At 40.1% G+C, this 144179-nt stretch overlaps 5 protein-coding genes across 11 annotated transcripts; 1 reads left to right on the top strand and 4 right to left on the bottom strand.

Moving 5' to 3' along the window:
- Nucleotides 1-11078: 11078 nt before the first annotated feature.
- Nucleotides 11079-18040, bottom strand: LOC146631133 (sterile alpha motif domain-containing protein 3-like). Its single transcript, XM_085356362.1, has 9 exons — nt 17959-18040; nt 15174-15288; nt 14651-14839; nt 14479-14566; nt 13421-13582; nt 13100-13309; nt 12467-12632; nt 11540-11619; nt 11079-11381 (listed from the first exon to the last, which is right to left on the bottom strand). Exons 1-9 carry the CDS (start codon nt 18038-18040, stop codon nt 11079-11081), a joined length of 1395 nt encoding a protein of 464 aa, XP_085212488.1.
- Nucleotides 18041-50991: 32951 nt separating this feature from the next.
- Nucleotides 50992-64993, top strand: lrpap1 (low density lipoprotein receptor-related protein associated protein 1). Its single transcript, XM_085355163.1, has 8 exons — nt 50992-51236; nt 51712-51856; nt 58163-58293; nt 59174-59294; nt 60554-60709; nt 61519-61601; nt 62151-62327; nt 62837-64993. The coding sequence occupies exons 1-8, from the start codon at nt 51075-51077 to the stop codon at nt 62903-62905; spliced, it is 1044 nt and encodes a 347-aa protein (XP_085211289.1). The 5' UTR covers nt 50992-51074; the 3' UTR covers nt 62906-64993.
- LOC146631131 (protein Dok-7-like) lies at nt 63416-90359 on the bottom strand. Of its 6 annotated transcripts, none has more exons than XM_085355157.1 (14): nt 90292-90359; nt 90135-90180; nt 89255-89337; nt 88450-88600; nt 86573-86773; nt 80949-81068; nt 78225-78335; nt 76786-77660; nt 70410-70481; nt 69151-69207; nt 67624-67672; nt 66892-67044; nt 66511-66732; nt 63416-65212 (listed from the first exon to the last, which is right to left on the bottom strand). In XM_085355157.1, exons 1-14 carry the CDS (start codon nt 90343-90345, stop codon nt 65076-65078), a joined length of 2331 nt encoding a protein of 776 aa, XP_085211283.1. In that variant the 5' UTR covers nt 90346-90359; the 3' UTR covers nt 63416-65075. The 6 variants fall into 6 exon arrangements, with proteins under 6 accessions (XP_085211283.1, XP_085211285.1, XP_085211284.1 ...); XM_085355159.1 differs by having other exon boundaries at nt 66538-66732; XM_085355158.1 differs by having other exon boundaries at nt 78225-78332.
- Nucleotides 90360-99931: 9572 nt separating this feature from the next.
- Nucleotides 99932-112786, bottom strand: rgs12b (regulator of G protein signaling 12b). Its single transcript, XM_085356645.1, has 14 exons — nt 112744-112786; nt 107087-107256; nt 106409-106501; nt 106152-106295; nt 105125-105307; nt 104573-104723; nt 104152-104246; nt 103814-104026; nt 103276-103349; nt 103044-103170; nt 102864-102960; nt 102688-102758; nt 100892-101063; nt 99932-100542 (listed from the first exon to the last, which is right to left on the bottom strand). Exons 1-14 carry the CDS (start codon nt 112784-112786, stop codon nt 99932-99934), a joined length of 2244 nt encoding a protein of 747 aa, XP_085212771.1.
- A 20713-nt stretch (nt 112787-133499) lies between these two features.
- On the bottom strand, nt 133500-143619 carry LOC146631129 (regulator of G protein signaling 12-like). Of its 2 annotated transcripts, XM_085355155.1 has the most exons (5): nt 143526-143619; nt 141211-142506; nt 140840-141079; nt 139615-140589; nt 133500-134136 (listed from the first exon to the last, which is right to left on the bottom strand). In XM_085355155.1, exons 2-5 carry the CDS (start codon nt 142270-142272, stop codon nt 133867-133869), a joined length of 2547 nt encoding a protein of 848 aa, XP_085211281.1. In that variant the 5' UTR covers nt 142273-142506; nt 143526-143619; the 3' UTR covers nt 133500-133866. The 2 variants fall into 2 exon arrangements, with proteins under 2 accessions (XP_085211281.1, XP_085211282.1); XM_085355156.1 differs by lacking the exon at nt 143526-143619 and having other exon boundaries at nt 141211-142641.
- Nucleotides 143620-144179: the final 560 nt, after the last annotated feature.

Below are 144179 nucleotides of genomic sequence, written 5' to 3'. Positions count from 1 at the left end.
TAAGCATAAATGCTTACATATCCTCCTCAAATATTAATATTTGTGTCTTTTCTGCAGCAATTGCAAAACAGAATGAATAAAAAGTAATAAAGTATTAAAAGAAAATGTGGAGCTGAATATCATCTGCGGTTAGCGGATTATTGATGGAAAGTATGATTTCCTTTACGTCTTCTACAACAGCAAACACGACTTTACTCTGCTGAGTGCACTGGCCTTTGAAATGAAGTTTTCTTCCTGTTTTGCTGTTGGTGCAGTAGTTTACAGCATCATCATGACTTTTCTGCCTTTCAAACTTTTCTGCCTTCCCCTCTGCTTAATCTGTCCTCAGCAGGTGAATCTTGAAAAGCTTAAATGCAATTTTTTTGAAAACTAATCTGTATTTCACCAATTGACCAAAAGGGAAATGTGACCCTGGCTTCTTAGAAAACACTATACAAATGTAATATAATTTTCTCTCCGTTGTTTTGTTTTGTTTTTTAATTTAAATAAACAATATACCTGGGGGTCAACCATCCAAAGCAATGGACAATGCAGAATAGCAGTTAGGAAGAGAGTGTAGGGAGGGTGGAGTGGGTGGATTCAAGTGTCAGGGATGATTTGTGACAGAAGATGGCAACAAAAGTGAAAGTTTACAAGACATTATGCCATGATGTATGTTTGGAGACAATGGCACTGGCAAAAAGAGAAAAGGTGGGGCTAGAAGTGTCAGAGTTGAAGATGCTAAGAGTTCTGCTGGGAGTGACCTGGGTGAACAGGATTAGGAACGATTACATCAGCTCAGGTTGAACAGTGTGGAGCCAAAGAGAGACAAGGCTGAGGACATGTGCATGTAGTGGACATACTAAGTAAAGGATGCTAAGATGAAGCTGCCAATAAGGAGGAAAAGAGGAGTGAGAGAAGATTCATGGAGTGAATGAATGGATAGTGTTGGTGTAACAAAAAAGGATGCAAGGGGTAGGATGAAATGGAGGCAGAGGATCAAATATGGTAACCCCTAGAGTGAGCAGCCAAAAGAAGAAAAAGAAGAGGGATATAAAAAGTGACAGCTGGAACCAATGTACAGCACTGTGATACAAATGCTGAGTGGATTACAGTGAATTGCTGGAGGGATTGGTGAGCACTAACCTTATGCTCCAGATAATTTACCACACTAAACCATCTGGGAAGTCATTCTCTGAAACTGAGAAAAAACAACATGTGCAATTTCAAAATAAGTAATACAAACAATACTTGGCAGGTGATTGGATGAGCCATCTGTCTACCACAGTTCTCCTTCATCCAGACAGTCTAGGCTCATGGGACATAACAATCAGAAAAACAAAAGTAAAGTGCAGCCTGCATTTTGATGTGCAGAGTGAGGAGTCAGTTGCTTTTTAGTTTGCATGTTCCTAAATCGGGGGTGTCAGACACTAGATTGAGTTTTTTGTTAGTTCATTATTCCTTTGGGCTTTTGTTAAGTGATTTGTGTTCAAGTTCTGTTGTTGGTTTTATATCTCTTGTAATTTAATATTATTATATTTTTTATTGGTGTCATTTATTACACTCTTCCAGCGGTCTCTGTTTGTATTTTGCTTATTGCTAGAAGTCATTCATTTGAAGTTATCCTGTGTATCTAGGTTGGTCACTATTTATTTTTCTGTTTATTGAGTTGTTGTTATTCCCTCACATTTACAAGTCTTATCCTGTATTTTGTACAGGTTCTTTATGGCTTATTTTCTTGTCTTGTTATATGAGTCGTGGAATAACCTAAAAAAAACCTGAATAATCACTCAGAGAACCCACACGCTTAACTTAAAAGCTTGTAAACAATGCAAACTATATAAACAGGGGTTGTATTAAGTCACTTTAAACAGGTTTATCAGCACTGACTCTCTAATCTGCGTTAATTTGATCCAGTATTCAATGTTGAGGAACTTTGGGCACTTTGATGATGGGTTGCTGGATCATCACACTTTGGCTCTACACTGCTGCTAACACATTCTGAATACATCTCACCACAGACTCTGCAAACTTCATGGAACTACACACAACTGGATGTCAGACTCACCAATCACAGACTGTCCAGAAAGAGGAGCTCACTTCCAAAGTCATGCTCACCCAGACTGAAGCCTCCCCATTACAAAAGTAAGACCTGAATCTGTCAAGATGAGCTATGCTACAGGGAGAAAGTAGAGCAGAAAGGCTGTAACAAGCTGTTAAAGACAACAATCTGATCTTAAATGTCAATTAAACAAAGGAAGTTATTTTTGATTTCCAGAGAGAGAAAGAACGCAGCAGCAGAGCTGCTGAAAGATGTGTAGTTCCTAAGCACAGTGATCACTGAAAACATTGACGAGGCTACATTGCAATCTATGTTTGCTAATAAGGCAGAGGAGCACAGTAAGATGTAACAAGATTCTCAGGAACATACATGTGCATGCCAACTACAGCCTTCTGCTTCGATCACTCATCAGCTCTGCTGGAGATTATTTGTTTTGTGTTTAGTAAAGGAACTAAACCAACAATTAATCACCACATGAATTTTATTTAGATCAGTGATTTCCAACTGAGCACACCCCATGGGACTGCAGTTGCCAATGGGGTAGACAGAAAATAGCTGACTTATTTTGAATGAACAAAGATTGCAGCCTACTTTTTCTTTATGCCCAATTTCAGATATGCCTCCCACATATTTATGTTTAAAATAAAAATAAGGGAACGGTGGGGTTACTCCAGTTCAGTTACAACTTAGTTTACTTATTTCACTGTACCTTAGTCAAGGGAAATAATTGTCACTACACTAATGCCAAGTATCTGCGAATTTAGACACTACCGTATTTTCCGCACTATAAGGCACACTTAAAATCCTTTAATTTTCTCAAAAATCAACAGTGCGCCTTATAATCCAACATATGAATTCTGGTTGTGTTTACTGACCTTGAACCAATTTTATGTGGTACACAGCGCGCAGAAATCTGTCAAAAAAATGTTTTAGCACAACTTTGGTAAGCTATGAAGCCGCACTGCTTGATGGATTGTCAGAGCATTACAGCTACCGTAGTCAGGAGAATCGCAGAGTAATCTGGGTCCAAAACTCCGCTTCAGGGCCCAAAGTCAAACGAACACTGCGGCATCACTGAGAGTTTAAAGCTGTCTTTCATATTTAATAATAATTGATCAGTGTTGCTGCTTTACCAGCTGTAACAATTAAGTTTAACATCCTTGCATCCATGAAAACAGAATTTATTAAATTTAACGGAGTTTGAAGTTAGCAGGAAGTTAGCTTGCTAGTTTCCACCTAAACATGATATAGCATGTTCTGACTGAGAAATTTCTAAAAATATTAAAATGTACAGCTCTGCTATCACTTCTGACATAAATGAAGACAGAAAACTAAATGGCAGTGAAATTTGTAGGGTTACTGAAGTTGGACTAGCTGGTATATAATGATGTGCTACGTGATTGCTAGCAACACAACTATGTTAGCATAACACTTGATAAAAGGTAGCGTGGGGGTTCCCAATGGTTAGGGACAAATGCAATCGCATGACAGGATGCTGTAAATGGACCAAACTTTAGTCAGGAGAACAACTGAGATAATCCATCCACAATACGAGGTTAGTCATTAATATACTGCAACAACATAGGAATAGAGCAGCTGCGAGAGAATTCAACATTAATGAATTAATGGTATGGAAGTGGAGGAAGCAAGAAGAATGAGTTGAGTTTGACTTATCTGACTGTTTTGTTCCGCTTAATACGCCTTATGTATGAAAACAGACCTGTTCATTGACAATGCACCTTATAATCCGGTGCGCCTTATCGTCTGAAAAATACAGTATTCAAAAACAAGGAGAAAAGTAGAAAAGTATAGTAGAATGTCTGAGGGCAGACTTTCTGCCATCAAACATTTGATGGATAAGGTGGGTCAGAATCATTGGATGTCAAAAAGCTAGCTGATGGGGCTTGATGGTTATTGATGTTATGGGGAAGAAATATTCAGATAAAGATTTGAAAAATGTAACATCACAGCGCCTTCCAGTGTAGCTTCTGTAATTGAAGTGTATTCACAGTGGAAAGGTGGTAAAAGTCTGAAATTGTGTTTGGCTGATAGAATAGCTCCACCTGTCAATGATGCAAGAGCCCTTTGACCCAGCTTTTAACCCATGACCTCTCTTAGATGTGTAGTAATTAGTTTTCATGATCACCTTGGGCTGCTTTAGCCTAACTGGTTCTGTGCAAGATGCCTCTCGAGTTCAGGGGGTCAGCAGTAATAAATGACAGATTTTATCTGAATTAAACTGCAGTGCTTATGTCGTCAAAGGCTGACCCATGCTAAATTTATACTTCTGCAGTTTCAAAGTGTCTTTGTGTATTAGTGTTGCTGTCATCATAAAGGTATTTTTAGTATTATGTGTTTCTTTCTTCCCGATTTGGAAATGTGTGAGCAAATCAGAACCAATAATAGAGCTGTTTGAAGAAGTATTAAAAGAGGAGTTTTGCCATTGTCAATATTAGCTTGTTTTGTATAATGTTACAAAAATGGCAAAATGACTGGGGATTCAGTGAAACACCGTGAGTGCATCCTAATGATTATATTCAAGAGTCTAAAGTGCAGCTGTAAATGTCAACAAAGCATACTGCCTGTAGTGTTATTGTGCATTATTGTCCCCTGTGCACGGCTTTCATAACAGTGGAAAAGCATAAAAATTGTTTCCTTTTTATGCAGAGCTCACTTCAGAGGAGCTTGTGTTGAGTCTACAAAACCACCAAGTTAACTTTATCAAAGTTGTATCCCATTTAATGAAGCTAAATATGAAGCTGCTAATTATGAGATATTAGGTGTTTACAAAGAAGGTGGCAGTGTTGCCTCTTCACGCTTTTATGACCGCTACGCCTTACTATTATAGCAATCACCCACACTTATATAAGCACCAGGAACCTAATGATGCTGTACACACAACTCTAAGTCCACTAGCAACAAGCATGCTCGCTGCTTTGTTCTGAAATGACGCATTTCAGCGGTTTATTGTGGATCCAAATACCTCGTCTGTTGTATTTGAGAGGTTCTTTACAGCCATTTGCAGCCATCAGAGATTTGTATAATAGCTGAATTTAGCAGATGGATTTTACATATCAACCATAATTCTCCAAATACAACAGCACAGATCAGCCAGGTGGTTTTAATATGAAATTACACTTAAGGTCATAATTTCTTACCCATGTGGCATTAAATATATTTTTCTATATTTACTTTATTAAGTTTTTAGAATGCTGACAATTTTTCTCGAAATATTCATGGACATTTTCACTGCATGTATATTGCATCTGCTTTTGTTACGGCTCTTAAAACACTTTCAGTGCATTCTACTACACACAGCTACCATTTTGCTTTATTGTTGTTTATTGTATACATACATATCTTCCCTGAATCCTCCCTTCCTTACATTGCAATAGGCCTAGACTGCTGAGGGCTTTCGATGATGCATTTCTTCACTCACTATGCATTTATAATTAATATATGTTTTCTTTGTATTAAGAGGCAACCACTGTTGTCATTTGATATGTATATACACTGAATTAAAAATTGTACGCCACTCGGCGGTTGTTATTAATCTGTGACTTTCTTCCACAGTGCATCTTTTCTTTAATCCCATCATCCTCCCCTGACCACCAGCCGGTCACAGCAGATCGCTGTCCCTCCCTGATCCTGGTTCTGCCAGAGGTTTCTTCCTGTTAAAATGAAGTTTTTCCTTCCCATTACTGCCAAATATTTTGAGGGGACGATTGATGTAATTTGCCACTATATAACTAAAAATAAATTGACTTATGTTGCCTATAAATTATCTATATGCCATGTTCCATAGATTTTAAACTAGATGTCTTAAGCACATTTTGTATGAGTTCGCTGAGAAGCAGGCAGACATCACAAGTCATTGGCAACTAGTGGTTATTAGCTAATTCACTACTTTTACATTTAAAAGTAGTTTTTTTTTTTTTTTTTTAATTGAAGGATTTGCATCATACAGGGTTAAGGTTCATATTTTTCCTCTGAGTCAATTTTGTTCATTGAAATCTTGTTTATTTTAATGTCATGTTGGGAGAACCAGCATACATAATTCAATGAAATCTATTGGCTGAGTTCTTAAAACTGATGCATTGATCTAAAGAATTCCTGTGTATTGCTTAGTGATCATTGTTTCAAGATGCAGTGGTGAATGTAATGGTCCACACTGGATTTCTCTGTGGAACCAATGTTTGTAAAGCTGGGAGGGAAATCCCCCCATCCACTTTATACAGTAGACTACATTACACCTCTGGTTTAATGTCCTTGTTCTCAGAAGCTCTCCATACAGATCAACAGAAAGAGAAAAGAATGCAGGAAAAACAAGTCGACAAGACAGGGGCAGATGTTCCAGTGCAACACTTCTATTTGACAAAAACAGCAATAATGAGCATCAGTGTAAACAACAGGAGAGATAGCGATAGAGGCGAGTGAAAGTTGCTCACAAGGGAAACTCAATGACTGAATAAACAGGAGGTATGGCAAGAGATGAGATAACAGCTGGGCGATGATGTGGATGGGTGTGTGCATATGTACTTACGCATCAGATCATATGTCTAGTTCACTTTTGGTTTAACTATCCATTGCTAGATGCCTATAGTTTTCATTTTACATATTTGAGTCTTACTTAATATTACTGTATACAAAACTGGTTTATTATACAAATCTAATTTTAAAAAATAAAGGTAAAATCTTAAAGAACCATATTTTGGGTAGTTTATAATTCTCTCTTTTTTATATAAATGCAAGCCTTTAACTCTCAATGGTAGGTGGTGATGTGTGGGCATTGCGGAATATTTTTCATACTTTGCAGGAGCAAAGATCGTTATCTTTCATCTGATGCGAATAGAGCAGCAATCTTTGCATTAATTTGTATAAAATTGTTTTTCTGTTTGTCTTATCACTCATTCACCCAGAGGTCATTGCAAGTATTTTTAGGAGTTGGCGTCATAATTACTGCCTGACAATGAAAGACTGTTGTGCAGATCATAAACGGCCTTGGAGCCCAGCTCATTCAGTTTTGCAAACTTATTGTGCTGCTCACCTGCTCAAGTTTTAATACTTATTTTCTGACTCTCCTGTATTGAATCGTGACTTCTTTTCCCTTCGGGATGTTAGAGGTAAGCTTACTGAAGTTAAGTTAAAGCAAAAGCTAGTACAGGCAGGGGATAAATTGCATTTGGCAGGTGAGAGAACCCTAAGACCCTAAGGTGTAGCATTGCAGTCTAAGGGGGGAAACACTAAATAAGTCACATAACAATTTGTATTAGATTTTAATTTTTCTACATGTTGTGATCAGCTGACTTTTGCTGCTGGTGTTCATTGCGCTTTGCAGATTTATTCAATTTAATTCAATACGATATAAGCAGATATTTTAGGTACTATCATGGCTGACTTCCAACCCATAGATACTAAAACCTTTTGATGAGTAAATCTAAGCAGCATTATCATGTTAAATACATAGATTACATTAAAGAGACATTAATGTAACACTGCTCGTGTATTTCACAACCTGCTCTGCACTAGTTCCACATACTGTAAACTTCACCACAATGCTAAAAACTAACCACTACACAGGACTAACATCACTGTGGCTGACAGAGTTGGACCTAAATGCAAGACTCACAAGAAACATGAGGGATAAACTAAATTAAGCACAAAATTATGTGAATCCAAAAAAAACAAGTACACACAAACCTAGAAATCAACAGGAAAAACATACTGCAAGGGAGAACGTGACAACGACTCAGGTAATATATACAAACATGGGATAATGAGAGGATAGGAAACAGGTGGGAACACAGCTGTAGCTAAAATAATGACTAGTGAGGAAGTAAAATTAGACTAAGATTAAAGGGAAGAACAGACACCAAAATAAAACAGGAAATGATGGACACTGAGACCCGGACTAAGAAACACAAGCTTGTTGGAGACAGAACCCTAGGCATGGAGACCAGAGAGAAGGAACATAGTAGAAATACACGAGGGGGTTAACAGTCTCTCATAAATAATACACAAATAATTGTACCGTAAACAGAAAAACCCAACATCAGCGAACAGAAAGCGAGTAGAAAACCATGAAACCAGAACTAGAGAATACATTTTTGGTGTATTTTAACAGATAGCTACTGTAGTGCAATTATAAGACACACACACTGTGTGACTGATATATAACGTCTTTTGCCTCATGTGTTGATGTCCCACTTCCACATGATCCTACTGTTATCACTCGCTCTGCATGCCAAACAAACTGCAATGGAGTGAACACAGAGAAACTTGGCTTTATCACATGCATTGTATACAGTATCTTATATTAAACATGGTACAGGCAGGTATAAAGACAACATATTGCTTTTACTTTAAACTTTCAGTACCAGAATTTCATCAGCCATTTTCACAATGTGTCATTAGCCCCTTTCAAACATGGACTCCTTGTCCTTAATCCAATAGCATCTAAACGTGCTGGTTTATTTTATGAAAGTGCCCCCTGGTCACTTTTACAAATAGCCCACGGTGCAAAATGACAAAATCTTCCTGACAGTTACGTTTATATATTGGTTTCAATGCTTTCTTACATTTTAAGTTTTTCCGCTCACAAAGAAATATAAGATTGCTTTGGACAATTCCCAAAGTATTATCATGAGGACAAAAAAGAAACATTTGTGACGCCGTCTTTTTCAGTCTTTACTTACACACAACATTGTCATGCAGGTATTTATGTACCAGGCAAACATCAGTTACTTTATTCATTATTCAAAATATATTATCCCTGACAGAGACTGGATCGATCAGGATCTGCCAGCAAATGCACTGCACTTCAGACGTGAGCTTTTAAACTGCCTTTTAATAACTGCCTAACAGGTTATCTTTTTTTAAAAAAGGCTGATTTGTGTATTTCTTCCTATTACTGCATAAAATTTAGTAAGTGACTTTGCTCTGTGTAAATACAGCTGCAAACTGCTGTGGGACTGAAAGGAAGAAGCAATGAGAGATTGACTTTTAAGTGACCTTTAAGTGACCTAATGACAGAATAGCATCACTTTAACAAAGCCCTTGTCATGTAATAGCAAGCAAAAAGATTGCTAATGGCTCTGATCCATTTAGGTGTCCCAAGTAATCCATATCAGCCGGTTGGTGCAATACCAAAGTCCCAGAGTCCACTATAACACTGAAATTAATTACAGCCTTGCAGCCATCATTAACATTATTAATTACACCTGTGCTTCTCTCACTGCCACACTTAAAATGGAAAAAGAGTCTTGCCAAATTACAGCAATCTATTTGCTTTTTTTATGCTTGAGAATTAACAGAAAATAAAAACTTGTACCTGAAAGTGTTCTGTACAACATTTCTTTATTGTCTTTTTCTGGGGGTTTTTATAGTTTATTTGATTTTCATCTGAATTTCGAAGAATCCACCAGACGCAAAACAATTTCCGTTAAACTACACAGAACTGCATCTTTGTGTTCTGTTTAGACATTTTGTTTACATCCACCAATCTGAAAATTTAATTAAGACATATTCTATCAATGTTTACTGCAGCTCAGGTATTTAACAGATGGCACAGTTCTTCAGATTTTTTTTTGAATCAGTGTAAATAGAAAAAATGTCAAGGCAGAGACTGCATTTTCACTTAAATATACAGCGCAGCTGCTATGTCACTCTTAGCTGGCCTCTAGTGATTATTAATAAGGTATTAAGCTTTAATTCCTTTAGGGAAAGGGACCTGTGGCCTTGCAGTTATAGTTGATGTGCCCACATTCCAACCTACTGTACAGTTACTCAAACCTCCAGGGATAAAAGGTAAAGTTCCCTTTAAGGGCAGGGACCTCCAGCTCTTCTTTGTCTTATAGAGCTGTCATGGCTCATTCTCTCTGTGTGAGCTTCTTTCTTTTAATCTTCTCCTTCAATGTTCATCAACTATCTTCTTTCCTTTGATTGGGTGTCTTAACTTTCACTCTTTTTCCCAATTCTTTTGCACGCTTCTATCTCATATATGATATATATGGTCTAAAAGTGTTTGAATTATTTGTTTTCTATAATTAACCTGCAACAATCTTGAGAGATTAGACTGCCTGTGGTTCCTAAAGCCATTCTGATTTTCAGTGCGTGATAAAGTGAACTCAGATTAAAACAGCCTGATTTTGACATCAGACAACAGAAAGCCTTATTAACGTCATACCAAGGATTAATAATATAACAGAATCAAATGGCATCTCATTATGCAGAAGAACCATGTTCCAATTACTACACTCAGAAAAATAAAGGTGCCAACTGGAACAAAAAGTGGTTCTTTAGACTGATGCCATAGAAGAACCTTTTTTGGTGCCACAAAGAACCTTTCAAACAAAAGTTCTTTGAAGAACCATTTCTTTCAGTGGTTCATTGAAGAACCTTCAAAGGTGCCCCAAAGAACCATCAAGAAATGGTTCTTTGGGGCACCTTTAAAGGTTCTTCAATGAACCACTGAAAGAAATGGTTCTTTAAAGAACCATTTTTAAAAAGATCCTTCAAATGGTTCTTTAAAAGAACCATTTTAAATAACCTTTTTTGAGTGGTTCTTTAAAGAACCATTTTAAATCTTTCAAAATAAAATGTATCATAAATTGAATTTGAGTAGGGTAAAATAAATACAAGCACATAGACATATATTAATGGTTTATTGGCACTTTGTATTACAGAAAAAGACATTTTAATGCTAAGCACAACACCACTACTAATAATAGCATATAAGTCATTTAAACAGTAATAATTAAATATCTTTACTATAAATACATATAAATATTATACTATAGATAAAACAACAATTTTTACATTAGAAATAGCAATACTTTCATAACAGACAATTAAACAACACATTTTCATCAGCATGTTTGCATTTTCAGTAAAACTATTTCAAGAACAATCTTTTTATTTAAATTATCAATGAACTGCAGCCTTAAGTTATGTAAGTTAAGTTTAATGTGAGACTCATGGTCCTTTGTTAGTCCACACTGGGACAATTTCAGTCTCTCACCTGCACTATGCTGGCAATCTAGGAGATCTTTAATGCATTTGCCATTCTTTGCACAGCTACTGGTACAGGTGTAGTCAGAGTTCCCAAGTTGAGAACAAATGCCTCCAAAAAGCAAAATGTCTTTTTTAGTTCACTTGGATAGGCAACATTGTAGACATGGTACAGGGAGAAGACAATACCCATCGCCAATGAAATGTCCATTTCCCCACTGTCCAGAATCATTTTTTGTCCATCCATCTGGACATTGACCTCAGTTGAATCACTCAAGGGCTTGCCGTCACTGCTGCTGAGTACGATTGTAGGTATCGGGCTGTGTGGATCCTGAAACAGAAATTAAATTCTTGAAATGAGGAGTATAGTTTAAATAAGTATAAACAACAGCTGTCCCAATGAAAGTATAAAACTCCTGTAAAATACTGGATTTGTTCAAGACCCCCCCCCCCCCCCCCCTCACCATACCAAAAAATATATAAATTTACCTTATTTATGACGAAGAGATGAGAGGCATTTTCTTTGAAAATAGATGGCAGGAGAAGAACAGCTGTGTTTACCATCTGACCTGAAAAATAAAGAGAAATATGTAAGTATTTTCTGGCCAATTTTGTTAATACAAAGGTGTAAAGGCCATATGAGTGCCTTTATCAGGAGTTGAATGTCTTGCAGAACATAAGCATTAGTGCAGTAAATGTATACCTAATTAACTTTTCAGTGTAATTCAGTGTAAATGTTAAGCATTTATACAAAACCCCCAAAATGTTGTTCAGTTCTGTAAGTTGCTAGCTTTAAATAATTTGAGTCCTAAAGAACTTGCAGAGCAAGTCTAGCTGCCACTGAACATTTTTTGGGATAAACATTGTGTGAATGACTGAAAATCTTCATAGAGATACATATAGCATCGAGGGTATATCAGTTAAATCTTAAAGTACATCATTGCAGAGACGAGACAGGAGAAATGTCAGTCTGTGGATATTGTAAAGCAGCGGTCCCCAACCTTTTTTGCGCCACGGACCGGTTTATGCCTGACAATATTTTCATGGACTGGCCTTTAAGGTGTCGCGGATAAATACAACAAAATAAAACTAGTACCGGTACCGAAAAAAAGAAAATTTATTCATAACACACGTGAAAAGACCCAGGAAAACCGAGTAAACGATAAAAACGATAACAAAATAACGCTGAAAACCGATAAAAACCCTGAAAAACTATACATTTCACACCTGAGCCTCAACTCTCGCGGCCCGGTACCAAACGACTCACGGACCGGTACCAGTCCGAGGCCCGGGGGTTGGGGACCGCTGTTGTAAGGGACACTGTGTTTACTAATGTGCTGTATGTGAAACCTTAAAAAGTGGTATCTGAGATAGGAGTTAAAAATGTTTTTGCTCATTATTGCCAAGTGCCCTCACCTTTTCTTTCAGTGTCTGTCTGGCTCTCATCAACAGATTTTAAGCAGAGGCTTTTAAGGTTGCTGTTTGGGGCTATTGACACAAGCTTCGCTGCCAACTTACTGAATCCTCGGATTACTTTTTTGTCCACATCAGTTTTAAGTAACATGGAAGCCTCTTCAAGAAGCTAAAATAAAGGATAAACATATACATATTAGCTTTGTACCATAATATATACCATTATATAGCAAACCAGAACAATCATTATTTCACACATCAATTATCATTAGAGAAGAAATTATAATTTTGCATTTGTTTACTTTAATTCTCAAGTACACATTGCTGTGCAAAAGGGATGTTTAGACTATTCTTCCCAAAAAACTATCATTGGCATCAGATTAGTCCAAAATTATCCTGTAGCATGAAAATAAAACCAAAGAGAAAGACATAGTCAATGTGGCAATTTCTGTTAGTGTTCTGTTAGTGTACTTTTATTACTCATGAAATCTGCTGAGTCAGTCACTTTGCCTGTCCTGTAGGTACATGATTATTAGAAGTCTGTATAAATGTGCAGCACATCAGTACATATTCGTGTTTTTGCTGTGCACTATTGTTATTGTTGTTTTTTGCTGCAGTTTTTGATAAAACACTCACCACAACAGGGATAGTGAGACATGGGAATTCTCGTAGAACCTCTTCAGTAGTATGCTGAAGAATGTAGTGTGTTCTGTACTTCTGTATTTTCCTGAGGTGCGTTTGAATGACATCCACATTTGGCCTAGTTTTTTGGCACTCTTGTTTAATCACTGATACATGTTGGTCGGTGCTCCTTTCATCCTCCCCATCGTCAAGAGGATTGATATCCTGGTTATTAAAAAGTTTAGCAAATATTGAGAGAAAAAACAAACAAACAATACTTTTAACTTTTATGTACAATTTAAAATGGCAAACAAACATTGAGCATATTTAACTTGCCTTGGTTTTTTTCAAAAGGATACAGGGCTGGATATCTGATGATCTTTTTCTTCCTGAATTTGGAACTGAGTATTTCTGTCTCATTTTTTCAATTTCCTCTACGTCTACTAGTGGTCTTCTTTCCTTTTTAAACTTGTTCCTGAGAGACTCATGCAGAGCATCCTACAAATGATAAAAATGTAACTAATTATTCATAAATAGGTGCAACTAGGTCCTCCCTTTATGCAAGACATTTACCAGAAAACTTTGAGTGACATAAAGCTGGTAGGTTTGCTGTAATCATGTCATAACCTAATTAGTTCCTATTTACAGATCTCTTCTTTAACTCTTAGGAGTTGATCGAACACATGATATAAAGGTTTGGAGCACTTTAGATTGGCTAAATACACTATAAAAGGTAGATAAAGTATTAATGGCAATATGTCCTACAAGCATACTCGTCATGATCTTTCAGTCTATATGTTAATACCTCTACCTTTTAATAATAATGTATACTTTATTGATCCCCACAGGGAAATTTCTCTCTTTGCATTTAACCCATTCACTCAGTGAAGCAGTGGGCAGCCACTAATCAGGCGCCTGGGGAGCAGTGTGTAGGGACGGTACCTTGCTCAAGGGTACCTCAGGGTAGCCGTTCAGTTGATTCAAACCCCCGACCTTCCGATCATGGGATAACCACACTACCTACTGAGCTATCCCTGCCCTATTTTCAAATTTAATTTTTTAAATACAAAAACTACACTATCCTGATACAAAGGCAAACAGAGCTAATATAATGCTGAATTTCACACCATTCACTTGAGAATTCACAGAGAAATGAAACAATTAATTTAAAAGAGCAATTGATATTTTATTTATTGTTTGACCATACTGCACGACATCTGCCTCAAAAATCACAATACTAATACTTGTATTGTAGTGGCCACAAGGGAACAGATAACCTCTGAATATGTAGCAATGAAAATGTTAGCATGTTACACTCATTAGCCAATAATTGGGCAATTCAAAGACAATTTGTTGGACAATTGTATCAATGTTTGCTTTTCAGGAATACTTACATATCCAGAGCCATAACTCTCCTTCAAAAAAGGAAAACTCAGAAGGACAGTCCTCAGAAGGTCTACATACTGCACATGAGAGGGATACCTGCAAATTTTGAATGATGAACTTAAATTCTGATGTACATACTGTATTTTAAATGAATCAAATCTTAATTATATATAGACTTACATTGTCTCATTACTCAAGTGGTCAAACAGTGCTTGAATAAGCATGTTTTTGAGTCTGTTCTTGGTGGGTGACTTTAGTGCTGCATCTTTATTGGTCAACGCAGTGAGCACAGCTGGAGGAAACTGCACTTTGCAGTTAAACATAGGTTGGAGTGCTGACACAGTATGCTTTTCTTTGTGTTGCCTTCCACTGCAAGAAGAAGTAAGAAGTATGTTTAGAGTTTGTTACAAGACATGAATATACGTGTCCTTGTGTCCTGCATCAGGAATATCCGCATATTTAAAACGTACAATAACAGCTGCTGAACTACAGAAACAGAATCATAACAGAGAGTAAGAGTGGCTGTGACATTTCAATTTGAAAGTAAATGGGTGTGTGATGCACATCAACGCTGGAGAAACAGAACAGGGCTTGCGTCAACCCCTTGCCCCCCACCCTCCAACACCATAAACCTAGGGGAGGGGAAACACTGGATTGTATGAATGTACAATTCAGTGAATCAACCAGTCAACTTAAGACTCACTCTTTCAGCTTCTCTACAGCAGACAAAAATTTCACTTGGTCTTTCACTTTTGGAAAAAGACGCTCACTCATTCTTTCAGTCATCTGCAGAAGTGTCGATCCATCGATTTCATTGTCTGTGGCACAGAAAAACAATAAGACACGATCAAAACAGAAATGAGCATGTCGAAGATAAAGAATAAAAATATTATAAAACATTACTAAAAAAACAGCTATGAGTTCATTAGTGACTATAGATGATGACAGACCTGTGGAATAGCCAAAAAGTGGTTAAAATCATTTTAACAGTGGTTGACAACTCCTAACTAAAAAGTCATGGTTTAGGATGTATCTTACCTAACTTTGGTATGGACTGCCTTAAAAGGTCGGTGGATCAGTGTAATGAAGTCTTGACCATCACATCTGTATGCGTCCAAAGCATGAAAGTCTACCTCATCCCCAGGCTTGAATATCAACAGATCATCAGTCTCTCTGATGTGGTATGATTGAAGGTGTCTTATAAACTCCAGTGTTGTGAAAAGTCTTCCAACAAGAAACCAGTTGGCCCTGATATACACAATCAGGACTATTTTCACAAACAGTGGAATTTGCTCTGCATGCACAAGTTCCAAAATGAAGAAATCTCCAACTGCATATTTTACAGAGTTTAAAATGATGCATTTACTTGTCCAGAGTTTCTCATCCACAGTAACGGCTGTCTCCAAGTTTTGCAAACAAATCTGCAAGTTCACTGGAAGTTCTTGAAGTGATAAGTTATTAACTGCTGCTTGTGTATGATCGCTCCTGATGATCCGTTCAGGCTGCCACTCCCAGCATTGACGAAGCTGATTCCTCTTTGCCAAAGTCTAACAAATATTAATATAGTTATTGGTGATTCTTGCTACTGTCTTGAAATATTGATGTCTGGCTTCAAACCTCATGCACCAATGAGAGCGGAGTGACCCATAATCAAGGATGAGCTGAGGATAATGTAGCAGAAAATGCAGCTTGGGTGTAAACACACCAGGAAACAGATTGATGAAATCTGTCAAAAAGTAAGTGATCAGTTCATGTAGATTACTAATCCAGTCAGTGCTGATGGTTGGAGCAAGAATAATCTCTTCTATTTCTCGAACCAAAAGATAAAGCTGCCAAAACTTGTTACCCTTTTCAATCCTGGAGCCTATGAGGAAAGGCAGAGTCCTAAATAATGTCCATTTCTCAATAGCAGTTCCAGAGATATTTCCATCCAGTGCTACCTTCTCAGATATTAGAGCAGGTTTGGAGGTGCAGTCATTCTGTCCAAAACTAAAAGTCCTTATGCTGTCATTCACCTCTTGGATAGTAACGGTTTTGTCCTCGTGCAAGGCTTTTACAACAGACTTCAAAACAAGAGGAATGACCCCCTCAAGAAAATCATGCATTACATCAGGTGGGAATGCATTTGTGGTATCAAAATATGACAGCTTGTTGAAGGCACATGGGCCAGTTACACCATACACTGACCTACAGTGGGGGTCATCTTCAACACATTGCAGATGGTATGCATGAACAGTCTTTGTTCTAAGAACACAATCTCCCTCACTAATGATCCTAGACAGGTCCTTGTAATGACACATACAAAACCTGCATATTCTACCATTACTGAATGAGCAGCTAAAACCTGCAAGTGTGTGAGAGGTTAGGTTGTCTGCAGATATTGTGGCCAGACCACCTTTGATGCAGTACTGTCTGTCTTCAAATTTTAATCGTAATCCACATTCTTGCAAAACCTGTAGGTCACAAATTAATGGTTCTAATATTTTCTCAAATCCATATGTTTTCACCAATCTATGTTTGACAAGTATCAACAGATGAATATGTCTTAAAACAGATCTGTCTTTTGGTGGAATATTTCCCAAAGTAAAATAAAATGCAGACACTTTATGTAGACGTTTCTTTGATCCTAATGGATTAGCAACTTCAAATTCATCACTGTACAACTGAATTCTCAAATGTGGGTTGTCTGTGTTAAAAAAATCACTTTCTTTGTAAATTTTCCCATCACTAAAATCTGTTAAGGTTTCAGGAGCACGGGATTCTGGCCTAAAAATTTGTCTTAAAATGTTAGGATCATTACATATTAATTCTAAGACTTTTAGAAGTGACATATACTGAAAAGTGTCCTGTTTCCCAGTAAAAGGATCTATCCCCAGGATACATTCAACAGGTTCAATCAGGTTTAATTTCTCAACACAGTATCTGTCTAGTTGATATGTGTTGCTGACTGCACTGAAGCAATGTTCTACCAAACTATTGTCATCAATATAATGAAAACTTGATATATCAAAATTAAGAGTCTGCAAACATTTAGAAAATATTTCCCTATAGTTTTCAATGAAATACTTGAAAAGTGACTCTACTTCACTAAGAACAAATGTTTGAACTTTTCTATTTACAATACTTTTCTCTTGAAGATTCAAGGAAAACAATGCCAGTTGTTTTCTCACAGTCTCTGTAAAGTTCTCTACAAGTTCACTCAGAGTTTGTTCAGATGATTGGGGAAATTCAACAGTTTCCTGGATGACAGGGTCACAGTCTGGGGCAGACTCTAATCCTTGTTTCTGATATTTATGTTTCTTCCTTGTGTGATTTTTCAAAGATTTCACAGACAAAAACTTTCTGGGACAGTCTTCTAGTCTGCAGACAATGAAGAATCCACATTCACTTTCATGGTATATCTGTTGATGTTTCAGCAGTTTTTCATATGTTGGTTTTCTTGTGGAGCACTGTGGACACTGATATGGCACATCCATAGAAATGCTCACCTACAAAGACCTGTTGATAATCTGCCAATTCATTTTCCCCAAGCCAAAGAGATACTTCTCCAACAGTCCACTGCTGAGCCATGATCTGTTAAAACAAAACAAAATGCCATTACATTGTTTTATTCTGTGACATCAAAAACTTATTTATTTTTTATTCATTCATTTTCCAAGCCGCTTTATCATCATAAGGATCGGAGGGGTGCTGGAGCCTATCCCAGCTGTTTTTTTTAGGCGGGGTAGACCCTGGACAGGTTGCCAGTCCATGGCAGGGTCGTCATTCAGATATGTATGTTTGGATTGTGGGTGGAAACCCACACAGAAACAGGGAGAACATGCAAACTCCACACAAAAAGGCACCCGGTTGACCCCGGGAATTGAACAGAGTCTTTCTAGCTGTGAGGCAGCAGCGCTAACCACTATACCACCGTTTATTCTAACTTTTAAGCCTTCTTCAGATAAATATTGATTATTTTATGCTTTGGATTATCTGGTCTTGTTAGTATAATGACCTCTTTTTTGCCTAATATATGATGTTGGATAAATGAAATGTACATAAAAAAAATTTAACTATAATAAAAACGGACATTATCTTGGTAACATCAAATGACTGGAGCATAATTTGTCAACTACTCTGAAAATAAGTTATACAGTAACAGTCAAAGACACAACTTCTCATGTGTCACATTTCTGTTTATTCAAAACACTTATGCATTGCTGTATTTTATACAGCTACTCCACAATTCAAAGTACAGGCTACTGAATTTCTGAGTTTCTAGACCAGACACAGAGCTCACACAACAGGCTTCAGGCGCCATTTTGGTGACTTTAACCATATTATTAATTTTAATATCTGTCTAGCTGACATTAGTTTATGTACGCAGCACGCAATATAGCCACATATTTTACAGGCCAAATTAATTGGGAGCACCTTCACTTAATTGTAACAGTGGTTTTGTTAGGAAAACAGTTCTTTATACCAGATACTAAACTGCGTTAACGTCAAAGGCTAACGTATCTAACCATTACTGTTAGCACAACATTAACAGCAAGCTACAATGACGAGTAACAAAAACAAAACAATAAAAAGGTTTTATGAAAATGTTTTACCTTTTCCAACAGTCCAGGAATCCAGAATCCTTTAAAGACCAGCAGGTACTGAAGACTGTTATCCACTGGCAACGTCCGAGAGAAAGTTTTCTTTCCGTTAGAAAGTTCAAGGCTCGCGCGATCTGTGTGCGCATGCGCATCCCTACAGTTGCCCCCCCCTTTGGTTGTACTACGTGTTCTAACGTCTCTCTCACTCTCCATGTCTCTCTCTCTCCCTGTCATTTATTTGGCTTGACACATATAATAATAAATTGCGCAGTGATAAACAAGTACTCAGATCACATGTGCAATTATTATTTACTTATATTATTTTATAATTTGACTTTACATACTGCTGGGTGGTTTGTAAAGTTCACAGTAACTAGTATTATCATTATGATATATGAGATATATATATATATATATATATATATATATATATATATATATATATATATATATATATATATATATATATATATATATATATATATATATGAGAGAGAGAGAGAGAGAGAGAGATCTGATATAGATCAGTATCTGAATCTGTCTAATATCCCCCGAATGGATTGTTAATTTATAAATTCACCATATTCATAAACGGCTTAATAATAAATTCTATATTCTGTTACCACATTATTTGTGATCAGTGGGTTTGCAGGGTGGGTGCTGGGGGTCTTCAGGCTTTGGCCCCCACCCCTGCCACCAGAATATTTTTAAGCAAGTGTTTCTAACTTTAATTTGAATATTCAGTATCCCACCATCTGTCCCCCCCCCCCCCCCCCCCCCGCACACAAACAAAACACACAGTATAATTTAAACCCTCATTAAAGTGAATATTATTTATGCCATTTACACCATCAAACTTAGATTGCTAAGGATGAAGAACCTTTTGTTCTTTAAAGAACCATTTGTAATAGCTGAAGAACCATCCACAAAATAAAAAGGTTCTTTGACGTATGATGGTTCTTTAAAGAACCATGAAGACATCTGAAGAACCATTTAAGAACCATAATTTTTCTGAGTGTACAGTAGAGTGATTCTACAAAGCCACACTTTAATTAAACTGATTTATGGTGACAGGAAGAAATAACAGGAAATCATTAATAATTATGGAGTTTGTGAGATGTTGTAAAAATAGATTCAAGGATAAAGATGAGTGGCTTTTTAGCATCTCTTCTCTGTAGGTAGTTAATAGTACAGATAATGCTTCAAAAGCAATCTTCTTAGAAATCTTTCTACATATCTGTTTAGTGCAAGATTAACCATACAAAACAACTTTCTTTGTGAAAATACAAACATAAAAAGAATCTCTCTCCATGACCGCCATCAGCCTGTTTAAAGCGGAAACTTTGCACTCTACTGTATGTCCCGAGGCCAGACTTCATATAGGAATAATGCATCATGCAGGCAAATACCGCACGCAATGTTTACCACATGAGCGCACACAGAACAGCATGAAGAAGTTCATGCACAGAAACACAAAAAAATTGTGTGGTGAGCAAAACAAAGCGTGCGTGTACTGTCTTGCAAAAATGACAGTAACGAGTCATAATATGATATTATTACAGATTAAAACCTTGAGATCTTGATAAATTGTTATGCACACATTCAAACAATATATCTTGTAACTGTAGGCGGAAAGAGTGAGCAGGTGTTAAATAGATGTGATTTTCTGAGGATCAAGTTTGCATAAAATTTACATCACTAATGTAAGCAGAGCTAATGCTACATTTGATATTTTCTAAAATAATGCAATTTAAAATAATTTGAAAAATTAATCTGTTGTTGAATAAAAGATGACATGATGCAAATCCCCTTCAACACTGGTTTTAACCCAACCATCTCCTTCAAGCTCATTTTGCTTTTACGAGTCCTTGGATTTGTATTGTAAATGTCCTTTCTTTTTGGCTAGAAATACTTATCCAAGTTATTATAAAGTTTATTTTTAAGAACTTAAGAATTATGTGTATTTCCTCTTTGAGGAATCTCAATTTGATGTTGCTTTCTTTGCTACAAGTCCAGGAGCATTATGCCAAAAAGATTTTTCCAAAGGCAAAAAAAATTTTTCCCAACTCTTTTTTCCCCAGCACTTACAACTTCTTGTGGTCATGCAATCAGTGTATTCTTACAAAAACATAGCACAGACATTGTATACAGATGACACATATACCAAGACACAATGTTGTTTCCTAGTAATGGAGGGCAAGCAATTTGCATTCATAGCCACTGGGGTATATGAATACATCAGTGCTTTGCAGAATCTGAGAATTCAACATTAAAAGGATTTAAAGTACCCTTAACATTATTACCCTATAAAAGATACAGATTAACACCTGTATATTATAAATAACTGCTATTTTCTATTACTGGGATCTTGCTTTAGAGACCTTTTTTTAAAAATTCAAGTATAGTTGTAAGCAGGCCCTGGGAAATCTGGCTCTGTCATCTACTGGCCACAAGTCCTCTTTCTTTCTTTCTTTCTTTCTTTCTTTCTTTCTTTCTTTCTTTCTTTCTTTCTTTCTTTCTTTCCACATGTGCATCACAGATTTTCAGTTACTCAGTGTATTGCAGAAGCTCACTAACCCATCAGTGACCCTCTATTTCTGAGCCCAGTCACTCACATTGACCTTTTCAGTTCGTCAAAGCTCTGCCATCTCCATCGCTCCTCAGCTTCCTTCTCTTCCTCTTCCTTTTGTGGGCACATTCATGGCTGGAGTGGCACTCGAAACCCTGCGTTTGAGGAGGAATATTTTATAGCATGGAGATTTTGAAAAGCCAACAAACCAGTTTCACTTTCTATTCTCTTCTTCATAGAAAGGTCATACAGAGATCCTAATTTAAAAATATATATATCTTAAGTATTTACTTAAAATAAGAGGGAAAATAAATCCCAGTTGCTTGATACTGGTTCACTAGAAATAAATAAATAAATGAATATATGAGTTTTGAAATTTGACTGATATCTTTTCTACTAATGTCTTTCTTTGAAGTCCAGTATTCAGGCTTGAAATGTGAATCCATTTATCTGCCTCCATTAAGAGACTAAAAGAGGTTACATAATTTGTGTAATTATATCATTAGGGTAGAGTCAAGATGTGAACCTGCAATTGTACAATACACAGTTTTTCCTGTTTGCTGCATCTTTCCCATATGCAGATACCCACAAAAAGATATAGCAGACATTGCATGAAATGTTGAAGGACAAATGGCGAAAAAGGAGCATAGCGTAAATGCAAAGTGTCTCGTGGGGAATACAGATACACTGAAATGTGCATACATAATGAATTACTGTTGAATTCACAAGAGAGTTGGCAAGACTCGGTAGGGTTGATTGCTGTAAATGACCTGAGAATGAAAAGCATTAAATTAGATTTGCACCATCTAAAGGCAAGGGAATTGAATGAGTAAGTAGGCGGGTTTGGTTAAATGATGAAATTCCAACTACCAAATATCTCGTCCTGCTATTTTTTGTTCCATGTTATTTTCTTTCTTCCCTCTGAATCCTCTGTTTTCATCTATATTTTTTAAAGGTCTTGTATTGCATTTAGTCATGTTTTCATGCATCTTGCCCTCAGTTCCACAGATCTCTTCATCCATCAATCACATGTGCATATTACACAACATACCAACATATACTTTTTGTGCACTCAGCACAGTTCAGAGAGAGTGAATGAAGCGAATTCAGCTGAGAAATATGCACACTTCTATTTACATCAGATTACACCGAAGGGAGCACAGCTAGAATTTTCCATCCACCTCATAGTGGTTGTAACAATTATTAGGAAAATTTCCAATGCACAAAATAGCTTAAATCAATTTTTATACTGACGTTAAGTTTTGAGTGCTTAACAAGCACTAAGCATGAATTGATCCAGAAAACAGTAAGACAGATCAATCAGGAAATTGAACTGTGTTCAATATTGGCATGACTTGTGTCACGGCTGCACAGCAGTCGTGTGGTGAATTGAGAAAAGGATCCAAGATGCAGGCACTGACTGGGGTGCGAGTGAATGTTTATTTGCAGAGGTGATAAGGTGACAAAAACAGGAGGAGCAGAGCGGGGAGTAAACCAACCTAAACTGGGGAAAACTAAAGAACTCAACTTAAACCAAACACGCACAGGAGGAGGAACAAAATACACAATGAAAGATGGCGGAGAGACACAGACTGACCACCGGGTTACACAGAATGATGCAGACGGACACGGAGTTAAACAGACGACGCGACAGAGAGCACAGGAAAACACAGGGCTTAAATACACGGGGAGTGATCAGGGAATGGGCCACAGGAGGGAGACACAGCTGGGAGCAATTAGGCTAACGAGACAGGGGAGAGGTAAAACTGAACACACTGACATGAGACATGAACTTTCAGAATAAAACAGGAAACTAACAGACACAGAGAACCAGACAGGACACTGAACTTGACAGGCAGACTCATGAGCAGACACAATAACACCATGGACAGACAGAGGGAACACAGAGAAGTGGAAGCAGGCAGGCAAAGAACAGAAACCTAACAAATGGCAAAATCACAACAGAATACACACTCGGAATGAACAAAAGCATAAGGAAACACAAAACGCTGAGTCCTCAGACTCAGGACCATGACAACTTGTACCATCTCAAATGTTTTATTGGCCACATGACTTCTTATATGTGAAAGAGGTTGCATCTAAATAGAAAGCCCCAGAAAGTTATTGACCTACTCTGCGGCTCCTCTCAGCTCTTGTAAGCTGTAGCTTATGTTTAAGCTCATTGATTTTGTTCATTAGCTCACAACATCCCTCTAGCCATTTTCATAATATCATTTATAACCACACTCAGCAAACAAAAATGTTTTCAGCGAAAAAGGGGGTTTAAGAGCCAAATGTCCTTTTTACCTGCCCAGCTCCAAGCGCCAGGCAGACAAAACTAGCAATTAGCTGGTACACAACTGGTTTATGTCAATTTGGCTTTGTGAGAGGGCTGGATTGTGCTCAGACCATTAAAAGTTACTTTAATGGTCTGGGCTTGGTGAAATGCTCATTTGTGACATTTGTAAGCACATGTGCTTCTGTTCATAATAAGCACAGCCTAGCCAGGTAACCATGTTCTGTTGGCAAGCACAGAGTTGGTTACCATGTTCTACCTGTACAAACCAGAGAAAGTGAGCAGCAGGTACAGATGGCCAGTGGGAGTACATGGCACCATGCTGGAGACACACAAATGCATGCAAACAAACCATAGGGCCAAATTCAGATATTAAGCTCCTCTCAGCCTTTTTTGTTTTTTCAGATTAATCCTCAAATTTCAGCTCTATAATTACATTATGCACATGAATACATGGAAATAGAGGTGTTAAGTAAATTATTTTATTCTCATGATGCAGAGTGTGCCTCCCTTTATCCTCTGTTGAGCACGATCAGTTTTGTGGTGTAAGACAGCAAATCTGCATATTAATAAAGACAATAAAACGTGAATCAGGCACACAACTTAAAGTCTGTCATTAACTTTGCATGGATGTTAAAGGATAATCTGAATGATCCCCATTTTAGAAAACGCTTTACCAAACATGCTGTCGCTGCACACCTCCATCTTTCATCTCACACAAGTCAAATGAATTTTTAAGGAATACTCAAAGGCAATTTCAAGCCATGTGCACCGTGCCAAGAAATCATGCAAATGGGCAGAGCTGTATTGTATTCGGGGGGGGGGAGGCAGACAAGTGTGGAAACCGATGATGGGTGGAAATACACAGAGCAATTAGATGATGTTAGAAACGTGTCAGGATGTTGCCATTTCAGGTATCATCAAAGCCAATTCAGACATAATATTATTCTGTATGTGACTGGCCGCAAAATTTCAGTGTGATGGTTTATAATTCAACAAGGACGATGAACCCAGTACAGTAACAACATCTCCTCTTTTTTTTTTTCCAGCATTCCATCAATGGTCATTTTTTAAACCAGTCCATTTTGAGTCCAGTAGTTATAACATTAGCATTAAACAACCATGCAGTATATATAATCTATATAATCTAACTGGGAACTCACCTGACATCCACACCCTCATTATAGATTCTTATTCATTTACTCAAATGATTAAAGTCATTAGTCTGTAAAGCATGCACTCTTTCCAGGTGTCATAACCCTGATACGAGAGGCCCTGAGTTTCTTTGCTGTTTTAGCGTTCTCTTGAGATGGAACCCAAGGATTTAATACACAATTACTGCAGCAATTTAACATCACATTTCATATTGCTACTATCTTTACAAAAGGTGAAGTTGTGCTAGTGTAGAGCAGACAAATAGCTTCTGAGTACTATATAATGTTCGTCAAAATCTCTAATCTGAAAGACAAACTGTTCATTTGTGACTAAATCCTGAGCTTATAGGAGGCAAATCCTCAGTCATTTAATGTGAGAGTCAAAACTGAATGCAGCATTGTGAAGACTAAATGATAATTATTGCAATTATTAATTTAAAATTGATTTCTCTTGGGCCCATTAAAGAGTTTAATCAAAGCATGTCCTGATAAATTCCCTGAACACATTTCTCAGGGGCGACATCCTGTGAACTAATTTGACATTTGTGAGCTTGCCATTTGATTCTGTTGCATTATTTAACCTTGATAAGATGTAATGAGGTCTCCTGTTGTCTAATAAGAGGATCAGGCTCCTTTAATCTGTTTCAATTTGATCCCTCAATGAGAATCTGAAACACATTAGATAGCACACAATATGGCCACTATCAGGTAGGAAATGTTTATTAACCTGTGGACAGCAGGACATGAACCCTTACATGCAGATAAGTGAGCAGTTAGTTACCCTCTGTTACCCTGTGGGGACATTTTGCTGGCATTTTTGGATCTGTTTGTATCTTTAGATGGACAGATCGCTGTATGTTTGTTTCGAGGGATCACCTCATGAGGCTGGACTCCTCCCGGATGACACTGTCTGTATATAAGGTGTCAGTGATTGCTTTGATGGGTGTGTGATTTACCAGATGTCAACCCAGTACACCTATGGGATATATTTGACCAGTGTGTTAAGACAACACTCTCCACAACGATCATCAAAACACCAAGTGAAGAAATAGCTTTTCACCCACTTGTGTTTATAATATATATTAATTTAAGTATGGCAGTCTATACTGTGTCTACTTTCAAATGTATTGAAATTTGTTCATAATATTCTGTCACTTCTGTGTCCAATATTTGTTTACTAGCTCTGTCTGGCGACAGTTTTGTACTCTGACCTTTAACAACGTGGTTTTTTTTTTATAGTGGAGCAGGCTGTCTCACAATTATGACCAGAATACCAAATAGTAGATTTATAGTTGTCTGTGCTTCTGTTTAAAAAAAAATCACTTCATCTAAATTTGAAATAAAATTTTAGCTAACATCCTGTGTCACATCAGTGCTGGTAAGTGCATGTCCTATCTCATTTATCCTGTCCTTCACATTTCCCACTCTCCTTTTCTGTCAGTCTGTCTGTTTATAACACTGTCAATTTGCATGTGAAGGTGCAGCATAATATCTATATTTATATCAGTCACAAGCTGTTTTACCTCAAGACACAAACCTCTTCTTTGTTGTTGACTAGATAACTATTTCAATGGAATAAAAGTATCCATTCATCCTAAAAGCAGGGAAAACAGCTCTTAAAAGGGTACACAATTGTAATTTCTTTTCACATTTATTACAAGTCATAGCAAGAAGTGACACTGATGTGGTGCATTGTCAAAACATGAAATGCATTTTACCTCATTCAGTACTGAATTATCTTCTGATAGTAATGGTCAAGGAAAGTCCAGTGTTTTTACTGACTTTCTTTTCCCTTTCTGATGTTCAAACTGACAAACTGCCTACAAGCATTAAATCCAAAGAAAATTCAATTGGGAAATATTGCAATGATTACTTTTATTTTACAGCAATTCAACAAAAACACGCTTAGTATTATATTTATAAATGGAAAATATGCTTTAAATATGCCTGTGCAGGTCATTCTGTGTAAACAGAATCTACAAACAAAACATAATTATACTGGAACAAAAACATATTCAGAGGGCTGGTAATAGCACCATCACATTAGAGTAAAAATGGTTTAACAACCTCCTTATGACTTGGGAAAATCAGTGATTGCCCAGGGATTCCAATGGATTTTTTCACATTGCTAGTAATTGTGGTGACTAGTCGCTCAGAGGTTGGTCCTGCAAAACCCTCAACATCCGGGCAACAACTTTCCATTTCAAGGTGATTGCACATGTTGACTGGTGGGAGAGCCCAACTCAAACTGACTGCAATCACTCCCAAACAGCTTGTTGTCTAATTTATAAACACAGCTTGCCAACACATTTTGAATCAGTCTACACCGATGACTGTAACTTATCAATGCATCTCTTTACAGACTCAACTGGCTATTTGCTTGTATAAAAGTAAGGTTTACAAGCACCTTTATGATTTTGGAGTTAAAGTGCCATTCTGCTGCAACTATTTTACTAGTGGAGGACTATCTAAGTAGTTAATCTGAATTTCTATCTATGTAGAAAGTGACAGATTTGTGACTTTCTTCAACTTCTCACACTTAATCACTTTATTATCACATACAGAATGGATGTAAAAACTGACTTGACACCATCTAATTCAGTGATAGCAGACTAACGACAGACTGATAGCAGACTCACGACCAGTGTTGGTCAAGTTACTTGAAAAAAGTAATCAGTAACTAATTACTGATTACTTCCCAAAAAAATTAATCCCGTTACTTTACTGATTACTTATTTTCAAAAGTAATTAATTACTTAGTTACTTAGTTGCTTAGTTACTTTTTAAAAACACGATTTACAACCTGAATAGGTGATAAAGCGATAGATATATCTTTCAGCCCAATTCTACTTTTTCTGCATATCCATCATACAAAATGTAATCAAATGGAAAAGTCTCTTTTTTAAAACTTGTTTTATCAGTTTTAATCTTTTGACTTTATGCATCAAGCAAAAATTTAATTATATGCAACATTCTCTGACTTGAAGAAATTAGTTTAACATTTAAACTATTTTCTGCGCATTCCAGCACATACAATTAAAATATTTTTTGTGTTTACACTCACTCTTTCAAATAGATGCAAGTAAAACACAGCAGAAAATAAATAAAGTCAAAGACTAGCGGTCCTGTTGCTCTATTTTCACCTGTAAAGCAGGAGTGGGGTAGGTGGGGGTGTGCTCTGGTGCAGGTGTGCCGCAGCAGTCAGTTGAAGAATCCGCGAGTTTCTCTGTGAATTTCTCATTACGTCGTAGCGCACTCGGTGCTTGTTTAGGGTTTTTTTTTTCGGTGTACAAAGAAGTTTTCTTCTCACACACAACGGACGCTAATGTTTTTGTCACTTTTTATGGAATCAAATTCAAAGTAAAGTCAGTACTTCCACGCTTTAAACGCTGCACGCTCATACTCTCTCCCGCACTCGATATATTATCCATTGTTAATCAGCGCACAGCTGTTGTCACGAACGGCGCACTCGCTTACGTCACTGTCAAGAGACATTCTCGCAAAAAAATCACGGTTTTAGTAACGCAGTAACGCAGCATTCTTACGGGAAAGTAATGGTAATCTAATTACCGTTTTTGCAATAGTAATCCCTTACTTGTTACTTGAAAAAGTAATCAGATTACAGTAAAGCGTTCATTACTGCCCATCTCTGCTCACAACAGATAGCAGACTCGCATGCTGATTCTGTCATATTGCTATTTTATCACCATCCCTGTTTTCAAAGACAGAGAACATTTGAAATCAGCTGTTTTTAAGTTGTTGCTGTAATTTTAATCTTGATAAGGCCTCCAAACACTATTTTCTCTAATGTGACTGCAGCAAGTAACATTTACTTAACTCAGAAAGGGTATGTATGAATATGGTGTGCTCGCCAAAAGTTAAATGCAAAATATAACATTTATTTTGTTTTTCATTTTCTACCCGTGTACCAATACGTTCTTATACTTCTATATTAGAAACATATATCCTTCTGCTATTTATGCACCATTCAATTTCAGCAAACAAGCAGTTAATTTGTTGCACAAACATTTTTAGCTTCCTTTTGCACCTACCATCTTATTTGAATTTGCTCCTCTAATGTCTGCCAGTCAAATCAATGTGCATTGCTGTGCAACTAACCAACAACTGTACATCAAGACAAGCGGCCGTGTCATCAGACAAGAACACTCTCTCTTCTGAAATGAGAATGAGATTGTAGATTTACTCTGCAGAGTGGAGCATGTTCACTGGTGTTGAAAATACTGTCACCATCAAGACGGTTGATGTTCAAACCCGTGGATATCCAGGTTGTATCACATGTTTCTGGTTTATTGCCTAGTTTCAAATATGTCAAAAAAACTAAAAGGGTTAATAATTTTCTGTAATATGTCACATTTCAAATACAGACTTCCCAACACTAGCTGCTTTGTACACATGAACACACTCGCTCTTCCTTTACTACAGTTATAGGGTGTCCCTCATGCTCTCATGCTTCCTACGTTTTTTTACTAATACAACATTTCTACAACCAAAGCAATTATGTATAATTTAGAAAGTACATATCTTTTTGACTTATTATGAATCCCACATTATTAACAAAGATTTGACTGAATAGTCTTCCAACACAACAAGGTTTGCAAAGTTTGTTAAACTGATTTTGCCCATCCTTTAGTAGGGCGATGAATGATATTCAGGTTTTAAAATCTTGTTCAACCGACATGACCTTCTGGTTCCAAATCAAATAAAATGCAGTAGCATTTATAAAATGCGCGTTTTTTATCACAAGAATGCAGCAAGAATAGGCTTCTGCTATAAAGTGACTGCGGGGGCTGTTATGATTATCATTTGAAGGTTTTTAAGGCTATTTAAAACCTTCAGGTGGGTTTAAACTGTTTATAGCAATAACTAAAATTCCACATTGGGTTTTCATTTTGGTTAAGTGAGTATTCATAACAACTGGATCCAAATTTAATTGGAATCAAGTTGACCTTTGTTTTATTACATGCCTGCTAGTGTATGTATTGCTTATTTGATTTTTTTCTCTCCAGTTCCATTGTTAGTTTTGTAGATAGATGTTGCATAAAAATGTCTTGTGGCCCATGGAAAAGATAAAAGTTACACAGCTGGTTAACTGGGGGTGATACTCATGGGTTGTGGTCTGGTCTCTGCTGATGCACCAGTTAGAATAGAACAGAGCTGCCCTTTTGTCATTGTACATGTACAACAAAATTATGGTTGGTTATCTCTAACCATAAAGTATAAAGCAGCTAATCTCCTGATGTCATTTGTTACAGTAAAGACTGTTGCTTTGTATATTCAGTGTATTTGTGTTCAGCTTGCATTTGATTGCCTTGGCTTGCCATTTTGGACCCCTGCCTTAGTCCCTAGTTCACCTGCATTCTCATTCCCATTAGGTTTGGAGATTTGCTCAATCTTGTCTAAAAGTTACCTAGACTCTCAAACCCCCTGGACCAATGGATTCCTTGTACTTCTATTATTCTGGCCTATGAAAATATTTTAATTGCTGTCTGCTCTCTGTTGATTTCACTGTACTCTCTTATTCGTATCTTTTTTTTTTTTCTTTTTTTTTTTTGGAAGTGACATCAGAAACAGCAGCATGTGACATCATGTGATGGCGGAGCTTCAGTTCATCCTTTGTCATCCTTTTTTTTTTTTTTTTTTAAATAGGACAGGGGGAAAGAATGAAAGAAAGAGGGGGAGAGGAAGAAAGAAAACCAAAGGGGAGAAGAGACGGTGAGAAGGGGGGGAAGAGAGAAAAAAAAACAAAAACTCCTGGGTCACCTGTATGGAGAGAAAGAAAAACAAAAAAAACAGGGGAGACAGCAAACAACAAAGAGCAACATAATAATAAAAAAAAAAAAGCACCATCACAATAAACTAGCTAGTCATAGATATCAATAGTTACTAAATAATAAACGATATTGTGCAGCACGCAAGATAGACAGCGCACAGTGTGCTTTGAGGCAGCAGCCAAGAAAGCTGTAGTCCGCATCTGTGAATACCCATGTGTACACCTGTGTGCATACCTGTGTGGATCAGCATGCTTGCATTCCAAAGGTTTCTCCATGTAATGATCTGCTAGAGAGTGTGGGGAGCCACAGCCCTGTCCTCTATGGTATCAAGCAGGTATGGAGGAGATCAAAACTCCAGACATCCAGAGGCACCCAGAACACAAGAGACCAAGGAAGACCCACAGAGGGGCAGCCGCGCCACTGTCCCAGTAAGAGCTAAGGAGAGTCCCAGATGAGAGCTCATTCAGCAGCCGCGGAGCAGAAGCCAGGGGGGGTTGCAGTGACGCGCCCGTGAGCTCCGCCGGCAGCCAGCTGTGCCTGAGTGACCGAGCCCCAGGCCGAGAGGCCGGGGGCACCCCACCTCCAAAGTGGCCCGAGCGAGCCCCAATAAGCGGCCGCCAAGGAGTGAGCCGGTGTGTACCCGGACACCCACCCCCAGATACAAAGAACCACCAACGCACCGATACCTGAGGGAGTCCGCCACCGGCAGGGGAAGTGGTGGTGGGTGGAGATAGGCCTCCAAACCTTGGAGGGCCCGAGATGTCCCCAGAGAGGTGGCGTCTGATACCCAACCTGACATATAGACACAGACATACAGGCACACACAGACACAAACATCCATTCCCACCCTCATGCTCTCATATGTACTTCACACTCAACCGACGTGGAGACAGACATAAAGGGACGCTGTATACACGATCACACTCCCCAAGCGTACTCTACTAACCGGGTCTAGGTACCCTTGCCCCTGGAGGGGGGAACTGCACCCAGACCCAGGTGGTGTTACCCTTTTCCCTGCGGTGGGGAGAGGCAGACCGCCCCGACTCCGCAGCAGCAGGGAGGCCCCAGACCGCAGTCGGATGGCCCACTCCTCCTAGCCCCCCCGCTCCAGTAGGCCGCAGAGAATGGGGGTGAGAGAAGACTCCAAACCTCCCTCCACCCGCTCATTGTAGTGTTGATGCATGTGTGTTCTAAGGTGCAATTAAAACCCAGGAGGGCATAGAGCTACCTGCCAGAGAGCAGCAGGTAAGCGCATAGTCCCTCCTGCTAGCCCTCAATGTCTACATTGATGTTAGAAACGTGTCAGGAAACCCTAACCCTAACCCACAGGCGACTCGACACGCCGGCGGCACCCTGCGCCAGGGATGGGCTCCCATGCACCCACCCGCCCACAACCCCGGCAACACACAAACCAGGACCCAAGGCCCCGAGGCCCAGCCAGGGCCCCGGCCCAGAGATGGAGCGCCCCCAGACCCTCACGCCCATCCCGGACCCACCCAGGGGCAGACAGGCTACCAGGTCAGTAACCCACGTCCATCACCACAGACCCTCCCCTAGCCCCGCTGCACGCAGCCACGAGGAAATGGTCAGAAAAAGGCCCCCAACCGGACATGACCGCTACCCCGGGTTGAGCCCCCCAAGGAAGATGCCTCCGGGGAACCCCCCGACGCCCTAAGCCTGTCCCTGCCCCCACACCAATCACAACATTGAAGGCGGGACCAAACTATGACCCCCCACCCCCACTAGGTGATGGAGCCGATCAAAGGAGCCCAGAGCAATTGATCTGATGTGGTGGCCGAGGCTGTATCAAAACTAATGTAATCTAATAGATAATTTCTATATTGGTTAGAATTAAGATTGTTTTTATTTTTCCAGTTCATGAGGACAGTTTTCTTGGCTATGCATAGGGCAGTGAAAACCATATGGGCTAAATTGTTTTCTGAGGTGACATTATCTAAGCTGCCCAACAAACACACTAAGGGGGAAGTTGGAATGTTACATTTCAGACACTTTGATAAGTCTTCACATATCTCGTGCCAAAACTTCTGCACTGGTGGACAGAACCAAAGAGCGTGAATGTAATTGTCTGGTGTATTGTTTTGACAGTGTGAGCAGTTGTTGGAAGATGTAAAGCCCATCTTGAACATGACTCTCAAACCCCCTGGACCAATGGATTCCTTGTACTTCTATTATTCTGGCCTATGAAAATATTTTAATTGCTGTCTGCTCTCTGTTGATTTCACTGTACTCTCTTATTCGTATCTTAAATACAGAACAGGATTAACAGCAGAGTGCAAACCATAATAAATGCAAATGTATTTTGGGATTTGATGCCACATTGATGTTTTGCTTCACAGCGGATGCCGTCAGAAGTTGATATCGTAGTAGTTAAGTTAATAAGAACATAATGTCGAGGCTGATTCACACATCTCTCAGGCAGCATAGCCTGCTGTGCTTGGTATCCTATATATACGTAAATCTTCAGTGATGTGTTTTTCCTGTTGTTGTAGAGAGTTTAAGGATGAACTGTGACTTCGGTTACCTCCCAAGACAGAAATTACAGAAAAAAAACAAGAAAAACACCATAATAATCAGACATTAAAGGGAATGCTTAAAGAGAACAAATACAGTGTTTTCACCTGAGGGATGTATTTGTCTTATTTTATTGTGAATTACATTTGTTTGGAATAATGCATAACCCAACATTCTGCTTTTATGTAATTCCAAAATGGTTTTTTATAGCTTCAGGCTTAACAAAGGGTTAGAATACAGAACATTAGTGACAGAGTTCTGTGTTGGTTACAATCGCAGAGATTGAACAAGGAAAAGTCAAAATGATTGCAGACACAAGCTGTGGGTGCTTTGTTGTACCTTATTATACCACATAATCTGAACTGCTCAATAAGATAAAGGGAACACTTGGTAATCACAGTATAATATAGTCAGTTAAACTTCAGGAATATGAATCTGTCAAGTTAAGAAGCATAAACCATTTTATTTCACTTTGTAAGTGACAACATGTTTAGTGGAAAGGCAACAACGAGACGATCTGCGGTGGCCACAGTTCATTGCTTTCTCCTTAAACCCTCCGTCTGATTTTCTCTCTGATTTTTCTGGTGTCCTTGTCACCAGTGGCATGACGTGAAACCTGCAGACCAATCTGATTGCACAGGTAGTCCAGCTCCACCAGGAAGTCACATCCATCTGTGCCATTACAAGACAGTTTGCTGTGGCTCAACGCAGTTTCAACAGTGTGGCAGAGATGGACCACACGAGAAGAGCTTGACAGGGGGAGAGAAGAAAATCAATCCAGCAGAAGGCCTAGCATCTGCTTCTTTGGAGAAATAGGTAAGACACTGACAGAGTCCTACAGTATGACTTGCAGCACGCTTTTCATGTGTAATTTAACATTTGTTTAACTGTAATAAATGTCTCAGTGAAACACATCAACAACTATTTGCATTTCTGTTTTTGCTTTTCTCTTGAAATAAAGGTTAGGGTTGTGTTTTGAAGCTGGGGTTGGAGCTGTAAACAGTGATGAATTAGACTTAAGAGGCATATCCTGAACAATTAAGCAGGAGTGTGTAAAATTTATTTAGGCTATATATTTACATAAACAGATTGTTCATGATTTAAGACTTTCTGTTTCATGCACTCAGTTACAGTGATTGTGTGGTTTAGAGATATGGCAGGATTTAAAATTATGGTAATTTTTTAAAACTTGAGTTCTTCCAGGGCCATAAAAACTGAGATACAACCAAGGCTTAATGAGGACATGTTAGTGGTATAAAGCAAGTTGCGCTGCAGCCAGGTGTTCCTTCCAGCTCTAAACAGTAATGTCACCCTACAGTTACAGTTACACATTCAACACATTGTTTTTTCCTTGTCATTCCAGATGTCAGTACAGATACTCAACAAGTATCAGCAAGCACAAAAACTCTTTGTGTGCAGTTTTACAAAAACTTTTGCAAGTTTTCCGGTCTGTCTATGAGCTAAAGGTACAGTTGTTTTATTTTCCAGGGAGACAACAAATCTGAATGTGTGATAAGTTATGTCAATAACAGTGTTGAGGTCATTACTCAAAAAAAAAAAAAGATAGAGTACTCATGGGAGAAAGTAATTTGTTACACTGCTTGTTGCATCACTTCATCATTACTTGAAACACGCGGTCTCATAATTACCAGTTAACAATATAACCCTTACACTACAGTCCCGCAGTTAATGAAGTGCACCTTTAAACCAGTGGACTATATGTTATTGGAAAAAAGCACAAACTGAAGATTTAAAGCTTTCTAAAGAGCCGTTTGATGTGTTGCAAACAGCAGGGTGTATACCATCACAGCAGGTGGATCTGTAAATACTTTGAGCCCAACTTCACAATTGAGCAGGATGAATGTGGTAATTCAGAATGCTGCTCCTCCGTGGACCTGGATTGGGTTCCTTGTGTTATTTAGGAACATTTATCCTAATCTGATTAGGATTAGCTCAAAAGCAATGAATGATTAATGTAGATAAAGGAAAAAGAATCCTCCCACTCATCTATCCAAGAAAATAGCTTTGAAGGACAATATCACTCATTTAATGTCTACAGCGTCTGTAGTGTCGTGTCTATATCAAATGTATTTGGTTTTGTGTGGTGGTATGTGGTATATGTTGTTCTGTTCCCATTTACATGGCCACCTGGAATCCCATAGTCCTTTGTTTTCAGTGCCAGACTCCCTAGAGAACCACTTCACAGTTTTATTCCTATGTTTTTCTGGCACCTGGCGACACACCGGGATCCCTTTTTTCTACCTTTATTCTTAGTCTCCTCTTTTTAAATTCCAAGGGCAGGTTCATGGCTTATATGCTTTTACATGCATTGGGTGAATATGCTTCTCCTCTGTACATGAGAGCTGGGGATTTATTGAAACCCGAGCCTTGTAAAAAGGATCTGTTTGTGTAGGTGGCCAAATCCAAAACTGCTAATTCAAATATTTATGACTGATGTATTACTGATTGAAATTATGTTTTCAGAAAATCATCCCAGAGGTGCCTTAAAATGGCTTGTATTTGTATAGCGCTTTACTAGTCCCTAAGGACCCCAAAGCGCTTTACACATTCAGTCATCCACCCATTCACACACACATTCACACACAGGTGATGGCAAGCTACATTGTAGCCACAGCTGCCCTGGGACGCACTGACAGAGGCGAGGCTGCCGGAGACTGGCGCCACCGGGCCCTCTGACCACCACCAGTAGGCAATGGGTGAAGTATCTTGCCCAAGGACACAACGACCGATTACAAGACGAACTGCCAACTCTTGAGCCACGATCGCATAAGGAACAAGCTTAAAAACATTCATTGTTGTAATTACTCATTTTTGGCTTGGCCTTTTTGCCTAATTTACATTGTTTTCCACTGGCACTCATTAAGTAATTTATTCAAATAAACACTTAGTCAATTGTTCTGAAGCAAAAGAAAATGCAGGTTAATTGTATTAACTGTAGGCTACAAGTATTATTAATTATTGAAACATTCCAAAAAAAAGTTCCAAATGAATCTCAGAAGGCCAGTATTTAATTGAAAATCGTGTCGTGAAAATGAGGCTTTTCATTACCTCGTTCTAGCACACGATCCCAGAGAGTTATGTTTAGAAAAAAAATGTAGCGTCCTTGAATTTACTGCTCAACGTTTGAAACCACGTTAATAGAACAGAATGTTTTTCCCTACAGCAATATAATCACAGAAATCTTAACAAAGTGAGAGACAGACAAAATAGTAGTAATGTTTTTACTACTTAAGCATTTTGTCATGTGTTGGGGCGATTGTGGCTCAAGAGTTGGGAGTTTGCCTTGTAATTGGAAGGTTGCTGGTTCGAGCCTCGGCTTGGACAGTCTTGCTCGTTGTGTCCTTGGGCAAGACACTTCACCCGTTGCCTACTGGTGGTGGTCAGAGGGCCCGGTGGTGCCAGTGTTCGGCAGCCTCGCCTCTGTCAGTGCGCCCCAGGGTGGCTGTGGCTGCCATCACCAGTGTGTGAATGGGTGGATGACTGAATGTGTAAAGCACTTTGGGGTCCTTAGGGACTAGTAAAGCGCTATACAAATACAGGCCATTTAGTGTGGGAAGCATAGTGCCATTTGCAACTTAAAGGCACATAATTTATTAAGAAAGTCACTATCTCTCTTCATCAACAGGGTGAATGAGGCTTTTACATAACCTGACAAAATTCAGCAAAACACCTAAGGAGACTTGAAGGTGAGTTTAGGGATGTCTGCTAGATAAGAAAGACTGAGACATAGAAGATAGCTCGTTTTACATGGCATGTAGAGTCAGAAGCCCAAATAAATGTCACGATCAAAGTTAGGACAAAGTAAAAGGTAAACTAAAATTAACCAACAAAAAAGTACATAAAGTAAAATGTGATGCGTAGTTACAGATTAAAATTTCAAATTATAGTGAAGTGTAGTTCAGGCCACCGTGTATCTACAATATTGACCGTCATTGGCAGAGTGTCCCGTTCCTGTTCTGGATTCAAGTATTTTTAATTATGTGTGTGTATTTCACTATTAATGTTTGTAGCTGTGTCTCACTAATATTAACCTTTCACATCAGCTCTGTATGAAACTATTTTCTATGAAGACAAAATATTTCCAACTCCCTGTTGCTTTCAGCTGGCTAAACAGAGGAAAGCGTTTACTCCAAAAATTTAGAGTAAAATCAGAAATAAAAGTATTTATTGAAAAGACATAAATTTTCACTCTTTAGCCTTAAAAGCCTTCAGATTCAAGGTCAAAGGTCAAGCTCTGTGAAAATCTTGTAAATACATGTTAGAATTAGGTACTGTAGGATTTTCAGAATGATACCATAGGGGCATCTACTAGAAGGCTGAGGGGTAACACTGGCAGAGAGTATTTATTTAGGAAATGATAACAGGTTGCACAATGTATAAAGTTAGAAGATCAATATAATATAGTGCTTAAGTAAAGGTGCCTTTTAATACAATTTTTTACTCTTTAGAGGGAAATACTGTACTTTTCACTGCATTTCATTTATCTAACAGCTTTGTTATTAATTACTTTAAAAATTAAGATTTATGTGCAAAAAACATGTGGAAACAAAAAAACAATATGATGTTGTGTTGCGGATTAAAAAACCTATAGTTTATAAAACAAAGTTTATAGTTTATTATAGCAAAGCTGAAATGTTAGCTTAAGTAATCAATCTGACAAATGAAAAAATCATTCCACATTTTTCACTATTTGTAAATCTGCTATTATTTGTCACTGGAGAAAATAATGAGCAGATTAGTCCATGATTTGTTTTTTTAAAGAAATAACAATCATTAAGGACATACTTTTACATACTATGTACTTTCATAGTAAAATCAATTATATAATGATATCCACTGATCAGGAATTGCATTTAACCACCTAACATTGCCTTCCTAATATTGTGCTTGACCACCAAAACAGCCCTGACCTGTCAAGGTATGGACTCGACTAGACTCCTGAAGGTGCGCTGTGATATCTGGCACCAAGATGTTAGCAACAGTTCTGTAGGTGGCGTGGCCTCAATGAACTTGTTTGTCCAGCGCATCCCACAGATGCTCCATTGGAATGAGATGTGGGGAACACCTCAAACTCACTGATGTTCTCCTCAAACCGTTTGTGAACCATTTTGCACTGTTGAAGGGCTCATTGTGTTGCTGAAAGAGGCCACAGCCATCAGTTAATATCATATCTATGAAAGGGTGCACATGGTTTGCAGCAATATTCGGGTAGGTGATACTTGTCAAAGCAACATCCACATGGATGGCCAAAGTTTCCTAGCACAGCATCGCCCAAACCATCACACTACCCTGACTGGATTGTGATCTCTCCATACTGCATCCTGGTGCCAGGTGTTCCCCAGGGAAATAACACACATGCACCTGGTCATCCACATGATTTAAAAGAAAATGTGATTCATCAAACTCCATTGTTCATTGCTCATATGCCCATTGTTCTTTGCTTGGACCGCTGTTAATAGATACTGACAACTGCAGACCGGGAACACCCCAGAAGAGCTGCAGTTTTGGAGATGCTCTGCCTCAGTCGTCGAGCCATCACAATTGGCTCTTGCCGAACTCACTCAAATCCTTGCGGTTGCCCATTTTTCCTTTTTCTAACACATTACATCTGCCAACAAAATTTTTACTTGCTTCCTAATATATCCCACACACTGACAGGTGCTGTGATGAGATAATCTTTGTTATTCAACTCACCTGTCAGTGATCATAATGTTTTGCCTGATTTGTGTACACAGAGCCAGTCACAGAGCCATTTTTATGCATTAAGTACTTTTAATAGCTTAAACCCAGGAAATTGATCAATTTTCTCCTCTTATGAGCTGACTTAATGTCATTAATGTCAGGACATCTGTCACATTGTTCTACTTCCCTGCTGGCAGCCGTGTGACTGCACTGGGATCCTCCAAAGAGTTTTTGAAGGATTTATTTTAATTACAAACCATAACATATGCATGGTGTCAAAAACATCCTATGGCACACCTGGGCTTACCTTATATCACATCGTTTGGTAACCACTGTTCTAATCCACACTGATTTAATAGAATTTATCACTTATTATTTGCTCTTATGCAACACTTGGATGTGAATCTTTAACACTATGTCCAGTGTATCAGTACGAAAAACGAAATCATAAAAACAAAACACTGTAGGTGTTAAAAAACAGCAGTTGTGGGATCAACACCCTGATCAACAGAAATATTCTCGGCTGTCTGTCTGGGTCTGTGCTGGTTTCAACACAAGCAGCAGGATCTCTCAGATAACAAGAGAAATCACATTTTCTCTCTTAGGTCTGTTGCCCTGGGCCTTAGCTGGTCTTTGAGAAATAGATTGCTGTGGACAAAGACGCTCTTTGCGAGCAATAGTCTACTGCGTTTGGCTGTCTCTGCTTGTTGTGTCAGCTTTGAATGCATCCTCGTGTCCACAGCAGTAAAGACATTTGGCACTGGTCAGCGGGCATCACACACACAGAAAGAGAGCAAAAAACAACTTCTTATATAGTTGTGGAAAAATTTTGAAACACTCAGTGAAAAAAAATACTAAATACTGACAAAACTTGTAAGGTAATACTCATATAAATTGGCCATAAAACCAACATAATAATTAGAAATTATATGTGTGCAAAGCATTTCACAAAAGCAAGACAAGAGCTATATTATTTACATTAGCAAAATTACTCAATTAAGAAAAATACAAAACCAAAATAAAAATATATCCAACAATAAGATTAAACATAAACAGTGTACATTTATTGTACATGCCTGCAGTTGTAAAACTACACTGGTATAGAATTAAGACAATTATCAGAACATAAATTATTGTGATTTTTCTCTCTCCAACCCTCAAAATGACAAAATAAGGATACTCTTACAACATAAACTGGGTCATTTACGTGCCTCTTTTGTCTTTCTTTTTCCTTTCCCCGATCAACTGTCATCCATCTCCTTTCCAGCTGATCTATACTGTCCTTCTTCCTTTCTCTCCTGTCTGTACACAAAGCAATGCCCCCAGGAAATAAATCTGTAAGTGAAGGTTTGCTTTGAAAATTAACTTCTCTTATTGAATCAAATGAAGCATGGACTCAGGGAGGAAGGAAAAGGTCAGCAGACTGAGAACATTTAATGAATATTGAATCCACCATTTTCTCTCTTTTTTTAACAAACACACACACACAAATAGGGGCAGGAAAACACGTGCATATAAGTAAAGATATGTATTCAGCATCAGAATGTTCACAATCTTTTTCACTGTTATGATATCTTCTCATCTCAAAAAGCACTCTTACATCTATTCTGACAAACATGACAAACATTGTTCTCTTGTGAGTCATGCTTGCTGGCTTTCACATCATCAGTGAAATCATCGCAAAGAAAATGCTAACTATTGAAATTCAGGGAAAGAATGTAAACTTTTAAAAGACAATAACAACTGAAATACTTTGTATGCTATATGTCATAGTTCTGCCTCCTAACATCATCCCACTTCTGTCATGTTTACGGCTGAACACATCTGACCAGTAAAAAAATATCTAAGCATCTGCAGTCCCTCTGTGTTTATATTAATCGGCTTCACAGGCAGAACTGATACAGCACATGCTATTCTTTCTGTTTCATCATTACAGATGTAGCATTAGTTTTCATTAATTGTGGCCCACTGTGTGAAATTTTAAAAAAAAATTCACTAAGATACCATATAATAATAATAATAATAAACTTTATTTATAAAGCACACTTAAAAACCAAGGGTATGCCAAGGTGCTTAACAAGTAAAATAGAGTATATGAGGAGGATAATAGAAATAGGACCAAAGCAAGTACTAAATATGCAAGCAGATAACTGTCACTAATACATAGGAAAGCAACAGGTACAGAGCAAACAAGAATTTAAATGAGCATAAAAGTGTGTGATATAAAATCATAAAAGAAATATTAACTAGAGGGAAAGGCAAGATTGAATAAGTGGGTTTTTAATCGTGATTTGAACAGTGCAATGGAATCAGATGCGCGGAGGTCGAGAGGAAGGGTGTTCCACAGTACCGGGGCAGCCAGAGCAAACGCACGGTCACCCCGAGACTTCAGTCGAGATCTGGGTTGGGTCAGAAGTAGTTGAGTGGCAGATCTGAGTGTTCTAGCAGGAGTATGTGGTTTGAGAAGTTCGCTAAGATAACTTGGCGCTAATTTATTAATAGTTTTGAAAGTAAGAAGTAATATTTTAAATTGAATACGGTACTTTATGGGCAGCCAATGCAGGCTAGCTAGGACAGGGGTAATATGGCAAAATTTCCTGGTACCTGTTAAAAGGCGGGCTGCTGCATTTTGGACTGTTTGCAGTCTAAGAAGAAGAGAAGAGGGAAGACCATAGTACAAGGAGTTACAATAATCCAACCTGGAGGTCACAAAAGCGTGAATAAGCTTCTCCAGGTCCTCATGCGGAATATAATGCCTAGCCTTAGAGATAAGGCGCAGTTGGTGGAAGCTAGATCTCACTACAGCAGACACTTGCTTATCGAGTTTGAGCGAGCTATCCAGCAGTACACCCAAGTTACAAGTTACTGACATAGTCACAAGAAAAACTAGCAAAGGAACCCAGGGCAGCACAGAGTTGGGCACGAGGGATTTTACTGTTGAACACCACAATCTCAGTCTTCTTATCATTTAAAATGAGGGAATTACTCAGGAACCATTCTTTGACCTCCCGCATGCATTCTTGGTATTCCTCTGCTACGATCTGGTGTTGCATACTTCATGTATTTAAATATTTCAATAGGTTAGTTTTGTTGTTGTGTTTTTTAGATACACTGGGTGGTTTCTCAGCAGACAGGCCCTTTTCTATTCACTGTATAGTAATATAACTTTTTTCTCTTGTTGTCAGGGGGAAAAAACAAAACATCAAAACTCAAAGTCTCGATTGCTAATTGTACTGACAGACAACAGACAAAGGATTTAATTAAGGTTGGAATCAAAAGATTCAAGGTTCAACATTCCAGACTTTTTATTATCATTATGCAATCAAAAAGAAATTAAGGCAATTACAGCTTTTATGCGAACAAAATCATATTCTCGTGTTTACTCATTATATTCTTATTAAAAAGAAAGAACGAAAGAAAAAAGGAGAAATCATAACAACAGAGATAGGAAAGATAATAACATTTAAAAACAAAACACCCGATTGACCCTGGAATTGTAGACATCCATGTCCATTTTATTGTGGAGGTTTAGATTCTTTATATTGATGAAAACTTTAAACCTAACCTTTACGAATTATTTTATCTGCAGTTTGCTTTTTTTCTATCTTTCTATCTTTGATAACATCAGTGTTAACCATCAACAAACGTTCATAACTAGTATGCTAATTCTTAATCTTGTAATTTGTTTTTGAGGAAATGTTTTCTTCATGTTGTGTTTGTCTGCAGCACATACACCGTCTGTAAACCTGGATAACAAACCATCCTTATCAGCACTTACATTTATGGTTAGTTTAACTTTTTGCTCATTTGGGTGTCACACTGATCCTTTCCTATACTGTATGTCTGAAGTTTTGTCAACTCATTCGTCAAACAAGGCCTTGCTAAACAGATTTTATGTCTGTATATAACATGGAGGCATAAAGTTATTGCAATCACAGAGAAAACTCTCCTAAAACTCTGAGAAAATTCCCACTCTCCCTTCATTGGTCCTTAACCAATTACTTTACCCTTACAATGGCTCCAGGAATAGTTTATCCATAATAGTGTACCAAGCTGGAGCTGAAATTTAAAAAGTGAAATATGGCTTAAATAACAACATTTGCTGGTGTAAATGAATTGAGTTTTTCAGATCAGTGAAGCTGATTGTATGGTGGAAGGACACATTACTGGCAGCACTTTACATGTTAGTACATGTGCTATTAGTGGCACCTCAACCACATCCATTTTTAAATTTCACGCTGACATTTCAGGCTGGAAACTACATCAATGATGTCAGAGGTCGCGGGCCAACAAAACAGGTTTTATTTTACTCAAAATGAGAACAAACAAAGCTCTGCACTGCAGACATGAGGAAAAATCCATATCGCAGATTTTATGTATCAGCCAGTGTCTAAAGTTAGCACAGACATTTCTGAATTACTTTAATGCAATTTGCTATAAATAGGCAGTAGGCACCAGTAGAAATGGAGAGGAAGTCTGCAATAACAACAAGTAACAGGAAAGAGGGCATGATGATGGCTCAAATAGTAACAAATATATGAAAAACAAAATAAAAGCCCAAAATATAATGTGGTATAGTTCCATACATGATTCATGTCATTGAATTAGCTGCAGTTGCTTTACAACAGAGCTCTCATTTATATGGAGCTATGCAGATGAAGAAGAGACAGTCCAACAACATTTTGAACATGAGTCCTGCTCAGACAGAATGCACCAGGTGCTGTGCTTGGACACAGACATCTGGCAAATTTGCACAAGATCTGCTTCATAGTACAAAGATTGCTGCAAATGCCAACCAAGATGGGGGTTTTGCACTCCCCTTTTTTGTCTTTTGGGTTGTCTTACTCATCTTTTTCAAAAGCTCAGGTTTGGCTGGTACAGAGAAAATCAGATGAAAGACAAATGCTGACTTTGAACATGTTTCACTAAATATGCATCTGATGTGCATGTATGGACTGCATGACAATAATTCAATCATTCTTTTCAGTTGAACCTAAATAAAATTCATTAAACTTCATGTAGAGTGCTGTGCAAAATCTTGAGTTGCCTTTATTTTCATTATATCTTGCATCCAAAGAGCCAGAATTTCTTGCAAGTTTATTTATTAGCTCTCCATGTTTTCTGATGGTCTTTCAAAGTTTTTCTTTGGATGTTGCCCGCTTTCTAACTTGTGTTTTATTTGTTTGTTTGTTTGTTTCTTAAGCCCTAACCCTAACCTCCATCTGTGGGGAAAGAGCGAGACACCTGCCTGTCCCCTGTGCTCTGGAAGAGGGACCCTAGAACACCTCCTTAGCAGCTGCCCAAGGGCCCTGGCCGATGGTTGGTATCGTTGGCGGCACGACCAGGTGCTCAGAGTAGTTGCTGAAAAGATTGCCTCAGCAATCAGCACCAGCAAGCATCATCATGCTCCGAGGAAGGTAATCTCTTTTATTAAGGCTGGAGAGAAACCCCAGGTGCGCCCACATTTGACAACTGGCCTCCTCAACACAGCCTCTGATTGGCAGCTACAGGCTGACCTGGGTAAACAACTAAAGTTCCCTCAGAACATTGCAAAAACATCACTCCGGCCAGACATGATAATTATTTCTGAGGCCTCAAAACAGCTGATCATGCTGGAACTCACAGTGCCCTGGGAAGAGCGGATTGAGGAGGCCAATGAAAGGAAACGAGGAAAGTACCAGGAACTAGTGCAGGAGTGCAGGGGAAGGGGCTGGAAGACTTTCTATGAGCCCATAGAAGTGGGTTGTAGGGGCTTTGCAGGACGATCACTCTGCAAAGTCCTAGGCCGGCTGGGCGTGGCTGGGGCAGCCAAGAAGAGAGCCATCCAGGCTGTGAGTGAAGCGGCAGAGAAAGCCACAAGGTGGCTGTGGATCAAGAGGGCTGATCCGTGGGTAGCTACTGGTACACAAGTCGGGGCCTGATCACCACCGGCTGGGTTGCCTGGGCGAGGGTGTATGATGTTGTGAGACCCGAAACACCTGATGACCCTAGGATACATCACTGAAGATGCGTACCAGTGCATCCAGGAGATGTGTCTTTATAGTATAGCCACTTAAAACTGCTCTATTAATCATTCAAGCATATAAAGGCACTTAACTCAAGAGATGAACCCGTGATTTGTCAACCTAGCAAATAACCAATTTTAAGTTGTGTCTTTAGCCACTTTTTTACTGGCAGCCTGTCACAAAAACATATTATTTATTCCCATTCCTTTAGTAATTTTTTTTTTTTTTTAAAGAGAGAGAGAGAAAAAACATATTTGACAGACATAGAGTCGTATTTTGTCTTCTACCAACAAGGTGATTCCTAAAAAGCTACTAACTGAAAACTTCGCATATCTCAGGATGGTGTGTAGTGTGTCCTTTTGAGGAAATTGGACAAGTGGGGGACAAAAGAAGTAGTGGCAGATGAACAGTATCTGAATATTATTAAGAAATAGGAATAACTGGCACAAGACGTGAGCGATACATCTGGACCTTGAGTTGATTCGTCTGTGCTTTGCTGAAGTCTCATCAGAAATGGCCTCAGTGGAAGGGTGGCTGAAACAGCGAGAAAAGCCTCACGTAACAGTGGCAGTTTTCTTGGTTCTCAGGAGGATATGAACACAAAGTTGTTTTGTTTTCTTGTTTTTTGTTTTTAATTGTCAGAGGTTTCAATAAACACAATTTTCAATTATTTCATGGTTTCAGCTTTACAGGGTTAAAGTTCAGGCTTTGCTGAAGAATAAAGGCCGTCATACTAAATATCGACTTTTAGGCTTATTAGAATTGGCCAAATTTTTTTTTTGCTTTATATACTTTTTTCCGTGATTGCTTGAACATATTTTAAAACATTTCTCCACCTCTTTCCCATTTTCATAATGAAGCGTGGCTCAAGTGTTTTGCACAGCACAGCAAGTTATCTTTATGTAGCACAAACTGACTCAGCAATATAGTCTTTTAATTTAGACATCGTTGAGGTTAAGATTCTTTTTTTATTTCATTTTCACCTCCTACAACAGGATTCAAAATAAAGATGAAAATCCAAGTAAATTTCTTTTCCAGAGAATGTGAAAAGAGCTGCTAAATCAAAGGGTTCATCTGGTTTGCATAGAGTGATAATTAAAAGAAAAATATATAATTAAAAACAAATAGCGGGGGGAATTAACTCTATTTGTTTTCTCTGTCAGCAAACGTAGTTGAAATTTCAGTAGCCATTAAATATGCATTAACACTTAACAACAGTTTTTACTTCACCAAGAGTTATTTAGAAAAGCATACTATATAGGACACTGGGTATTGTTCATATATAAGAAAATTATTGCCAGCTCTGTTGAAACAACCTTGAAATAGTTGTCGACAGATTTTAATATGTTGAAAGTTTTGTTGATGAGGAGCTTTTCCAAGCAGAGCTATACTCCACACTAATGCGATGCCTGCTCCTGTTGTTCTCTGTGGTTGTATTAGCACAAGTAATAAGATAATCGAAGCCTGTTTATTGCAGTGGCTTGGTCTTAACGACTGTGTTTGTTTCAGGTCACTGATTGAATATACTCTTTATTTCATTATGACTTTCCTTAACACCCACAAGACATCGAGCCCCGCTGATCAAATGTCTGCTAACTGAGAGTTTTTCCCTTTTTTGTCGTTTCCTTTCTCCTTTTTGCTTTCTCCATTTTTCAGTTTGTGCTTCACTTGTTTCACTCTTCTTTTTCTCCTGTGTCTCACTGCTTTCATACAACATCTCAAACAATTTCTGTCTTTCCACCTAATGGAAGCTGAAGGGAGACAAAATGATGCCATCATCAAGCATGCTTTATATAACAGTCGTGCCACTGTGGCGCTCCTTGTTGTGACACAGCTTCCCACTGGCCTAATGTCTCTCTCCCCTTCTTGAGTTACCTCTCCAGGGACTTTTGCCAGAGTTGGGCCAGAAATTCTGGCCCAGTGTCATATTTTTTAATCTATAGACATATTGTCTTTGTGCACTGTTTAAAAAAAAAGATAAAATGTCAAGGCAAGAGTACATTTTGAATCATTTTTCATTTGATTTTTCTCTTGTGACTGCTGTTGACTTTACTAAGAGTTTTGGCAACTTGATTTTCTTGCTTATTTAATTACAATACTCCTGTGTGCATCTCATTTGACACGTTTTTACAGGAGCACACATGCTTTTTTTCCCCAAACTATCACAAAGCTGCACACAGAGAGAAACAGAGACCATTCATACATGCCTGTGCCCATATGGCCGATTTCATATTATTCAATTTTCAGTTCAATTAAAGAGAGCAACAGAGAAAGTGAGAGAGAGAGAGACAAATCACAACAACAGTCACCTCCAGATGCTTTATATTTTAAGGTACAGATCCTAGAATATTAGGGAGAAAATCCAACAATCAAACGAGACCCTTTGAGGAAGCACTTGACGACAGTGGGAAGGAAAAACTCTACTTCAATAGGAAGAATCCTCCTGCAGAACTGGGCTAAGGGAGGGGCAGTCATCTGGCACGACAGGCTGTGGATGATATGAGGAAGCCAGAATAACAGACAGACTGTAAACAGAGCCAGAGATTCATGATTACATGCAGTGTGGTGTGGAAGCACATAGTGACTGAAAAAGGTCCACCCACTGTATCATGGGAAGCCCTCAGTAGCCACGACCTATTGCAGCATTACTCATTCAGGTTCACTTGATCCAACCCTGACTATATGCTTTATCAAAAAGGAACATTTTAACCCTAATCTTTAAAGTAGAGAGGGTGTCTGTCTCAGTGAATCCAAACTGGGAGCTGGTTTCACAGAAAAGGAGTCTGAAAGTGAAGGCTCTGCCTCCCATTCTACTTTTAAATATCCTGGAACCACAAGTAAACCAGAAGTCTGCACGGGAAGTGCTCCACTGGGGCAATATGGTACTATGACATCTTTAAGATGGATGGTACCTGATTATACAAGACCTTAACACAAGGATTTTAAAATTGATTCTGGATTTAACAGGGAGCCATTAAAGAGAAGCCAATATGGAAGAAATTGGCTCTCTTTTTCCAGTCCCTGTCAGTATTCTCATTGCAGCATTTTGGATCAATAATAACGAATTACAATAGCCAGCCTAACAGTTATAATCATTGAACATTTTCTCTTTGAATTATGGGAAGAAACTAGAGACACTCAGATAAAACTTGCACAAGGCATAGACTCTTACTTCAGTGCAACAGCACAAACCGTTCTTGCTAAAAATTTACCAACAAAATAGAAAGGAAGAGAAAGTTTAGTTATTTATTCATCAGTTAACTCACTCAAACATTGCTCACTGAGTGTGCACAGATGCATATGGGGATGCTGCAGGTGAGGTAGACCACTGTGATGGGACAGAGAATGAAAAGTATACTTTTTTTGCAATTTTCTGATATTTTTACTGGGTGGTGTTGACCTTTCATGCTAGCCAGCTGTCCATTGGCAGGTAGACAGATTAATTAAGTGCGGCTCAATCAGTAGCAGATTCCTGGTGGACATTTCTGCTCATTAAATACCAACGCCTGTTAGCTGTAGAAGCTGTAAATAGAGATTAAAAACAAAAAAATGCTGAGAGAGAAATAAGGGCTGAAAATTTCAAGAACGTTTTGATTCTTTTTTTAGTTTCTTACATATGTAAATGAACACCAACTGATGAAAGTAAAGAGTTATAACAGCCAAATTATTCTAACTATGAATTAATTTGGTTCATCAAAAGGGGTACATAGTTTGTAGAAACGCCGTTTGATTAACAGTGCTCTAAATGGGTGCTAAAAATGTTTTAACCTGAAAGGATATTTATTGAACATTTGTCTGACTTTGTTTTTCACATTTTATACAACCGGGTAGGAAATTGCAATTAAATCCAGGCATGAATACATCAGCATTCATCAAACATTAGATGCTTCAGCTTTCTGCCTCTGTTCCTCTTTTTATATGCACCCTCTAATTTTGCTTGTAAGTTTGATCCATTATTGCATGAATATTCTGTTGTTGTGTTGTGGCAATGATTCTTACTTTATGCACTGAACCCTGCAAAATCACAGAAACATCTGTTTATTTGCTTTTGGCAGGCTGTGTCTTCAAATTTCAATATATGCACATGTAAATCTTTTCATTTTTAGATGATCAAATTGACACAGACCACTAACTTTTAAACACTAATGTCTACATTCTGTTGGGAATATGACTGGATTCATCCTGAAGGACTGTGTTAGATTTCTGATCAAATGACTGTGTGATTTGTTTTGGACTTTTGATGCCGCCTGTGAGATGCTGCATAGCACGCACCCACAAACCCATTATTGTATTTCTCTCTCCCAGCCTCACTTCACTTCAATTCAGTTTCAGCTGGATCAGATTTATTGACAATAAAGTTCTGAAACAATTTTATCAAGAAGTGCAGTATAATGTGTTTCTGTCTCACTTTTTTTGTCCTCACAGTTTAATATAGTCTAACTGAATTCACTTCAGTTATTGTGGTATATAAGCATGAATGCTATAGAAACAATATACTCAAGGTCGGATCAATAATAAAAAATGTATTTTGTCTCTCAATAATTTTGATTATCTCAGCTTTTTTTGATATGTAGTGAGCAAAACCAACTATTAATAATAGTGTGTGTGTGTGTGTGTGTGTGTGTGTGTGTGTGTGTGTGTGTGTGTGTGTGTGTGTGTGTGTTTGTTTGTTTTAACTCCTTTAAACTTATAAGGTAACTGACCACTGACCCAAACTGTAAAAGTAGTTTTCTTCTGTTTCTCAGTGATTTCAAACAATAAAAGCTTTTCTCCTTATACATTTTTTGGCATTTAGATCAATTTTGAAGGATCACACAGTTTTTAGTTTTTTATCTGTTTGCCTGTTTTGGTTTGTTTGTTTGTTCTGGTTTGATTTGCAGGGTTTCTGTTTGTTTGCTGGCTTATTTTTATGGGTTTTATATTATATTATCTTTCTTTTCTACCACACCGTGTTAATAGGTGGTGTCACTCATGTACAGGCTTGATTTTTGTAAATGTTTTATCTTTTATTGTAATAAAACAAAAAGTCAAATCTTTAGGTAGCCTTTCAATGCTAAACTGGCCTGTGTGCAGTTCAGTTCTTTCACCAACTGAAAACATTTGCTGTATCATTAAACACAAAAAGTACCCAGGACTGATACTTAGAGACTGTAGTTAAAAGAAGAGGCGATGCTACACAAGTAGTAAAACAGGTTGCTGCCATCAAGTTTAACATTAGTTAACATTTTTATTGAAGTGTTAACTAATGGCCCACCTTCTTAGCTGTAGGTACCAACAACAAATGAGAACATTTTTCATTTTAAGCTGAAAAAATGTTTTTCAGCTTAAAATGCATAAGCTGAAAAACATTTTTCAGCTTATGCATTTTATATGTTTTCTGTGTAGTTTTGTGAATAACATATGGGCTTATGAGATTTGCAAATCATTGCTTTTTGTTTTTACTTATATTTTACACAGTATCCAATAATAATAATAATAATAATAATAATAATAATGGATATCAAATTCTTTTCGTTTTCTTTTAGAAAAACTTCGCATCCAGTTAACAGGTATCTTCTTTGGTATCTCCTTTAAGAAAGCGGTGTTTCCGTCATCCCAGTGTTTTAAAGTTACTTGGTCTTTTCAACGGGTACTTGAAAATAGAGACAGCATCCATACTAGTACAGTAAACGCGTGGAGGCTTTCTATTTGCTGTCGGAGTCTGCAGCCTTGTTGCTAGGTAACAGCGCAGAGCGGCATTTCCAGTGTAGTTCAAGGAACGCTCTTTCCGCTTTAGTAGCTACAGAAAGGCTGCGCCAAGAAAATACATATCCCACAGTGCACTTCTCGCGGAAATGCCCGCCTCTTTTGAGCATATGACTTTCGGTACTCCAGTGAATCACAACAATACCCCGTTTGTGGTGCTGTGTGGTTCATTTAAGTATTTTGGTGGTGTTTTTCTGTCGTTAGTTGCGCAGAGTTGTTTTGAAAATGAGGCTGCAGTGTTTGTTCGCAGCTTTGTGTCTCGGCGTTGGTGTAATGGCCGGGAAATACTCCCGGGAGCTGAATGAGCCCAAACCGAACGACAGAGATGGGCAGGCAGTGGAGTTCAGGATAGCTAAGCTAAACCAGGTCTGGGAGAAAGCTCAAAGGGTATGTATTTAAGACGATCAACAGCACGATTCATGTAGCACAAATAATTTGAGGAAAATGCTGAAACAATGAAGACAGGGCAATAAGAGATACATGATCGACGTACTGAGCTATGCACAGACCCAGGGGATCAGGTGGACGTTTCCTTAGTTGGAAAAAAAAATCAGGCGTCTTTTGTTCATTGTGAAGTTGGTACTTACAGCTAAGACGGTGGGCCAAGCTTGGTATTGGAAAATTGTTGAAAAATGCGTTTTACTGCGGCTAATCCCAGTGAGCATCATTTAGCATTTAACTGCCTCTTCAGCTGCCTCATCAGACCTTTGGTCAATATTTAATAGACTGTTATTGTGAGCAAAATTCTCCAGTAGGATTATGGAAAAAAAAATATCTCTCTGTGTACTTTTCTGTTTCTGCAAACTTTCTCCCTCTGCCTGTCTAACAAAGCCAACATTTTCTACTCTTTTGGATTTAACAGATGCAGTTGTCTCCAGTCCGACAGGCTGAGCTGCACAGTGACCTGAAGATCCAGGAGAAAGATGAGCTGCAGTGGAAAAAAATGAAGGTGGAGGGATTCGATGAAAATGGGGAGAAGGAGGCCCAGCTCAGGCGCAACTTCCATGGTAAGACAAACTGCAGACTGCTTCAATCAGCAGTAGTTAGAGCTTTGTCCTGAGTCAGTTTCCTCTAGATCCTTAATCACCATCTTTAACAATCCCTGTACTGACATTTTTTATGGGTTTGATTAGTAATAATGACTGCAACGTATCCTAACACACTGGTAGTCACTAAAGCCAACAAAAAAACAGGAACAGAGAGTATCACAGGATTTCTTCTTCTTCCTCTCCTTTCACTGCTTCCTTTAGGGGCCACCACAGCAGATCATCTAGCCTATCCCTAGCATCATCTTCCATCCTCTCTGCCACTGCAACCCTCTGTATGTCCTCTTCAATTACATTTATGAACCCCCTCTGTGATCTGCCTCCTTCTCTCCTGCATAGTAGTTCCATCTTCAGCATCTTATCTTGCCTCTCTAATCAGTGGGTCACGATGCGTTGGTAAGAGCCATCTTCTCTCATCAAAAAGACAGATATTTTTAGAGTTAATGAATTTAAAGTTATTCCTTTTAATTTTCTTTTTGTCTAATATGGGAAAGCAGAAGGTTAATGACACCTGGCTTGAGAACAGCATCTTTAGTTTTTGTTTTAAACCTTGGAAAATAATAAAACGAAATCCTCTCATGCAAAAACACAAACAAAAGACTTTACAGAAGTTTTATCTTGTAAAACTGTCTGAGATCCTCCATTTTTCTTGCCACTGTAGACATGAAACGGGTCCTAAATTGCTTTGCTAGTGGTGTAAGAAAATAATAATAATCTTGAATCTAACTTTTACAAACTTTCTGAATTTCAATGTCATTTAAACCCAGTGCTAAAAAGAGACATGTTAAGACAGATTGTTTAGGTAGGTCTAATTTAGTCAAGGCATATACTGTAGATGTCAATCGAACAAAGACAAAGAAAATGTTTAATGATAGATTAAGTACATGTACTTTTTATAGTATATGTGCTAAACATGGCAAAGTTTAAGGATCACATACTTGACCATAAAAGTAAAAGTTTAACCGGAGTAAACATTCTGATGTACTGGTTTGTCATTTAAAATAAACTCTGAAGGTCATACTTCTAAGCTGTGGTAGTGATTCCCCCACTGCTCCTTCCTGCTGTTATCAGTAGCACTCTTCATATCTCACTTAATCTGTTCACTTGTCACCTGGCAGATGAGTTACTAAAAGCATACCAATTTTATTTTATGTGCTATTCAGGCTGTGGGTAAAAAGATATTTCTGTATTTTGAATTACACTTTAGATATTCTTTATGTAGTATTTAGCAGTGTTTAGACTGAGGTCCTATTGTATGATTTTAAAGGATAGGCATACTGTATCTCCCTTTATTCCTTGTAAGAGCTCGGCCAGCAGTCCACCTGCTCTGGTTCCTCTCCTTCCTCGCTCCCCTGTGGTGCAGTGACCTTCCTGCTACAGGCAGAGCAACACAGTCCCTCCTTTAGCTGGCTAAATATAATTTTTTAAGGAGCACGTCGAGTCATCTTTTCCATGCTGAATCCTGTCCTTCTCCTTAACTCATTCTAATTGAGCTTCACAGTCATTTTGTCTCCCTCATTACCTTCATTTCCTCTGCGCTTGTTCTTGATGTATTTTATATGTCAAAAGACACTCCTCACACCGGTCAGTCGGAGAACGTAAACACACAACGATGAAAGTGTGCAATGTAAACTGTTTAACTCCTCCAGCACCACAGAGATTTTCTACGGTCTTAATAAAGATTTTAAACTAGCATGCTGTATATGTAAACACACTTATTGAAGTTAATAAATGACACTGGTGATTTGCAAAAATGCTGTGATGGTGCTGAATCAGCACCTACAATAAACGTTTACTGGAGAATAATGAGGGCAGAGATTTCTCAGTCCCAAGTCCATCTTTATATGCTTTGTTTTTCAATTTGCCAAATTCATCAAATTTTTTTTTTGACCACTTATTCAGTTCAGGGTCACAGAATAACTGGAGCGTGGCTGGTACACCCTGGACCGGTTAACAGTCACTGACAAATATTTACCTTTTTATTTGCCAATAATAATAGTTATCTTTCCTGAAGGTTTTTGAATGTGCTTATTATCGTTATTATTATTATTATTATTATTATTATTATTATTATTATCTCTTGTCTTATTCACTTTATGATGTAGACATTCTGCAAAATTGTGGGGTTGTTCACGATGCCACTGCTACTAAATTAATTAATTGACAAATACTACTTAATGTCTTGAAAAAATATTCATTCTAGGTTGTTTTTAAAAGCCATTGGCAGCCTTATCATTAGGGGTGCAACGATACTCGTATCGATATTGAACTGTTCGATACAGTGCTTTCGGTTCGGTACGCATATGTATCGAATACAAAATAAATTTTTAATTTATTTTATCAACTTTCCTTCTGACGATGCTGTCTGTGTTGAGCGCTCAGTGGATCTGCGCTCGACAGTGCAGCCTAGGCGGAGTAGTCGAACGCAGATTCACTGAGGGCAGGGCAAGCTAGCGAGACAGAAGTTACGCTCTCCTTGCAACATGGCAAATTGAACCTCTCCCACCCTCATTCAGATCTGGCGTTTGGAACTATTTTGGTTTTCATGTGACGTATGACCCTGAAGGTAAGCGTGTCATGGACTAAAGTAAAACAGTATGTTGGATGTGCCACGCAATGCTCAATTACATGGGTGGGAGCTAGTGTGTTAGCGCAGTTAGCTCGTTAACGTGTTGGCCGTCCAGCCCCATGCACGGGCGATCCGCGGTAGCTCGTTAACGGAGATTTGCCGTTGTGGCGTTAAGGTCATTTCAATGAGATTTACGCTGACAGCACCAGTGGGAACACAACGAATATGACTGCACATTTACACCGACATCATCCTAGTGCAAAGACAAAAACAACAAGCAGCATGCTACAAACTTTACCCGAGTCATTTAGACAGCCGTTAGCACATGATTCTCCTTATGGGGACCTGATATGTTTAATATGCTGCTGAGAATATAGCCCAGAAGAAGCGTATAGTATCGCTTTTATTTTGGAAAGAGCCATTTCTCTGTAATAAACTCTCTTTTCCAAAGATGAGTGATTCCTCAATCAGATACAGGGCTCGCAAAATCGCCTGCCCAACGTCCCTGGGCTAGCGATTTTTCGGGCTACCAAAATTTATCTCTGCCCTGCCCGTCGGCCTATCGTAGGAAGGAAAAATATATGTCAATGCTTTTGCATTCTTTCGGAAATGTAGCTGGGTAATTATGTCATTGGCATCGGTGAGCCACTGTCAATATGTGACATATTGAAATCGCGTTTGAATTTGCGCTTGTTTTTTGCTTTCACTTTGCAATTGCGCACTGTGTATAGAGAGCGACAGCACTGATTGGTGAGTGATGATAATTTGCGCACCAATTCCTCTGACATCGTCTTATCAATCGTTAGCTTACTATGCAAACATGACAAGTGAAATCTCCTGCAGCAAGCTTAAACATGTGAGAGGTTGATCGCGCAGAGAATCGCTGAGCGTTATGTGAGTGCGTGTGTAAAAGCAGCAGGATATATATTGCGGGTCAGGGCTGTTCGGGGTTCTGTTTGTACAGTTATGTTTTGTTTTTATTGCCATAGTGACGGGTGACGCCCTCTCGCTGCGACGGTGTGTCCTTCCGGGGTCAGAGGGCGCCCTGTGTGGTGGTGTTGTTGTTGTTGTTGTTGTTGCTCTGCTGTTGCGGCGCTGAGCAGTTAGCTAGCGGCAGTGTTCTTCTGCAGATGTCAATAAACGGCTGTGTTCCCTGGCTAGCTCACGGGAAGCAAGACCAAACGACACCTCCGTCTCCTCCTTGTCTGAGCTCGCCACATTGGTGTCAGAAGTGGGATGATGGTGGCACCCCATGTTCTGACCCGAGTGACTTTTCCCCCGCCGGTTGTGACCGGCCGGTGCGCCAAAAGAAGGCACCTGGACATTTGCAGGACTTTGTGTGGGGTAATGGGGTCGTCGGGGACGACTGACCCCTTAGGTGGGGGCTATGTAGCGGGTCAGGGCTGTTCGGGGTTCTGTTTGTACAGTTATGTTTTGTTTATGTTGCCATAGTGACGAGTGACGCCCTCTCACTGCGACGGTGTGTCCTTCCGGGGTCAGAGGGCGCCCTGTGTGGCGTTGTTGTTGTTGCTGTGCTGTTGCCGCGCTGAGCAGTTAGCTAGCGGCAGTGTTCTTCTGCAGATGTCAACAAACGGCTGTGCTCCCTGGCTAGCTCACGGGAAGCAAGACCAAACGACACCTCCGTCTCCTCCTTGTCTGAGCTCGCCACAATATTTTAGTTCTGCTGAGCCAAATAAGACAGGTCAGGGTGAAGAAGTGACAGCCAAAGAAAAGCTTACCACAAAACGGAAAAGTTATGACAAATCAGACTATAAGGCAAAAAGAAAGTGCAGCTTTATGGTTTCACGGACAAAAGAATTTCTGTGGCTGCAATATGACAAGCGAAATAACCAGGGCTGCACATAAGTGGTCCGCAGGTGCGCATTCGCTGTCAAAATAAAAAACGGGCACAAGATAAGAAGTTGCAACGCGTGTTTACATACATAAGATTTTCAGAAGGAGGACAGACATTTGTTTAGAACTCTTAAAGATGTCGAAGAAGCAAGCTCCTTTAAGCAATTGCTGTGATGTTCCTCCACCTCCAAAGAAATGTCAGGAGTCCGAACCACAAAAGAAGCACGTATTCTCGGAAAAGTAGTTGCAGGAGGTGAGCTGGCTTCAAACAAATGATGAACGCAGATGTGGTGCGGAATGTGCCGTGAAAATTTAATAAATGACAAATTAAAAAGGCATGAACATTTTTTTTATCGAAAAAATATCGAACCGTGACACCAAAGTATCGAACCGAACCGAGAATTTTGTGTATTGTTGCACCCCTACTTATCATGTGCTATATAGACAGAAATATAATATAATACAGCAGACATGGGCACTCAAACAATCCTGAAAGGAAACCTATAAATCCAATGAAGTTGGCCTTTGTCCAGGGTGGCTGTAGCTCACTCAGAGCAGGTTACCTACTAATCAGAAGTTTGTTTGATCACCATCTGCTCCAGTCTGCATGCCAAATATCACTGGGCAACATACTAACCCCAAGTTGCTCTCCAGTGCATCCATCCGAGTATGAATGCGTGTGAATGTTAGATAGAAAGCACTTACATAGAAGAAAGTGCTTGTGTGAATGGGTGAGTGAGACAAGTAGCCTTGAGAGCTCAGAGTAGAAAGGTGCTATATAAGAACCAGTCCATTTACCATGTCCCACCCCTGCCCCCAAAGAGCTATAGCTTTATAATAGATCAGAACTTACTGCTCACTTTTTCCATATTAACTTAGGCACAGACTTATTCTTACTGGCCCAAAATGATTTCCCAGAGGTCTTTGACTCAGTAGAGTTGACCAAGTTATTGTTTGGCTGGTATTTAGTTGCTATAAAGAAAGCAGAGAAGGCTGTCATCATATGTCAGTCAGGGTAACATCTGACTGTGTTTTGCTGCTAAGTCACAGTTTATGTAGATTTGGCTGATATATGATAGAAACTATGACAAACTCATAACTGGATGAAGCTGGTGGAAAGTGATTAATTTCGCATTTGGGAGAAAATTACGTGCAGTGATGCATTAAGTCAGCAGCAACTATGTGATTACAAAGTTTTTAAATTACACCAAGCATCTTTTTTGCTTTTCTTCAGGGGAAGAAAAGAGTATATGCTTATATTAGACAACAAATGCATATTCCATTCTCTTCCACTTATCCTTGTCAGGGTCACGGGGGAGCTGGAGCCTATCGCTGCTACCATAGGGCGAGAGGCAGGGTACACACCTGGACAGGTTGCCAGTCTTGTCACAGGGCTAACACAGAGAGAGACAACCATTCACACTCACATTCAAACCTATGGACAATTTAGAATTACCAGTTAACTTAACCTTACTAACTGCATGTCTTTGGATTTTGGGAAGAAGCTGGACTCCACACAGAAAGGCCCCAGGAAAATAAAATAACCACTAAAAATATATCTATAGTCCGACATCGACTGACTAAAATATTGGTCTGGCTCTACTTCTTCGTTACCTTCATTAGGGATCCTACTCCCCTTGATGTTTCCTTTGAAATTTATGAGTTACTGTCAAGGGGTTTAGAGTCTTGTTAAATGATTAATATGCATGTCTTAGTCACTTTAGATTCTCTTGCCTATCTCCCGCTTCCTCCCAAGATACAGCCTCTGTTGTTGTTCCTTAGAGGCTCATGTCAGGATAATTCAACACAGCGTTTGTTTAAAGTCTTGTGGTTGTGTTATGCAGTGATCCTCGCCAAGTATGGGATGGATGGGAAAAGGGACACACGGCCACTGGAGAGCAACTCACTGAAAGATCACGACATCAAGGAGGAAGATGCATTTGAGGATCCCAGACTGGACAAACTCTGGAACAAGGTTTGTGTTTGTGTGCATAATTCTGAAAATGCTGAAGTATTGCTTTATGTAAGGTGCTTTGATTTAATGCTTGCATTGTTTGTAGTGTAACTGTAAGACTTCAATGCCAACCCTGTTGCTGTTCCTCTTTAAAAACCTTATCACAGCCAGTAAAAAGAAAAACTTATGGACATGAACTTCAGATCAGCTTAGTGCCACTCGGCTTCCAAGAAACAAAGAACAAGAGAACTAAACACTTTACAAGGTAACAAGCTTGTAAAATGTTTAGTGAGTCTCTGATTTCATCATTTTCACTGAACACAGCAAATCCACTACTGCGTGACAAATACATTTTTGCCACATTCTTCCATACACAGTCAACAGATACATTCAGTCTAATCAGAACTTCAAGACTCATTGATCAAATTACATCAAATCTGTAAGATCTAAACTTGTTTAATGGCCAACCAGTCACAAAGGGAGCAGCGTGAGCTAGTTCAAGCAGGAAATTCGAGCTGCATCACACACTGACAACACTAATGCAAGTGCTGATTGCTGCCTTGCATCACTGTTTCAGCTTCTCTTCCACCCCAGCATTCACACCGTAGACCCCAACTCCCCAATTTTCTAAAGTCTTTGTGTGAAAATGAGCAATCTCTGACTATTTTTATATGTCCAATATAGTTGATTGGCTTTAAAATATTCATATAAATGTAATCATTAAAATCACTACACTTAATAAGCCTAAACCTTCTCAGACTCTTACCAAACAGTCCTGCTGTACTAAGCGTTGATTCTTTTACTGCTACTTGTAATAGTAAATTCTTTCCCATGCAAAAGATCCTCGTTCTTCTGATGCCTTTGAAACTAACTATATCTCTAATGCCTCTTCCCCCACCAGGCTAAGATCTCGGGGAAGTTCTCTGATGAGGAGCTGCTGAACTTGAAGAGGGAGTTCCAGCACCACAAGGACAAGATCCACGAGTACAACATCCTCATGGACACCGTCAGCAGGACTGAGGGTGAGCCATGTGAATCACTCCCTTTGATCCGCTGCAGGCGCGTGTGTCGCACTACTTCTGTTTAGCTTTATTAGTGTTTTCTGAGGCCAGGTTTAAAAGCAGTTCAACCCAGTCCTCCTTTCTGTTGCTTCGTCCTTCGTCTATTCAAGAGATCTCCTGCAGAATATCCCTTTCTATCTTAGCAGCTCTTATTGACCCTTTTATGCCATTTACTGCTATTTTTTTTTCTCTGCAGACCTAGCTGGTGTTTGTGATCATATCAGAATCATTTTAAAAAACATAAAGCAGAGTAAATGTAAGAAATGTAAGAAATAAGGCTTACAAGGTTATAAAGTAATATTTTCTAGATGCCATGGCTGTTCTGCACACCCGTGTTTTATAGGGTTGAAGTCTGAAGTGCTCTCTGTCTGTCTGCTCAGTCTTGTGGTCATATACGTAGGTGGCAGGTATCAGACTGCACATGTTACCACCCACTACTTTGTGCTCTATCAGTGCTTGTCAAATCACATCAAGCTGTGAGTTTTAAGAGGAGCTGACAGGCCCCACTGTGTTTCAAGTAGGCACGGGGAGGACAGGCACGTCTTCGGATGTGACTTGACACTTTGCAGCTGTTACGTGCCAGAACTTTCCCGATAGCGCTGCACAGCGCTGCGTTTTTGCCATACAAGCCGGGGGTATTTCTTCTGCTTGTCTGATGCTTTTAAATATTAAGCCAATCACATGTTGCCTTGAGGGATTGTCTGTGAACTTCCACAGTACCTCCACCTCCATCCACTGCCTGTCTAGGTTCCTCAGTTTTCATCCAGTTTGGCTTCTCTTCTTTTTTTCTCCCCCTTTTCTCATCCAAATGTCAACCGTTATCATTTAGTCAGTGTGGTGCTGTACACTTAGGCTTTGTTTGGCTTTTACTTTTTTCTAGCACCACACAGGCTGTTCAAGGTTCTCCTGAAAAAGTTGCTAAATAAATGACAAATAAGCCAGTTTTCTAAAATGACCTTAATCTTTAACGGGTTATTTAATGTAATAATGTAAAAAGCTGCTAATAAAAACTGCCTTTCTTTTTGTCTTTTATTAGTTTAATTTACTTTTTGTCTCTTTCCTATTCCCTTCTGTCATCCATCCCTCATTTTCTCCATCCATCTCCTCTGCCCTCACTCCTATCTAACCCACCCACACTACTCTGCGGGCTTTTCACTTCTAATTTGCCCCCTCTCTCCCTCTTCTCCCCTTTATTTCCTTTCATCTGTTCCTCTCAACAGAAATACACAAGAACGTGATCTCTCCCCTGGAGGGTGATACCAAAGAGCACGTGCTGCAGCAGAAGCACACAGAGCTGAAGCACAAAATGAGAGCCCTCAACCAGGGCTTTGAGCGCCTCCGTAAGCTCAGCCACGAGGGCTTCAGTGAAGATAGCGGTGAGACATGAAAAGCACACACACTCCCCGCTTGTCTCTTTTTGCATCTCCATTAGACGCTACATTTATCTCATCAGCTTAATTACTGGGAGTTGTAATCATAATAACACATTACTGTATCACGGCTGATGGCTTTAAGTGTTTTGCATTTTTAAAGACGTTCATTGAAAGCAGCTCACTACGCTGCATTCGCCCAGTGACGTCAAACAGCTCGGCCTTGTGCTGTTTAACAGACGAAACATTTCACTCACCAGTGCATTTTATCTCCACTCCTCAGATATGTAAGGCTGCTGTTAGTTGAGTGTGCTGCAGTTTGTGTTAGGCTTCACTTGCAGGTACAGGTTTCAGCGGGAGGTTGTTGAGAAGTTTAGATGAAGGCATTGTACCTTCTGCTGATTCATAATGATTTTGTTGCTGCGCCTTTACCTCCAGGTTGTTTCTTACTAAACCACTCGTTCCCCTCACGTCTTTGCTTCCTCTTGCAGAAATCTGTTTTTGATCCCCTTCCCTCTTTTTTTTTTTTTTTTTTTTTTCTTTTACACTTGCAGTGTTGCAGTTTTGTAGTACTTCAGGAGCGAAGAGAGAGTGTGTGACAGCACCTCAAGATTAAATTCTTAATGCGAGCATTTTGCCTCTTTCATATTTTGTGTGTATTTCTATAAAGTGATAGGTTGTTGTGATTGCATGATATGAAATATCTGCTGCGACTGCTCCTCCTCAGAGCTCCCTTTCTCTTGAGTGTTTGTGGCTCCAAAATGTCTCTTTGGATTGTTTATCTTTTCATCTGCCCTTCCCTTCCTGGTCTGTAGAGTTTCGGGAGCCGCGTGTGATTGAACTGTGGGAGGCTGCCAAGAGAACCAACCTCAGCAACGATGAGCTAGAGTCTCTCAAGGTAGTGCTTACATCTCTTGTGACTGTTTTTATGTTTTTGGACACGCTCTTGCCCTGTCTGTTCCTAAATGACACTTTTTGTTTTAATGTGGTGCTACAATCTAACTTTGACTCCAACTCCACAAAACTTTTTAATCGAGCGCTCTTCTGGCACAGAAGCATTAACTGTATTATTTTCCACTACTTAGTAGCTAAGTACTACTTGTGTACTGTAAGCCACGGAAAGTGCAACTTATTATGATCATATTTTTATGTATTGCACTTTTGAAATTCACAAGTATTCCACTCTCCTGGATCTCGTTGTGCTCCTTTCACCGTTTGTCCCCTTGGGCAACAGATTGCAGTGAACAACTCAATTTAAATGTTTTGGGGTTTCTATCAGGTTTCAGGATCAAATCTATCACAGGAAACATTCAGCTTGAATTTCCTCTGTGGCACTTAACTTCTATTTGCCTCTTGAGATACATATAAGCTACTTGTTCAGCTGTGCATGTAACTGAAGGTTAACTGAACTTACACCCCTCTATGTTGGCTGCGCTTATTCATTTAGGAGGAGCTACGTCACTTTGAGACTAAGGTAGAGAAGCACAGTCATTACAAGGAGCAGCTGGAGTTGTCCCATCAGAAGTTGCAGCATGTGGAGGCTCTAGGAGACAAGGAGCACATCAAGAGGAACAAGGAAAAGTATGACACACTTGCTGAGAAGACTAGGGAGATGGGCTACAAGGTAAGTAAGAATAAAGAGGTTCTCTTAGCATTTAATATGCTGTTTGACTTCTCACCTGCATTAGAAATGAATAATTATATGTAGTATTTGGTAATTGCTTGTAAGGCTGGAAAGGTCTGGTTGTTGGAGGACTGCAGTAATCCCAGTGTTAAGTGGCTTTTTATTTTCACAGCTTTTTGTTTGCGCTTCAAAGTTTATAACCATCTCAAAGCCATCCACACTTATCTAAGTGAAGTGTATGTATTAACGTGTGCTGTAAGGCCAGATGCATATAACAAACATTGCCAATACAGTAACATAAATGCATAAATAAAATCAAGACAACTGGTTTTCCAGTTTTCACTCCCTGCAACTTGAGCTTGAAATGTGAACAGAATTACAATTTACTATGAAAACAAGCAAACTATTGTTTTCATAGGAAGTAAACTAATAATCATTTGTGTTGACAAGCCCCTGTTTAGCTGCATAGTGGTCTTGCATTTAAATGGCGTGTGTGTGTTTGATTTCAGATGAAGAAACATATGCAGGATTTGTCCAACAAGATTTCTCGCCAGGGACTCCAACACAACGAACTCTGAGAGGTCATCACACCAGTGAAAGAACTGTAATGTTTTTGTTTAGTCACACACAACCTTGATCAACCATGCCACCATTTCTTTTTAACTTAATCAGTGTTTTCTGTGAGTCTTTTTCTACTTTTCTAGAGAATGAAATGCTTAATGAGTGAATTCCTGGTTATTTGTATGTAATATGCATGAAGTATTATAAAGCAGCTTAGACTGTCAGTCAAGGTACAGATAAATTAAATATAGAAGTGTGAGCACCAGTGTGGTACTCCATAGAACAGTTATTTGTATAACAAGTGGAAATAATGTCTTATTGTTGGTGGTAGATAAGGGATAGACAGCATTATTGGCTGTCTTGACCAGACCAGGTGCAGTTGGTCTGTTTGTCCACATTACATATGTGCTGTTGCCACTGTAGGACCTCATAGTTTCCCTATTGACATATTTTGGTGTTACTCGAACTGTCTGATCAATATAAAATGAAGATCAAGAGTAGAAGCACTGAAAACTAGTGATCTGAAAATAAAATAGCAATCTTTAATATTCAGTAAGATACAGGTGCCAACAACAGACATACAGTAATATTTTAAAAATACAGATTTACAACATTCGTATGCTTTGGCATGAATAAAAGCACTTAATACACTGTAGAGAAAAGCGGTCTCTGTAGTGACATTAAAGGATATTTTTTGCAAAACGTTACATTTTCGTGAGTCATCCTCATGCCGTTTCTTTCTCCTCAGAGACACTAGTGGGGAACCAAAATTATAAAAATAAATTTGCATCCATTATTTTACAATTTGTCCTGATGATATCAGGAGGGAGGTGAGAAATTGAAACAAACACTATGCTTTTCCATTCATCTGTCCCTGGCCTCTCACAGACCAGAAGCAGAGGCATTGATTACTGTGATGAATAATGTTTCTGGATGGCTGATTACTTAGTCATGTCCTGCTTGGACCACATGGGCCTGGATTAATGTAATTTGCACCCTGGGTATAACTGTAAGCTGCTTATTTTTATCGAATGCTTTTCCGCTTTGAGGTGAAATGATCACCAAGGAAGTTGGGGCTCTTGGCATTCAATTGTAAGGCATGAGATGAGATGGGCTTTATCTCACTGTGAAATCTTATTTTGATCCAAACCCAATGGCAGTCGGTGACCTCTTGTGAAAAGAGGTAGCATAAATTATATGGTGATCACAAAGCCTGAAGAAAATCAACCCAGCAAGAAATGTAAATACATTGTTTTCCATACGCAATAGCGATGATAAACAATAGTTTACGCCCATCCCCTTATAATTAAAGCCATTCAACCAGTAATCTTGGTAGTCTTGAGATTACTTGTTGGCATCGGTAAGGTAGGTTTCCATCAATCCAAAGCATATACAAGGTGTGATCATAAAGTTCCAGGACTCATATAATAAAAGGACTGTTACATTCAGCTGCGTGCTCATTCCCAAAGGCTTGCCACAGCAGATGGATTCGCTGTTTTTGATGTGGCACAGATTTTATACCGGATGCTCTTCCTTATCCAGCCCTCCCTTTAATCCACACCTGGGACTGACACTGAGTACACTCGCTTGTGATCACCTGAGGATGGGTTTGTGTGTCCTCCTCAAACCAGAAATTTTTGCCTATAAGGCAAATCTGGATCCAAAAAATACTAAAAGGACTTAAAATATGACTAAATTTGGGGAATCGCCCCTTTAAGGCCTTTTCCTGGATCCCAAAACACAGCAGATCATTTGCAACTACTGCTTAACCACAGACCTTGTTAATGATTTTGTTTTAAACTGGCTTGACTTTCATGTCTGTGTTGAAGAAGACATTGAGGGGGTTGAGTTTTTTGCATCTTGCATAAAAGCCAAGCAGACAACTATGTAACATTTCTGTGATAAAAGGTATCGAGACAAACGCAGGAAAAAGCTAGTTTAAAAGCAAGTAAGAGAAAAACACTTAACACAAAATAGAAGCTGCATAAGAAAGCTCCCAAAGCTTTACCGTTAGTGGAATGGACTGTGGGAATTTCATTACAATGTCACAACTGTGGGTGTGTTATTAAGTACAAAATAACCGGTATGATAATCCACCACATTTGAGTATGTCAGCTTTTCCAGAGAGTTGGAGAGAATCTGCAGTCAAAACTATTCTGAAGTGTCATCCAGTTGGGCGTTCCAGAGTCAGTTTGGTGGCCCTTGCCGCCTGCTCTCCAGCTGAGTCAGTCTGTCCTCCCTGGCCTGAACATGCTCCGCCCCCACTCTCTGAGCTGTTTCCATGGCAGTGATGTCCAGGTGGGCGTACCTGATGGAGCCCTCTTCTGGATGAGAAAATGATGGAGGGGGTTAATAAAAAAAAAATAAAATAAAAAAAAGTCTTGCTACAGTGTGTCATATAATCTTAGACCAGTCTCCCAGAGATGCATTATACCCTCACTCTGCCCCTTCTGTCTCCTCAGACTGATTTTTAGTTGGTATTTCTGAAATACACATTTAACACATTAACTTCGTCTGTGTATTAAAAAGCCATAAAATTGCCTGTAATCGAAATGCTCTCATTTTATTAGGTTTTAACTGTTGTAAATTGCTTTCCATCCCTCTAATAAATTGCTTCATTTTCACAGTCTAAATACGTCAGATTATGTTAATTCAGTTAGTTTACACAGAAGCACCGGGAAATAAATTGACTGTTTTCTATAAAAAAAGAATTGCACCTCCTCATTTATTGAACGTATTTATCAGGTTTTTCCTAACAGTGTGAGCTGATCCAAGAACACATTTTCATACATATATATATATATATATATATATATATATATATATATATATATATATATATATATATATATATATGTGTGTGTGCGCAGCGTGATAGTGTAGTGGTAAGACGACCTTTTGAGTGGGAGTCACAAGTTTGATTCCAGTAAGGGATGTCTGGGTCCAGTAAGGTGGGCAAGAGAAAAACTAGTAGCTCAGCTTTCCAACATTCGAAAGAAGGCTAGAGATTGAAGGTACAACACACATGCTACGGCAAGGGGGAGCCAAGACGACAGGTTGGGGGGAGAATATCATCAGCCCCACCCGCTTGGGTGAAAGTTGCAACCTAGTACCTTATACCGGGTACAACAACAAGGGGGCTATGAACACCTGCCTGTGATAATAAGCTGGCCAAAGATGGATATTGCTGTCATAAGATCCCCAAATAACCATCATGGAAGGACAGTATACTGCCCAGTATGAACCGGCAGATAGAAGCAGTAACTGACATCCTGTGGCATCCATAGTGGTGGCTTACCATTAAATGATGCTCAAGAAGAGCCCAGTGGTAATCAGAGCACTAAGTGCAGTGACCCCCATCATACCTATCATATTGTTATGATAGATATGCAGAGAATAATCAACAAATCAACCATCTGTTTCATAGCTGTTTGCCCCAGCTTTGCTTGCTATTCTATATTCTAACAACGTCTCAAACATGCCATGCATTATAACAGTGGAGATATTGCACGCAAAATGGGATTTGAAGCTATTCACTTGGCATATATAAAACCAAAAAAGAAAGCAGCAGCAGGAAAAGATAAATAGTTATCTAAAACTGTTTGAGGTGCAATGTTCTTACTGAGTCTGCAGAGCTGCACTGAGTTACCTCTCTCAGCACTGTGCGGACTGGAGCCTGGAGCCGAGCTGGGTTTCTGCAGCTCCAGCTCTGTGTAGAGTAGCTCTCTAGTTTTATACAGCAGAGGGCTAACGGGGATGTTGACATAATTAGTACTGCTGTTACTGCAAGGCCCGCAGTCCAGGGATGCAGGCGGAGGAGCCTCGTGGGAAAACCTGAACATGCCTGAAGGAGAAAACCAAAAGCAGGGGAATTAAATCTGTTGTTTGCAGGACAAAAAGTGTTACATGTAATTCATTTTAGAGTTAGAAGTCAGTATAGCAACAACAAAACTGTTACACCAGGAAAACATGAGATGTTTTGATTTATTGCAAATTTTCTTACCACAAGCTGATGTTGGTCTGTGCATGCTCGGTGGGACAGGAGGTGGTGGAGGGGCATGCAAGAGCAGAGATGGCAACAGTTTCTTCAGACTTGCAAGCTTAGAACTGATGTCACTGCTGTCGTGCCGTTCCTCCCTGATACAGAGAGGAGAGTCTGGAAACACATTTTTAGGACACTAGGATTAGACTCAAACATTCAGTATGCAGTATACATTAAGTAATGATGTAAAAAACAGTCGCTTAAGTTCTTATTTAACATTAATCAGCTAAACATCTATTAATATTTCCAGCAGACGTAGTTAAATTATGTAATTATTATTACTGATCCATAGACAGCATGTATTTATTTCACCATTTTAGGTGAAGGTCATTTTTAACAGCCTTTTCAGTCGGGTAGTTCAGTCTCAGCGGTGACTCATATTTGCTAAACTCTCACTTTTTAAGTGAAAGTAACTGATAATTGTCCCTTTGAATAAATGTACTGAAACATAATTTCTCATTAAAATGTACTGGAGTGGAAGCAAAAAAGTACTCATCTAAAGTACATTAATAAAACTGTACATCAGTGCAGTACTTGGATTAATATAGCCTGTGTTTCCTGAACTGCATTTGCAAACTGCAAACATATATTTACAATATAAATACATTTCTGGGGAAAGAACGTTTTTGTATGGAGGAAGTATCTTGCAGTGCTTCTAATGAAATAAGGACACAGTTTCATTAACAAACACACCTTGTGAATCTGCAGAAGGTGTCAGGTGCATCAGTGGAGAGCTGTCAGTCTAAAACATACGGGACACAAACAATTATTTTAAAGATTTCCCTTAAAGTGCTTTTGAATTGAATCAAAAACGTCTCAATTTACAGCTCAGTTTTAAAGACAAACATTCGAAGCTGCGTTTTGTCGTCCATTCAGAGTATTAAAGTACCATGCAATTATGCTTATTAATGGCCTTAAAGGGGCCTAGTATGCCCATAATCAGCTCCATACACTGATTCTTGGACTCTGCAAGAGTAGCAACTCTGCTACTGTCTTTTTATGCATCCTCTCAGTTCATTCACTTTGAAATGCGATGTTTCAATGTTTAAGACCCTTTTAAGACCACTCTTTAAAGCCCGTCTTCAAGCTTGGCTGGTGCTTGCCAATAGAAGGTGTGAACAGCAGGTGGGGCTACTGCGCTCACTGTTGTTCGTCTGAGACGTCACTATTAAAGGCGTTCTATAGCCTCAGCGTAGACTAGAATTCGTTTGCCTGCCAACTTTTTGTGACCCCCACAGGCTTATCTGCAGGGACACTACATTACAATCCACATACTATGCACACATCTTTTAGACACACTGCAAGCAGAATTCGGAACCTGCATCTCTCTGAATCCATGTCCATAACCTTGCCTAAGGGTATCTGCTTTGGTTCATTGGGATAATCGATTGAATATTGATTAGTAAATAATGGAATTTGAAAAAGGGGGGTTTAAAGTTAAAACTTCATTCTACTCCTTTTCGAGCATAAACGTTGTGTAGGTATAGAGATATTAATGAAAACTTGATGTTTTAAGTTTTTCAGTTTGACTAATAACCAAAAAGCAGTTGTATTTTTGTCTTCATTTCAGACAAGTAGTGAATATTTACAGCCCAGATGGAAGAAGTCAGCTCTTAACTTGGTAACTCGTTAAGCCTCTTTTAGCTGCAGCAGCCTGTATCAGATGTTTCCTGTATGATGATGAGCAGGTTAAACAGGACAAAGATTTCTGAGATGTCTTGATTTAAAAACACTCTTCGGGTCATGTCCGAACAGCTCATTAAAATGAAGGTCAGTACCTGCCAGTGCTTGACCATTTGATAACAGTTCCTTTCTTTTGGTTTATTTCTTTTCTTTGGGTTGTTTTCTTGTTGATCACCTTAGCTGCCCACACTTCAGGTCATAAACTACAGCTTTGACACTTTTCTGTTAAATTTCCTCCATAATCCCAGTGTGACCAGCCCCTGAGGTAGCAAGGCAGCCGAAGCCATGATGCCCCTGCCACCATGCTTTACAGTTAGGATTTTGGTGTGTTTTGCCTTTTTCTTTCAAATTAAGTTATTTCAAAAGACATTCAGCAGTCAGTGTTTTGCAGTGTTGAATCAGACTGAAATGTTTATGTAGAGAGCAGTAATTTTGTTTGTAGTGACCTTCCTTTAACACTTTTCCTTTTTCTTATAGTGGACACATACACAGAGACTTTAATGTGAAGAGATTGCTGCGGGCGCTTTGAGCTTTTACCTTTGAGTTCTTTAGTACTGAGCATCGTGCTCTTCGTGTAATGGTGGACAGCCAATCCTATCAAGAGTAGAAACAGCACAAGCATCTAACAGCAGCCTCAAACTTGCAGAGGAGCTCAACACCTTTTTTGCTTGGTTTGAGACCACCCCTCCACGACTCACCCTGCTCCCCACCTCCCCTTCACCCAGCACATCCCCCCTGTACCTCCAGGAACATGAGGTCAGGAGGAGACTGGGGTGAATCCCGGAAGGCCGGACAGCATCCCAGGGACTGTGGTTAAAGCCTGTGCGGACCAACTGGCAGGGATCCTCATCAGGTTATTCAAACTCTCCATGACTCATGCCACCGTTCCCACCTGTCTGAAGGCCTCCGCTATCATTTCTATGCCCAAAAAGACTGATATAGACAGACTCATGGACTACAGACCTATAGCCCTCACATCTGTAGATTACAACATATATATTGTTTGGGACTGCTTTGGTACCTCAGGCCAGTAATTCACATAACAATTAAACCAATTACTGTAACTATGAAAGGTTGAAAAAGAAGAAAATGAATGCTTGTGAATCGCCAACTCAAGGAATCGTGACCTTAACCCAATCGATGCTGTGGCATGATGTGGATAGAGTCGTTCAGGTTAGACATCCAAGATCTATTTATGAGACCAGAGAAATGGTCCAAATACCCGTCTGATCACTGTGCAAGTCTCTAAAGACCTTAAAATACAACTGTCTGAGTGTTATTAGTTTATTTGAATTTTAATGACCACTTTGCTTTTTGGAAAGGTCAAAACAGTCACTGCAGGATGCTTGTTTAAATACATGAACAGAAGACCGAATGTCTGCCATTTCCACTAACAATATTTATTACTTACAGTGTTTGTTTCCGAGCAGAATTTGAATTTTCTATAGTAAATCTAATTCTATAGCATCAAAACAAAACAAAAAAACAATACGCTTGTGTTGGGAGCAACATCTGTGTGAGGTGAACCTCTTTATTTTATCACAGCTGACTAAATGGTAATAGCTCTACTCCCCCTGGCTTTTATACATATTTGGGGTTTGTTTGTTTGTTTGTTTGTTTGTTTGTTTTTTCTAACATTGTGACTGAAGATGCAATCATTAGAGATAATCAGTGCAGAAACCCTTCTAATTCCAAAGGGCAGAGTATTCTTGCAGCTGAAGACCTGCTTTAATCTTACAAAAGTAATTTTATGGCTCCTGCCCTGCACAAGCCAAAATGGGCAGATGCAATCTTACCTGCGTGTAGCTTGTGTTCCTCACTGACCGCCACTGCTCTTGTGTAATGTAGTTGTCTAAACCATGACTGCACTGGGTGGGAGATAAGAGGACATACTGTCAAGGCTCGGTTAATTGCTTTTACTGCAAAATTCAGGAAAAAGGCATGATTTTAAGGTACAGAGAAAGGGGATGCAGAGGAGGGAGGCAAAATAGCTATAGCCAAAGAGGCTTGAAAATAAACTGGTTTGGAGAAAGACTTAGGAAAAGGGGGAACAGAGAACAAGAGGTGAAGAGGAAAAAAAGCTGCAGAGCTGAGAGGTTAGAGCTGACATCTTTAGAGGCAGACTAAAGGATAGCTGGCTCAGACTCCTCTCCTCAGCAGCTAATAACACAGCAGGCTGGAGTTTCACAGATATTATCCATCATACAGTCTGTCTCAACAGACATGATGGTACACGTGAATTTAGTAGGGGTGCAACGATACACAAAATTCTCGGTTCGGTTCGATACTTTGGTGTCACGGTTCGATATTTTTTCGATACAAAAAAAATGTTCATGCCTTTTTAATTTGTCATTTATTAAAATTATAAATATATATTTTAACTCAAAAGTACAGTTTTTAAATGTAATGTTGCTGAAACAAAAGTAATTAAAAAAATAAATATATCTCAGGGCTCTCAAAATTTCAAAATCCCTGGTAGCCCTTCGGGCAGGGACTCTTCAGTTTTTGGTAGCCCAAAATAAATGTAAGTAGCCCGAATAAAAAAAGAGAGCAATTTTTTGATTGATGTTTTGTTTCCTGTTTTGTTTCCTTTACAATATTATACATTAAAGTATAATATTGTAAAGGAAACAAAACATTAATCAAAAAATTGTTGAAAAACAAATTACAACATTGTATAAAAATTACAATCATCAACTCAAATACTTGGTTCTAATTGAACAGAAATTTCTATGAACTTGTAAGAACTGTGTAGGACATGAATCAGTCTGTGTCAGATCCTGAATTTGAAATTTCCACTGAAGTCTCGGGTAAGAGACAAGTGGAACCAAGATCTAGGCCATTTGCTTTTTGAAGTTTGCAAAGACTGCTAAATTTTGCCAGTGGTAGTTCACTCTTTGCAACATAGTAGCTGTTCTAAACAGATTTTTCAGGTTTATTTTTAGTATGTGATTTGCAATTGGTGTTTGTTCTGGGAAAGATATTGCAGACTGAGCAATAATGCATTTCTTGCATTTCTCATGGGTTCTAATGGGGGCCTTTCTTAAAATGACTGGTCCCAGTAACAAAGGCGCTTGTCGACTCAGAAATCGAGAGAAAACCAACAACACACCCGGCAGAACATTATGTTAAGTTAAGTGTTAAGTGGTCCGCATGTGCGCATTCGCTGTCAAAATAAAAGACGCGCACCAGATAAGAAGTTGCAACGCGCGTTTGCGTCCATATAAAAGGCTCTGTTTTTGTCCGCTAGAGTGGGATTTTCACGGCACATTCCGCACCACATCTCTGTGCGTTCATCATTTGTTTGAAGCCAGCTCACCTCCTGCAACCACTTTTCTGAGAATACGCGCTTCTTTTGTGGTTCGGACTCCTTCTGACATTTCTTTGGAGGTGGAGGAACACCAAAGTAATTGCTTAAAGGAGCTTCTTCGACATCTTTAAGAGTTTTAAACAAATGTCTGTCCTCCTCCAGAAAATCTTATGTATGCAAACACGCGTTGCAACTTCATATCTTGTGCGCGTTTTTTGGGGGGGGTTTTGACAGCGAATGCGCACCTGCGGACCACTTATGTGCAGCCCTGGTTGCAGCCACAGAAATTCTTTTGTCCATGAAACCATAAAGCTGCACTTTCTTTTTGCCTTATAGTCTGATTTGTCATAACTTTTCCGTTTTGTGGTAAGCTTTTCTTTGGCTGTCACTTCTTCACCCTGACCTGTCTTATTTGGCTCAGCAGAACTAAAATATATATCCTGCTGCTTTTACACACGCACTCACATAATGGTCAGCGATTCTCTGCGCGATCAACCTCTCATATGTTTAAGCTTGCTGCGGGAGATTTCACTTGTCATGTTTGCATAGTAAGCTAACGATTGATAAGACGATGTCAGAGGAATTGGTGCGCAAATTATCATCACTCACCAATCAGTGCTGTCGCTCTCTATACACAGTGCGCGATTGCAAAGTGAAAGCAAAAAACAAGCGCAAATTCAAACGCGATTTCAATATGTCACATATTGGCAGTGGCTCACCGATGCCAATGACATAATTACCCAGCTACATTTCCGAAAGAATGCAAAAGCATTGACATATATTTTTCCTTCCTACAATAGCCCGACGGGCAGGGCAGAGATAGATCTTTGGTAGCCCGACTGGAAAAATCGCTAGCCCCGGGACGTCGGGCTAGCGATTTTGCCAGCCCTGTATCTGATTGAGGAATCACTCATCTTTGGAAAAGAGAGTTTATTACAGAGAAATGGCTCTTTCCAAAATCTATACTATACGCTAAAGCTATACTATACGCTTCTTCTGGGCTATATTCTCAGCAGCATATTGTAGCGGTCAGGGCTGTTCGGGGTTCTGTTTGTACAGTTATGTTTTGTTTATGTTGCCATAGTGACGGGTGACGCCCTCTCGCTGCGACGGTGTGTCCTTCCGGGGTCAGAGGGCGCCCTGTGTGTTGTTGTTGTTGTTGCTGTGCGGTTGCCGCGCTGAGCAGTTAGCTAGCGGCAGTGTTCTTCTGCAGATGTCAATAAACGGCTGTGCTCCCTGGCTAGCTCACGGGAAGCAAGACCAAACGACACCTCCGTCTCCTCGTTGTCTGAGCTCGCCACATTGGTGTCAGAAGTGGGATGATGGTGGCACCCCATGTTCTGACCCGAGTGACTTTTCCCCCGCCGGTCGTGACCGGCCGGTGCGCCAAAAGAAGGCACCTGGACATTTGCAGGACTTTGTGTGGGGTAATGGGGTCGTCGGGGACGACTGACCCCTTAGGTGGGGACTATGTAGCGGGTCAGGGCTGTTCGGGGTTCTGTTTGTACAGTTATGTTTTGTTTATGTTGCCATAGTGACGGGTGACGCCCTCTCGCTGAGACGGTGTGTCCTTCCGGGGTCAGAGGGCGCTCTGTGTGTTGTTGTTGCTGTGCGGTTGCTGCGCTGAGCAGTTAGCTAGCGGCAGTGTTCTTCTGCAGATGTCAATAAACGGCTGTGCTCCCTGGCTAGCTCACGGGAAGCAAGACCAAACGATACCTCCGTCTCCTCCTTGTCTGAGCTCGCCACAATATTAAACATATCAGGTCCCCATAAGGAGAATCATGTGCTAACGGCTGTCTAAATGACTCGGGTAAAGTTTGTAGCATGCATGCTTGTTGTTTTTGTCTGCTTCCACTTGTCTTTGCACTAGGATGATGTCGGCATAATTTGCAGTTATATTCGTTGTGTTCCCACTAGTGCTGCCAGCGTTAATCTCGTTGAAATGACGTTAACGCCACAACACGGCAAATCTCCGTTAACGAGCTACCCCTGCTTGGGGCTAGACGGCCAACACGTTAACGAGCTAACTGCGCTAACACACTAGTTCCCACCCATGTAATTGAGCATTGCGTGGCACATCCAACATACTGTTTTACTTTAGTCCATGACGCGCTTACCTTCAGGGTCATACGTCACATGAAAACCAAAATAATTCCAAACGCCAGATCTGAATGAGGGTGGGGGAGGTTCAATTTGCCATGTTGCAAGGAGAGCTTAACTTCTGTCTCGCTAGCTTGCCCTGCGCTCTTCCTTCTGACGATGCTGTCTGTGTTGAACGCTCAGTGGATCTGCGCTCGACAGTGCAGCCTAGGCGGAGTAGTCGAACGCAGATTCACTGAGCGCTCAACACAGACAGCATCGTCAGAAGGAAAGTTGATAAAATAAATTACAAATTTTGTATTGTTCGATACATATGCGTACCGAACCGAAAGCACTGTATCGAACGGTTCAATATCGATACGAGTATCGTTGCACCCCTAGAATTTAGGTATTCTAACCATTACCAAACATGAAGGACGCTGAGTTTCTGCTACACTGAACCACCAACTCTTGAGGAATGAAAATAAGGAAAACTCATTTGTGTTTCACACAGTGGGATTCTCCTCTCTGAGGATTTCAGCCAGTTTCATCACTACTTATTAACTTTTTCAGTCCCCTTTGCTCCCTCTCACTCTCTGCAGCATGCACGCTGTATAATGAACACACACACACTCCTACACAACCTGTCAGAAATCACAAGACATGCTGTTTCCTCTCCTGTTCTGATGATAATTTGCCTGTTACAAGGGGGAAGCGCTTTTCACAACCCATCAAAAAATTAATTACACACAATGTGGGAAAGTCTCTTCTGAGAGCATTTGAGGTTTCAGACAAAAGTATGAAAATCAAAAACAACGCCAGCTCGAGACAGGTGTGCGACAGACACCCACACTGATTTTGTTTTCCTATATGGGCGATTGAGTGGCTCAGCGGGTGGAACTGTCACCTCACAGTGAGAAGAACCTGGCTTTGGTTCACACATACTTCTGCCTGTTTCTAAGTCTTCTCACCATGGTTCCTCACCCTGTGGTTTTCAGGCCAAAGGCATCTAAAATCATTTGGACCCTAAACTGCCCATATGGAAGAGACACAGGAAGCATGCTGCAAGTGCAGAAAAGCACCGCACTGTAGAACAGAACGAAGCGAAAAAGAAATCACATTTTAAAACAAATGAAAGGAAAAAAGTTTTGTCCCTAAAGCCCTGTGATACATCGATAAGGGTTTGCAATGCTAGAGCGCCTCAGCTTGAATCACAGAACAGAATATTTTATAGAGAAATTCATTCTTCCTACTTTTCTGCTCCTCTGGCAGATTTTTTCTCCCCTCCACAGTTTTTTCAGCTTCCTAATGATCCTTTAAAGCATCGACTGTACTGTAAATCACAATTACAAAAGCAGCCACCCAAGTTAGTCATTAGTTCCAAAGCAAGTAGTGGTGTCTATGTGAAAAGGCCAGATAATTGCTGCTTGAAGCGCTGCTGCATCAGTTGCAAACACTGCAGGGTTATGTAATACTGTGAAGCAGAGGGCAAACAGAGGAAAAGTGCTTTAGGAAAATAGACCATAGACTTATTAAAATAGACTTAAGTTGAGATCTCTGGTGCTATTAATTTAAAAAGAAAACCCACTAAAAAAGTCACCAAATTACTGTTTAAGGGTATATTTTAGCAGGTGTTGGTGTTCCACTTTCAACTAACTTCCACTGCAAGTTTCTGTTTTAATCCAAGCTCTTAAATATTTTTCCTCTTGATTTTACTAGCAACAGAATTTCTGACATTAAAGAGAAAAAATACTAAATAGATAATTGGAGTATTCGGTCTACATAGAATTATTGATAGGTAAGGTAAGGTAAGGTAAGGTAGGTGGATGTAAATACAATAGTTTAACTTTTTTCTGCAGATGTTGCATATATATCACAGCATTAACAGCTGTGGTTTATTTTTATTTTAATTAAAGAACATAAAATAGAACATTATAGATTTTATTAATAAAACCAGTGTTTTTGAACCTTTGAGGGATGTGATTCAGGCTTATTTGCTGCCCTAAGGTGGTTGATTTGTCTGTTTTTTAAGTTACAGACAGATTTGATTCACCTTTACTTGACGTTGATCCAGGAAGTTTTCTGAGGATTCTTTTACCGTTGAAAGATAAATAAAAATACAAATGAAGCTGAAATTAAAAAAAAAAACTACATGATAAAATTGTTTATATGTTTTCTAGACATGATGACATTAAAATGTCTCTTTGAAAGCAGGAAAAAATCTGGCGAGTGATATTTTTGTGTTGTATTTTAGTAACTCAGGGTCTTATTCTGCAAAATGATTGACTATACTTCTTTAAATGCAATAATAAATAATAATGTTTCAGTACTTTCACACAAATAGGGGTTTGAACACAGAAGGTTTTCTTTTATTAGACAGGGAATTATTTATTTTCTACTAATTTCACTGAGGTACCTCAACTCTAGTAGAGCTAAATATTTTTGACAACAGGTCCCAGATTTTCAGGAATATCACTTATAGTCATCTTGCTCTCTTTCCTATTCCCATAACTTCCAAACTCTACTTGGGAGCACGTTCTTGCCTATTTACACAGGAGAGTTACATAAGATCTCTTTTAATAGCATAAGAATAGAAATACGCCATAGTGGGTTTATTTAGTGAGTTATGGAGATTTGCATTAGTGGGGGCAAAGTATAGCATGATTAGCAAGAGTGATTAACTTAATGATTGGTAATTATTAGTATTTCATTTGTTTTGTTTCTTTATGGAAACAGCAGAGAGAACAGAATGAGGGAGTGAAACACTGTGACCCTCCCTGTACCTGCTTTTCTGCATTAAACAAGCCTCCAGGGACCAACAAGGGTCTGGGTGTGGCCCTCCCCTCACTGTCCACAGAGGGCGCCCTCTCGCTACCCCAGGAGTGTGAGCGCTGCATCATGACTTGACGCTGAGCCATCACTCCTCCTTGTCCCTGACCATCACCTCCATCTCCACTGCTCTTATTGTCTTTGCTGAGCTCAGACTGGGCTCCGTGGGACCATGGCTTCTTTTGAGGTTGAGCTCGGAGCAGACTCCTGGGGGTATCATACCACAGTCTAAGCAGACTGGGAATCCGGTATTCTTCACTATGCCTTCGAGATGTACGAGATGCAGATCTGGAGGAGCAGGAACAGGAGGCTGTGTTCCCCTCTGGGATAAGCATGGGTTGAAAAGGAGAAGAAGGAGGAGTTGGCGGTGGTGCAGAAGGAGGTGAGGAAGGAAAAGAAGGAGCAGGAGGAAGGCTGGCCACCGAGCCAAATTCCTCCCCTACTCCCCCGCTGGCCATGTCCAGACTCCCCGTACATGAGGAATAGCTCCCTGAGTAAGAAGAGTGGCTGCCTGTTGCTATCCCAATCCCACTGTCTAATGAACTCTGCCGCCCGCTGTCATGGAGACCGCGAGGATGGATGTGGGTGGAGGAGGGATGGCTCCTGGAGCCTCCCACTACAGCAGAATAAAGCCGGTCATCTGAACTGGCCAGTGCTTTCAGCGTGGAAGAGCTTGAAGCTGTCTCACTGGAGAGGTGCAGTCTGCCTAATGGCTCCGCCCACACTGGAAGTCTGCTTCCATAGCTCGCATCTGATTGACTGGAGGAAGAGCTGGAAATACTGCTGTGGTCATCTCCAGCAACAGATGTACTGCAGCTGTAAGAGGAGGCTGAAGAGGGAGAGAAAGGTAATTGACTGTAATGAGTAATAAGTGAGACACACACTGAAATAAATCAGTTTGTAAGCACCAAACGCCAAGTTAAACTGCAGATAGTGATGTTTAATCAATAATATATAAATCACACCTTTAACTTGGTGCTGTGGGCAAATTATTACAACTCTGTGAAGTCAGTGTTCAATCATCTGCTCATTAATTACAGTACAGGTCATTAACAGGTGCTGCTAATCAGTGCAGGCAGGAAAAGGAAATATTTATTTCACTAACTCTCAGCAGACATGAATCATCTGCTCTGACTATACTGACATTCACATATGTACACACATAATTACGATGAAAATCCCGAAATAGCAGCATGAATATAGAGCAGGGATTAAACGACTGTGTGGTCAGGTCAGCGGTCCAAATATGCACGGAGCAACAACGTGAAAGAGATTCATAGTTCACAGAAACATCTGAAGGTCCTCAGATGATGCAATTTTTCCTTATGAAACATTATGAAAAGAGTTATGTGTTGGCTGTATAAGCTGAGGTGAACTTTACAAAATAACGTACCTGTGCTGCTTGCTAAGCTGCACTGAGACAACATGCTCAGTCTTTTCTCCAGCACTGATGCCTCGAGGTTGATTCGTTCCTCTGCTGAAGCTGGATCGGCACTGGGATCTGCTACGTAAATAAATAATTGAATGAACAGTTATTTGCAAATCTCATTAAGCCATACTTTACAACACAGAAATCTGAGACATTTTACTATTTAATGAAAAATGTTAGCTCATTGTTTTTGTTTTTGCTTTTAAGTTGATGACAGCAACAAATCTAAAAATCGGGATGGGAGCAGAAACAGGGCGGAAAGGTAGGACACACCTACAAACCTCAATCTACCGACACTGTAAAGAAGACATGGCCGAAATTCGTCCACAACAATGAGATGATTTAATAAGTTCATGAAAATTATACTTCAAGTTACTACTACGAAAGGTGGTTCTACTGAATGGTGGAGTGTGCTTTTAGTTTCACATGAAGTTACATTGCAGAATAAAACACCAGGCCATTGACATTTGACTTTTTTTAAGCACAATAATAAAGTGTTTCATTGTGTTAAGTATATTTCAGATGCTGCTGTGATCTTAATACAAAATGTATAAAATCAAAACTAAAGTTGTAAGACATCTGCTGCATTTATCAGACTGCTCTTTAAAATATGAGTGTGTGTGCATGTGTGTGTGTGTCCATCTAATTCTTTCAACAGCTTGTAAATTTAACATCTCCCGAGGACGCTATAGGCGCCTCGACAATCTGTTACAACACTAATTTTGTGTAAAACCTTGCTAATTACACTCCTAATTCCTGCTATATATACATACTGTAGAGGTGAGTGAGTGTTAGAGGGGCAGCATGGCTCCTGTTTGTGTGTGCGCACCAGTGTGTGTGCACGCCAGTGTCCGCACATTGCAGTGGGTCAGTGGGTGCTTGTATAGGTGTCAACAACCTAACACCTGGAACTCTACTCCCTGGACTCCAGCAGCTAATGCTAATATGTAGATGCCAAGTTTCTTCACTACACTATGTGAGGTGTCAGCTAACATTTGCTAATGTAGCTACTTGACTAATTATAGCCAGTTCTCAGCACTGAATGTCACAGTGGGGTTACAGTGGGCCTCATAGCTGATGACGCAGGCTGGTTAATGCTGGAATAAACTTTGGTTTATTTTCAACCTGGAATTCATTTTTCCCCCATTCCTGTCAAACTGGTTGACCCAGATATTCAACGCATTCACACAGCTATTTGCCCTGATTTTGTTTGATCTAGTCCTAGTTTGTCTGTACACATGTTTTACTCCAATACCAGTATTTGCACTTGCAATGTTTATCTTTAAATATAGATTTATAGTAAGCGAAAAATAAAATATGTAGCGCATAAAGTTATGTAATGAATGTGGGCTTAAAGTGCAGAATTTGCAGCTTTAGCTGAACAGTACTGCATTTATCATTTTCATGAGTATAAGGAGCTTGGAAAGGAAAAAGAAACTTAGAGAAGTCCAGTCTCTTTCTTTCCAGGCTCTTTGTACTGCCGTGACCTTGATGACTGAGAACCTACACAGACATTTTCATGAGTCATTCTTATACATAGTTTCCAACTTTTGTCACTGTTCAGAAATGTATAGACCTACCTAAACACTATATTTAAAGGTATCCTCTGGAGCTACTGAACAGTACTGGGGGGCTATGGAGCAATGTTTTTAATCACTGGCTCTTCTGTTTTGTTTGTTTGTCTTATGCATGAGTTCAAGAATATTTATTATTCCTGGCTATGATTTCACATAATTCAGCTAATCTAAAGAGGGAATACACAAAGAAATGAAACAACAACAGGCAGAGAATATGAGGAAAAGCATAGATTCAGTATGCAAATGTTAACGCAGATAAAAACCTGTCCTAGTAAGCTGGCAAAGCCCTTGCTGTTAAAGAAGAACAAGTCTTAGGACTGATATTTGTCCTCAGTGGTATAAAACTTCAGTACAGCGCTGTGCTTACTGACATGTGAGATATAAATAATTCTTCAGAGACTTCCAGTATGATGGATGACTGGGGGGGAAATGGGTCCGGGTGAAAAAAGACATACTATTTTAAGTTTGAATGCAGAAAAAGTGTAGTAATGCTAGCTAATGTGCAATGCTGTGTCAATGTTCATTTCACTACAAACTGTAAAAATTATACGTTGATGCTAAGGTAATGTTTATTCAAACTCTCTATTCAGTTCCTGGAGCAAAAATTACTGTGGAATTAGAAATATATTACAGTAAAGCACAAGTCACACACAAAGGAATGACACCCTTAATCTACAGCATGAGTCTTGGGGGCATAAAGCATGTGGTGTTTCTGTTACTGTGGCGCCTGACACAAATGTTAAACATGTGCAGGAAACAGGCGGTAAATCTTTTCATGGAAGTCACAAACCGAGTCAAGTGTCCTTGACTTGTTTGGAAGTTGTTCTTCTAAACATGGAAATAATAGCTTCCTAGCTATCCCAGCTTATACTGGCATTGCTTTCGGGCTCATATATAAAATTACACAAACAGACTGATTATTTCTGATCCTCTGAAAATGTGGGACTATTAAGGACTAAAGTAAAACACATCACCACCACAACAGCTGTCCACAGTCTTATCACCAAGGCCTGTCCATCTTTTACCTACATTTTTTTACTTGCACACTTTTGTAAACATATTCCTGACAAATTTCACTTGTGTTCTGTTTGCAGTTTCTAAGTGTTTTTACCTGGCAGGTCAGGTTGCAGGCCATGTGGTGCCCTGCTGGGGTTGATGCCCCTGACGATGCAGTCGAATAGGAAACTGATCTGCTCTCCTTCTGAACAGGACAAGAAGAAAACACCAGCCCCTGGACAAGCGAAGAGGAGATAATGTGTATACCATAAAAAGCAGTTTAATAAATAATATAACAGACAGCAGAAGTGAGAAAACTGCTGTAGTAAATTGCTGAAATATTGAGTGAAACATTTTTAAACAAGGTCAAATAATATTCACTGTGGTTCAGAAGCCTGCTGTGAAGGCAAAGCTATTTTTTTAAAGGTTACATAAAATGTCTATCAATTCAAGCTCCCACTCTCCTATAAAACCCACACAGAGGTGGATGTCAGTGAAAACAAAAGGAAGGGAAAAAATAAGTAAAAAAAAAAAATAATAATAATGTAACATCAAAACTTCACGCTACAAACATTTAGGGGGGGGGGGAAACAGCCATAAATCAAGGCATTACTCAGGGTTTTGGCTAAGAAAGAAAACAAACGTATGAAACTGAGTTTGCTGTTAATATAAAAGCAGCTCAGAATCCCAAACAGAAAATTGTACACACAATCTATTGGCATGATAACATCATTCAGTCCTAAATAATGCCACTCAGTCTTTTAAATGTATTTTCAATAGTAGTAATTTTCTTAAAGGAAAAACCCAAATGTCACAAAGAAATTGTGCCCCCTCCTTTAATAAATAAGGAGCGCTGGTACAATATGCTTTCAGATGACCGTGTGGCTCCTCAGACTGAATAATTGAAAAGAGTTTCTCGTTTATATCACCACTGAACATTAAATGTAATGGAAATGCATTAGCTGAATTATGTGTTGCATTTTCCCTGAGTCAGTGGAACAGCGTGATAGCGACACACTGCTTCAGTCAGTTTTCCACCACAAGACCTATGAAAGCAAGCACTTTGCTAAAAAAGTGTGTATGTGTGTGAGAGAGAGTGAGAGCTATTAGACCTATGAATCATACAAAAAAATACGGAGGTGGAAATTAGCATAATATTAGCCCCCCTTTAAACAAAGAAGACACATCGTAGCAGTCAGAGTAACTGGTATATGTTAGGTTGAAATAAACTCTTTTTTTCTGCAATTATCTCTGGGGCTGTTGTAGCGATGAGACCTTTTTGTACCTACTTCTCATTTATTTCTCACAAATTTACAAAACTCTGCTGTATGACAATTCATCTTCAAAGAAACAGGTTTTTATTTGCTTGTTGCGGCGGCGTTTTCCACTGAAAACAAGAAAAAAAACATTCCTGTGTGCAGGGGATTTGTGTTCATCTAAACTAACTAAAAACTATTTTAAGAAGACTTGTCCAGTCAGTCAGTCTGTTTTTAATATCTGCTGGATTTTCATTGTTTGGTTTTGATCCAACACCCAGTCTACTGAAGGATGCCCGATGGCTTTGACTGTTTCACTTCAAGAGAAAAAAATCATTTCTAATGACAGATTGAGACAGCAAGAGACATTTTAACCTCTGTGGATCACTTGACACTTTATCAAAAGACAAGAGAGTTGCTAAAGTTAGATTTACTTTTAAAATGCCCTTTCATCAAGAGAACAGGGAATAAACTAAAGGATGGAAAAAAGTGTGCAATGTACGACACGAAAGAAAAATGCTGTAACACGTGCATTAACATACTACAAGATCGGGGTGGGTGTGCCATTACCCACTGAGAGGCACTGAACAATTGCTGACATAGCATGTGAGCTTAAAATTGCTTTTATCTGGATCACAGGACTTGACGGCGATCCAAACTCTGCGGAGCGTCATTTACGTCTCTGCATGTGTGCATAAAGACGCGTGTGTGGATGTGCGTGAGTTTCTGTGTAACCAGGTCGCCGTGAACATGTGCGGCCCTGATAAGCCAGGAAATATCCATCCAGCTAAGATGCAGGCTCTCTTCCAAACATCATCGATTACAGAACACAGTGGCCTCATTATCACATCTAATAGAAGGGGTTCTGATATCACTTTACACTGCTACAAAGTGCATGCATGTGACTCTACAACCCAAGGCACACACCCAACAGGCAACCGTGAAGACCTGATTACTGATTACTGCTATCCCAAAGGACCGCCTGGTCTGTTGGCTATCTGAGTGTGCATGATTAGTGCCCATGACACTAAAAAGGCTTGTCATCATTACTACAGTGCATGTCTTTAATTCTGAAGCCGACTTTGAAAATGCAGATGCAGCAGAAAGTACTGCAGGACTTGACAAGAGCAAGAGCAGTTCTACCAGCTTTCTGTAGCAAAAAAGGGCCACAGAACTGTTAGTCTCATTTAGCATAATTATTCCAATTCATTTGCACATCTTTGCACTGATGATGTTATAATAATCTTCTGGGAACCTTTAAAATTTACAAAGAGGACCACACAAAATTGCTGGTCTGTGAAAGAGCGCTGTGATTTCTCCAATGATGAATAGAGATCATAAGATTATCCATGATTAAAAGCGGAGTGATAAACAGTATAATTTCCTCTGCTTACTGAACAGATTTAATGAGACTGATAACTCGAGTAGAGCTAAATACACTCATATTTTATTACCAAGTATCCCCAAGCATAGAGTGGTAAAGGAATCGCACAATATTTGCAGCAGAAAACACACAACTTAAGCAAAATTCAGGGAACAGTTTGAAAACACTTTAGATCTCAACTGGGAAAAATATCATGCTGGATACTTATACTGATATGGACTGGGTAATGTGTTAGGAACGAAAAAATACCACGTCATTTGATGGATATTAAATTTGTCGGCCTGCAGAGTGCTGAATTCAAAGTGAAAAAAGATTCAGCAGGCTAGGCCATTTTGCCTGGTTTGTATGCCCCCCACATGCTTGTATGCATGCCTGGCAACAATGAAAACATAATTTCCCAGAGGTGTTCAAATGGATTTAGTTCAGGCAGGTGTGGGCCAGGGACTAATGGTATTCATTTCTTCAACATCCAGGAAAAGTTGCACTCTTGACACAAGAGGCCGGGCCCTGTTGTGGATCATGATGCAGCACTGTATGCTCTGTCAGTAAGTCCAAGGACCACATTCTGATACCTGGCAGTCAGTGTGCCATTCTCTAGCCTGTAGAGGTCTGTGACCAACAAAATGTTATAAGCAGCATAACATTCTCCATGGCTTCTCCAGACCTTTTCAGGCCTGTCATGTGTTCACAGGGAGAACCTAATATGTGAAAAGCACAGGGTCCCAGTGGTAGACCTGCCAGTTCCAGTAGTGCTAGCCAGTAGGTGCAGGGTCCATAGAGGATGTCGGGCCCTCAGGCGACAGGCGAAGTTTGGTCCTGGATGGTTTTGTCAGAGACATTCACACCAGAGGGCCACTGAAGGTCTTTTTTTTAGTATTCTGACAGATCTCCAGCCTCTCTCCTAAAATCTCCTCCATGCTCTTGAGACTGTGTTGGGAGACAAACCTTCTGGCAGTAGCACGTATTGATGTGCCATCCTGGAGGAGCTGGATTGCCTGTGCAACATCTGTAGGTGTCGCCTCATGCTACCAGCAGTGACACTGACACTAGATATGAGAATGCTAACCACTGTACCACTCTTCCTTCGTTGACGTTAAAGTGTGGCTCTTCTGGCTTATTTAGAAAGCATTGTTTCCAGTTTCATGAGAGCATTTACAAGAGGATCTACAGAGAACAAGGCATGGCCCAAAAATATGATGTTCATTCTGCAAAAAAATATCAGTTTTCGTTATAGCCTCTATAGATTAGCTCTGGCGAGGTGTCTGGTAGAGTTAGATGCGAAATGTTGAAAGCCTGCACTCCACAAAACTACTGCTCGGTGTGGACGTGTCACATGTACTCACCAACTACAAATAAACATGTGAAAATGTAAACTAACACTCCGCTTTACCTTGCACTCATGCAAGGAATGTCAGTTGCCTACTCGACTCTCACATCTTTCTGCTTCTCGTGCTATGCCAAGAGAGTCTCTTCCTACTGCCCCTGTGACTGCTGGGTAATATGCAGATCAGATGAAGGGGAAAACTATGATTGGACATGCAGCCACCAGGGAATTTGTGACTGGCTGAGTGTCCACTACAGGGGAGTGACTGGTATTTATAGATGTTGCTCATCAGAACACTGAAACCAGACCTTGTGGTTATTCTTGTACACACACACACACACTCAAAAACACAGACAATCGCAAAGCAGCATACAAGGACAAAGAGTTCTAACTAAATGAAAAATTTAATCTTGTATTTCCAGATACCTGGGTGACAGCAACTTGAAAACTTCAAACAGGTTCCATTATCACCTTTGTCCATGTATCTGGCCCCTCCCTCTCTAATTCACACACACACACACACACACACACACACACACACACACACACACACATCCCACCTAAAAACATAAAGCTGCCAGTCATTCTTTACATTCATGCCCACATGAGCTGGACATTCAGAGGATATCTAAACCCTGGCAACAACACAAACACACACATACATGCCATTATTTGGTGGGCAGGTGGGCAGTGTGGAGGGTTCATACATAGAAAGTGGATATAGTTACGCTATAAACACTTGTAATAAATCACGTTTTTGCAAAGGTGTGTTAGCGTTAGTGTGACAGCTCTATTAACCCGTGAGCACTGAAGCAAACTTTAAAGGAGGTTATATTAACCTAAGTAAAGACCTTTTTAAAAGTGGAACTGCTGCTGTGATTGTGCACTCTATCAACTGTTTCTGGACCAAAGAATTAACTAAAGAACGGTTGGTTAGATTTTAAAGTTGAGCTTCAAGTATTGTTAAGATGAACATCTGTCTTTGGTGGCTGAATGAATTCTCACGGGCGGTGACTTTCTTCTGTTGCGTCCTTCAGTGTGCAATTTCCACTTGAGTGAGTGAGACCTTGAATTTCCGTGAATATACTCGGGTTGTCTCTAGAGGACGAGCACAATCTGTGATTAACCAGGCACAGTTTTCTCTGTGGTCATTCGAGCTCACACCTTGTATGATTTTATATTTAAAAATTTTTAAAAAATGTATTAAATGGACTGTCAGTTCATTTAGTAGTTCTTTTGGAGCTTTAAATTACTGCAATAGAATATGATTGAAAGCAATGAGTGCAACAGCAACTGAATGAACAGTGAAACTGTTTTCTCAACTACAGTTTCCAAAATGAACTTTTCAGCTTAGGCTAATACGTCAAGAATGGAGAAAAAGAAGAAAAACATCTGTAATTTCATGACAAAAGGGGAAGTTTCATCTGCTGAGGAAGGTCATGTAACATGATCAAAAGCTCCAGAACACTTTATAAATGTGGGCCTGTTTTGTCAACGTACAAGCCCTTTCATGTCTATATGTCGACAATGTCAGATTTCACCTGACTGAACATATAAAGGTCTTTGATTCTGAGGGACTGAGATCGCATTGAAGTTTTGTAATCTCTGATCTGACATCATCCACTAAAACATAACAAATAATAACATCAAAGGACGTGATGTAGTACGGCACTGTGAGTGATGATTTTTCACTTGGTAATGTCAGAGTGTTTCATTTCTGGGTGCAGGCTGTAGGGCTAAATAAATTAAAGCTTCTCAGTCCACCAGATACTTACAATATCCACACCGAGTCCCTCCCTCGAACACGAAGCCATTTGGCACAGCACCGTAGCGACGTAACGCCGACAACTTCCAGTGGCCAACGACGACGGGAGGGAGGCCTCTGGTGAGGACCAGCAAGTTGTTGCACAGGTGGAGTGACGCAGGACCGCTTTCCAGTTTGGTACCTGGTTCAACGTTGACGCTAAACCTGTGGACTGGCAGGGAGAAGAAAGACAGACATTTGAAAAGAGCGTTTCATGGCCATGCAATCATGATGGCTTCGAATCACTTAGGCTGCAGACAACTAAAGTGCCACTGATCGTGCAGCACATCCATCACGTAACAAATGAGGTGGAGCATAAAAACACACACGTGCATAAACACATATGCACCACGTAACTGATGACTGTGGCAATAATGATTGAGCAGTTTTTTAAGCCTGGCAGGCTGCAATTTGTCATTGCCCAGTTTGTGCAGATGGCCCCAGTGCGGTGCCAAGGACTGCCTCTCCCTCTCAAAGCCATGTACTGCACAGTGCCACATACAGAGTACAAGCATGGGAGTGAAAGAGCCAAGTAAATGATAGGAATTATCCTTCACCGTGTAGGTGACTAAGCACAAAATAAATCATCTAAAAATCTATAAAAAAACACTTTCAAAGAAACATTATGTAAAGACGTAATAGATCAAGCTCACTTTGTCGCCCTGAGCGAAGAGCTAGAGCAACAAGCAGGCTTTGAGGCTTTGAGAGGAGCTAAATACTCCAATGATGAAATAATGTGAAACAGAAGGGAGCTTTACAGGCAAAAGCAAAATAATAAAAATAATAATTTTAAAAAACTGGCAGCTTAAACAGCAGTGTAAATTGAGGGGAGATAGTTTCCAGAAAACAAAAGTGCTCAGTTTTATTGAGTGATGTTAACCCAAAATATTTCTAAGATTTAATCTTAATACTTAGACTGGCAAAAAAAATAATGCTCTGTGACATTACAACCTAAAAGGCAAATCAAGAACCGGCCATTTGTGGATTTCAAAGGTAGATAACACTGTGTGACTTCTACGTAGTGGTGGAGGATCAGAATGCTTGTGGATAATAACATTAAGGAACAAGATGGACATTTGTAAATATCCTGAAGGTGATATTTTAGGAGGAGGAGGATGAATTGCATGGTCAGAGAAATGTTTAGAAATATAAGCAGTGATAGGACCAGCTGGTGCTGCTCAAAAGAAATATCAGTTCATCTCACAGCATGGCTGTTCAAAATTAGACCCGAGCTTCAATAAGTTATTAATATTGGTGATGGTTAATAAGACTAGTTTAGGAGAAACACTGAACAGGATCAGAGTGTTTCTGAAAGTTCTCAGCGGGACGATTTTAGGCCAACTACTGAGATATAACTGAGAGTTTTAAATAATAGATTAAACACTCGTATTTATGGCTGTTTGAAATGTTCGGCTGGAATAGTTTTTGTTTTCCTTTTAAACTGTACCGGTGATATATTTCTATCATTGCTTTACTTTTCAATATCCCTTATAATGAGGAAATTGGGATGTATTTACACAAGTTTACACACAGAGGATCACTTTCAAAGTTTACTGTTTGCAGTGTGAGAAATTCAATTCAATTCAGTAGATAAGTAAGAATACAATGCTCTAAATTTTTAAAAAGGAGTATTTGAACAGTGAATAATGACAATAAGTCAATTAAGTCTGTAGAATCTGCTGAAATTTCTGCCTCTCCACACATTTTTTATTAAAAGTAAGCTTCTGGTCAGATCAACAGAGATCAAGGAAAATACTCTTATGAGCAGTCATGAGACAATAACTACAACTACTAGAGCTACTATTCTACTTAGAGAATGCTACACCTACACAAGGCCAAACCACTGACCTTCTCCCAAGCTGTAGCGGATGCGGGCATCCCAGGCCAGCAGGGTGTCCCGGTTGTTGAACCCAAGGACCAGCATGTGTGCCAAGCAAAGGATGGAGAGGGTGTAGGACACGCCATCGTATCCGAGCCCTGGCTCCACGCCACAGATCCCCTGAAGAAGCAGAGTAAACCAAAGGTAGAGTTTGCGTTTTACTACTGATATGCTCCTTAGAAATTGAATGGAGATGGAACAGATCTAGTCTGGAGTAACTCAGGTCAGATAGATGAAATTCTGACATCAGGTGTAATACTTTTCTAGCTTTTTGGGGACATGACACCAAAGCTCAAAAAGATTTGTAATATCAACGAGTGAGATCTCGATTCAGAGAAAACAGCTTGTTTATTTTACAAGAGCGTGTGTAAACTTCCGGTTCATTTGGTGTCAGTTTACTGATGAGATCACATTGTTTCTACAAAAGAGTTCATTCAGATACTGATGATGTGCACTTTGAAGTTGCTTTTATTTTTTAATATATAGAGGATAAATAAGTATGAGTCATCCCTATTGGGTATTTTCAGAAAGTGCCCCTATTCATCTTTAGTTCCCTTTTGACTATTTGAGCAGCTTACTCCAAAACCCACTTTACCCTTATCTATCCATGTGGCATTTACATTATAGTACCTAGAAGAGACAGCAGTCTCCTAAAAGCTGTAGCTTAGAAAGGCTTATTTATGTGAAGGAGAACTACTAAAGAGCTGCTACCAGTACAGAGCACCTGCACTTGAGATCAGAGACAGCCAGGCTTTGTTCTGCTGCTTAACTTACCTCCAGTGTTACATTCAGCCTCTCCTTGTGGCCGCTGCCCTTCTCCTTCCCTTTCTTCTTATACACCAGCAAGGACAGGCAGTCTGACCACGTGCGGAGAAAAACATTACAGGCCGACAGAGTCAAAAGTACATTTCGTGTTTAATAGCAGAATAATACAAGTGTCACTTGTTGTAATCCCTGCTGCATGCCTGCTGTCTACTATGGCACAGCTGTCATAACAAACCCTAAAACAATGAATTGATCCAGCTTATAATGAAAGCGAGCCACAAGCTCACACAGGTTTTGACACACACAAGCACAGTCACAGGGTACAGAGCAGAGTTGCCCATTATTCCCACCACTCTTGCCATTTTTTTCTTCCAGGGACAGAGCAGCAGCGCACTGGGCCATATGTTTTTGTATGCTCAGAGGATCTATGTCTGTCTCCACAGCATCTCAAATTAATCTCTGTTTAGATTTCAAGACATGCGCCCCCAGTCATGGCAAGCTACAGAGAAGACAATGCACTGTGACAGTTTATGATTTTGACTGAGAGGTTTTCAAATTATTAACCCTAATTCGAACTGGCACCAAAAGTCCCCCTCCAGGATTTAATATCCAGACTCAAATTTTTTCTGATCAATTACAGAAAATACCTTCACTCGATCGATTGACCTGATGCATTGCACAATGTCCGCACGTGTTTACGCGGATACGTTGCGTTACGCGCTCAGTGGCGCACAGCCAAGAGACCAACTGACAAGTTGGTATCAGTTTAAGTGGAGGAAAATCAAAGAGTTTAGTGCATCGTTACACGAATCAATCAACAGATCGTAGTGTCACCGTGGAAATGTTAAAATCTGGGTGGGAATTAAGTGAAGCCAAAAAAGACACGAACCTGCGACCGGAGAGGGCTTCCGAAGAACGACCCACCGAGTCTTCCACTGTGAAGAAGTTTGGAAAGAAGTAAATCACAAAGGAGATTCCTGTATTTGGCCTAGAGGCATGGGAGCACATTTAAAGTGAAAAATGAGACGCAAATATGTGGAATTAACCTTTTTTCCATCTCTAAACTTGACTTGTCCCTCCGCGACAACTGTGTCCGTCATCTTCTGTCATGGTTTCGAGCAGCTGCGTGTGCGTGTGTGTGTGCGTGCGTACAGGGGCTCACTTTTCAAAATAGCCTTTGGAGTCCGGGCCCCCGCCGGCAGACTGCACCCTGCCTCCTGCGCCATCAGACCACCGAGGCAGTGAGAGACACGGCCTCCTCCGTCGTCGCCCTCTGTTAGTCCAGTTGTTCCTCTGCATCAAGTATTGTTTACAGTGGAGTTCATTCGATTAAAAGCACAGTCTGCGCACCTTTCACTTAACTCTCCCTCAGTCCGGTATCAGACAGGGATTAGTGTTGCCTCGACGCTAATCTGTAGAGCCTAAACCCTAACTGAGAAAATCCAAAATTAATCCATAAGGCTTTCTGGAGAATAATGCCAATTAAAAGACATTAAATGCTCAAATAGTTTCAAATCTGAAAACAAAATACTCTAAATTAATTATTATAGCGCCATTATTCCTGGAATAAAGGTGTTTGTGGGGGGTGGGGGTGTCTATGGGGCGCCGTTTGTTAAGTGAAACATGCTGAAATTAACAGCAACATTTTCCATATTTAGCTCAAAACCTTACAAAAACATGTTTTTTCAAGTCATTTTTTAACGACATATAATATATATCGACAATATAATATTTGTAACTTTTCATATTTAAAACACAATTTTAAATGTTAAGAACATGTTTTTGTAAGGTTTTGAGCTAAATGTGGAAAATTGTTGCCGTTAATTTCAGCATGTTTCACTTAACAAACTGCAGGTTTTACGGGGTTCACTCTTTTCTTAGAGCAGCATGCTCTGTCTGGTATTCAGTCTTCTTCCACTGCTATTGACCTCTGAGGATCAATGATGCTATTTGCCCGGCTAACAACAGGTGAACCACACTGCTGGTGCCAGAACAACAACTTACATTTATTTATCCTTAGGCATCCTAATTGCCTCCTCCGAGGAGGTCGTGTTGTTGTTGTTGTTGTTGTTGAGTTTAGTTTTTTGGTAGTTTGCCTGCATCCGTGCCTGTCATCATCTGTCTGTAAACACTATAGCTCGAAAAGTTTTGAATGAACTCTGAAGTGGGGTCATGTTAATACTTCGTTACAGTTTGGCTTACATCCACCAAGGTCTTCAAGGTCAACTTACTGATTGGTCGAAAAATTGGCAAAAAGTTTTATAACTCAGAAGCTAAGATTCTTACAGGTGTGTATTGTCATCATATTGTGGCTTACCAAAAGTACCTTTTTACAGTATGTCAAATTTGACCTCTAACCTCTCCTTTGGTATCAAAAGACTGATTTAAAGGTCAAAGAATTAATAATAATATTTTTTTAAACAAACTATAAACTGTGTTTATTACTGCCACTGATTGTATTGAAAACTGAGTAAAAGGAATAATATAGTCTCATGTTACTGATGTTACTAAATCTCATGTTACTTTGGACCTCAAAGAAGAGGTCAAACTTTTATCTTTTATCTTTATCACTATTCTCAGTGTTGTACTGCCTTTGTTTGTATCAGCAGCATTTAGGAAATTATACTGGGTATATTTTAGTATGCATCTAAATTTAGCACATTTAACACCTGACCCCATTTACATTTCTCTCATGTTCACCCCAAAATGCATTATTTTTACTGTACTGTACATTTCTTAAAGAGTGTTTAAAAAGAATAAAAAACTAAAGTAATATATATAAAACACAATACTATTCCCTTTATAACTGCCTTGGTGGAGACTTGTTCTCTCTGAGAGCTTTTTGTGATGTTAGGGTTTTCTCTTTTTTTATTTTTTTTAATGGCACCCAATTTATTTATTTTTTAAATTATACACATGAACACGATCACTCACCGTGGTTAGTTTGTCATCTGTAAAGTTTTTTTTTCTCTGGAGCTCTAGAGGAGCTTGGTGAAGTCTGAGTAAATAATTGGATGATGTTATCTAAAGCTGCATTGTAGGAAATGTAGTCTGAAATGTTTGCAGACTGTGACTCACTGGGGACTAAAAATCAGAATACATTTCAACATGTGCCGCCCTTCAGCCCTATCATGAGTTTTCTTTAGATAGCATCAAAGAAATCAGGAAATCATCACATTAGCCAAACTTTCACTTTAGAAGGTCGACTTTTAAACTTTACGAAACAGCATATTTCTGACGCTTGAATAACTATTGTTGTTGGAACTGATTCATTGCTCAGCTTTATCATTTATGTCTTATTTTTGTACATACGATTGTGAAATTATCATACTAATGTTTAAAAGAAGATTTTTTGTCTATTGTTGATTTTTTTTTTGTTTATTATCTTGTTATTCATCTGTCCTGTTGGAAAGATCCCAAAATCCTGATTATAAAAAAGAAAGCCGTTTTTCAGCTCTTTATCAAACCAAAGTTTAGCTAGCAAAATATTATGTGGCAACACAGTAAATGGATGTAGCCACTATGGAGGCTCACAATGGTTTGTTAACTTCCATTTGTATTTGGACCTGTGCCATCAGTTTTTATTTATTTTTATTTTTTTAGGAGATGCAGTGAGCAAGTGGTTCTGACTAAGAGGCAAGGACACTGCAGTTCATATCATGAGGTAGCCTGGAGGACACTCTGCCTTAATTCTCTATTTATCTCTATTTGGAACCCCAATTTCAAGTTATTGTGTAACTAACTGTGTAAAATGTAAATAAAAACAGAATACAATGATCTGCAAATCTCCTAAATCATTTTTTTTCCCACAGCAGAGCATTAAATCATTAAACTGAGAAAAAGTACAATTGTAAGAAACTCAGGTCTGTAAAGTATCAGTGCTCTTTTCATCAAATTCAAAATGAGCTAATATTTTCTGACTATAAATATAAATAAATATTGATATATTTTTATCTTCTACTGTGAATAAAATATGGGTTTATGAATCAAATCAAAAAAAGTGTTTGAGGCCATAAATTCAGCGAGCTATAGGATCATTTTCTGTTACATACATTATATACAACTGGGCTTCTTTTGCATCCCCCTGCTGGCCGTTAGAAAGAATGCAAATGTAAGACATCTGCACTGGTTTCTCTTTTTAGACGCAGAAGCTAAATCCATCTTTTAAACACAGTCTGTTTGGCATAATAGCTAAATTATGACCACTGCCATTAGTAAGTGTCATCTAGAGCCTGTAGGGTGACATTAGTATCAATGTTCAGCCCATGTAGCTGTTAAGGATTCATACTTTTTTGTACTGCACACAGAGATAATCATATATTAATGAGTCAGCAATAATTTTAAATTGCAACTTCTTTATATTCTACAATGCATTGTCATTAAAACGATCAAAAGCTTTATGTGAATACTTGTAATCAAACCACAACCAAAAGCTGCCAGTGGAAAAAATATTGGCATTTGATATGTGGGAAAAAAGTGTGAAATAAGTATTTGTGCTTTAGTACATCGGCAGTGTGAGCATATAGCCACCGCTGTGCTGTAAATGCTGTGTATGAGCACACAGTATGGAATTGGGACACAGCTTTGATTAATCTCAGGCTGCCATCCACTAATAGCAGCCCTCAGTAGGGAGGTCTGAGAGCAGCTGCACAGTTGTTGACACTGGGCCCTTAGCCTCCACTTTCAAACTGAGACAATATTTCAGCTGCTGTAGAGAACATCCGCATGGTGTGAGTCACGGACAATGACCGCAGCCCAGACAGTCTGTGAACCAGCCAAACGCTGGGCTCCTTAAACAAAAGTTGCTTTCAGTTTGCTCCGGTCGATCTGCCCTTTGCCCTCACTGTGCTCCACCTGTCTCTTGGCTTTGTACATGGAGGGCAGCTCTGAAGTCTGGTACACTGCTGACCTCATCCTGCTGCCTCGGCACCGCAGCTCTAAAGCCACACCTTCCCATTTCCTGTCTAGCTCTGAACCATGATGGCCTCGCAGGTCAAGGGACCCTCTGCAGGTTGGCCTGGCGTCTTCTGTGTCACAGCTGTGCTCAATTTTGTCCAAATCCAAGGCTCGTTTTGGAGTTATGTGGTTAGAACGAGAGGAAGGCGATTTGGATTTGCGGCGTGAACGAAGAGGTGGTCTCGGTGGAGGTGGAAGAGGAGGTGATGGAGCGATGGGTGGGTTGGAAGTTGTCCTTCTGTTGGGCATTTTAAAATCCCCTCCACCTCTTTCCCTTCCTCTTCCCCTATGTCTGTCTTTACCTGAGGAGGAAGAGGCTGCTTTTAAAAGACAAATGGATAGAGGGAGAGATGGAGGAGAAATGGCCAAGCACTCAATGCCACTGCAAACACCCCACATGCAGGAAACACTCAGAGGAAACTCAAAATGCCATGAATTTCTTGAAAAGAGTGTGCAGCAGAGAGAAGGCGAGAGAGATAGAGAGAGCTGGGAGGCAATAGGAAACAAAGTGAATGTGACAGATATTCCCATGCTGGCTGTTGGCTATGACATCATGGGAAAGATGGTTAGATGGCAAATACTCTGTGTGCATCTGTGCGAGTGTAAAGACCCCGACTTTAATGCGGGCTGCTGCCATCTACTGGCCACAAGAAGGAGGGACACACGTTCTCATTTGTTAAAGGTTGAGTTGAATTTGATGAGTCGAACTTTGTGTTTAGCACCAGTTAGCAAAACAAGAATATCTAAAGACAAGCATGGGAAGTTTAAAAACTTGCTTTTGAGTCTTTCAGGATTCATTTTACAAGAAAAGCAGGCTGCAGTGGTCCAGTAGTTCATCTCTTTGCAACTCCACACCACCCCTTGACTTTTTTTAAGTTAAATTACTTGAAGCATTTGATCAAGCTTCAAACATCAGCCGAAGAAACTTTTTTCACGTTGTACTCAAGAGTTTGCCGACACAGCTGATTTCACTTATTGCCTGATTAGACCCGTTCTCAGTCCCATGTGATTCATGTGACAGCCCACTCCCTCTGCTGTCAGCTTCTCTGTACTTGTTAGGGAGAAACTGCACCTTTGCCATTTTACTCCTATATGCAGCTGTGATGTATAATTCTCAAGAGCGCTGGCTGAATTAAACCTGAATAGAGTCTAATCAGTGAGAGTGACTGAAAATACCTGTGTGAAAGGCCTTGATTGATTGTGGGCTGTTTTGAATATTCCACTGAATTACTTATTAATACCGTAATAAAGCAAATACATGAAACACTTTAGGACTCGGGAGCTCTGTAACTAGGACCAAGACCTGCATTAATATAGCGGAGTCCTTGTTGTCCCAGCTCTATTTAAAAAAAAGGGGGTTTACTTGTTTTTCTCTCTTCATCTCGCTGCCAGTCTAGATTTATTTACTTTTATTTAAACTGAAAATCCCACTGAGATCCAGTTTCCCTTACAGGGGAGACCTGACCAAGGTAGCAGCCATACAAACTCAACAAATGCAACAAAAACAACATAAAATGAAGGTTTTGCAACATAATATAGAACAAAAACACTACTGGGACTCTGAGAAAAATGTCCGTGTGTCCTTCAGCGTGTTCCTTAAGATGCTTTTAAATTCAGGCCTAGATATCAGTATGTTTAAGATGATTATATTCATTTGAGAAGCACAATGAGGAGCAAATATTTTTAGCATATGGACATGGACCCAGCATGAGCCATTGAATTTAAACCCATTATTCATATACCAGCTTCTGTAACCAAACATTTCCCAGTTAGCGTGACAAAAGAGGACTCACCAGGTCCTGTGCTATGAAAACAAGAATTACACCCACAGATTGGTTTGCTCAGAGAACTAGATTATCCCCATGTTCACAGACACAGATGCTTGTTTTTATCCCTTTTATCAATGTCTACTCTATCAGCAGAGGCCTCTGGTAACTACTTTAGAAAACCAGAACTCCTCTGCCTCATACGTCTCACTTGGACGGTAACTTGATTTAGAGTGGGCATAAAGTGAAACAGGCAATTGCAGTTCATCTCTCTGTTTCAATATAGACATGTTTTTCTAAATGATCATGACCGGTTAAATAAAAATCAGTCTGTGTGTGCCTGTATGTCTGTGTCTATATGTCAGGTTGGGTGTCAGGCGCCACCTCTCTGGGGACATCTCAGGCCCTCCAAGGTTTGGAGGCCTATCTCCCCCTACCACCACTTCCCCTGCCAGTGGCGGACCCCCTCAGACATCGGTGCGTTGGTGGTTCTTTGTGTCCGGGGATGGGCGTCCAGGTACACACCGGCTCACTCCTTGGCGGCTGCTTATCGGGGCCTGGAGCCTGGGGCTCGCTCGGGCCACTTCGGAGGTGGGGTGCCCCCGTCCTCTCGGCCTGGGGCTCGGTCACTCAGGCGCAGCTGGCTGCCGGCGGAGCTCACGGGCGCGTCACTGCAACTCCCCCTGGCTTCTGCTCCGCGGCTGCTGAGTGAGCCCTCATCTGGGACTCTCCTCAGCTCTTTCTGGGACAGTGGCACAGCTGCCCCTCTGTTGGTCTTCCTTGGTCTCTTGTGTTCTGGGGGCCTCTGGATGTCTGGAGTTTTGATCTCCTCCACACCTGCTTCATGCCCTGGAGGACGGGGCTGTGGCCCCCCCACACCCTCTAGCAGATTATTACATGAAGGAACCTTTTAAAAAAAACAAAAAACAAGCGCGTCCATGCTCACAGGTGTACACACGGGTGATCACACCCACAAACTACACCCTTTTTGGCTCCTACCTCAAAGCACACTGTGTTCTGTTGATCTTATGTGCTGCACAATAATGTTTAATATTTAGTATTTACTGTCATATTCCCATATATCATTGTGATGTTGTTTATTCTATTACTCTTGTTCTCTTCTGCTTGCTTTCTTTTTTCTTTCTCAGCAGGTGATCCAGGTGATTGATATATGCATTTTTTTTCTCTGCCCGTTCTGTTGGTTTTTGTCTTTTGCCCTTCTCCCCCGTCCCTCTTCTCAGCTGTTTCTCTTTCCCTCTTTCTTTCTCCCCTTCTTTCCCCCAGTCAAGTCTGTCCCGTATTCAGTAAGTGAAAATAAAATAAACAATAAAAGGTGAATCAAATGGACCATTACGGCAAGGCTGGGATGGTCAGTTTGGTAAAGTAAATCCGTTGGGCATCTTTCTTTGCCTTTAGACAACAATTCTGATGGCAAAAGAGCCAAACGGGACAGGCCAAAAATAAATAAATAAATAAATAAATAAATAAATAAATAAATAAAAAATAAAAATCAGTCTCTGCTGTCGTCACATGTTAACCCCGGAGGAAACGCAAACACAGCGAACAACAATGAAGAATTATTCTAACGATAACCACGACAGAATAAGATCCTCATGTGATGTGAGAGATGCACAGATATAGACGATCTTTCTAAGTAAGCGCATGCATGTGTGAAGTGTGTAAAATGAGCATCGGTGTGTGTGTGTGTGTGTGTGTGTGTGTGTGTGTGTGTGTGTGTGTGTACACGAGGAAGAAACAGGACCTGGTTTTGTTTGGTGACTACCAAATAGCCCAGCATGATAAAGCTTGCTTAACAAGGCATTGAGCAGAGGGGAACCCATGCATAGCTAATAACCCAGTCCTCCAAAAATCCTTTGTACCCCAAAACAAAAGCCCTGTCCTTTTACACACACACACACACACACACACACACACACACACACACACACACACGGCAACAGAGAGAGGAGAGGAATATCAAGTACGATAGGAGAGAAATTATACAGATGGAGCGAAGTAGACAGAGGTCAACTAAAGGATCTGTTGTATTTTCTTAGCTGTAATAGAAAAGAATTTGAATAGAGTAGCTGTCAGCGATTTCATGAATTTAAAAACTTTAAGTCTAATGACCTGAAATACAAACAGAACTTTTTTCCTGGGCGTGGAAGAAGTGCTCAGATCTTTCACTAAAGTTAAACTATTAATTCAACTATATAAAACACTAGTAAAAGACTAATTACAAAATTAAAATATGCTATCATTAAATGTTTCTTAACTGTGAAAATAAAGCCTTTACGTCACATATTAGTTCTCATGTCAGATTTAAACAAACTCAAAAGGTTGCTTGAGTTATAACACTATTTTGATGGCATTCCCAAAAATTCCCTCTTCCGGGATTTTTTTTTAACACTGTCCCAATTTTTGTGCCTTCTAGCTGGAAAACCTCAGAGGCGCACACTCGAAATACATCCAACAAATCGGATATTATTGAAACTCTGAGAAAAGAAAGGAGGTCGCTCACGTAAGAGTTCAACACAGAGTTTAACCTCTAAAACATTTATTTGATCTATTTACAGACAGTACAGTTCGCTGAACAGAACAGAGGAGAATTGATTCTTATTGTGACACAACTGAAGAAACAGTATTGCAATTCAACAATGACTACAGCAATATGGTGGCTTCACAAAGTAGACTATATACAAATTAATACTTTTAACTGATAGAAGGTAATTTTGAAGAGGAGGAGAGATGAAGTGATATACTCTCGATGATACAGAAGCCATATTAAAACCTTCGGCAGTTTTTACGGTTTTGACTCATTTGTACAATTCTACTTTCTACCACAGCCTCTGCACAGAAGCGACAGCTTATCGATCTGTTGACTGAACATGAAATGACGAAGAAGAAGAGTGAATTGTTCTACCACAGAAGCTTCTGGATCGTTTGGTCAGAATGCAAGACTGGATGCACGAGCACTCGCGTCCTGTTTTTATTTTCTGTGAGAAATGCCTGAGGTGAGAGAATAGGTGTGGAAACCCAGAAGTTGCTGTGCTTTAAAGAGAGTCTGAGTAAATGTTACTTCTGCATACTCTACCCATAATGAGATCAAGCCTGCTGTATGCTCAAAAGCTTGTAATAAGTTCAAATATCACATGGCTCACTTGTAAATCTGAAATGTGCTGCAGCTGGATCTGAATGTGGAACACTTACTGACTCTTAATAGATATGAACTGTTTTCTGGAAAGATGGCAGTCACAGTGGCTGCTTGAAAAGTTAAAGAGAAGAAGTGAGAGTAAAATTATTTTTTTTTAAAATGTGGAGAGTCTTGTTTATAATTGGCTAAAGTGCATTGTTAGAATCTGTACATTGAGGGGCTAGAGGATGAAGTCTGGCACCGGCTATAACCATTTCATCCTCAACCTGCCCTCAAGTTTTCGTCTCCAGAAAGAAATCCACAGCAAGTCTGCTCAAAAGTTCACACAGATGCACACCATGCAGACAAAGTTCTAGGGAGAAGTTCTGTTCAAGCTTAATGCATCCGTTCTTCCTCACTTTGTGTGCCTGACATATTTTATCTTAGATCTGTTGTTGACTCACAGTGGATTGCTGGACGCAAAGTAGGGATGTAGCACACACAGCACTTAATCAAGTCAACGTATTTACTTTGACTAAATGAACTAATTGTTGATCTATGCTATATTTTGTTTATATTAGTTGTGTGCATTTTTACACAGATCTGAGCGAAAATGCTGTGATGTGTAATAAATTGTAGAAAGTGATCTTTATAACTGAAAGTCACTGGATTATTTGGTTAAATGGGAGGAGGAGCTCTAGATGCATTTTGGACTGTTCAACAACAGACAAACAGCGGTCAAGTTCATACTGACTCCGGCAGGACTCCAGTTCCGCTTACAGTCAGGTGGAAAGAAAAAAAAAGGAGGTGAAACTTTAAAGTTTAAAGAGTTCACACTGGGGGTGTACCTGAGCTAGGCCGACCATCCTGTGCTTGTGATTTGGGACGGGGGTGGGGTTTGCTGGGAAGGGAAGAGGGAGTGACGTAGTTGAGGCTGGGGCTGTTAATGTCCCCCTCGCCCACTAGAGTCAGATCGGAAAGAGTGTCCTCCTCCAGCATCTGGACTGATTCTCCCCTGCCAGAGTCCTGGAGGAGACCTCGCTGGGCTCCCTGACTTGGGTGGATGGGGGAGACTGTGCCAGGAAATGGAGGAGGTGGTCTGCTTCTCTCCCCTCTTCCACTCTCAGTGCCCATTCCAGAGTCCAAGCTCTGGGACTGATGGCTTGCATTAAGCAAGTGGGTGCCGCCTACTCCTCCTCCCCTGTCGCCTCCATTTGCCTTATTGCCCCGGTGACCGCTCCGAGGGAAGCTGCCGTTGTTGGAGTGATGAGAATTAGGGGTGGAGCAACTTGGTTCAGGGTTGTGGGGAGCAGGTGGAGTCTGGTTTGTTGCCACTGGTGACAGGCGCAGAAAGTCTGGGAGCTGCAGGTCGTTTTTGTTTAGCAGGCCTCGCTGGTCGTCTGCTCGGTTGCTCTGAGCTTTGGATATGAGGTCGAAGAACTCTGCAGGAACACACGCACACACAGAGCACAGCGCGCATACACACACAAACACGTGAAAGTGTGTACAAGTGTTTTCATTTACACAAATTTATAACCCATGTAACATCTTTAAAAAATACAGTAAACACTTTCATTTTCATTCAGTAAACATGCAGCATTGTGTGTTAATCAATTAGACAGGTCAAAGCTACATTCAGTATAAGCAGAGGTGACTGTGCTACATATAGTTAGCTTTGAAAGCATTTGGTGCTTCTGTAATATCGCAGACAGGCAAAAGGGTTAATGTAATCACAGCCACACAGCTACAGAAACAAAGGAGAGAGATAGAGGGAGGTTGTTCAGTCTTTACCTTCAGCTTCGTCTATATTAATCTTTTTCTGCTTTCTTTTCTCCGGAGCCTTATGGAGAGAGAGAGAGTGGTTGGGCAAGGGCTGGCTGCTTGTGTCAAGGCTGGGCCCAGCCCTGCCGTTTTCCCCTTGGGGATGGGCTGAACCGGCTTTCCCTGAAGGCCTGTCCTCCCCCTGGGAGCCACAAGGAGAGCGGAGCAGGGCATTAGAGCCCTGATGAATCATTGTGGAAGTATGGGAAACAGTAATGACAACAAGTGGGGACCAGTACTACTGATGGTGAGGAGGGTGACAAGTTGTAAATAAGATGTGTGATCAAAAGGTTTCAAAACTCTGGCTATAAAAAGCAAAAATCCGAGTTGTCTCTGTGTAAAGTGCTGCAACACTTCCAGCACTTCTGGTAGATTTAAATCACTCCTAAAAATTTCCCTTCTGAGTACTCGCATCTGGCTTTCTCCAACGTGCACTGGATTTTGTCAGGATTTGACATGTTTGTCTAGAATAGAGAACAAAGCTGACAGGCACCACATTTTAGGTTTTTCCATCCAAAGTTCTCCTTTTAACACCTCAGGATATTGCAGCAGAGCATGGATGGCCTGACCCTGGGGGACACAATTTATACACCATAAACTACTGGATGTGACACAATGAGGAGCATGCTCCTTTTTGTGCTTCTGACCGAATTCTTCAGGGTTACTGCGGGTCTGGAAAATACTCGATGGTCTGTGGGTCGGAGCCAGAGTCTGGCATTACCTGACATGGTTGTTTGACACAGAAGTTGAGTTTTGATTTCCATTTTTGTCCGAGCTCCATGGTGATACTGTCGGCAGGCACTTGCAAGGGGTCAGAAGGGAACTTCTAGGGAGAGATCTAAAAGTAGCAGAAGAACTGCAAGTAGTGCAGCGCTTTACAACGAGCTACCCTCGAATTTGTGTTAAAAATCTTTTTTTGCTTAATATTTTTAGAGTTCTGGTTCCTTGTAAAAACAATTTAATGGGCAGTGATTGACACGAGTTTCACTGATTTGGGGTGTTTGAAAAACAATTAAATGGGATCAAATCATCGGCTGTTTTGCGATAAAGAATCAATGACAGGTACTGGAAAAACTTCAGACATATGCAGTTGATCAAAGACAGCTGAGATGTTCCATTCAGACAGCCATAATGTCCATTGTGTGCACTAAGCATCATCAACGTGTAGGCTAACAGTAGCATACACCACAACACAAGAGGGACCAACTATCAACTACTTAAAGCTGCACTACTAAAGATTGAAGAATCAATAAGGAAGGCGATGAATGACCACTTCAGCTGGTCATCAAACCCCACTAGCTTCAAGAAACCCAGACAGCAAGTTAAAGTTCTACTGCCACCACGAACTACAACCCTTCAAGTGCCCAGAGTGAGTTTTTGAGGTTCCGATACCCGGCAAAAGCTCTATGAACACGAGCTCACATTGCCCAGCGGGTGGGTTTGTTATGGAAAAAAAGAGAACCAGAAACCAGAGAGAAAAGTTGATGATGCATTTGGCCACAGGCAGACCACAGTAATGGAACATTAGGAACCCTGACAGTGTGACGAGGTTATCTGCCCCACAGCAACAGTCCACATAGACACAGACACAGCCACATAATACACCTGCACATTTGTACCACATTGCAAACAGACATGGGTGATTGAAGACAGCAACAGAGACACTTAGTAGCGTGATATCATCAACCAGGCAGTGGAGACATTCGGTGGGTTATGGAACATTCCAGAGCAAGAAATTGGAAATAAGAAGCTGTAGGAGATCTTACTGTTGTTGATTGGTTTCTGCTTGTAGAAGCCGGGAGGTGACTCTTAGAGGGAGCTACTTTCTGTTTGTCTGCTGAACAACACCGGCGTACAGATACACATGCAAAAGGAATAAGAAATGAGACAGTTTTCACATTTGGTATTTACAGGAGAGTGTGTGTGTGTATGTGTTCCTCACCTTTTCCAGGAGAATGTTCTGCTACATCTAATACCACTCGAAGGCCGTCCAGGTTGGAAATAGGAAGACCTAAATCTAAAGGCTCGGACTCTCCACTCTGCATCACACAGACACAAATTCAATAAGAGTTTGATATCATTACCTACATGCCTTTCTGCAGTCTGAGGAGGAGTGACTTACAATGCGTGCCACCAAGTCAGAAAGGTGCAGGCCATATTTGGCCACAACAGGTCTCAGGACTTCAGTCACCGGCTTCGTAGGCTTCGCTTTCAGACCCACTGATCGGTTGATGGGAACCAAGTCCAGTCTAGATTAAAGGAATACAGAGTTACCATTCTGAAATAGCAACTTTAATGTAAACCAAGCTTTTAAAGTCAGAATGCGCCAATGTGGAACTGTTTTTGTACTGTACCTGAACAGGGTGCGCTTTTCTAGTCTGAGGTCCCGAGAGCACAGAGTCATACAGTCTTGGTCCAAAACAAGTGGCTGAGAAACAGAAAAATAAGCACATCAATCATTAAAGAAATCCGGCTAGTTGCATGGTCATAAAGGTTGACAGTTGTAGCTTCTTTAGGTAAAAATCGCCATGCTCACAACAAGCTAAAAAAAAGTACCTGACACGCTTTGAACATAGGAAGTTGATGTATGGTATTTCTAACATTTTGACAAATTGCTTCTTTGTTTGAGAGTGAACAGTATTAAAGCTGTTCACCATGAATCCAAAACATTATCTTTAAATAGAGTAATATGCTAGTTTTATAAAGTGAGGATGAACTACTAGGCTGGAAGCTAATTAGTTTATCCTGAGCCCCATGTTAATTAAAAACAGACAAGAAAACCAAGCCAGACCTACTTTTGTTCGTTTGTGTCATGTGGAATTATTTTTGATTTGTATAGAAGCTTTGAAAAAAAGGATCTTTAAGACTGAACCATATCTAACAGAGTTTTACCTTCTCCCCTCCAACCAGGAAGAGGTCTATAGCTGCCAGGTTGATGCAGAGCTTCTCACAGATGCCCAACAGCAGGTCTCTGATGGACACACCTGCCCTCAGTGGCACAGAGCAACACGAGCCATCTGGCAATGTTATATTACACTGCCTGAAGGGGGCGCCGCCTCCTCCTCGCTCTGCTGACACTGACAATGCACTACGAGAAACATCACCCTGGGAGAAGAAGAAAAAGGTGAAAAGTAAAAACTCTGATTAAAAAAAAAAGTTGTTATTTTAGTTTTAAAGGAGAAGCCGCTCCATGCTGATACGCATCTGATCATGTTTCTTTCCAGACTGACCTCATTCCTTCCCAACCCTGACGTCCCAAGCTCCAGGCTGGCTCCTGAAGACAGCGAACCCTGAGACTCACGGCGCCCATTGCTGCCAGCAAAGTCTAATAAAAAAACAAACCAAAAATATCATTAGTCGTGTCGAGAAAAAAACAGACACAATCATTTCAAACCTAAATTGACAGCAATAATCGAGCTTATGTAGAAAAGAGGGAAAAGACAAAATGAGTTTTATCTATATGTTTAATTTAGCAAGTTCTTTAGAATGTCAAATGCAAACAGCTTTTTGGGATCTGCACACAATCAGTTTTCGGTGACCTTTATGATGAAAAAGTAACTGTACGGCAACTGACATTTTCTAGAAATGTGTTTTCCTTCCTGAAAACTCTTAATCTGCAGGAATTCAATGGAAAAAAAGAAAAAGACTGACTGTAGTTAAAGTCTGTCAGCTCTCGTTTCTTGGGCCCTTTGCCAAAACTCCTGTTTCGGGACCAAGAGAAAAACATCCCTTTCTTCCGATCTCCCGAATCATCTCCTCTGTCCTCATTTACAGATCGACCCGATTTGCTCTTTTTGTCCTCCTGTATGACACAAACAAAAACAAAGAAGAGCACAAACTGGTAAAAACATACAGAAGTACACAAATAATCAGAAAAAATAGTTCTTGTAATCCCATTACAGTACACAAAAGTGCAAATGCACAAGACAGCTGCTGATATTTTAGCCCACAAGTTATTTTTCTGACGTGCTCAAGATAGTTCACATTCCCTGGCCCACAATTTCTATCAATCCTTAATAACAAAAGGATCCCATTTGAATTTTACAATAAATGTGATCACAGTAGCCTCAACAAACTCCCGTGACCTTCTACGTCTATCAGGAGGGTCCAAACCACACTGTTTTTTTAAAAGTTAAGAACAAAGTTTTTGTTTCAAACTAAGCTCTGTTGCATTGCAGGGTAGAAAGCTTTTTGTTGAATTACCTTCTTGGGTGTAGAGAGGTTGGAGCGGTCAGACCCAGTGGTGCTGTGTTTGGAGGTGGGGCTGCTTGGGATGTGGTAAGGATCAGGCAATGGTCTGCCCTCAACCTCTGCCAGCATACACTCCTGGTACAGCAGAGACTTGAGAAACCTTGTGTAACTGTCAAACTTCATCAGGTTGAAAATCTAAAGGAGTGAAGAGAAAGGAAAAGGTGATGAGTGATCAAAAGAAAAGAGCAAAGCAAAAACGAAAGAAGAACAAAAGATTGTGCCCACAAGCAAACACTACAGAATACGGAGAGAAAACAAGAGAGGAGGAGGATTGTAAAGGTTAAGAAACAGCAGCAAAAACTGACAGAAGGAAAGCAAAAAAAGACAAGAGGTTCAACACAACAAAAAATAATTAAACTAAAATAAGATTATATTATTAGATCTGCAAGTCTATAAACCTAATGAATATTTATTACTATTTTTCTGGATTATTTTTTTTGGATGAACAGATGAAGAGGAAATGATGTAAGTATGTATGTTAGTGTTTATATGTTCAATTCAGCATTTGTATGTAAGTCTGAACCTACATCTTTCCTAAACAGTACCATGAGATCCTGGAAAAGATGTGATGTGTGATGTGCAAAAGTACAGAGGGTGCTGGTAGGGATGCCCTCCTAGCCTTGTGACTTTTATCTTAGTCTGAACATCTGAGCTGAGCTGTAGAAATCGATAGCGCTTTTCAGCAAATTCAACCCCTTCAGAAAATACACATTTATGAAGCCATTCGCATCCAAGATACTAGACAGCAATAAAAGAGAAATACTTGACCTTTTGGGCACTCAACACTGTTGCCCATTTTCAATAAGAGTTTGTTTTTCATTCAGTTTTATAAGTAATGACACGTTCATCCTTCTGGGAAATGCTCTTTTCACTTTGTTCTGATGGGGAAGGTCAAGTCAGTGTCACTTAAGCCTTTCAAACGTTACTGCGTATCACCTTGAGGCTTCAATAAATAGTTTTTTCTCACTTAGTATACTACCTGTAGTTGCTGCTCCTTGAACATGTCGGGTTTGGGGGCATTGAGGATGTCATCAGCAAGCTGAGCTTGACTGTCAATGTTAACTGGTGTTGTAGCTTTACTGGACAGGAAGGTGTTGTAGATCTCCCTGGCTCGTTGAGAGAGCTGGAACAAAGGCCAGCAGAAATTGAGAGAGGTGATTAACACATAACTTCATCCCTCATTATTACTAAAAAAAATCCTGGATGGATGTGTGTCATTGGATAATAACACGCTACCTGTTTGTTGTCGTTCTCAGGGACATGGCTGAAGAATTCGCACGCTTGCCAGAACAGGATATTCTCTTCACTGAACTCTTTCTTTAGGAACTCCTTTAGCAAAGGAATAAAAATGGTAATGATTTAGAAAAGTTTGATCAGACAGAGATGCAGTCAGAAGACCCAAGTACCTACACAACAATAAAGCAGGTTTAGAGGTAGTGTAATTATCAACTTCTGATGTGCAGCCTGTCAGCAACTGGTTATCACCAAGGATAATTCATTTTGCTTTTAGATTTCAGAAAATGATTTGTGTGAGGCAGATTTAACAGCGATAGAAACCAAAACAATATACATATATATGTATAGACAATACATGCAACGCAGTATAATGCAGTATACAATATAAATGTGTCAGGTAATATGTTTGTACCTTTAACTTTTATTTCTGCAGAAACACGTTTAAAAAAAATCCAACCTTTAAATAATGCTTTAGCTGATCTTCTAGAATAAAAGGATTTTTAAGCTGGTCATTACAGTGCTGTAGAGTACATTTCAGTCTTTTGACAATATATGATACTGCTGACACAAAAAAAACTACCCTGCACTTTTCAGTACACCATTAGAAAGAGTTGCTTAAAGTCATTTATCTGTCATGAGTATGCGCAGGCCAACACCAGCCAGACGTTGTTATAGTACCGAGAAGTAGCGGACCCCCACGGGGTCCTGCAGCAGTCTCTCAAAGCACACGGCCCAGCTGGCCACTCTCCTCTCAGTGTGGCGCCGGTGGCTCTGGACACTAGGCAGGCTGGCATTACTGTTGAGGCTGTTGTCACTGCTGCAGCCCTGCAGCTCCACGCTGTTCAGCTCTGTTCACACACACACACACACACACACACACACACACACACACACACACACACACACACACACACACACACACACACGTCAAGTGAGTTGAGTTAATTATTATTATTGATGAAGTTCATTTTTTGATTTAATTTCTATTTTAATTACACAAGTGCATTGAAAGCAGCACAGCCTTAGGCTATATGGTCCAGATTATTCTAGTTATAATATAAAGTTCTTCTTTTTTTTTTTCTCAGCCTGTTTTCTTCTGATTGCTGGGGCTTTTGAGTACCTGAAGGCAGGCCTATCAGCAGCATGGAACTTACCAGGGAAACAGTGTCCCAGGAGACAGTCCAGTGAGACTTTCTCGTCCCACAGACATACCTGCTGTGGATTTCCATTGTTTTGTTTTTTGCTTTTTAACTCTCAGAGTGTTATTGAGCAAACTTTCATCAGTACAGTCACAACAAATCGGATACAAACTATGTGATTGATTATGGTACATCAGATTTTTTACTCCAGATGATTTGTTGTAAATGAACGTCCATTATAAGTCCCTTTAACCCAGTGTTTCATAAATAACCAAAACAATAAAATATAACTAGTTTGATACAGTGAAGGTCTAAGATCATATAAAACGACACTTTTACACTCAAATGTAAATTACCTCACAGCAAATATCAGGAAATTCATCACATGAACATTTTTTGTAATTTAGTTGATGACAAATGATGCAGTCATCTAAGATTCTGTATCATGTGATACTGCGATTTACAAAGTTCACATCAAAGTGAATTTCCATAGAAAAATAATTCATGAATACAATGAAAAAAATACGCACTTCCTCTTTTCCTAAGGTCAAATCTGCATGTAGCCACGCTTCACTTGTTATCTTTGTGTAACAATTATATTTCCTTATCCAGATCATATACTTGAAAAGAACCAAACTGGAATTGAAACATTACCTTTGTATCTTTAACAGTGGAAATACTATTGCTATGGTGCACACCCTTGGTTAAAGATAAGCTGTATCACTGTATTTCAACAGACCATTTACATAGATTTTTGCATTAACGCGTCATCATTCTGTTTATTTTTCCCACTGCTAGACCACAGTGCAGCCATGTCCCTAATGCTTAGACAAAATCAGGAGACAGAGAAAGAGTCACACTGAGAATAATCATAATGGAGCTTGAGGCCTGATGAACTGAAAGTGGGTTGCTAAGTTGAGATAAAACAAAACACAAGAACAGCCAGCGGGAAGACATCACCGGTCAGGTGCCCGAAACGACGCACATCCTGTAAATAAACTAAAAAGACCAGTATTGAGCCTACAGCTAAGGTCTTACATGACTTAAAACTTGGAAAGATACGAGGCTATTAACCGAAAGTCCATTGTGAATTCTGCTTCTGCACATTTTTCTTGCGTTTAATGTTATCAGTGACAGTGTTCACATAAAAGGTTATCTCTAATCAGTTTTTCCAAACCGCTTGGCTCATTCATTCGTCTTCAGTTCTCAGCGGCATAGTAAACAACTACAGGGGCTCCTCCTAACATTAACAGCAATCTCTCACTGTGACCGAGAGGCAAACATTTATCCATGTATTGTCTAAACCAAGTATCCTGTTCCATGTCACAGGAGCTGGAGTCTATAACAACACACAGCCAGGACTAATTATCAGTGTATCAGTGAGACAGGCTTATAATACAAAGTCATGGCACAAAAGAAACAACAGGCTTAAAACGACCAAAAAAAAAAAAAAAAAAAAAAAAAAAGCCTCAGACACGATTTCTTGGAGGTTTTGTTATTTACTTGCTTTACATATATTTATTTCTTTACCTTGCATATTTTCCTCTGCAAATTAAAATCTTAAAAGAGAATCTTTCACATTATTCTCAGCCAGAGTTTTACTTGTCTGCAGACACAGCTAAAGGCAACACTTATACTTTTTCCTAGCTCCCATGAAGTCTCTGCAGTAGAGTCACAGCTGGCAGACATCTGGATCCACACACAGTCTTGGGTTCACCCTCTGATGATGACATTTATGTCATTTAGATCTAAGCAGATGCCTGTATCTCCCAGAAAGCAACTATAAATCATCCAAGCCAACAGACATACCAAACAGCAAGCTTATCCCGATCAGCAACTCCATTTCATGCACACACACACACACACACACACACACACACACACACACACACACACACACACACACACACACACACACACACACACACACACACACACACACACACACACAATTGCACTCCCTTATGGCAGCAGCCTCCCATAGCACTACACTGAGCACCACCACAGTGCAAACACTACATGACAGAGATCCCAAAGTGTTAACACTGCCTGTCAAGCCTCCGAGTCCCAGTTTGATCCATCACTGGCAGGCTGCACTTAAACAAGCCTAAACAAGCCTGATCCAAAAAGTTGGATCTTTACACACTAAGACCCCCAAAAATCTGTAGTGCCAGACACCACAGGAAAAAAAAACTCCCATCCTCTGTCTACACCAAGGCTTCAGAGATGTTTCAATGGCAAAATTTTAATGTTGTTACTAAAAGGCATTTTACAGTGACAATTATGATAAGCAGTGAGTGAGATGAGTAAAGTAAGATTTACAAAAGGAATTTCTTAGGATTCTGTCCAATAACAGAAATTTTAAAAAAAAAACTGACACAAAGTTTCTAACTCGGTATTCCACTGAAATTCCGTTTAATTTTCAATAGATGAGAAACAGCACAGCAAACACAAAGTGAACTGTAGGAAAACCACAACACTCAATCATTGCCCTACTCAGACTTTACAACATTAACAGCTGCTGTACAGACAGGTTAAACTCATTTATTATCCACCTGTCAACTGGTAGTTCCAAAACCATCTGTCTAACAAGCAATCTCCATCTTGTGGTATTTTTCTTTAACTTCCTTCACGGGCCTAAAAAAACCAAACTGAATTTTCAACATGAAAAACCTTCTGCTGTCCAACATGTTGGCTTCATTGCTTCCCTGTGAACAAAATCTGCATTTCCTTCAGTTGGAAAAACAAGTATTCAAAGCTCCAGCTATCTCCTCACCTGGGTAAAGCTGGTAGGAGCCTGTGTGGTGCCAGCGGGGCAAGTAGCGAATCCTAAGGGGTAACCAAGTCCCTCCATCCATAATCCCCCTATCGGGGCCCCTCATGAACTCCAACACAAGAGGGCTGAACGCATAGTCCAAGAAAGGGCCCACATACACACACTCACACACACTTTTACACCAAAAGAGAAACAGAGAGAAGGTGGGAAATGGAAAAAGAAGGAGGATATAATGAGAAAGAGAGAGAGAGAGAGAGGTTGCTGCTGGTGAGCAACCTGGATGACAACCTGAGAAAGCACAGAGAGAGTCAGGTCACAACATGCACACGCACCTGCATGTGCATTCACACAGCTCTGTGAGCTTCCAGCCAGGGTAACCGATACAAGCACACACAGGCCTCAGAAAGATGAATAATTCAAAGCCGAGAGAGAAGGGAGATAAAAATGCCGGGCACACGCGCGCGTATACATAGTGACACGGACACACGCACACGCTGCAGTATTGATGAGGAGCTTGTTAAAGGAAGGCCACTACTGAGGCTAATGAGGCCTGCAATACAGATGTTGTGGCGCATCTGGTGGAATCCAGTGGCTACATCAGGGCTGGTATATAAGGAGATGATTTAAAGCTACATTTTACACATTCTTTTAATTTTTTTCAATAAATCAGTCTAAGCATTGAAATGAGGCAATTTTAGACTTGAGCAATGGAAATGGGCTCCTACATTATGCAGGAGGTAAGCCGGCTAAAATCTACTCGATATACATAATTTATGCATCATAACGTATAGTGATTTTACCCATACGGCGTGTGTGTGCACAGAGTTACATTTCTCTCACTTGATCCTGGTGACAGTGATCTAACACAAGACAAAACGAGAACACCGTTGCAAAATGAGGAACCTGATTAGTCCCTTAGTTGTCATGTTCCCTATCTCATGCAAGAAAAAATATTAAAGGAGAGAAGTCTCACAAACAACACATTCTATCTTCCAGAGACATGCATTGTGGAAAAAGTGATGATAAACACTTCTACATTCAAGCTCACAGTAAACACGTCCACCATAAAATTCAGCGCTTCCCACCCCCCGTCTTGTTTCTCACCTCCTCTGCATTCTTTTATCTCCCATCTGCCATAAAATTTATCTTTCATATACATTTATGGGGTGTTAAAGCACAGTTTATCACAAATTAGAGCCAGTCTAACAAATCATGAAAATACACTGTGCGAATGGTCTGTCATCCTGATTAAAACAACAGTACCAAGACAACTGAAAAACAACAATGACAAAACACTAGAAAAGCACATCCTATGCAGCTTTCCAACAAGTCTCACGGAACTGGAACTGTTAGTTTTTGCATCTTGTTGGCACAGACGTTAAAAAATGCCTATTATATAGCCCCACCATGGGAAGATATGTAAAGTGAGTTATACAACCACTGACGAATGATCAAACAGCGTCTGTAACGCCTTCCCTTTGCAACACCTTCTCAGCCTGGAAACTGGCAGCCTGAATCTGATCAAGGCTTCTTCACAGATATTTGCAAGCCGTGATGACAAAAAGTGAAGTTCTATCTCGTCACCTGGGAGGAGACTTTGTCTGAAAGTTTGTATTAGTACAACTGTTGCAGCGTTTTTTAACTTTTAAATATTACACTGTGGTAATATGTGAACCATTATATCTAATCTACATCTCTGTATCATAAATACGCTTCTAAGGATTACAGAAGCAGAAAAAAAACCTACCAGTTGCTTCGTTATTATATTTACAAATTTGGCTTTATATTTAGCTTGCAGCCAGCCACCAGCAGCAGAATAAGCACAGGTATGGCAGAAAAGCAGGCCAAACTAGCTCGCCTGTTGCTAGAGAAGTTATTGAAAGCAGACCAATGTTAGCTGGGTGCTACTGTGAGCATGGCCACGATGAAACGCAAGACCTAAACTGATAAAATACTCGATACACGCTAAATGAACCGCATCCTAACAACTCAAGAATGCAAGGTTTTGTACAATTATGGTAAAACTCACAATGGAGTTTTCTTTTCCATTATCGTGCATTTACTGCACTTGAAAAATGTCTACTTTAATTTTACTGAACTTGCAACGTAGAAAAAAAACAGCAAAACTAAACATGTCCCAGCTTGATGAGGACAGAGTCGGAGCACTGAAGGTGGTGTAAAAGCCACCTCTGCAGAGAAATTGATGCATCAAAGTTATGGTGCAAGACAAAACAAGATCACCATTTCTAAAATGATTTCAGAACAGCATTTGTTTTCCCTTTATTTTAGTGCTGTTGTTTTTCCCCCTTCTAATTACTACACAAAACTTTAAATTTTCAATAAAATTCCCCAGCTCAAGTAAGAAGAAGACCTGAAAATGATACTGAAATAATACAAAAATTTAAGGCATATTTACTCACCTCCATCAGAGACTGCAGCAGACTGTAAAAAGCAGAAAGACATGAGTTAGGATCTTTCTTCATCACACAGATGACACACATTAAAATCAGCTCACACAGGGCATGAGGCCCAAGAGGCCAGAGCATGCACTTTTGGCCACATGGAGACACAGACAGACTGACTGAGTTTCTAATAGGAATGATTCCATTATCAACACAGTTTCACATCATGACACAGCCAGATTAGCACCCACATTCATTGTCTTCTGCGTGGGTGGAATCGTCTGTTAACTGGCTGCGCTTGCTCTACAAGAAAACTCAAAAGGGTGGGGCCTACTGTCTGGGTGTATGTGTGAAAAGGTTAAGGATGGGTCCCGTCTCCTTTCAATAGGCAGGTGTGAAGTTTCCCTGCTTATCTCACAATCACAAACAGAGAGATGAAGAAACTCATTCAATCTCCATTTTAACGGTTTTCAACAACACAAACACGCAGATGTTAATACAGACACATAATCAAGCCAAACTTACTTCAGCCTAATATCACATTTCCCTGACACAGACCCAAAACGACACTCAGAAATACACACATATGGCGTACAGTGGGTTTTTCTCTCAGACATGCTGAGCTAGGATGAGATCACTCAACGCAGACATCAGTAATGTAGATTACTGTGGAACAATGCATCACAGTGTGACTCAGGCCAAAGCTGAGCAGGAGACAAAAGAGGGAAAGAAAGGAAGGAAGAAAGAGAAAAATGGTTTGAGAAAGTTGAAAACTCCAAAAAAAAAAAAGGGTTCAAAATGGAGCCTAATTTGCAATATGTGTCTTTTTATGCTCTTAATCTAACCGCTACCCTTGCTAATGGCAAACTTTCTGTTTATTCATGTTAAGAGAGCAGCCTGGTACCGAAGTGATCTGTAGGAATTTCCTACAGCGCATTTACCTTTGGGAAATTAACTTTTATTGAGCTCGTCATTACTCAGCACAGACATCAGAGTGTTCTCCAGATGAGCAGAAGTTTCTATAGGTCACACAGTCCATTCTTTAGAAATGCAACAACAAGTTGTGTGAAATAACATTGTTTCTTTCCGTGCTAAGGTTTACTGAATAATAAAATCATTCATTAGAAAGCAAATTAATGTGTTATAAGATCATTTTTATATTATACAATAAAGCTTTGAGCTGCAGCCTCATGTGCCTACTGTCAAACTGAAAGCTTTACTAGAGAGAAAAGTGATGCTATCTCAAAAAAGAAAAAAAATCCCTTTTAGTTGTAGTTATTTCATATTCACTTTAATTACCCAGATTTCTACCAGCAGCCTAGATTTGGTTTTAGACACATGTGTCTCTGAGGAGTTAAGATAGGGAACAGCATAAGACAAAAGGTCAACAGTAGGAGTACACCTTTGTGTTCAAAAGAGTTACTAAAACTGAAACTGGTATTAAAATAAAAACAGAAGCACCACAAAGTCTAAAAAAAGGCAGTGTCTGCAACTGAGCATTACATTAGGTTCCAAACTATGCAAATTTTACAGTAACTAAAATACTGAAGTGGAAGTTCTGCTATTCTAATAGATTTGTTCACCTAAACACTCGTTAACCAATTTACAAAAACAATAACATTCTCTATTTGTAATAAGCCTACAGCATTAAAATTCTAAAATATCCAGACTCATATTCAATATGCAAACTGGGTACATCTAGTTCATTTGCACCCTTGGTGCTGTCTGTGTATGTGCTACCTGTTGAATTTTGGCTATTTCCTCTCTTAAATCAGATCTAGTCCTTCCCAGATGGTTCTGTCAGTGTAAAGATGTTTTCATACATAAACATCAAACAATTTCAGGTGACCTTGAATTCTCCCTAAGTTACGTAGGTCTGGGGGTTTCCCATGATGCACCGAGTGCTTCCTTATCAATCACTATGTGTTTATATAGCTCTCTGCATTTAATCATTAGTTATTACTAATCTCTGGCTCTCTTCCACAGTCTGTCTTTTGTCTTGTCTTCCTCCCATCACCCCCAACCAGTTGAGGCAGATGGCTGCCCCTCCCTGAGCCTGAGGTATCTTCCTATTAAAAGGGATTTTTTTTCCCTGCCCGCTGTCCCCAGGTACTTGCTCAAAGGGAGTCATTTGATTGTTGAGGTTTTCTTGGTATTACTGTAGAGCTGTTATCTTGCAATATAAAGTGCAACGGTATATGTGATTTGGCACTATATAAATAAAACTGCACTGAGTTACAATTTTAGAAGAATCAGGATGGAACATTTTTTATAGTTGTCTTTTGCCACATGCAGCAGGAAATTGTCCTCTTAAGATATACTACTGGAAAAACCATGTGTGGTTTAGGTAAGGGAGTTGCCTGGATAGAGAGTGCAAGAGGAAGGACACGGGATGCTCATTCGCTAGTGCGTTACCAGGGAGCTGCTAGGATAAAAACGGGCTAGTGTCCAATCGAATATCCCCGCATGCTGCTCAGTTGAGTGATGTCGAGAAAAGGTCAGGGCTGCAGTACATGTGTGAAAACGGCTAAAGTTTCTCAGGGATTAACAATTCCACACTGTCCCTTGAAGTACAGAGGTTGGCGCCAGTGGATGGAAAGAGATTATTCTGAAGCAGCTGTTTGTGGTACAACCACGAGAGAGGATAACCAAAAATTACCAGAGACACAAAGTGATTACACTTATTAGAGCAAAAATCAGATTCACAACTCACACGTTCCCAACAGCATTTACTGTGTCTATGTGTGTTTCTGTGGGTCAAGACATCCTGGCCTTGTTGTAGTTGTGAAGCCTACAGTATGTAAGCATATGGCCAACATCTGTCAAAGATGTGTCTTTTGTGTGTAGCATGCATTTTTTTGCATTTATGAATCTGTGTGTGTTCACCCCTATCCCCAATTCAGCGCTAGCATGATCACTTCCAGACACATGCTGTGGTGGAGAGGTTTGGCCCCTGATCGAGGCCCCTCTCCCCCGTTTTCACTTGATTCCCCCTCTAGCCTATTTTCACTCTCTCCTTCCTTTTGTTTATTCTTTTCCCAGAATGCTGTAGCCCCAGTCTTTCTTCCTTTCTCTCACTTATTCCCTTCTCCTTAAATCATTCTCATATTCTTGCCCTCCGTCTCGTTTCCTCAATCATTCCAGTGGTGTTTCCCTTCCTCTTTTGGCAAGTCCGGGTCATTCCTGACAGCCCACAGAGAACGATTGGGGCTTTTCAGACATTCCCTCTTCGAGTTCCTTTCTCAAGCCTCTATCTGTAGAGATGATATGTAGATGGAAAATACTTCAATTTAAGTAGGATACTCTCAAATGTATATCCCACTGTAAGGAACAAATGTGCTGCCAGTTCATAGGTGCCACGTGTGCTACTTTTAGCCTCCACTGGTTTCAGTTATTATCACACCTTCTATAATGTAGGCTGAGGATCGGTTTCTTACAGATATTAGTGGGCCTTTCATGTGTATTGTGGTGAACGCACTGATAAGATCAGCAGAAAATGACACAACTTTAGAGACTGGTGATCACGATTACAGTTGTGGAGAGCTTGTTTGTTGTTGTTGTTGTTGTAGGAAAAAAGCAGAAACTATGTGTAGGATGTCAATTCTGGTTAAGCAAGACAGAGCTGCAGATAATGGTTCTTTCTTATTAATAAATAACACATTACATCTCAGATTAGAATCCCTTATGATATTATATTGCATAAAAGCCCATTTCTGTGCTATTTTGGACAAAAAAACCATTTAGATACAAATCTACCTGACTAGTATGATATCTGCATTTAGTTAACATTTTTATCTAATGTTCTCATTACAAGTGGACAAACTGAAACTACAAACTTCATCATATATATGTATACGTATAGTATAAAGCTAATCTCATCAACAACGTGTGAGAGTCAAAAACAATGGAAAATAGAATTAAAAAGAAGATGAAATTATTTGCAAAACATTTAAACAATACATTTATTTGAAAATGCGTCTGTGTTATAAACTGTTTAACCAATTTAGGGCTGCCTATCCTAACTCTCATAGGTTGAGAGGCAGGCCAAGTCTGGACAGGTTGCCAGTCTGTAGCAAGGTTTAGCACAGACAGACAACAATTCATGCTCATATTCACAAGTATGGTCAATTTTAGGATGACTAACAAGCAGAAAAACCGAGGTCCACACAGAAAGGCTCTAGCTGATTGATGCATTTAAACCCACTGATATGGTGAGGTGACAGTGCTCACCACTGCGGCACTCAGAGGTTGGGATATTGGTGACCGATGACAAAACAGCCAGTTTCTTTTTTTTAAATCCTTGGTTGTCCTGTGGAGTACTAAGAACACAAGCGAAATAAAAAAAGGAAAGAAAAAATGTCCAGTCCAGGTGGAATCCCCCCCCCCCCCCAAACAAAACAGCTTGGTAGAGTGCCCCACATTTTTAAACACAGTTACTTAGATAACTTAGTGAACTAGATAACAAGGTGATGGCTTCAAATTGTTGTCAAATCCCTAGAAACACAAACATGTTCAATTAAAATCCTAAATTTTGAGAAGCTGAAGCTAAGAAATGTTGTTTAATGTAACTTTTTATCATCAGTTGTTGATGTTCTTGTTGACTCACAGATGAATTTATACTAAACAGTCGATACTGGAAAACAACCATAACGAACCACATCACGACTTTGATCTGGAAATTCACAAAAATGAATGTTTTCGGTGAAAAACTTCATAAGCTTATTTTGGTATTCTAGGAAGCCATGTGCACTGAATACTGACACAGTGGAAGGGTTGTAGACCGTTACACAATGATCACATCACTGTGACACCCACTTTAACAAAAGATAAAAGCTGAATCACATGATTGTGCAACATTTAGTGGCAACACACCCTGGTCTGAACCAAAAATTCAAGGCTATGTTTTTATTAACAGTCATTTCACGTTTTTCCATTTGATGGCTTATCGGGACCTCTTTAGAAGAGAAAAATTGGATTCATACATAAGACTTAATTACCTTCAGTAGGAACAGGGTGTGGTGTTGTGACTCTGTCATTCAGTAGGTTACATTACATGGAGGTTGGAAAGTATTTTTTAGTCTACAGGTCAAAACTTGTGTGTTTACCCGCATTATCCTGCTTTTAGCTCCTTGAACACAAATTGCCACCTTGCAGATACATGCCTGGACTGCTTATGCTGTGTGTGTGCATCTGTGGCTGTTTCTTAAAGGTGAGAAGCAAAAAAAGCACAAATACTTTGTTAATGTACTCAGGTACATTACTGTACTTGAGTATTTATTGTTCTGAAAACTTTTATTTTTACTACCTACATTTGCAAATGAATGCAAAGTATTTCCATGTACTAATATTTTATTATTACATTAATATAGCTTTAATTTACATTGCATAAAAATAGATCATATTAGAACTGTCGTTTAAAAAGTTACTTTTTACTTTATTACATTTCAAAGTCTGTACTTTTTCACTTTACAGAGTAAAGAACAGAAGTATCTAAACATCTGTCTAAGTAAAGAATATCTGTGCTTTTGCCGCCTCTGCTGTTGGTGGTTATTGCTTGCGGAGGTCCAAATCCTTTATTAGCTGTGACTAGCGTGGAACGTATGACTTACATCATCTGTTATGAAGCCTGGACGTCGGGTTCAAGCTATGACTAAGCACACTGTACAATTTACAAATGCTCACTTACAGGGTCATAATATTGAAACTTCGAATGTAATAAAAGTCTCTTTAAACAACCTCAAGTTTCCGAAACATGCCCTGTTTACGTTTGAGCGTTTAGGCAGACGGCAGAAAAGGACATTCTGTTTTAATGGATGACACACAGAGTGACCAGTAGCACTTAACAAGGTGAACAAAAATGTCTATCTGTGGGAGAAAGTGTGAGGGATAACATATGCAGTCGCACACACAAAGACTAGACTGTTTGTACGACAGGAACCTGTTCCTGGCTCAAACACTGGAACTTAAACGGCCACCCTTGGAAAGGAAAGAGATTCTACTCTTAGAGTAAAAGATGACAAAAATATAAAAGAGTGCTGATCATGTCTTGTGATTTTACATCACTACAGGAGACCACACCCATAACTGAACAAATGAAACATACACACGAACACACACAGAGATTCTGTCCATAAAAGCTGATTTAGAATTCATAACACAGATTTTCAGACTGCACACATTCATAAACACACACATCCATCTGAGGAGGAAGCTGTTGGGCTAACAGTCTCAATGTGTGCGTGCCACTGTGTTTACTTTTAAATATGAGGTGAATAGTGGCTGCCATTTAGAAGACCAGAGTAATCCTGCCAGGACGGGGGCTGTGAGAAAGCCTAGCTTGAGCATAGCTTAACTCAAGAGAGGCAAGGATGGAGTGAACAAGCTGATTAGGTTGTAATGTTTCAAACAAAAGTCAAAGAAAGGGTGTGAAGCTGTGAACATGAGCAAGAACGTCTTCCATGGAACCTCTGGGTTAGTATCAAATTTAACAATTTAACCAAAAAACATATACAAATCAATAAATAACACAGAGTAGCTTCTCTGAGTTGCCTATATCAACATCCCTGCAAATATGTATCCTCTGGAATTCTAGGATAAATCCCTGCAGCGCACTAAGAAATCAATATCCACTCTCAATGAAAGGAAGGAATGCGGATAGTGTTTGTTTCCCCACAAAAGAGCCACACAGGAGGTGTGACTCAGAGGCTGCCCCGGTGATAAATTTCTGTTTTACTTGGCTTGATGCCTTAAACACACTACTATCACACAGACAAAGGAGGAAACATGATGTAAACACATATGAATCTGACTGAGTACCCCTGGCTTAACACCTGCAGACATGTTCTCACAGCTGGCAGTTGATGTGCTAAATTAAGCAAACTTCACAAGAAGTGAGACTTCTGACTCAGCTCACCATTCCACTGTCTTACAGCTGTTATCTCTCACTTTCTTGAAAAAACACAAGACCAAAAGAGCCTACAAAAAGCAGATCTTTTCCGACATTTTTCACAGTCTCTTGCTTTGTTTCTACTTCTCTTTCTGTCTGCCTCCTGCTCTGGCTCAAAAGACATCTGGCTTTGAGAGGAAGAGAAGCAGCCGCCTCAAATTTTTGTTAGTCTGTCTTACTTTATCTCTATGCAAACGTACCACCACCAAACCATTTCTTTTTGAAAATAACAGACAGAATGACTTGTTCATTTTAACTTGTACCCTGTTCCTTTCCCAGGAGTCTTTCCTTATTCTGTCTTCATTCATATCCTGTCCCTTTGTTTTTCCTCAGCTGAAGGTAATAGATTCCTTTCCTCACCGTGTACCTTGCTCATGGTAACGGTCCCATTTTCCGTTTATCTCTCCCCGTCTCACTTGTAGCGAGCAGAACAACACTTTAATGAAGTGAATGATATTTACACTCTCGGTTTCTTTCTCTACCTTGTTCCATCCCTTTGTAAAGTATACAGAAGACAAATCAAAACCAAGACTTGGTTATTGTTTTTTATTAGTATTATCAAAAATGGTTTTAAACATCAGGTAATGTTTGAATATTTAGTTAAGATGCTTCTATGAGCATTGATCGACAAATGAGTTAATAACAGAATTAAGACTCTCCTTCCACTCCTTTCACTTCCACTCTATTTAAAAAAAACACTGACTAGAAGAGCAGTTCCTCTGTGAATGCCACCTGTAAAGCACTGTGTGTGAACGTGTGGATGCATTACTCACTGTATTGGAGTTCCAGACCCGCTTGAAGGAGAGCCTCTTCCTGAGGCTCATCCTGCTCCCCTCTCCAAGAGGAGGAAACCCAGTGACTGTTTAATCTACATAACTGAACCACAAAAACACAATCACTCATGTGCACTGACGGAGTTTCTTCAGGACCTATCTAGGACTTGAAATCTTTGCAGACAGCTAACTTGGATGGAGCCATAACTCAGCAAGTCTATCGCACACTCACACCTTAGAATTAGCTTCAACTGCCTGTTAAAGTCGTATTAAGACACTGTTAACGTCCTTTTCCTCTCTTACAGCACTCTATAGCTCTCCCTCTTTTTCCCACACGCTGAGCTGACAGACTGACTAGGAAGTTCCATTCTCTCGCAAACACACGCACACACTGACACACACTCACACGGCTCAGTTTCCATAGTGACACGCCCCCATCAGGCAGCAGTTACTGAGAAGGGGAGGGAACAAAGGTCAGTCTGCCAATCATGTTGCAGCAAGGCCATTACCTCTCCACGCTTCTCCTGTTCCTCCCTGTTCAAATCAAAAACAGGCGCAGGTATGAGAAAATTCAACTTCTCGTCTGGTCACAAGTATCATGAGAAGGACAGAAGACTTTCATCTCGAGCAGCTGCTTCAAAAAGAGATGATTGGAAGTTCTGCAGGTCTGCTAAAAGGTCAAGTGAAAGCAAAGCACTTCACAAGACAGAGTGGCCTACTTCTGCGCACAAACACACACGCACACATAAACAAAGACTGCAATTGAACTTGTGCACATGGCCTTAGGCCTACCTCACTCCCCCTAATTTCCTGTTTTGTCAGAAAGAAAGAGCGTCTCTTAAACCTTTCCTACACATCAACATGATCTTTTTTTGGTATCACTGTCTTGATTGACTAACTGACTGATGACTCATTTCTATACTCAAACAACACATCCACTGAATGACTGTGTCATTTTAATTTGCTTGGAGTCCAGCAGACAGTAGCTGGCTCTGTGTTACACTGTGCTAGCAGTGTTTGTGCGGTGTGTTTATGTCACACGCATTGTGCAACCCATTTTCTTTTCTTCATTAAACAAAAGAGCTGAATATGAGAATACAAATGTTACCTGTGTAGTGTGCAGTGGATTCACAGCAAAGGAAAAAGTTAATGAGACAAGCACCTTTACCTAATGATTGATTTGTAGTGCTACATTAAATCTGCAGCATAGACTAGGGATTAAGTCTGTACCCTACACTGTAGCCTGACATCCAAGCACAAGTAATGGCAATGCAGACTGCAACAACTATGTTGTTTGGTAGTAATAAGCCATGTAAACACAGTATATTGACTTGCACAAGGATAATACCTCTGTCATACAATTGAATTGTGTCTAGCTTGCTCATTAGGTTAATAAAATCTTCATAGCTCTGACTACGTACATACACTCGGTTATAGTTTGGAAGTCTTCTATCCTCTCTGCGTTTCAGTAAAAGTAATTGTTCAAGATTTACTAGCTCCAAGTCCAACAGTTCTGATTAATGCAGGCACAAAAGCGCAAAAGTATAAATGCAAACAACAACATCGTCCATTACATATCAACGCACTACTATAAATTACACTTAAACCAAACATTTCCAATATCACCAGCTATGGACTAAGAGTCACAAAGGCAATGACAAGATCAAGATTCTTTTAATCTTGATTATTTAAAGTAAACATAGACAAACAGTCAAAAATGAATGCAAATAATAGTTTGCACTTACAAAACAAACTAAAATAAAATGAACACACAGAAAATATAGTTGGACTTTTGGTAAATTTCCTCAATACTGTCGAAAAACACCTTTATGTAGTATTATGATTTTTCTCATATTTTACCCTTAAACAAATAATCACCATATTACAGTAAAATAAACTAAAAGTACCACTAAAAGTAACATAAACCAAAATGAAACAAGCAATAAAAACTGCCAAACTTTAACAACTGTGGTCTGAACACAATTCTCCCAATACTGCACAGAGTTCACATGTTAAAACTGTTTATTTTTTAATGACAGTTCATTAACATCTGGTTTATGAGTTCTACATTTCTTCTTTACAACTATGGACTGGGTTTTAATGTTACGGAGAATCCAAATATCCTTCAAACAGTTTTTTGTTTTTTTTTAAAGCCTTGTCATTATTTAATATTTGTTTTGGGTTTTTGTACTTTTATCTCAGGCTCTAAAATGTGACACCTCTCAAAAAAGCACCAAAAAGCTTGGCTTCACCCTTAAAAATAGTAAGACGACCAGTAAACAGTAGAAGCTATGTTGGGCCCTATGCCCATTACATTTCCTTCAACTTTCTATGGAAAAAAAAAAAATTTCAATGACTACTGGCCCATAACAGGACATTTTTCTCCTTTCTTTTCTACGCCACAAGCACCATTTGAGGCCATAGAGCGCAAAATGTTGTGCCATATTGTTAATGTTAACCTTACACGTCCCTGTATCATAGCAACATCAGAGATGGCTCCAGCACTCAGCGCCCCCACGACCACTCTACACACATTGACAGAGAAAGGCTGAAGGTGCTGCCAAGCACTAATTACCAGAGCTTTTAGTGCTAAAGGAGACTGCCCAGATGAAGTCTAATTTTTAAAAACGTTCAAGTTTCTCTGGTTCAGCTGATTTTATTAAATGCACCACAAACGCTAGTAAAGCCAGACTGATTAAATCCTAGCTGTGCCATTTGGGAAACACCTATCTGGTCAGCCACACATCTTTGACAACAGGGAAGAACCATGAGTAATGATAAGAAACCTGTGCTCAAACAAATTTCTTAACACAAGGGAAGAGATAGGTGGCAGGGCGCCACACAGGAAGAGAGGGATATGACAAAGTTTAGGTTGGCTAAATCCGCATCCTGGTGATAAAAGGAGAAAGAAAAAAAGAGCAGAGGCTGAGAGAACAAAAGAACAAGGAAGACGTTAGACAAAGAAATGTCGCATCTCTCACTCCTCTCTTCATCCTAATTCCTATGGTCGAGCAAGCAGCATTTTTCCTTTGTGTGTTCTCCTCCCTAGATAGACCCATGCTTATCCAACACAGAAGCATGTGAAAAGTCCTTATTAAGCACACATTTTTGCACTTCTAGAGTAAAACAAAGCTTCTTACACTGTCTTCGTTTAGAAACATTTACATTATTGAAATATATAACTAATAGGGTATTATTTAAATGTGTAAACAAGTACATTTGAAGACACGCTGCAATCCATTACTTCCAAGTCTATGTTCCATCACCAGGTTTAACTGTCTCACTGACCTCTTTCAGTCTTTATAGATGCAGTATAGTGAAATACTGCTGTAAAATACTTCAAGCCTACAAATCTTACATCCAGAAATCCAGAAAGTAACTGGCATGTAAATTCAATGTTGCTGAATGTTTGGGGAAAAAGGCTCATTGGGGTGATAACGAACAGCAAACAGGAATTCAGTTGCAATCAGAATCAATCAGCTCAGTTACAAACCATCTTTATTAAAGAGAACACATTTTATTTCCTGCTAAGAAGGGTTTAGTTTGGCATCTATCCATTTGTTGCCCTTTATTGCAGACAATAACCCAACATTGCCCCCTGCTGTTGCCACTTAGGTAAGACAGAATTCATACTCAGTGTCAATCTCAGATCAATCAAAGTATGGAAGCGAATCAGCTAATAATGAATAGTGACTGCCAGGATTATAAGATACAGTGGAAATAAATGAGGTTAAAATCTATTTAAAGGTAGAAACGTAAAAAAATATCTGCTTTATGAGACAGCTGTGCAGTATTTGTACTTGACGCACCATTAACTGTGCATCTGTTCCTTTTGCAAACTGCCTAATGTTTCCTTTGAAAGCTCACTCTTGAAACTGGTGACTTTCAGATCTTTTTTTAAGATGACACATTTTTTCAGTTTGGTATTTGAATTACAACGACTCATGTTGCTGTCATTAAAACTGCAAATATAGGTAGTAGTAAACTGTGATTCCACTGACTGAAACACTTGTTTAACAGAGATAAAAAGTACAGGTTCAAACACTGTTTTCCTATCATTTTATCTGCATTTTTTGACAATTTAAGTTAACAAAACACAATCTATCGACTGACTTATCACATGACACAGTTTGACTGTGCTGATGTGGTAAACTGTATCTGGCACTTGTTGAAGATAAAAAAGAAACACTTGTGTTTATTTGAAAGTGGAGCTGCGTCTAACGTGACTGCTGGCCTCCTGCGGTGTTTCATGTACAGGAGCAGTGTTGATCTTGTCTCATTGTCTCGTCATCTGATTTTCCTTCCCTAACACACTCTGCTCTCAGGGGATATCACGAGGAACAACACACACAAACAGTCACTTTGAGAGTACACACAGACACACACAGAAAAATGTGTGTGCAGGTTCTTATCTCTGGGTGTTCTTTTTCACTTTTTTAAGATATGAATGAGTTTTTTTATGCCTGAATGTGTGTGTCTGTGCTGTGTGTGCCGGGTCAGAGGCCTGGCAGGCTGCTCTTTTCTCACAACTGTGTTTAGTGAAATTATGCTCTGTGCTGCCTTCCACCACAGTGTCAAAACTCCCTGACAAAAAACTTAATATGTGTACACACACTCATACACAACCACCGACCTGTTAGGGCAGCGGTCCCCAACCTTTTTTGCGCCACAGACCGGTTTATGCCCGACAATATTTTCACGGACCGGCCTGTAAATACAACAAAATAAAACTAGTACCGGTACCGAAAAAAAGAAGATTTATTCATAACACACATGAAAAGACCCAGGAAAACCAAGTTAACGATAAAAACGATAACAAAATAACGCTGAAAACCGATAGAAACCCTGAAAACTATACAATTCACACCTGAGCCTCAACTCTCGCGGCCCGGTACCAAACGACTCACGGACCGGTACCGGTCCGAGGCCCGGGGGTTGGGGACCGCTGTGTTAGGGTACATAAATACAGAATTCACTGACAACATAACTGACCCACTACCTTTATACTTTGCATAAGAGGTGGTTTTTGCATTGTCTTTTTGCAACACAGTGGACATTTCTTAGAAAACGGCTTTAAAAAACCAATTTGATGAATGGATTCAGAGGACTCGAGAAAAGAATCAACAGGTTTTCTTTTACTTCAACAGAGCCAAAAGGAGCCTGCTGATTGGGTTGTGCATGATCACATGATCTGTCATTCCAGAGAGAGCCTTCACAACTAAACTCTGAGTGCATTAAATTCATTTTAACTTAAATAAATATGTTTTGGATGCCGATAGTGCCTAGAGGCCAACAGCAAAATAGAGAAGTGTCAGTAAACAGGAAGTTTGGCAAGGCCTTTCATAGCAATTACCAAAGAAAGATATGATTTTATGACTCAAACTCACACAAACATCCATTTTTATTTTCAACTGAACTTTAAGCATCTGTTCCAGCAATACTGTTCTGAAAAAGTCAAGATTGTGTAACAAAGCTATGATGCTACAAATGACAGAAGCCAGAGAGCCGTTACTGGGATTAAATATTTAGGATGCATCTCGCACACACTTGCATAGATTCCTTAACAAACGCACGCAGCTCGTTTACTCACAGGATCAACTGCCGTTTCAGAATCCGCGCTTGAAGTTTGCTGCTCCATGAAGGAAGAGACAAGTAATCCTCAGCACTGCATGTGAGAGCTCCCCTCCGTGCACATCGTCATCAGCTGTTGAATGTGCGTGTCTGCGCAGAACAAGTGGCAAAGCCCGATGGCTTTGAAATGTCCAAAACGCTACAGAATGTCGCCGTCGCTAGATATGGTTCTCTCTCTTATCCCCCCTCCTCCTCTTCTTCCCTCTCTATAGTCTCCTTTGCCCTGCCTCAATGCTCTCCCCCTCCTCTGTCTCTGCTTTTGCACCCACCCTTGTATAATTTCTATTCCACCCACACTGCTGTGGGCAGAGAGGCACGCACAAACACACACTTGAGACAAGTGCGTAGGCAAGGCTGCGGAGGGAGACCCCTTGCCATTAAGGAACACACCCACACATAAAATCAGGGTTGGGATGAATGTGTTACAACACATTGTGCTCTTCTGTCAACTGTTTAGTATGCCCCACGCTTGTCTGGGGCGTGGAGAGTAAACTGACATTCACGATGGCGGAGGGGAGGGCAACAAAAAGCAAAATAGGGAGGAATACACTCAGTGTTTTGCAGCAATATTTCCATTCAGCTGACAGCTATGACTGGTGTCTGTTGCCATGATTAGGTTGTTTATGACAGTTGAAAAGTAGCTGCATTCCTCAACATGCCTTGACATACAGTGAATGTACTTGCCCTATTACCCCACACTCATCTCTGCTGGTTTTCCTCCACTTGGCCCAGGGGTGAAGACTGAGAATAAAGCAACACCTCGCTCACACTGATCACTGATAAAAAAGTCAAATGCATTCAGATTCAGTCTACTGCAGAACAGGATGTTTTCTCATTTAAAATCTATACATAAAGTGTTCTGTCAAAAACACATTCTGGTGCAATTTGAATAGAAAGATAGAGTTAGATTTTTGGACAACTACATGAAGTTCATTTTACAGTTCAGAGCTTTTATGTTTGGAAACTCCACCTGTACTCGACCAGCATTACACATAAAGTACACCAACTTCATGTGTTAGTACAGGAGACGAGGCATGTGGCCCTTTTACTGATACAAATTTGGGATGGGTAACTGATTCTTTAGACTTAAACGTGTGTAGTGTCAATAGCAACCTTGTAACTAACTGATCATCAGAAACTGTGACCACCTGTATAAAAGCAGAGATTTTGATAGTCTAGGGCATTCAAATGTGTGTTAACACAATACCACAGTCACCTAACACCTGTAACACCTAAAGCTTGGCCAACAAACAGCAAAATAACCTCCAACACATCAGCAAATCTATAACAGAATGGATGAAAATTAAGAACCAAGGTGCTGCAGTTGCCCATTTAAAGTCCAGACCTCAACCTCACTGAAATGCTTGGATGGCCCTTTAAAAAAAGCTGTGCATAAACAAATGCCTGCAACCTGAAAGAAATGAAGCACTTATAAAGGAGAGTGGGCCAAAATTCTCCCACACTGATGTGAAAGTCTGATACAAACATACAGAATACAATTACTTCAAGTTATTGCCACTAAAGGTGGCTTTACATGCCACTGGGTGCATTTTACAGAGGATAGTATTGAGTCCTTTGACCGCTATTTTTTCATAACAAGCATTTTTTGTGGCTCTATACAGATTTTTCCCAAAACGGCTCTTTTGATAAACATTAGTAGTAAACATTAGTAAATGCTGCTGTCAACCCCCGAAGCCTCTGAAAACAGCTGTATAATATAGAGATTAGATTAGATTAGATAGAACTTTATTAATCCCTCGGGTGGGTTCCTCTGGGAAATTCGATTTCCAAAAAAGCACAGCACCGACAGAAGTTACAGAGTTATACACACACACATATATATAAATACAGAGACAATATAAATAAAATATACGAAGGGGATAAATAGAATAAATAGGAATAAAAATAAAAATACAAGTGAATTGCACATTTCAAGTATTGAGTCTATTGCACCGTTGACTATTTACAAAAGTATTGCACAAAAGGTATTGCACAGTGAGGTGAAGAGGCACTACAGCTTAGTTGTTCCCCCCTCCTTTGTCCTCCTGTTTCCCCTCCCTCTCCCCTCCAGAGAGGAGTTAAACAGTCTGATGGCGTGTGGGACAAAGGAGTTTTTAAGTCTGTTAGTTCTTGTCTTTGGGAGAAGCAACCTGTCACTGAACAGACTCTTCTGGTTGTTAATGGCCGTGTGCAGAGGATGCCTGGCATTGTCCATAATGTCCATCAGTTTCTTTAATGTCCTTTTCTCTGCCACTGTCACCAGAGTGTCCAGCTTCATGCCGACCACAGAGCTAGCCCTCCTGATCAGTTTCTCCAGCCTGGATGAGTCCTTCTTTGCTGTGCTGCTCCCCCAGCACACCACAGCATAGAAAAGTACTCCAGCAACCACCGACTGGTAAAACATCCTCAGGAGCTTCCTGCAGATGTTAAAAGACCTCAGCCTCCTGAGGAAGTACAGTCGGCTTTGGGCTTTTTTATACAGGTGCTCTGTGTTGCATGACCAGTCCAGTTTATTGTCCACCCACAGCCCGAGGTACTTGTACTTGTTGACCACCTCCACCTCCTCCCCCTCTATCTGAACCGGCAGTGGACCTGCTCTAGACCTCCCGAAGTCCACAACCAGTTCCTTAGTCTTTGAGGTGTTGAGTTGCAGGTGGTTTGTGTGACTCCATGCGACAAAGTTCCTCACCAGACTTCTGTACTCCTCTTCCTGATCATCCCAGATACACCCCATGATGGCTGTGTCGTCTGCAAACTTCTGAATGTGGCATAATTCAGAGTTGTAGCAGAAGTCAGAGGTGTACAGGGTGAAGAGAAGAGGGGACAGCACAGTTCCCTGTGGTGCTCCTGTGCTGCTGACCACTGTGTCAGACGTGATGTCCTTCAGCCTGACGTACTGTGGTCTGTCGGTGAGGTAGTCGGAGATCCAAGCCACCAGGCAGGGGTCCACCTCCATCCTGTTCAGTTTTTCTTGAAGCATACAGGGCCGGATGGTATTAAAGGCACTGGAAAAGTCAAGAAACAGGATCCTGACCGTGCCTTTTCCCCCATCCAGGTGTGAGTGGGCTCTGTGTAGGAGGTACAGGATGGCATCCTCCACTCCGACACCCGCCTTGTATGCAAACTGTAGTGGGTCCTGGGTATGTTGTACCTGTGGTCGGAGGAGGTTGAGGAAGAGCCGCTCTAGAGTCTTCATAAGATGTGACGTCAGTGCCACCGGTCGGAAGTCATTCAGCTCATTGGGCCGGTTCTTTTTGGGGACCGGGACGATGCAGGATGTCTTCCATAGGGCGGGCACTCTCCCCAGTCGCAGACTGAGGTTGAAGACTCGTTGTAGCGGCTCCCCAAGTTCAGCAGCACACACCTTGTCTGGGCCTGCTGCCTTTCTGGGGCGAAGCTTCCTCAGTTGTCTCCTGACCTGATCCACTGTGACACTGGGAGATGTTTGGGAAGAGGGGAGGGGGGGAGATGTCTTGCTGCTGAGAGAGGGATTGGAGGAGGGGGGTGTCATGGTGTCAGGAAGGGGGGGAAGCGAGGGAGGTAGGAGAGTGGGGATTGGACTCTGTAGTGAAGGTGAGGGTGGGGGGGTTGTGGGCTGGTCAAACCTGTTGAAGAAGTTGTTAAGTTCGTTTGCCTTCTCCACAGTCCCCCCCACTGTGCTTTTCTTGGTGTTGTGGCCTGTGATGGTTTTCACACCATTCCAGACCTCCCTCATATTGTTCCTATATACTCTGTAGGGATAAAGGAAGCTTTCCAAAATGTGATACATTAACCCTAATCATGTCACCAAGGGTGAGTCTTGTTTCAACAGATAACCTGCATTACAAGCAGGGCGTGGAGTTTGAAAGTAGTGGGAAAGAAAAAACCGGAGAAGGTCTAATGAAAAATGGTAGTTGCGTTTTTTTACATTCCAGTATAAAATTGTTAAACAAATAGAGGTCACTTCTTATTCCTAGCTTTGATTAATTTTGATGTTTTTATGAAGCATTTTATAATTTTGTGTTCATCAGCCAGATGTTATAGACACAAAAACAACATCTAAAAGGATGATAAATTAAAGTAACTAACATGTTTGGTCATAAAAGGCATTTCAAGTCTAGACCAATAATAAATGTTAATACATTTTGAGCACTGAGTCTTTGCTACGACAAGTAAATCACGCTCTATGTAAGCTAAGATTTTAATTCATCTATGTCATAGTTAAGCACAAGGATTAAACCAAAAGCAAGACTTGATGATGCCTTATCCTTATAAAGATAAAGTTAATATGTGGCTTTATTCTAACTATGCTTAATATTAAATTTAATAGCAATAGCACTTTCTTCTGCTTCATTGGTGATCATTTGCTGAAACAAATATAGATAATGCTAATGTCTTAAATGTAATAGAACACTAAAAAAGACAAAAACCACATACATTAAACTGAAATAGCCATCTGTCAAGAAATGTCCATCTATTAAATGCCCAGTGTTCAGAATTGCATATAGGATATAAATAAAGTTTTAAAAGAAACACTGTAGTTTCCTCTGTAAAACTGCATTCTAACTTCAGTTAGAGTTATATTGAGATTTCAGGAGACTTGCATGCATTCTACTTAAATGACCAAGTCTACAAATTAAATAAACAATTGTAAGTAATGCAGAAAAATGCTGACAAAACAAATAGAAGACATTTCAATATTTTGCTATGTACACTTGATGATATATACTTGTCATTTGAAATACCCAAATTTTACAATACCTTTATAATATGCATTAAAAACTGGCCTGAGCTAACAGATAATAAAACTCTTTATTTTATTTTATTAGGAAGCATCAAAATGATTTAATATTACAGCACCAGTTACTTCTTAGATTTAATAACACTCCCTGTTTTTGTGCCACTGGGATTTTGCTGGACCTGTCTTCAAGCTCAACACTGCACAGTGGAGAAAAATCTCACCTTCTTCCAACTATAGTTTTCTTTCAGCTCATTGTGCAAACAGCCACAAACGGCCCATTGTGAGAATTGCTTGGTGTTTGTGCATTTATTCTGAAACATTTCTTGTGACCGTTGTTAACTAAGTTCAATCGAGTACACTGCAGATTTCAAACCTCCAGGACCAGTTAAAAATGATGTGTTTGCTTTGAAATGGTTGATTCAGTTGGAGTTAGGTAGCTCTTTTTTCTTGGTTGGTGATGGTCTCTAAAATAGCTCTCTGTGGTTTTAAACATTAGTATTCTGAAACAAAGTTCTGTGTGTACTATTTAACACGTTCTTTAGCGTCTGTATGTGTGTGAGCGTATCTGTATATGTCTAAGAAGACAAAGAAGTTAAATGCCTAACTAAAGTCCCACTAGGAGCCTGACACACTGAAGTCTGCAACTTGTGTGTGGGTGCTGCGCGACTGCGTAATAGTTGGGCTCTAGAATCAGATCTGTCACAAGACAAGAAGGGAACTAAGAGGCAGACTGCAGGTTTCCACCAATAGCAGTTCTCCCAATGTTAAAGAAGGTGATCCAGAGCTGCACCAAAACTGTTCGTCTTTCATCCACCTCTCTGCAAAGCTTAATAACATTCTTTACTGGCAGACAAACAAATGGACAAATGACACTAGTAAAATCATATTTCTCCCCCTGACAGATGAATATGAAACGAGCCTCAAACTCTGTCTTTTATTTCCGCTAAACGAGCCACAAACACGCCTGCTCACACAGTCTGAAAGCAGCTCGAGCAGCACATCTAACAAGATCTCTGATAGTTGTGTGTGTGTGTGTGTGTGTGTGTGTGTGTGTGTGTAAATATGCTTGTGTGTCACCGATTTAAAGCTGGCATTTGTTTGTGTATTTTCATGCACAGCTCTTCCTGCATGTGTGTATATACACTGTGCATTTGTGTGTGCATTTGTGTGTGTGTGTGTGCTTTTGTGTTGAGGCCGCACTAACGAGGGGAATGTCAGCTTGTTGCTCATCAGAGCTCGTTAGAAGTGCAGGCTAACACTTAGAACCCCATTACCCCCCACCATCGTCACCACACAAACACACACATACACTCCAATCTCTCTCTCTCCTTCCCCCTCGACACAACACAAAGCCCTCTCTGTTTGTGGACATTACTGCATGTGCAGCGAGTGAAAAAGGCCTAACGACCGGAAGAAAAAGGTGGAATAGAGAGAGTGGGAGGATGAAGGGGTGAAGAAGAAAAAGAAGAAGAGAGGAGCCCTGCCATTGGAAGCTCTGGCAATGGGACATCTACCCCTGTGAAGCTCATACAACAGTTGCCAACTCAAGTAGCAGAAATTCTACACTGCTTCCAATATCATCCTTGATTGTGTATGGTTTTTACATCGTAATCTGCTCTCAAGAGCCTGTAGGTGACGTTTGGACTTTCCATTTCGAATGCAAATTAAATATAGTTTGAAATGAACCTGAATAATAAAAGTGTGAAGTTAATTTGAAGGCTCCAAGTGTCTACTAATAGACTTTCACTTTGAGGAATTCGATTCATTCAAAAGATTTTTCTCATTTAAAAAAAAAAAAAAACAAAAAAAACCACACACAGCTTTAATTTAGCTAAATAATGGTCTCACTGTTTAAAATACAAGTCCTCCACCTTAACTGCAGGCCCGGGACCTCTGCGGTATTTAACTCCCAGTCGTTTTCCCTCTTTCTCCCATGCTTCCTGTTGCCATCTACTGTGCTGTCCAATAAAGGGAAAAATGCCAAAAATGTCTGTTTAAAAAAAAACTATCACCACTGATGCAACAGTGTGGGATTTGCTTATCTGCTCCCACGGTACCCCAGTCACCACTAAACGGCGGAAACATTAAGCTGTCCTCTGATCTCTATCTTAGAGCCAAAGCTACTGTTAAGAATTTTGGTGGAGGCAGCAGGACTCTACCGTGGTCTTGGCAACCTTCACACAGACACACGTAGAGACAAGTCATGATGACAGCAACACTCTTTTACACTGTTATCACCAGGACAGTTTTATGATTCGCTTCCAGAAATGGAATTTCATAATAAAATCCCACCTTAAGTTATACAAACACAACCTAATACAAGTAATAATAAGTCTTTGTATCTTTCCCATCTAAGTCCAAAAATAGCAATTGCTGATTTTCTCTGTATTAAATCCTGTAAATAGGGATATTGTTGGGCAAAACTCATGGCTTTCAAATGACTGGATACTAGGTCATTTCTTGAAGCTAAAAGAAGCGCAAAAGGCTAATTCTTGCAACAGTGTAGCAGTGCTGCTATTTTCGCAGTTTATATTTAAGAAAACAAACAAAAGAAAATCATTAACTTGTCCCTATGACAGAACAGAAGCTTGATTTCTTTTTCTTGGAGAAATGTAAAGAGATCTTCTTCTGTTGCTTACTGGCCATCAGAGCTTTCAGAATCAACAATTTAAAAAAAAGCATATACAATCAGAATTTGATGGGGTCTAAGTGTCCTTACTTACACTCCTTGTGAACTTGGTGAAGCTCTGGAAACTTTTAGGTGGTAAAAAGCTAGAGATTGCTGGTGTGTATGTTATTTTGACTATAGATCCCTCTAACTTTTTTATGTAATGTAATGGAACCAGGCTCTTATTTTCTCTTAGGGAGGGGAACAAATTAATGTTTCTGCTTTATGTTTATTTGAAATATACCGATGCATCTTTGTGGTGTTACATTTTTAAAATTAATAAAAACAAGTGAGTACAAAAGATGGCTCTGTTCTTTACTGTCTATGTTGCCATGGTGATATGAGAAGATGTATCAGCTTGATGCATCATGTGAGCATGTATGGAGTGCATGAGCTACTCTTACTAGAGACAGAGGCAACACCTGAGCCTCAAACATGACAGTAACACAGTAGCCAGTCTGACCTTAAATATTGCAGTAATGTGCATTACTTGTTGGTACACTTGTGTTGGAAAAGGTCCACGCATATAGATTGTGTGTTGTATATATGCTACCTCAAGATCATCCAGGGAGCGGGCCAAGCTGAGACGTTTGGAGCGTCCAAAGGAGCGCCTAGCTGAGGAGCGCTGCTGGAGAGGTGGGAATCCCATGGTCAAACCTCGGAAACGACCGCCCTGGATAGAAAAGAAACACACCTTCAGTTTACATTCATATTGTAGACATTTTATTAACTAAAAAAATCTTTGTAAGCATGTCCATCTGTTCTTGCCCCATCTCAACAACTGTTTATTAGATCTACTTAAAACTTGGCTGGTCTATTGCTGGCACTCAAGAGTAATTGCAGTGCAAAATACGAGTTTATTTGGATGACTGATTCTCATAGTTTTGACAAAAGCTGCTCTTTGTTTTACTCTTTCGCCATCAGTAACCGCTGCCTGCTCCACTCTGTGCGTAGGACGAGCTTACGGTGGAGATGTTAAGGGTTAGCGCTAATCCTAACAACAACCAAGGCCTAACTTTATTTAAATATTCTATTCTGCTTCCTGGTTTATTTAACGTTTAGATTTGCTTCGTGCATTCTTACTGTACTTGCTTTAGCTCTCAGTTCCTAGCAGCTTTAGAGTTTCAGTGTTCCATCACCCTGTGTCCTTTGTATTTAAGTTCATGTGTCTGTATTCCCCATTTAGGTTTTGCACTTCCTGCTTTATTTCCTGCGTTAGTTGTTCCTTGTGCTTTGCTTTTAGATTGCATCTTTGTCTCATCTCTTGTGATTCAGTTAAACCATTTCTCGTTCTCCCAGCTGTCTGCACTTCCCCTAATCGCCCTTATGTGTATATGTAGTTGCTGTATTCCCTTTGTCAGAGTGTTTCTTTATAGTTTATAGTGTTCCTCTTTTGGACTTTTGTTTGCCTTTTGGATTACTGCTAACATGCTTATAATAAACAGCTCACTTTAAGTTTATCATTGCCTACCTCCACATATTTGCACTTGGGTCCTCTACACGACAATCAGTCTGCATTTCCTTTAGAGTATGAGAGCACCAGTGGCTAAAGCAGCACGCACACATAGACTGGCTTTCTTCACAGCCTCATTGTGAACTGGCACAATCACAAGCACACGTACACATTCAAGGAAACTATCTTCATATTTGTCATCTGTAAACTATTCAGCAAAAGTCCTGAATCACCTCTTTTTTCTTTATATTTTGTTTCAGAGGAGCCAGACTTTCTGGTATTTGGTCTAGTCAAGGGCTTATATGCATATGAAAATAAAGTGTCTGTGTCTGCCACCACATTCTGCAACCACTTCACATTCACTGTCGAGTTTCTGGAGCTCTATTGATGTAAATGAACGCCATTCTTCAGAAAAAGATGCTCCCTCAACTCTTTTTATGTTTTGTTTTTTGTTACATCTTCCAGTGGGTTGAAATTTGGTGACTACAAAGATTAAATCATGATTTACTATTTTTTAACTCAAACTATTAAGTAACCCCTCACATTTTGGGGGGGGATGAGGGCAATCTCATCCTGCAAGAGACCATCCCATTAAGATTAACAAGCAGTTTCATTGTAGGGTAAAGGTGATCAAGCGGAACAACCTTGTATCAGTGTGCAGTGACCCTTTCCTTTGAAAAGAACATGTGGACACTAACTAGGCCAACAAAATACCTCTTATAGAATAACAGAGCTCATATAGTGACTAACCATTCAGGTTTTTACCCTAACACGACACACAAATAATGGTGAAATATTAGCACTAGTGTCCTATTCTTATTCATGAGAAATTTCACCACAGTTGATAGATGGCAAATATACTTTGTAGGTGACTGGAGGACAGTTTAATAAAAAAAAAAAAAAAAAGATCATCATTATTATTATCACAGATTACTACTGTATGTAATCATTATCATCTGTTAGTTAACCAACTATGATATGTATTCTGTCAAAGATAAAAGGGAAAGAATGTCAGTTTATCTACAGTTTACATCAAATCTTCCGAATGATATAATAATATTAGATTTCCTTTGTTTTTTGGCTGAACTTTAATTGGGTTAATCAGAAAATTTCACTGAAATTCCTTCCATGATGTGACCTGAGGCATAAGTGGGCAGGCTGCATACCACATGGGCACTAACGGCCTAAGCACCAAATCTCCAGGTCAGATTGCAGCTAGTTGGCCTACTCATTGCATCTCAGTCTTCTACATTTTCTTTCTATATTTCCTGACTCTTACTATCTTTAACAATATAAACTTTAAAATAAAATGTAAAAAAAATATGCAGCACTCTAGATTTCATTCATCCAGTAAAAATATATCTGTGATTTCAGCTCTGTTGTTCCAGCCGTCATAACGGACTAAACCTTCCTAAGGAGCTCAGCACTACTAATGATAACTATAAAAGGGCACAAAACATTTGTATTACCAACATACACCATATTCTAAACTGCCATATTACATACAGTAATAAAAAGTGGGTTTTTTGGCTCCCTAAATCGGCACTCAGTCATTGAACGTTTAAGAAACCCAACCATGTCTGCACATGCACGGGTTGCTGTTTTTGAACTAAATGTTAAATTCCACATGTTACACGGAGGCGTGTGCAATCCTGTGATTTTGCATGCAATACCAGAGAGCACGTGAGTCAAATGCACAGCCACAGAGGTAATACAGAGACACGCAGGTACACACAAACAGTACTAGCAGAACTCCTCTTGAGCAGCATGATGTGCTTTTGCAGTTTACTGTAGCATATTTCACTGACATCCCTACTAAGTGTAGTTCCATGTAGTATTTATTATACCAAGGATACTTAAAATTGTATAGTGTTCATAGGAACACTACATTGGAAACCCACCAATTAGTGGAATAAAGTTAAAACAGCCAAGCTGTTGCACTATGCCATAAACTGCCGCCTAAAAATAACCACATCAGGGTCGTGAACATTTATTATCCAAAGCCATTAGACAATAACGTAACCACTCTGAGTGCTGTTAAAGAGGAGAGGAAATTAGTGCTGTTTTGCCTTCACAAGTGTACAATTAACCTTTTAACAACTGTTGCTCTTTAATCCTTTGAGAACAACAATATTCTGCCTTCTTTCTCTTCTCTTACAAATTGCATCCGTCTACTTTTCTAGTATTATAAGAGGACGCACACAATCACAATCAGTGGCCCTGTGTTGATTAATGAGTAATTAGCCAGTGCTGACAGGCTTCAAATGCAGGTAGAATCTGACTGGCTGCTTAGGAGCAGGTCTCCTCTGCATTTCATCATGCGATGACCAGTGGTGTTGCCTGGATACTGAGTCACTTCTGCATTTGTGTGTGTGCGCGCATGTGTGTCAGACAATGCAGATTTGAACACTTAATGGCATATGCAGACACAATCATTCTCACAGGACCTCTGTATAACCAGTGAGATTAATCCAAGTTTCACTTGTAACTGCAAGAGAGCTTAAAGCCAACAAAAAGGGGGATTTTTGGAGAAGCTGAGATTTAGGTTGAAAGGGAAATGATAAAGTGTCGATCTGACTCACTGGTGCTGTGGTTGTTTTGGGCGTGGTTGCGCCAGAGCCTTTCCAGAGAGAAGAGAATGTGAAACGACTAAATTTTAGTGGAAAATCCACAGCCTTTATCTGCGTAGCTGATCTTGACGCCCTCTCCCTCATACGCACACTCATAAACAAACAGATGCGCTTCATGTTTACAACAGCACTGCTATCAACATAAAAATAACAAAAGCAAAACCAGACACATGTCCTGTAAAAACAATAACAATGTGAACAAGTATAATTTGAGCTTAAAATAAAAACCTAAAACATCCCAAAATATAGATTGTTTTGTTTATGAATTATAGTAAACAGCAAACTGACTGATATTTTTCAGTCCTTTTCTACCTTAACAAACAGCTCGCTTTTCATTTAAGCTCTAATTCGTGTACACTCACTAGGTCACATTTATCAATATTCAACTGTTTGTTTTTAAATCTAACAATCCAACACAAACTTATTGTAGTAGTATTTTCTGTTACTGAGTCAATCATAATCATAGATGAACAGATTTTTATCAAAAAGTCGTGAAAGACTTTAAAAAGAACTGATTTTTCTTTTTTTTTTTCGATTTTAGCTGAAATAAGTCTGCAGAGGTTTAGTTAGTGAAACAGTGCCACCATGTGTCAAATATTAAGAGTCAATTAATGTTAACGCCTTACTATGTTACATGCAATAGTTAACAAGAAAAATGAAAACAACAACAGTCTTACACAACTGTATCTGTTTTGTTTTTTGTTTGTTTTTTTGGCTTACCATAATCACCACAGTATCCAAAACTCTGCTTCTCCAGTCCGAGGACATGGTTCATATCCACCTTCCTGCCTCTGTCTTAAACACTTACTCTGGTTGTCCCTTAGAGTCCCTGGGACACTGTTTTCTAAGATATCTGTTGGAGGAAGTCCCAGCCTCCTTTAGTATCAAAACAACTATCTTCTGTACGTTAATATAATAATACGCAACATGTAGATGTAGGCAGGCATAAGTGGCTGTTTTCTATATTCGTGCATGAGCATTTCTGTTCACAAGCTGATTAATACTTATGGAATCTAGTCAGGCTGGATATGCAGTATTGTACCTTTTCCTCTTTGCATTTCCTTGTCATTTTCTGAAAACAATGATCAGCCCATCTACTATATATATATATATATATATATATGAAGGTGAAGGTAACGGTGGTCCCCGTGGTAATCGGAGCACTAGGTGCGGTGACTCCCAAGCTAGGCGAGTGGCTCCAGCAGATCCCGGGAACAACATCGGAGATCTCTGTCCAGAAGAGCGCAGTCCTGGGAACAGCTAAGATACTGCGCAGGACCTCAAGCTCCCAGGCCTCTGGTAGAGGACCCGAGCTTGAAGGATAAACCGCCCGCAGGGGCGTGCTGGGTGTTTTTATATATATATATATATATATACACCAACCATAAAAACAGGAAGTGTATTTTCATACAACAATGCAACCAAGCTATTTTTAAAATTATGCCAAATAGATAAGAGGATACTACACAATTACTTCACTAAACCTTAAACCTGCTCTGCTGTTATGCTGTTAATGCCATTACAGTGGAAAACAGGTGGTTTTCAGGTGAAGGCAGCTATCTGGCTAATGCATAATAAATGATCTGATACTGGAGCAGTGAGGGATAAATAACATATCAATCCACTTGTACTAAGTCTAGGGATAGAGCCAGCTGGGTGCTGTAATTATCCAGTGACTTTCAAAACAAGTTAAAAGTTTTGTATCAAAGTGAAATGATACTTTGATCACAGAAGGAGTGAAATTCTAGGCCTTGAGAAAACGATGCCCACGTGGATTTATAGCCTCAATAAACTGTCGTTTTGAACAGACTCTACACAGAATAAATTTCAACAACAGAGATGTGCGATGGGGGATGCCAGCTGCATACTGGGCTTCTCATCTCGCGGTCAGTTTTAACACAACTCTCCCAAAACCTACAAACTGACACTACACAGCACTTCAGGGAATATCAAAAAGTTATATGACGGATTTGGTTATGTAAATAAAATGAATAAAGTTACACAAAATAACTCTGTTTATCCAGAATTTTACTAAATGTAATACTTTTAAAACTTTCTTAAAACATACCTTTTTCTCTCCCTCCTTGACATTCCCTCCTCGTTTCTTCTCTTTTTCACTTCTCTCGGCTCCTGTCCGCTCCCTGTCTCCTGTACCAAATAACTTCTTAGCCCACTCATCTTTCTGAACAGCCAGCCGGTGGGTGTGGGGATGTGACAGAGGTGGAGGCTGGCTCCCTCCAGGTGGTGGCAGGTGGTCTCCAGGCACCAGCGGGGCGCGATAGCGGTCGGCTGGGATCTTATTCATCGGTGGGGGCAGGGTGCTGCAGTTGGCAGATGACCATCCGTCAGTGGATTCTGCGTAGGATTCCTGATCGCTGCTGAGGCCCTGGAGGTGGCTGTGGTGGTGCTGCTGACGCCAGTCTCTCAACACATGGACTGGTAGCCACCTCTGCGGTTCCACCCCTACTGCTCCTCCAGCCCCTCTCCATTCTCCTCCCCCAACAGCTCCTCCCCGCTTCCCTGATGAGTAGTGGTGTGGGTTGACCCCTCGTGAGTGCCTGACAGGGACATCAGGGTGAGATAAGGGGAGAGGGTGAGGAAGATCAGCCAGGTGGGGGTCATTACGATAATGGCCATTTCTCAGCGTTGGAGGAGGTGGATGAGAAGCTGCTGCTCCCAGAGTGGGACTCCAAGCCTGCTGCGATGACGGTGGGCTGTCCCAGTGGCGCGGCCCAGAGACGTGGTTGTGATTTGGAGGACCTCCAAGGTCAACTAAAAGCACTCTGTTGCTCTTTTCCTCTGGTAAAAAGTTGCCAATCCCACTATCGCTGTTGCTACTGGTGCTGTGGTTTTGCTGGGCATCGTTGTCTGGGTCATGGAAAGCACGGGCGCGAACCCCTTCGATGTTGTCTCCCATGTCCCGGTAAAGGACAGAAACAAACTGGAGGAGAGGCTGAGAGCTGGGTGGGAATTCCAAGCAGCCACCTGTGTCTGGGTCAGGGGTACACTCAAAGCCAAACCTCCTGGCAACACCCAGATGGACCTGAGGAAGTAACAGTTACTGAGAGTTTGTCCTAATGCAATACAGAAAAAGTAGCTGCTAATAAATCTTTGGCTTACAACCATCGCTTCGACTAGAACAAATTAGGTTCACCAGATTTAAGATATATGAGTAACTTCTTGAGTACTTGATCACTGTGTTGTAATATTACCCATGCCATTAAAAAACAAAACAAAAAAAACAGACATTCTGCAGATATTTCCTTCCCATCAGTTTAAATTGTAACGCTTACTTGGTGGTGACACAGATCTGGGTCCACAATAAACACATGACAAGAAGTCCTTAAACTCCCCTCGTCATCTCGTGCAATGCTGAAGTGCCTATCATCATGGTCGTCTGTAGCTTGCATCGTTACCAGTCCGAAGAATCGCCGGTCATCGGGACAACATGCACTGAAGGCTAGTTTTTCTGCAGGATAGGTGGCCAGGACCTGACCTCTGTCACTGCACAGACGCACACTGTCATGCATAACCTGGTAGGATATAATTAATGCATGTTACCAAACTTGATACCAGGGAAAATATGGTTAACAATAATAACACAATCACATTAAAATTAACACAAGGGAAAAAAAAGAAGAAGAAAAAAAACCTCCACTCGCACCTTCATGAGGACCAATGAATGAATCTTTTGCTCAGCCCGGAGGCGCCTCATGCTCCCTCTGATGGCCTGCAGACTGTCACTTTCTAGATTTGTGCCTGTGGAGGCGAGCTCAATGGAGCCCAGATAGCCAACAATCATTCCCACATTCAGGATACCCTCACTGGGCTCTAGGCCCAAGTCGCCACCATCTCCATCATCAACATCCTGCTCTTCATGGTGTTGAAGGTGGAGATGCCGAAAGTCTGATTCTAGGAAGACCGAATCATCATTCAGAACTTGGGCCATCTCCTCTTCAGAGAGCAGGTTTGGGTTGCTCTGGGAACGTGAGGAATTCCGATATGCTGGGAATTCGGAATCAGACAGCGGACGTGGCTTTGACGAGGACGTACTTACTCCAGGTCTCTCTTTGTCTGAGCTGCTGGAGGAGTGGCTGGAGTTCTCAAAGATCATGTTAAAAATTCCTCCAGACTGCAGCTCTGCCACCACCTTCTCTGCCCGGTTGATGCCCAGCTGCTTAGTGTCCAGTTTGGGTTTGTACCAGCCTCCACGGGCTCCACAGCCTGACCTGCTGTTGTTGTTATTGTTAACACTGTTATCACAGAATCCATCCAACTCATCATCACTGGAGCATGAGTCCAGGTAGGATGCCGCCATTGTGTTGCTGCTATGGTGACGACCGCCGGCAGAGCGTTGGTGGTGTCGCCTGTGACGTTCTCCCTCAGCGATTACTAGTTTCAAAACACCAGAGCAGCGTCCGATCAGTTTGACCACATCTTCGTGTGACGCCTTGGAGACGTTGATGTCATTCACAGAGAGGATGTAGTCCCCGGAGCGCAACCCCACATAGTCAGCAGGGCTTCCTTTCAGGATACAGCTAAGGACACAAGGGCTTTGGCCTGACAGCGTAAAGCCATACCCTGTTCTCCCTCTTGCTACCTCCACAGCCCGTATACAACCCTGCTGAGACTGAGGGAAGTTCAGACCGCTGCCACCGATGGGGCGCCTTTTGCATGACACATCCATTTGCCTGGACATTGTGCCAGGAAATTTTCTCTTGTCCATTTATTCAGTGAGTTTCAATTTACATTTGTCATTGTAGGTCCCTAATCTCTACTAAAGCAAGAACGCAGCGTGCCTCCAACGTCTTCTCGTCAAGCAGCCCTGGCGTCAGATTGCTACGAAAAATGAGCAGCAGTTCAAAATGCAGCAGGTGGGTGAGAACCCAAGCCTCAGCCTTGGCACCACCTTGCTAGGCCTCCCATCCTGGTGTCACCATCTTTTCTCCGGGCAGGTTACCTAAAGTACAAAAGAACAGAACCAAATCAATCATGACCGATTTCTTAACCCTAACATGCTTAACATGTGGGCTTCTACACCAAATGCTCTTGGGCCCATGTAAAGTGTTCTATCAGATCACTGGAAGTTGGGAGGACACAGCCACACCTATAAAGTCACCAGTTCTGTCAGGTCTACAGAGACCCAGCCCAGCACACCTGTGCTGTGCAAAAACTTCACAACTTTCTCCTTTTTTCCCCCAAACAACTTTCGCTTTTGTTTACGTTAAATAAAAGCTCAGTGTGATAAATGTGAGCACATATGTTTTAACTCTTGTTAGAAGGACACTGACATTAGCTGGGACTAGCTGACGCGTTACCGTTAGTTTAGTTAGCTGTGCATGCTAGCAGAGTTATCCCTGCTTGAACAGTGCTGTGAGTTAACACCCCAAACAGCGCGTTTATTACTTTACGCTGAGAAACGCATGCTTCTTCTCAGCTTATGGAGTTACTGTAAGTTTTCTCTTTTTTTTTCTTGCCGTGACTCGCTGTTCAAAAGCGCATCCACCCGTGCTTAAACTGTAGTCCCGCCCCTCGATTTCCAGATCTTTGGAATGTCGGTGCGTAACCGTGGCAACGGCGGCGTACACAAACTTTCCCATCTTGTCATTGGCTACTCCAGTTGTCAATCGGATAGCGAACAGTTATGCGGACAAATTGACAAAAGTTAGATAGAGAAATCACAAATAATAAAAAAAAGTACTAACGGTAGACGATTCCACAGGTGTCAGAAACGCAGCGGGAGAGCGAACTCTGCAGCTGCTAGCTTGTTTAATCACGGGGAGTTTTATTGGAAGCACAGCAAATTATCTGTGTCTTTATAAGCAGAAAACAGCACGAAGCGAAAACAGCTGGCTGAAGTGGTTGTTAAAAAAAAAGTAGGGATGGCTAAGTAAGAGGTGGATGCAGGTCTTTTTCATGTTCCGACAAAGATGTTTGGAGCAGACGGTTCACTCAACACGAGATTAACATCTGACTTACTTGTCGGTGTCCGGCGGTGATGCTCCCCGAGAAGTTTCCATAGTTGCGTAGCTAAGGTTAGTTGGGTAAACTCAGGGGCGATGGGTAAACAAAAGAAAAGGCTGCACCATCTGGCGAAGTAGCCTTAAGAGGAGGAGGACTGGAGGAGAGGGAGGTGTGTTTAGAGTGGGCAGCGGAGGAGGGTGTACAGATGATTGGAGGGGGGACTTTTAACAGCCGAAATGATACAGAATTAAAGTTCACCAACTTCGTAGCCATGTCATTTCATGTAAAAGTGCGATCCAGTTGATTGAACTAAACCAAAACCCGCAATATTGTGCAATTTGAACTAAACCAGCCAGAAATCTGCAAAAGTGTGGAGAAGTGTGCAATAAGCTAAACTATAACATCCAAATGCGTTCTAAACTGGAACAAGTTATAGTTCACTAAACTTAAAAAAATAAAAGCTAAGGGTGGGTGTGGAGGGTGGAGGGGAGTGCACTCAGGATGTCTACATTTTAGAATCAACTGTCTTCACAAAGCACTGTATTTTTATTTTTTAACCCAGAATTTATTAAATATTTAGCCTAAAAAGTATCCTGCTTATTAGTAATTAAATTTGAAGTTTAACAATGAATCCACCAATTTAAAAAAAAAAAAAAAAAAAAAGAAAAA

Source organism: Diplotaxodon limnothrissa, linkage group LG6 (assembly GCF_057381915.1).
Source record: "Diplotaxodon limnothrissa isolate DT_005_m linkage group LG6, D_limnothrissa_male_GT1.1, whole genome shotgun sequence".
NCBI lineage: Eukaryota > Metazoa > Chordata > Actinopteri > Cichliformes > Cichlidae > Diplotaxodon > Diplotaxodon limnothrissa.
This window is presented reverse-complemented; position numbering and strand designations above follow the sequence as displayed.

What these genes read in the sequence shown, in the direction of transcription:
- lrpap1 (XM_085355163.1), top strand. Translation starts at nt 51,075, where the DNA reads ATGAGGCTGCAGTGTTTGTTCGCAGCTTTGTGTCTCGGCGTTGGTGTA. An exon ending in GCTCAGGCGCAACTTCCATG is followed by an intron (nt 51,857 to 58,162) that starts GTAAGACAAACT and finishes TGTGTTATGCAG; the next exon opens with TGATCCTCGCCAAGTATGGG. An exon ending in ATGAGCTAGAGTCTCTCAAG is followed by an intron (nt 61,602 to 62,150) that starts GTAGTGCTTACA and finishes TTATTCATTTAG; the next exon opens with GAGGAGCTACGTCACTTTGA.
- rgs12b (XM_085356645.1), bottom strand. Translation starts at nt 112,786, where the DNA reads ATGTCTTTCTGCTTTTTACAGTCTGCTGCAGTCTCTGATGGAG. An exon ending in TGCTGCAGTCTCTGATGGAG is followed by an intron (nt 107,257 to 112,743) that starts GTGAGTAAATAT and finishes GTGTGTGAACAG; the next exon opens with AGCTGAACAGCGTGGAGCTG. An exon ending in GAAAAGCGCACCCTGTTCAG is followed by an intron (nt 103,171 to 103,275) that starts GTACAGTACAAA and finishes CCTTTAATCTAG; the next exon opens with ACTGGACTTGGTTCCCATCA.
- LOC146631133 (XM_085356362.1), bottom strand. Translation starts at nt 18,040, where the DNA reads ATGGCTCAGCAGTGGACTGTTGGAGAAGTATCTCTTTGGCTTGGGGAA. An exon ending in TTATCAACAGGTCTTTGTAG is followed by an intron (nt 15,289 to 17,958) that starts GTGAGCATTTCT and finishes TCTGTGCCACAG; the next exon opens with ACAATGAAATCGATGGATCG. An exon ending in AGAGTTATGGCTCTGGATAT is followed by an intron (nt 13,583 to 14,478) that starts GTAAGTATTCCT and finishes TATCATTTGTAG; the next exon opens with GATGCTCTGCATGAGTCTCT.
- LOC146631131 (XM_085355157.1), bottom strand. Translation starts at nt 90,345, where the DNA reads ATGACGGACACAGTTGTCGCGGAGGGACAAGTCAAGTTTAGAGATGGA. An exon ending in AGTTTAGAGATGGAAAAAAG is followed by an intron (nt 90,181 to 90,291) that starts GTTAATTCCACA and finishes ACTTCTTCACAG; the next exon opens with TGGAAGACTCGGTGGGTCGT. An exon ending in TGTTTAATGCAGAAAAGCAG is followed by an intron (nt 70,482 to 76,785) that starts GTACAGGGAGGG and finishes TCTCCCACCCAG; the next exon opens with TGCAGTCATGGTTTAGACAA.
- LOC146631129 (XM_085355155.1), bottom strand. Translation starts at nt 142,272, where the DNA reads ATGGACAAGAGAAAATTTCCTGGCACAATGTCCAGGCAAATGGATGTG. An exon ending in ATTCATTGGTCCTCATGAAG is followed by an intron (nt 141,080 to 141,210) that starts GTGCGAGTGGAG and finishes ATATCCTACCAG; the next exon opens with GTTATGCATGACAGTGTGCG. An exon ending in TCAAGGAGGGAGAGAAAAAG is followed by an intron (nt 134,137 to 139,614) that starts GTATGTTTTAAG and finishes TTTTCTATCCAG; the next exon opens with GGCGGTCGTTTCCGAGGTTT.